We start from the raw sequence: 113,054 nt of genomic DNA on the forward strand, positions 1-113,054 counted from the left end.
AATCCTTTGGAGCAAAGTGGTATTAATAATGATGGGACATATTTTGACCCACCTAGAAATATTAGGATAGCTACGTGCTCATAATTTTTTTTCGGAACGTTCTTATTTAAAGTAATTAGCTACACCATTAGCAAATGTCACAAATATATTCGCTTGCGCTGGCAAGGTTTATCATCATGTGACAACACACCATTTTTTTCAATGATATAAAATCACTGCGCAACATGTGTATTTTTTTCTAAAAGTCCTGGCCTCAGAGAGCTAATCGGAAGTCGGATTTTAGGCTACGATTTGAAAATAAAGAATAAAGTCGTAATCAGTCGTAATAAAAATTGGTCATATGATAACGAAAATCATGATTTTTTGTAGTTGCCAGCATTTTTACAAAAAAAAAATTCAAAAAAATCGAAGATAGTCGGGTCAACCACCGGCCGGTGGTTGAAATTGCTTCATGTAGAAATTACTTTCCTTCGACTTTCTATTAACTAGCCTCTTGGTTCTCTGTTTGTTTACCTTTTGTTATTCTTTTTTTGTTACACTTCTAATGTCAGCTTACCCCTTGATCAAATACAGTGTTGTTTTAATGGGGATTTACGTCGTCACAAACTTTATTCAATTATTTGCAGTAACAAACAGAGCTTCAAGTAACTCGTTCGTTTGTAAAACCATATAGCTACACTTTTATAAATTCCCTTTACAAAATCTGTTCAAGTAATCTGACAAACGGCCCTACCATGCTAAACCGATAAAGTGGTTTTCAGATTTTCGTTAAAATAGGTAATTCTGCTCCTTATCGCAGAATACTAGACCCGTACTTTTTAATTTTTTTAATGGGGTAACCCTTTCCATTTTAGGGTGGTCCGAAAAACCAAAATTTTCTCTTTTCTTTCCAAATCAAATTAAAGCTAAATAGCTATTGTTTTTCAGTTTAGCATTTAGTTTTCTCAAAAAATGATTTTTTTTTGTTAATTATTGATTGTTTTTGTTTTTCTTATAGGTTACATGTTCTCGGGACTAAGGGCGCCTTATATTTTTATATTTTTTCTTGAAAGTTGAGGATTTTTTCACATAGTAAGGATTTTTCAAAGTTAATCGATGGTCTGTAAAATAATCTTTCCCTGCTTTTCCAACATAGGTTTTTTTTAAAATCCATATCGTTAATTTTGAACTACTGGAACGATTCAGAAAACCGACGTACTAAAATGAAATCAATGATCAAGTCTTCTTAAAAAAAATATTACACTTGGAAATAAACGGATTCTAGTCGCATATATCTAGTCTAGTCGCGTAGGAAAATTGAACGAAAACAGAAAACATGTTTACTTTGAAAATTCATCTCTGATTTTTGGATATGTTAAGTAAAAACGAAAAACAACATAGCTTTCAAGAAAAAAATATATAAAAATACACTTGAGTTATTTTTGACATACTGTAACTTCGTGGCAAATCAACGCATATCGGTGGAATGTGCATCATTTTGAAGTTACAACTCTCAGGTATTAGAATATTTTATGTATATATTTTTATCTTGGTGTGTGTAGGTGTAGTCGGCAACAATATCGATTTTTCTTTGTATTTTCAAGAATATTCTGGACTAACAAAATTTTTTGATATCCAACTCAATAGCAAATCCAATTAACCTTATCAACCAGCTTTTATTTGGTTCCAAGAACTTTCCTGTAGGACCTTTCTACACAGAGATATTTCAACTTGAATGAAAAATTACCTCTCAACTTTGTTGATGAATAATTCAATAAACAACCATCGCACCGCAAATCGAAAGGCAGTTTTAAAAACTCCAATAAATTCTGCACAAGGATAACTTATTACTTTGACGAAAAAAATCGATTTCAAAAAAGTGCCAAAAACAGGATTCTGAGAGTTGCGTAGGATTTTGTACTTCTGATACGATTTGCGATTAAAAGCTCCTCTAATTCACTCCATACTTTGAACAATCGGCTAGAAAAAACGGCTAAACGTATCAATATTAAACGTTCACGGATGTTTAGTGAATACACTAGGGTAATAATTTGCCTGCAAACATTGGAACTTACTGCGATATTTGCAGAACTACAGTAGATTTTGTAAAGCACTATAAAAATTCTGTTTTTGGCACTTTTTTGAAATCGATTCAAAAAATTTAAATAATTTTCTTTTCGTCAAAGTAGCAAATCATCTCTATGCAGAATTTATTTAAGTTTTCAAAACTGCTTTCCGATTTGCGATGCGTTGTTTGTTTATTGAATTATTCATTATCAAAGACGAAGGGGTAATTTTTCATTCAAACTGAAATATCTCTGTTTGGGAAGGTACTATGGGAACGTTCTTGGGACCAAATAAAAGCTGGTTGATAAGGTTAATTGGCTGTTGAGTTGGTTAGCAAAAAAAAATGTGTTAGTCCAGAATATTCTTGAAAAAACAAAGAAAAATCCATTTTCATTTCTTCCCAATATTATTGCCGACTACACCTACACACACCAAGATAAAAATAGCTTCGTGAAATATTCTAATACCTGAAAGTTATAGCTTCAAAATGATGTGCATCCCATCGATATGTGTTGATTTTTCACGGAGTTACAGCATGTCAAAGTACACTTAAAATTTGCGACTTCGCACTCTGTTCCTCTAATTTTTTTTTTGACTGTATAATGCCCTTGGTTCTGAGACCATGTCAACTATAAAAAACAAATACAATCAATAATTACGAAAACAAAAATCGAAATTTTTGCAAGTGTAGTTAAAAAGATGTTTGTTTCAATTTAATATGCCGATCATCTGAATCGGGAAAGAAGTTCAAAAGTTATAATTTTTTTGGAGAAAAATGAGAAAATAATGATTTTTCGGACCATTCTAAAATCTAAATGGTTACCCTAAATAAAAAAAGAAAAAAATACGGGTTTAATATTTTGCGATAGGGAACAAAACCAATTTGAATGATAATCTGAGAACCACTAGATCGGTATGGCATGGAATGGCTGAATAATGATATGAAATAAAATGATTTGCAGTTCTACAATTCGATTGTTTTTGCATATTTTACAAAATATCTCATAATATTATTTAGTTCCATTTGTGCTTTAAGTTTATCTTCAATTTCATTTCTTCTTCGGTTTACAACCCCTCAAAAAAAGCGTTAGCATTAATATCGCCTGTTGCGACAGCACGAAACAGAATTCCGGTTCATTGAACTTTATTTAGAAAAGTTAGAAAAACTCTTCATGGGTAAAAACAAATAGGTTAGTTTTTTTACATTTTTTTCAATTCGGCTTGCCTACTCACGTTTAGTGTCGTCGTATACTCACACTACGCAACGTTAAACTTTTTTTCAATAGCTAATTCAAATTTTGAGCTAGATTTTAAATGGATGAAGTATTCTTAACAAATTCAAAGAAATTCAAAATAAATTATTTTACCTGCACAAGCTGGCTGATTTTCTTTTTTTCTTATTTGATTATTTTTTCTTCACACGACAGCTAATAGGGTGTGGCTCTCCAAAGTCGATTCAGGGTTGCTGGACTAAAGGTTCGTCACACGCACAGGTGTGACATCGCCATATAATTTCTTAAGTTCGAAAGCGTGGGATGGTAAAAGCAAGAGCTATGTTTTGCACCCATCTTCACGGGTTGTTAAAATATAACAGCGTATAAACTCACCATTTCAAGCAATGTTTCTAATTTTGAACTTGTATTTACCATCTGAATATTTAATCACGCCATACCTCTTTGAAAAGATCCCAAACTGCGGAGGTTCTGACACTTCAAAACAATCATCCTTTAAGCTCCAACCAACCTTCACCGGCACAAAGAACAGCACGTTGTTAACCTTTTCCAGACGCGAAAAAACACGTTTCAAGCGAACTCCTAATTGCTCGACAAAGGTTTAAAATATCTGAAACAGGAAAATCAATGCTATAATTGAACGACGTTCTCGGGCTCTTCCGTCGAAATACGCTTCAAACGGGCTCGTAATTGCACGAAAAAAAAGTTTAAAATATCTCAATGAGAAATTCAACGCTATAATTGTACGGCGCTCTCCTGCTTGATACCATGGTCTGATTATACGGGCTCAGATCCAATTCGGAGAAAAGATGACGCTGCCAGCGGAATTTCGTAAAATCGTTCACCCAAATTGCACACTCACCCAAATCACATCGAATCTACTGACGAGCAGCTTTCGGATATCAATATTCAATGCAGTAATGGCAATCGCTTGGTGGCTGGTGCCATTACACAAATGCTTCTTGATTAATCATCCCCTCGAATTCATCTTCTCGACGATGTTCCCAAAAAACCACAGACTGTTTTTACTCTCCCCGCAGGCCTCGTGTGTGCGACGATGATGCTACCAATGATGGACCCTTTGCTGCTTCGGGATAGTCATTCCATTCGAGACCGGTCGACAGGAAAGTAGCCGCAAAATGCCTTAACCTCGGAAACCGGAATGACAGGCCCTCGCTTGCCCCGCCACTTTCAGAGTCGTTTATCCCTCCCCCGCGCCACATGTGGTCGGCCACAAGAAGAGGACATTGTTATCCTAGCCAGACCAGATCCGAGCAGGAGCAGGACATCCACTCGCATCTCTCTGCGCCAGCATCAGAACCACACATAACACACGCAGACAATCTCCTCTACCGTTGCCATTTAATTGCCACAGACCTTGCGTTGTATTGGGCCTATTAGTGTCTCTCGGAAGAAACGGTCACATCCTTGAATCGCTGCCAAAATGCTGTGTTTTCGGGTGGAAAAACACCCATAAATCAAACTTAGTTGTATGCAGTGCAGTGTTGGTGCTGATGAAACTGAAATTAAATTTCGAAAATACGTTCGACCCATTTTTCGGTGCTGAGTGGGAGCTATGTCGGAGAAAAAGTCACATCGATCGATTTTTCTATTTTTCGTTGTAATGAAATATTGAGATTTTGTCCCCCATCGTATGCATAGTAGATATAAAAAAAAATCCGAGGTACCATCATTCCGATTTCGGCTCATGCAAATCCGATTTCGTTTCGGAGACAACGTCGCCGCCGCTTATCACCAACATCAAGCGCATCCAACGCACACGCGAGGGATTGTAAAACGATTCCGGAACGATATCCGCTGCAGTCTTCTTATCAAATGCCGCTTTATGTCACCGGTTCGCAGCGCTTGTTTAGCGCCAAAATGCAGCAAAAATGAGCGAGCATTTTGGCTCTGAGTGATAAGAGTGAACTCTTGAATGATAGCGGGTGGAAGGCATCTGATAAAAACGATGGTGATTTTTATTTCCAACAGCTTTATATGATGGGACAATATTTGTCTGGTGTGGGACTGCAGGTGCAATAAAAATACATTGTATGATGTAATCGTTGCGCTGCTCTCTCTTGTTATGCGGATCGCAATATTAGTGTTATCATCAGAATAAATCATTCGCAACAAATACACTCCCATTATTCAACTATATTTCTACCTTGGATACCATCTCCAGCTGTGTGAAAAGCACACCCCAGGATCCATATGAAATTCCAAAATAGTCTGAGGACACACCACTTTTTTACCAGCTGTGGCCAGATGAACTTGTCCGCCTTCCGTTCTTTTGCCATTTTTTTTTATCAAAACTTTATTTCTACTGAAAGAGAACTATTCACCGAAGACCATTGCGTATTGCATTGTTCAAAACTAGGTAACAAATGGCCACAGTTCCATCTCCTCCCGTCCAGCCTCGATAGAGGACCACAATTTGAATTTAATTAGTAGTTCGACATGTCAAATCCACTGGTCGCCCAGTTCGGCCCGAGTGGTGCCATCCGAGGTCTGAAAAATTGTTCTATTTATGGCTTCATTCGGTTCGGAATTGCGATTCGCCATTTGGTGACCGCGTGGCATGGTATGTAGGCCGGCAAGCTGGCCGTTTCCACGGTCCGGTATTGTTGAATAAGTTCTGTGCGGTCGATTTCATCCCGCTCGGTGAACAAGGGGGGATAGAAAATTGCTAAACAGCAGACGACACTCACATCGCGTGGCAGATGCTGGGAAAATGGGTTTCATTTTTTTTGTCGTTGCTCACGAATTCCTGTTCCGAGCAGCCGGTAAAGGTGTAAATTGCTCCGCAATTAACAGGAGGTGCTTCCGCTGCAGAATACGCTGGGAATAGAAAGAAGTGTTCAGAAATAACACATCCAAATTGAGATTTGAATATATGGTTAGTCTTTTCGACGTCGGTATCCTGTGAAATTATGGCTTTTAGGTTGCGAAATGTAGAAGAAATAACGTGTGAAATGTAGAAGAAATAACGTGTGACCATATAGTGATTGTTCGCAATGAACAGAGCTCCATTTCACGGGGTAATGTTTGAATACTGGACAAAAATAACACAATAGACCCATTCCAGCGTGACGTGAAAACGTTTCAAGTCACTAAAAACAGGTTTATTCTCGTTTTCACACGACTCCCAAAAAGTGAACAATCACAAAGAAAAATTGAGAAAATTTCGTACAAGAATCATCAGTTGGAGAATATTTTATAGTTGAATTTGATTGTTGCCAGTCCAATACTTTTGTGACGAAACGTAACGTTATATTGACTTTTTGCGGTTTCCGACTGTCGAACATTGATGTTGTATTTTCAGTAACGTTTCAGAACACGTTGTCACGTCACAAAATCAATAATGTGTATTAAATATGAGATTCACTGTATTGTAGCGGGCTATATACTATTTTTGTGTTAGTTATTATCTTGAATATGTCTCACTTTCCTCTGAGAACTCTCCTTGCCCTTCCAAAGGTTCATCCTATACTACCCATGTTTGTATAGGAGACGTAAGCGACAAAATGAATGGAATCGACTTTTTCGCCGTAATGCATTCTACGCAATGTAAAACGTTTGCTCAACATGCAAACAAACTTTTTTTGTTCGAAAACGTTTGAGCAATTTTGAAAAAACGTTTCCGAAAAATCACTGTTTGTTCGCATAACAGACGTAGTTCCATAAAATCAACAATTATCAGTATTATGTGCTATAAGCTAAATCTACATTTGAATCACATGCTATGTAGAGTCCAAACATACCTGTCACGATAGTGTCTTATAAGTTAGTGTTTCCTAATAGATGAATATAAGAAACCATTGAAACTTTGCTCATATAATTACTATTTTCTGTACACTGCACTGCGGTGAACAAAGAGAAGCAATTGTGTTTTTTAATGTTATAATTACCCAATTTTTTTGCATTTGAATCGTCAAGCAGATAATGAAACAATCAGGTCAGTAGTAAAATAAAAATAATAATGTTTCTTAGCATTATAACTCCTCGGATTCGACATCGAATTATTCCACATACTCAGCATTTACTTATATCGAGGGTGTAAGTCACTCCACCATCTTTATGCGATTGATCGGTAATCTTGTTGCTAAAATTACCAACATTGCAGATTGCCTCTACGAATTCAATTAATTGAAATAACACGAACCTGCTGTTCCCAGAGAATTCAGGAAAAAAGTTCTATCATAGACACGCAACAAATCCCTTTCTTGCAAGCACCTTTTCCAGACATTTCACTGAAGGGCCTGGACGGGTAAGGGAGTAATAAGTGCCCCCAAACCAAATCACCAGCTGTATGGCAAATATTTTATAGGATATTAAATAAGAAATTTTGGCGGTTTATTTGAACCCCTATGTGGTTTGACGTACGATCTATAGTGAAAAACGTACTTTTTCGTTTTTTTCACGCCATCCTCAAAAGCTTCGAGATAAAAATTTGAAAAAAAAATACTGAATATGCATCTTACTACGGTGTATCAATAAAAATTTAAAAAAAAAATTTATCAAGAATATTGAAATTTTTCATTTTTTTTTATTTAGAGATTCAGTACTACTCTAATCCATACTTAAACATGTTCGTACGGCTTTTCTAGATATGTGTGATTTTTTTCAGATTTTTTTTCAGTGTTACGCGGTACAAAAAAAAAATTTTTTTTATATTTCCAAAGGGTCTGGCTAGGTAAGGAAGTAAAATGTGCCCACAAACCAAATCACCAGCTGTATGGAAAATATTGTATAGAGTACTAAATAAAACATTTTGGCAGTAGTATCATATATTTGAGTACTTATATGGTACATCATAGGATCTATGGTGAAAAATGCACCTTCTCGTTTTTTTCACGCCATTCTCAACAGCTTTGAGACAAAAATATGGAAAAAATTACTGAAGTACATCTTACTAAGGTGTATCGATCAATATTTTCAAACAATTTCTTCATCAAAAATTCAAATATTAACAAAAAATATATTAATTTTTATTTTTATTTTAATTCAAATTTTTTTTTATTCTGAGATTCAGTACTACTCTAGTTTGTATTCAAATTTCTTCCTACTTCTATTTTCGGTATATGTGAATTTTTTCAGAATTTTTAGAGTGTTTTTCGCGGTACAAAAAATATATATATTTTCAGGCATTTAGAAATTTTGAAAGAAATATTACTTTGAGACCCACTTTTGCTTTAATTTTTATTTAAATGCATTCGTATGTGTTGTTTTTTCCACATATAGCGTAATTTTTACTTTAAATTTTAAGAGGTTGCTCGAAAAAAAAATTTTTTGGGCCTTTGGGCATTTTTAGTTTATTTTGAATTTAGAGACCCAGTACTGCTCTGATATTTATTTAAATTTTGTTTTTCATATGTTTAAATTTTGTCGGTATATTTAGAGCATTGCGCTGTACAAAGATTTTTTGCTCGCATCTTGAAATATATGAGATTATCTTTACATCGAATTTAAATGGTTTACCAAATTCATAGGAGTCAGCAGTACGATAGAACCCTGTGAGAAAAAATAAAGTCCTTGTGGAAAGATCATTCGGATTAATGAGAAAAACACTCAAAAACATCCAAATTATTTTATTTTTATTTTAATCTTACAATTGAAAACCACGAATACAATAAAATAATCGATTTCAAGAAAATACAAATAATAGTGCAGACGATGGAGAAAATTATGTTTGTGTCTCGCAATGCTCTTGAACATTCAGGAAAAAATTGCACCACATGTAGAAAAAAAGACACATACGAACGCATTTAAATAAAAATTAGAACAGAAACGGGTCTCAAAGTTATATTTTTTTCAAATTTTCGAAATGCCAGAAAATATATTCAATTTTTTTGTACTGCTTATTTAATTTTTTTTTATAATTACATTTTTTGATGAAAAAATTGTTTAAAGATATTTATCGATACACCTTAGTAAGATGTACTTTCAGTATTTTTTTATTATTTTTATCTCAAAGCTATTGAGAATGGCGTGAAAAAAGATGAAAAGGTGCATTTTTCACCATAGATCCTATGGTGTACCATATAAGGACTCGAATATATGGTACTACTGCCAAAATGTTCTATTTAGTACTCTATACAATATTTTCCATACAGATGGTGATTTGGTTTGAGGGCACATTTTACTCCCTTACCCAGTCAGACCCCTTGGAAATACAAAAACTACACTGAAAACAAAATCTGTAAAAAATCACACATCTAGCAATGTCATAGGAACACATTTGAATATGAATTAGAGTAGTACTGAATCGCCAAATCCCAAAAAAAATTTTTTTTTAATTTCAATTTTTTTTTTGTACTTCAATTTTTGATAAAAATTTTTTTTGATAATTTTTCTAGATACACCGTAGTAAAATGCACATTCAGTATTTTTTTTCCAAATTTTTATCTCGAAGCTTTTGAGGATGGCGTGAAATAAACGAAAAAGTACGTTTTTCACTATAGATCCTACGTCAAACCACATAGGGGTTCAAATAAACCGCCAAAATTTCTTATTTAATATCCTATACAATATTTGCCATACAGCTGGTGATTTGGTTTGGGGGCACTTTTAACTCCCTTACCCGGCCAGGCCCTTTCTTCCAAACCTTTTTGATTTTATCCGATAACAACTGGAACCACCGACGAAGCCGTTTTGACTATTATCGGAAATGTAAATACTTACGCTGCAGACAGAGCAACCTGATAATTACGTCTAGCCACCCTTTCTTGTATCTCAGGATGGCTGCTCCCTAACGATTTTTCAGTAGTGTCAATTGAGAGGTGTCACAACGCTGACAAATTTATAATAAGGTGACTTTTTTTCTGGTTCTCTTCATTCTAGCTTTTTAGCGCCATTTTGCGTTTTTTTTTGCGTTAAATTATTTTTGTCCTGTATGGGAAATGAGTTCAACGGTTTTCTAGATTGCGAAACATTACAAAACAAGGTGTATACATTTAATCTACCTGTTACCTGCAGTACATGTCGTTATTTGGGAAAAGTCGGGATTTTCCTGACCCGACCTGCAAAATATGGTTCTGAACCGACCCTCAGTTTTTACTTCGTAATTATTTAGCACATTCACTCTGGCGCTTTCCATCAACGGTTCGTACACCCAAAATTGATTTTTAGCTCATGTTTTGTCATCCTGATTTATTGCATTAAATGAGCGCAAAAATAACAGAAAATGTCCTGACTCTCAAATACTGGTAAGCATTTGTATAATATATATGGTACGGCAATATAAGATTATTACGAGCGACCGAAACAAGAGACACGTTTCAAATAAGCACTCATTATTTTGCCGCATATGTACACGGCCCAGACCAAGATGGATATAGATCTCCTTTATGCTGGAAAGTGTTTTCTAAAAGTAACATTAGAAAACACTTTCCAACTTTATTTATAATTATATGTAATAGTATCACGCTTCTGCGCAACAGCATCATTAGCTATGTGAATAGCGTGGTCGTGTAAAACAGTCTTCCATTACAGCCGACCTTGACGTCCTTTGGACTTTTTTTTTTGGTACAATCCCAAAAAAGATGAAAAAAGAAAAAATAAAGAGATGTCTGCTTCCATACATACAAACATTTTAAAGCGTTGGGAGATAGATGACATTATTTGCTCATTTGACGCTACAAGGCATGAAAAAAAGTTTCTGCCGAAAATGAAATTTCTAGCAATGCTAGTTTGGGTGCACAAGTCTGGCTCATCGGACGGCGCTCACTACCGGGGGAACGCATTTCAGGTTGCTATCAGAAACTTTTGATTAGGCGTGGTACAAAAATTACGTGACACTAATATAGCGGTTTGTGTTCCGTTGTATTTTGTTCTAGCCTGGTTGTTTTGAGTTTTCCGTCTAATTGAGGTCCTCTACGATCATGAGGATGTATTGAACCTGCCAACTTCCGGAAAAAAAGACGTTCAACTCGGCTGGAAGCACTGCGTCTTGGAGCATTTGTAGCAACAAATTTCGTATCAGGGTTCAATTGATAGAAATGATAAATCGAGAATATCTGTGACCTTTTCAAAACAAGGTTTTCCGTCTGGTCCTCCATCCACATTAATTATGACTACGATTTCAGGCAGCTCGCACACAGTGCCTTCCTGAACGAACTGCAACGTACATTGGACCACTGTCCTAGCTTTATTTTCCATCATACGATAACAGACGGAATAAGTTTATGTTTAGCAGTCATGATAATATCATGATCCGGTAGATAAACGGGATATTCGAGATGCATTAATCGGTGCCTGCTTACTTGCTGCTGTTAAGCCCTTTACAACACGTGCTTTATCGTCTTGGAACAGGAAACACACCCTTTTCGGTCTCAAAATCGAAGCTGGCTGTTCAGCATATAGAAGCGCGTGAATTTATTTAGGAATGAAAATGCAATTTTGTAACCTAACGCTCACGACTAACACCCCTCACTCATATGTCACATTAAGAAGCGCAACTTCAACACCCACCCCCCCCCCCCTTTCTCACCTTACGTAATTTGCATGATGCCTTAACTCTACACTATGATCAGAAAGTACCGAGAATTTTTTATTTAGACGTACCGTGTCGAACCCTTTCTTTTCTTATGTTGGTATGATCTTAAGACGACCTGTCAGGTTTTAGTGCCTTCCGATCATTAGTGTACATCGCAAACGGCCGGAAATGTGGGCCGACAATTCTTGGATTTTGCATGATGATAGCGCGCCATCGCACCGAACCCGAATTGTACCGAATTATTTGACCAAACATCAAGTAAATACCATCGAGCATGCACCGTATTCACCTGATATGGCCCCGTGCAACTTTTTTTTTGTTCCCCAATTTGAAGTTGCCACTTCGTGGAAAGAGCCTTCAGTCGATCGAGGAGATCAAAGAGAATGCGACAAGGGAGCTGAAGACCATCCCTTCGTTAGTCTACCAGAGATGCATGGAGGTCTGGGTCAAACGTTGGCACATGTGTGTTGCTTCAGATGGATCATATTTAGAAAGAGATAAAATAAATTTGCCTGAAATTTAACTCTATTTTGTTTCATTTAAAAATTCGCGGTACTTTCTGATCATAGGGTATGTTTGCATCTGTGTGTGCATGTGCGCGTACTTGTGCAAGTGTGTTTATGTTTGCATGTTGACGTTGACGTTGACCATTGATGTTTGAGTATGCTTTTGCATGTAACTCCACACGCGCCGCTCTGAGGTTGAGTTTGATGGCTGTGTTAGGGAACACAATTCGGTAAGAACAAAAGTTCCCCCAACTTCATGTAATTGCAATGCCAATTTCCCCAGGCACCTTGGTTTTGATGACTGTGTGGGGGAAACCGTAAATCGGGCCAATCAAACCGGAACAGTTAGGACGTTTGACATTTTACAGTTATTTAATTGCATATCTCAGAAAAAATAACATTTTATTAATTGAGATGGGTGCGTGGAAGTATTTCCTATCAAGTGATGCTAACATCATTCAGATCTGTTTAGAAATGTTCGAGTTTAAGCATTCGAAGTCTTTCATTTTCTCCTGCATGTTCTGTGTTTAGGTTTTCATATATTCCGGCTAGACGTAGTCCCACGTAAAAAAAACTGCGTAAAAGAAAACCGCGTAAAAAACGGCTTCAGTGTACTTAAGTCAATCATTAAAGTTAACTTAAGTTAAGAAACATTTTTCAGGTCTACAACACGATAAAAAAATTTTGCAGTCCATTGTGGTATACTGTTATACACTCTATGAGGAAGATTGATCGACTGATGAATGATGTTTGATTCTGAGTAACTTTATATACATATACAGAGGTACCTTGAAGAAACCTGACTTCACGTACAATCTTGGCATAACGTAAACAAGTTAATTATTTTTGTACACATAACGTCCGGTTGAATCAACGATGTGTATTTGTGTTGTTGAGATTTCAATTCTTTTAAAAACTGTGTGTAGTTTGATTGTGATTGTTTGATAGTTTAATATCGCTACGATTTGTATTAACCAACATGTCTTTAAATGTTCTTCAACGTATCTCCTAAACATATATTTTTATCATAATGATGTATTTTAAAAAGTTTTTGAAAAGTATAAGTAATTCGTAAAACTTCATGAACATAACGGTATAACACGACAAACATATTAACATATTGCGGACCGTTCACGAGATTTCTCGTTTTTCGCGTTCCGTCTGTTACGGATGGATTACGAAATAACCCGCGTTTTCTACACTAGAAGGTTGAATTCTTGGTTTGCCAAGAATCTAACAAGGCCTACCTACGGCTCGCCTTCGTCTCATCCACATCGAAGGAAAAGATCTCATTCGTGGAATCCGAACAAATGAAGCGTTCAAGTTTGGTCCAAAACGTTCGGTTCTTAATGTGTTAAAAGAGCCAATTTACTATAAAAAGACAAATAATTAGAAACATTTTTTCAAATATCTCGAGAATGGCTGCATTTGGAGGAAGATTGATAATGAGCTTTTTGTTTTAAATCACATCAAGATTCATAATTTGTGCCTAAAATGATAGTTAACTTACAAAAATTCGAAGTTTCGAAAATTCATAAAAATTCGGTCTTCTACAAAGTGCGTCAATAATAATTTTGCCATCTTGGACTAATTTTTAGAATGACTTCTATTTTATATGAAAAAAATTTAAAATAATAAAAAATACGTATTTTAGATATGACAAATTAAAGTTTTTTTTTTGTGTATAACAAAAAAAGAGTTCTATTTTTTTCCTCAGTGTATATTTTTTTCACGGTTAAACATCAATACTCTGGAACTCTTTCTAAGACACTATTTCGGTACGACTCATAGTTTTTGAGATATAAACTATCAAAGATTTGTCTTACTAAAATCGATACGTCCTTTTCAAAAGTAACGCTTTCAAAAAATTCCCAAATGCTGTGGAAAACTCAAATTTCCTCCTCAAACGGAATACAAGCTTTCATTCGAATTTTTCGCTTGTTTTGTCATTTGTCGATTTCATTTGGGATTGCTCTAAGCTTTTTTTTCATAAAAACGTGACCTGTTTTCAGATTTGGCACCCTTAATGAAGGACATAGTCCTACGTCAAATATGAAAGGAAAAAAACCCATTTTCGGTGAACTGAATTAATTTTATGCACAAAAAGCTGATTCTTTGTAATGGTTATGCAATTTAAATAACATTTAAGACCGGAATGCGGATGCGACTCAAGCACCGTTGCGCTTTGCGTAACACACCTCTGGGCTCCCATAGAATTGTAAAACTTCCAACAGGCATTAATCATACAGTTAAACGACGTGTCCCGGTCCACACTCCCGTCCATTGGTTGGAGGATACCATTCAGGGTTCAATTATTGAGAGATTATCGTATCACACCGCTCCTGGGGGTCCCTGCCTCTCTGTGCACGACTGCAAATCGCTAGCAGCGGATTGCATTTTCAACACGGGGATAATCTGCCAACAGTAATCGGATGCCTCCGAGAAAGCAGTTCACCAGATTGCTCCTAATGGGAGCGGCGCGCACACACCAATTCGTGTGTCCCCCATCATGTACAGCTGTTGACTGGTTGGAGGATTCCCCATTGAATATAGGACACGGAGAATCGATCCCCGTGCCTCGATGGTCGTCGATTCGCGCCATAGAGTCCTCATGTTTCAACATATGTGCCGGTAAGCGATGTCATTCCGGGCTCCGGTGGTTTATTTGCTACAACGGAAGCCCTGGGCCGAGTGGCCGTTACACAAGTGCGAACCGAAATTGCATGTTCCCTTTTTATGGCAGTAATGGTGGGGAAATGATCTTCTCGGAATGGAATTACCAGAAGAACGTTTTTGTGGTTCAATGCTAATGGGAAATTTTTCTCGGGAAAATTAATCGCCATGACGTTCGCTTCCTGCGAAAATTTTCTCTCATAATTGTGGTTATTTTCATAACAAAGAAAATGAAATCGTTCGAGATAACAAAAACAGGATGTTTAAAAAACAGGATTTTTCTGTTTAGAAATAAACGCCATGAAATAAAATTAGCTTCCAGGACTAATAAAATAACAGTTCGGCTGGAAATTTCGTAAGGTTGACGTCTAGATGGCGCTCCTTGCAAAAATCTACTTGACTATCACAAAGCACCATCTTTCAATGAATACGTGTCAAAATTTGACAGCAATTGGTCGATTGGTTCGTGAGTTACAGCATTGAGAGTGAAAAAAAAAAGAAAAAATCACAAATCAATGAAAACGATGGCAATATTGCATGAATTGGGCTTCGAATTACTTCCGCATCCACCGCATTCTCCAGATCTGTCCCCAGCGACTATTTTCTGTTCGCAGACCTGAAGAGAATGCTCGCTGGCAAGAAATTTAAGACCGATGATGAAGTGATTTCCGAAACTGGGGCCTATTTTGAGGAAAATCCGAAAGAATACTGGAAAAATGGTATCAAATTGCAATATCGCTATAATCGCTGTATCGCCATCGAAGGCGTTGAATAATAAAATTTAATTTTGCTAAAAATAAATAGTTTTACTGTATTACCTTATAAATTTTTCAGCCGAACTGTTAAGAGAAATTCCACAGTCGCTGCCCCGACCCTCTCCGATGTTTTGAAGCTTTGGTTCATATGTATATGCTCAACGACCATTTTTGCGAAAAATCATAACTTGATGATGTCTGGAACTTTTTGGGAAGAATAACATTTAAAATCCACAGTTAAAAATTTTTACTGGAAATTCAATTTAATATTAAAAAAAATATAGCTCAAAATGTCCCTTTCGGACTTTTTTTTAATTTTTTATTAGAAAACCATTTCAATTTAACAAAGTTTAACACATATTGATATCGTATCAGACTACCAAAATTAAGAGAATTTTTTTTAAACACTAATTCCAATACATTGCCGAATCGTTTCCATTTAAATAAATGTAATATAAATGATGAAATCTACATGCGATATTACATGAAAAGCTATATATAACGTTTTATTCTAGGACTATCCATTCTTGATATATAAGCAATTTTATATAATAATAATGTACATCCTATTTTGATCCGACATAATTTTTTTCCAACAATAGAGGAATTTTACACCAAATACCAACTCCGTTATTCCGTTTTTTTTTCAATTCAATAACATGCGGTTGATTATGAAAATCATGATTGATATTATATAAAAATCAAAACTGTAATACAAAGGCATGCCAACAATAGGTCACGAGTTCAATACTCACACTCCCGACATTCTTCCAGAAATGGAAATAAAAGTGACGAACCAACCAAAATGTGTTGAAAGTCACTATAATAGAGAGAGAAAAAACATGCTAACAATCATCGATGTTTTTTTCAAAAATTGTAGCTAGTAAGAAAATACAATAAATGCAATAAATTTTCCATGAAAACAATACACGGAAACGCATACTCAAAAATTAAACATGCAGCTGGACATTATAACCAGGGTTCCGGAATTATGTAAAGCGACCGGTAATGAAATTGTGGAATTGGAATTGCTCTACTGCAGAATTCGCTAATTAACATCCTCTGGCAGTTTCTTTATCCAGGAGAAATGAATGATCCTCTTCTACCAATGGGAATATATCGATCACTCTCAATTTATGTGTGTTTGTTCCAGAACACAAATTTCACTGAAAAAAATGAATTGTATGAGTAAAAAATATGTGTTCGATCTTACTCTCTCAAGCAGCTCAACCCTTTTATAAATAAATACAGAATACTTTGGGTGGTTTGAAAATCATTGAAAAACTAGAAAAAACTTCAATGATTTGAAGTTTTTAAGACAGCATTTATCTAATGTGCTCATATGAACAATATATATTCTTCAGCGATTTCGCCCACAGTCAATATCTACGGTTTTCCACGAGTGGGCAGTGGGTGAGTCTAAAATCGTATCTTTCGTACATACCACATACCACGTGGACAGCCCCTAAAGATAATTACGATTTTATTACGTTATTATTGAATATTTTGATGTCAAAATTTGCTCAGATCGTACTGTTTGGTATCACTAGTTTAATGGGAAACACGCTTCAATTACTTGTAGCGCTACACTTCGAACAGATACGCGTGTGCTTTTACTATCTAAATACAGGTGACGCTCTAGTCGCGCGATGGTATAAAACAGTGTTACACCGTAAAGAAATCGTTCCAATACTCTCTCTCTCAATCATGCATTTATTTTTCTATGCGAGTCAATTTATTTAGAACTAGCTGACCCGGCAAACTTCGTCCCGCCCAATATTTATTTTTCGTTATCACATCCACGTTTTCTTACTAAGCGCACGTTCATGGGTCCAATCGCAGAACTGTTCATTGATTGATCTTCTAATCTACCCCTTAAAATTATTTTTTACTAAAAAATTTCAGTACTTCCACCAAAACTCGACACTATAATATAAGATTATTTTCAGACACAATTCTCGTGTAAGATTTTTCATCCACTTGCAAATAACATGTTTCTCCGCTGCATGAAATAAATGTTTGATACAGAAAATATGATAGAATGGAGACAGCCCTAAATCGGACATTTCCTTTCTCGGGTTTTGCTCTTATCAACACATTCGGCGATCCATTTTCATTTATATAGATAGAAGACTATATAGAAGTGCGTTTTATCACATTAAAATCCATTTCCACTATCGAACGAAGATCAATTTCGTTACCGCAAACATCAAATTGACTAATAACGCTTGTCAATATGTAATTGTGGAACACATGCGAATTGCATTTTTCGAATATTCCCATTTTCCTTCAGAGTTTTCCGAAAATTTTAAATTGTCATGTTTGGTTGAAATATGTGCATTATTTGTATGGTACTCCCTCTCCTTTCCAGAGGAGGAAGGGGTGTCAAGGGAGGAGTGTCGAACCATCATAGAAACGTTATCGATCCCTAAAACCTCTATATACCTAATTTGGTTTGATTTAATTTGTTTGATTAGTTCTCGAGTTGTTCAGAGAGAGGGGAGGAGTGTCTATTCACCGTGGAAACGTTTCGTGTTCTCTAAAACCTTCACATGCCAAATTTGGCTCCATTAGCTTGATTAGTTTTCGAATTATTGTCTTTCATTTGTATGGCAGCTCCTTCTTAGAGAGGGGGGTGGAGTGTCTAACAACCATAGAAACTTTTATTGCACCCTAAAACCTCCATATGCCTAATTTAGTTTTATTTGCTTGATTGATCTCGAGTAATGCAGAAATTTGTGTTTTGTTTATATGGCAGCCCCCCTAAGAGAGGGGGAGGAGTATCTAACCACTATAAAATCATTTATTGCACCCTAAAACCTCCACATGCCAAATTTCGTTTCGTTTGCTTGATTAATTCTCGAGAAATGCAGAAATTTGTGATTCATTTGTATGGCAGCGAAGTGTCTAACCACCATAGAAACATTCATTGCACCCTAAAACCTCCATATGCCTAATTTGGTTCCATTTGCTTGATTAATTCGTGCGTGAATTATTCTCGAGTAATGCAGAATGCATCGAGGAATAAATTGCATTTATATTTTTACATAATGTGATATGATGGGGTGATATGGACACGTTTCTGTGGGGTGAATTGGTCATACAGGAATGAGACTTTTCTTTGGTCTAACTGATTCCAGGTGCCGCAGAATTACAAACAAAAAGGATAGGCAGAAAATGTTGGAAGAAGGAGGAGCTTGAAAGGGCAACGCTAGCCGGACAGTTTTTATTTGTACAAAGTATCGAAAGTGTTTGAAAATGATCGAACAACAGTGAAGAGACTCATGCAAAATTCGTCGGCCACATCCGAAGAATCACATCGAACCGTTTTTTTCACCTCAGCAGGAACTGGACATGGTCAATAATATTCTCGACCTGCAAAATCAGATATATGGTTTGGCGTCACATGATACCCGGGAAATGGCAATTGAATTGACTGAAAAAAATAACTGATCCGTTCAATCTCAAAACCGGAAGAGATTAATTTGGCGGATTCAGAAAGTGCCTAAAAAGTCACATTCAACAGTCATTGTCATCGAATATCCTGGGTATACTACATGCTGAGTAATGCCGTCTTTTTGTAATACAGGGTTTTCCATTTCGGGCTTCCGAAAGTATACAGCCCTGCGCTGACAACCGTTTGACATAGCTGTCAACCAAAGCGTCATATCGTTAGTTGAATGTCTGCCATTTTACAATATGGATCGTTTTAGCATCGCACAACGTGTTAATTTTGTTAAATTATACTATAAAAATGATGAAAAACCGGCAAATGTTTTTCGAGCATTACGGACGGATTTTGGTCGTCATGGACGGCCTACAGAGCACACAATCGCTAATGTAGTGCGTAAATTTGAACAAACTGGATCCGTAGCGGATATTGTGAAACCTGTGCATCATCGTAATGTGCGTTCGGCCGAAAATATTGCTGCTGTTGCTGCCAGTGTGGAGGATGACCCGAATGTTTCGATTCCACGGCGTGCTCAGCAATTGGGCTTGTCAAACACATAATTGTGGTGAATTTCGCATTTGGACTTGCACCTACATCCATATAAAGTCCAACTGGTACAAAAATTAGAGCGTGGTGACCATGAAATGCGTCGGGCATACGTCGATTGGGTGAACGAACAACAGCAGCAAAATGCTGAATTTTCGCATCAAATTTTCTTCAGCGATGAGGCACATTTCGAGCTCGGTGGCTATGTGAACACCCAAAATTGCCGTATATGGGGCTCAGAAAATCAACACGTGATTGTTGAGAGTCCATTGCATCCACCAAAAGTCACTGTTTGGTGCGCATTATGGTCTGGTGGAGTCATCGGGCCGTATTTCTTTGAAAATGAGGACGACGAGACGGTAACTGTGAATGGTGAGCTCTATGGCCGCATGTTAACCATTTTTTTCTGCCACAAATTGAAGATATGAATACGGATGACATGTGGTTTCAGCAGGACGGCGCCACGTGCCACACAACACGACCGAACATGGCCATATTGCGAACGAAATTTGAGGGACGCATAATTTCGCGTTTTGGTGATGCCAATTGGCCGTCCAGATCATGCGATTTGAACCCGCTAGACTTTTTTTTGTGGGGTTATGTGAAAGACCGTGTCTATGCCAACTCTCCGCAAACTCTTGAACATTTGAAAGACAACATTCGTGAAGTTATGGCCGAGATACCGCCCCATATGTGCCGAAAAATCATCGAAAATTACCTGTTCCGGATCAAGGTGTGCGAGGAAGCCCTAGGTGGACATTTGAATGATGTTGTATTTCACACATAATGGCATAAACCAAACATTAATTTGAAATAAAAGTTTCATCGAAGTTCGAATTCTAAGTGTGTTTTATTTCAATTTACTTTCGGAATTTAAAGTTGGAATACCCTGTATAAAAAATCGTTGCTGAAATAGGAATTACATGGTTTCAATGCAATTTTTCTAGTCTTGCTTCAAACCAAGACATCTGGTATCGATCCCAGAACACTGTTAATGATTGAAATGTTATCCTGAATAACTTCACATAAACATAAGTACGTTTTTTCCATGAAATACACACACTATTCATATCATCCACATGAATTTTTAATGTCCAAAAATCATTCCTTCTGTTGTATTATATATTTGGTAGTTCGAAGCAGCTTAATGAATGATTAAACATTATTGAATGGGAGAAAACAATTGTAGCTCAGTGTACAATGTGACTTTTTTATTTAGACCGTATTGGTTCGGAAATATTAGGTAATTTGCTTAGGGGGTTCAAATTACCCCCACTTACTCTACAAAAGAAATGTGTAGCTCGAAAAAAAATTTGTTTTACCACGTTTTGCTCATATTGTCATTAGTAATATTGTGGTATAGAATAAAATTAAAACAAGAAAGTCGACAAATTTCCCAAGAAGTACTTGGTGTGGCAAATAACCTGTAGGTGCGGCAAATTCAACGAGCCGTCCATAGCGGCCGGCACCATCAACGGCCAAATATATAAAAAAGAATGCCTCCAGAAGCACCTATTGCCCTTCCTCCGGTCCCACGAAGGTGACACTCTGTTTTGGCCGGATCTGGCATCGTACCACTAGGGGAAAAGGGGGGAATTTGGGCTACCTAAGCAAATCGCCTGATTCCAAACCAATACGGTCTAAATTAAAAATGTCACATTGTATACCGAGCTACACTTGTTTTCTCTCAATCAATAATGTTTAATCATTATATCAAGCTTCAAACTATCAAATATATCATAAAATAAAAGAGATGATTTTTGGACATTAAAATTTGATGCGGGGTGATTTGGTCCAGTGTGTGTTCCATCGAAAAAAACATACTTATGTTTATGTAAAGTATTTTGGGATAATGTTACAATCAGTAACAGTGTTTTGGGATAGATACCAGGTGTCTTGGCCAGATTCCAGACCAGAAAAATTGGATTGATTCTGCATGAATCTTTTCACTGTTGTTCGAGCATTTTCAAACACTTTTGTTGTTGGTCAAAGAAAATCCGTTCTTGAATGCCTCAGTTGCTCTTTCAAGCTTCCAACGTTGTCTGTCCATCCTCTTTTTGTAATTCCGTGACATCAGAATTCAATTAGATCAAAGAAAAGCCTAAAACCTGTAGGACCAATTCACCCCACAGAAACGTGTCCATGTCACCCCACACAACATGCAAAAATTAAAATGCAATTAATTTCATTTATTGTTATCAAACTTACAGTTTCGCTGCATCAAATTGTTCCTCTTCTGTAGACGAACAGGACTTTACTGCACAATACACGAAAAGTTTGTTTAATCAGCGGGAAAAACCTTAAAACCGCGATCGGAAAATTCACATTTTTTGACAATCAAAGTGTTTGTTGTGTTCATGCTACCGTTTTCTTCCACCTGTCGAAGTCCTTTTACGTTAGTTACACACGGTTCGATAATAAAAGAAAATGACATTATAAAAAAATCAAGTTGAGCCGTACTTTTTGAGATAAAGGAGTGGTCCAAATCACCCCGTATGTCCAACTCACCCCGTGTTACCCTACTCGAAACCGGTAATGGATTAAACCAACGATGTTATTTTTCTGCCGAAGAATGCAAATCCGCCAAACTTGCCAGAACTTCACCCAATGGAAGAATTCTGGGTGATTATGAAGAGCAAACAGGGAAAAAAACGACCAGGATTTGAAGAAAGAGTGGATGAATGTGTGCAAGAAAGATGGCGTAAGTATAGCACAGGGGATTTGATAGGTAGCGTTATGTTCAAGGTGCTTGCATTTAGTTCAGAAGAAGAGGTTGAATAAACCAACTTTGCAAAAATATACTTAATATTTGGACAAAGGAGCGTTTCGGAATATCGGCGACATGCTGCATACTTCTCGATGGGTCTTGTCCGCTCAATTACGGCTTTCACGTCTGTTGGAGCAACCCTAGAATATTAAGAGTTTTCGCAACGAAACTTTCATGATCAAAAAACCCTACAACAGTAATGAACTTATATGTAGTCATCTCACTAGAATCAGCTTGCATCTGCTATAATTAAGCTTCAGATAGGAGAGAAACTGATCTCGATAGAGAGACAGGAATCAATTGAGATGAATCTCTATTTGCACTTAATTCCCATATCTATCAATACGGAAACAAGTAGCGAATAGGCCAAGGAGAACGCTTGAAACGTATCTGTTTTCGTAGTCAAATAAAAGTTTTCGTAAATATACATCATTTTGAATCGTGTGATTAAAAAGTGTAGTGGTTAAAATCAGTTCTCGTAGTTCCTGTCCGACTTTTCAAGTGCGCAAACCGTTCAAATCCCACTGCGGAAACATTTTTGGTCCTTCGAACCGGATTAAGTGATCGTAAAGTGCTTTGTGATACTGTGAAAAACTCGGACATCAATCGGACATCAGTGGTCAGTGCAATAATTGACTCTGGACTGGACTCGCTGGCCCATACGCAAAGTGAAATTCTAACGCTCGTTGCTGCAAGTGAACAGAAGACTGAAGTAGAATAATTACAGTGCGCGAAAGATCGAATGTTGTTCGACTTCGATCTCCGATTAGTGTCGTTGGCGTGTTATCGGCTGCTTTCAGAGGAGAGCCAACTCATCCGCAGTTAGAGTGTTCTTCATCAGGCGAGAGTGGCACGACGGCTTGGCTTGGGTCATTGGTCGATCAAAAGCAGCAAATTTCTACACTGTGGCTGGCATTGTGAGTACCCGTATGTTCAAACACTATTCTTATCGAGAACACTACTAGCTTCGATTGGCTTGTTTGCTTTCATCCTGATTGAGTTGTTGGTTGGTAGCTTGGGCTCTGGTTCGCTTATTGCTTAGTGGTAATTTCTGGTGAACGTAGGTGAGGAGTTGAGTAGATTTCGTAAACGGTTGCAGATTCGTGAAAAATGGCACCGAATTTGAGAGAACTTACTCGTCAAGAACATTTTTATCTCGACACCATGGAAAATCTAAAAGATTTTATGGAAAACTTCGAAGCTGATCGCGACAGTGAACAACTTGAGGGATGGAAGCAACAAGCTGAGACATTATATACTAAATTTCAGGCGAATCGGTTGAAAATTGAAATGTGTATAGATGTAGCCGATAGGTCTGAAAAAGATGTGAAGGATGCAGAAACAACAAGTGTCGTAGAAGAAACAAATCGTCTTGCTCGACGTGCCTTTGAAAAAGATTATGTGCGAGTGGTTAGCTTTCTGAAGAGAGAAATAAAAAGGTTACAAATAAATTTCCCTACCACTTCTATTGGTAGTACAACTTCAACAGACCACTCTTTTTCGCGCATTAAGCTTCCCGAAGTTAAACTACCAACCTTTGACGGATGTGTTTCAGAATGGATAACCTTCCGGGACACTTTTAAATCACTCATAGACTCGAATCCCCAACTGTCGCCAATAGACAAACTGTCGTATCTCGTTGCATCTCTTTCTAAAGATGCCAGGAAAGTTATCGAATCCGTCGAACACACAGCCGCAAATTATACTGTTGCTTGGGCACTGCTGGAAAAGCGATTCGACAATAAAAAGTTGATTGTAAAAACCTATATTGATAGTCTTTTTTCGATTGAACCAATAAAAAAGGAATGTTACGAATCACTAATGCATTTAGTTGACGATTTCGAGCGGAATCTGTGCATGATCGAGAAGTTAGGCATTCCAACGGACGGTTGGAGTGTGTTGCTGGCACATATGATTTGTAGTCGCCTAGATGCGTCGACGTTGAAGCAATGGGAAATTCAACACAAATCCACGGAAGTTCCCAAATACAATGATATTATAACATTCCTTCGCACACAGCTTACAGTGTTACAATCTTTGACATTGTCGAAGTCACGTTCGGTCGATCCAGTCAGATTCGATTCAAATAGATCACAGAAATCTAAGATAAATACAGTCCACACAACTACCAATACCACATCATCACCTGGCTCATGCCCCTTTTGTTTGAAATCACCGCATTCGCCATTCAAGTGCGAATCATTCCAGAAATTGTCGGTAGCCCAACGCTTCGAACAGGTGAAAAAGAAAAATCTGTGCATCAACTGTTTTTCCTCCTCCCACCTACTCAGAAATTGTTCTTCTGGTTCTTGCAGAGTATGCAACCAAAAGCATCACACTATGCTCCACCACCCATCGCAAGATCGCTTGTCCACTCAATCGAAACCAAACACCACTGCTGTTTTGCCCACTTCGCCATCGCATCAAATTGATCAGTCCAACCTATCAAACCAACCGTCACAACCACGGTTATCATCGTCGACAGAATCTCAATTGCCTTCAACCTCGGCCCAAACTAGCCTCGTGTCCACCACTCTCGTTGGTAGCAGTCAAAGAATGCCTGCTACAGTTCTGCTGCAAACCGCAATCATCAAGGTTTTCGGTTCTGGTGGAGACGCCCTGTGGGCCAGGGCACTGTTGGATCCTGCGTCGCAGTTGTGCTTAATTACTGAAAACATGGTCCAGAAATTAAAGCTTCGTCGCTATCCAAATCGCCAAGAAATTGGTGGAGTTGGAAACACTCTCGTCGTGTCGTATCATGCTGTTGACGTTCGGATAGGATCTCGTTGTACGAAATTTACGGTTGAGGAATCTTGTCAAATATTGAAGAAAATCACTCGTGAGCTTCCAGTGAACCCTGTTGATTCGTCAACTTGGAATATTCCATCCGAAGTCATACTGGCTGATCCAAAGTTCTATGCGCCAGGGCCAATAGATTTGCTTCTGGGAATGGAACTATATTTCGATCTTCTTCTTGAAGGATTAATAAAACTGGGCCCTGAGAAGCCAGTTCTTCAAAATACTGTTTTCGGATGGGTAGCATCCGGAAAAATAGGAGCTCACCACCCTCGTACCCAACACAAGTTAGCTCACGTGTGCAGCGCAGAATCAGTCGATGATCCAATTTCTCGCTTCTGGGAAATAGAATCTTGTTGGTCCAATAGTATACGATCCCCAGATGAAACTTTCTGCGAGCATTTTGTTGCTAACACCTTTCGTGACGAATCTGGAAGATTTGTCGTTACCTTACCGAAACGCCCAGATATATTGTCTCAACTCGGGAGTTCCGAGGAAATAGCCACTCGAAGGTTCCTTGCCCTTGAACGCAGACTTGATGCGAACCTCCCACTCAAAGAAGCGTACACTTCATTTGTTGCTGAATATTTGCAACTCAATCACATGCGTGAGATCGACGACACGGATAACACATTTCCGTCTTACTACTTACCTCATCATGGAGTAGAGAAGGTGGATAGTACAACCACCAAATTACGGGTGGTCTTTGACGCCTCTTGTCGAACGGACAGCGGATTTTCGCTGAATCAGGCGTTAATAGTGGGACCGGTTCTACAGGATGACATTCTAGACATTTCGCTTCGCTTCAGAATTCATCAGTTTGCTATTATTACGGATGCTGAAAAGATGTATCGGCAGATCCGCCTCCACCCTGACGATTTTCCACTGCATCAGATTCGCTGGTGGTCCTCTTCCTCGGAACCGCTGAAAACGTTTGAACTAACCACAGTCACCTACGGTACTGCCTCGACGCCATACTTGGCTACAAGATGTCTCCTTGAGTTGTCGAAACAGGGAGCTAATGAATTTCCTCTAGCCGCGAAAGTCCCGTCGAAGGATTTTTACATGAATGACATGCTTACCGGTGTCGATGATGAAGAAGACGGAAAATACTTGTGCAGGCAACTGCGAAGCCTGTTACAATCTGCAGGTTTAGCCGTGCGCTTACTAACCGCCAAATCTAAGGTGGCCCCTCTCGGTGATTCGAAGAAACAAAAACGCATCTGCCTACCGAGGTTGGAACTCTCATCTGCCCTTCTGTTGCGCCATCTGTACCATAAAGTTCAAGCCAGTACAACGCTGAATGTCAAGACTATCTTCTGGACAGACTCGATGATCACTCTACATTGGCTTCGATCGACACCATCTAGATGGAAAACCTTCATCGCAAACCGTGTTTCTGAAGTGCAGAATCTCACACAAAGCGGTATTTGGGCGCACGTTCCAGGCATCGAAAATCCTGCAGACATAATTTCCCGTGGTATGCGGCCAGCACAATTGCAAGAAACCGCATCCTGGTGGAATGGTCCACCCTGGCTCAGCCAACCATCGCGTTTTTGGCCACCTCTAATTCCACCAACTTCCGTCGAATTGCCGTCAGAAATGCTGGAAGAAAGGACAGTTTCTCTGCCAGTGCGGGTGCACCCTCCGAATGAAATCTTTTTCTTACGATCGTCGTTTCAGGCGCTTGTTCGTCTCATTGCATTTCTTCGTCGCTTCATTCATAACAGCAAACTTATCAATCGCTCAAATCGACGATATGGTTTCCCACAAGCTTCAGAACTTGCGCAAGCCTCCAACAACCTAGTTCGACTGGCACAACTCGAGTCTTTCAGCAAGGATATCGCTGCTGTGGCTAAAAATGGCCAGGTTGACTCACACTCTGATCTACGAACACTTGCACCAATTCTCATCAACGGCATTCTAAGACTTCGTGGCCGACTCAGGCATGCGGCCATATCCAAAGATAGTAAACATCCGATAATCCTACCTGCACGACATCCACTAACTACGTCTATTGTGACTTACTATCACCTGAAAAATCTTCACGCCGGTCCTCAGCTGCTTGTAGCATGTGTCCGGGAAAAATTCTGGCCACTTCGCATTCGAAATTTAGCACGAAGCGTAGTGCACTCATGTGTGAACTGTTTTCGCTGTCGTCCTCGTACCCTCGATCAGATCATGGGAGATCTGCCTTCAGAACGAGTTACTCCAACGTTACCCTTCCTCAATACTGGAGTGGATCTTTGTGGACCGTTCCAGTATCGCAAAGCCAGCAGGGCTCCACCAATAAAATGCTACGTAGCCATCTTTGTTTGCCTTGTCACCAAGGCAGTTCATGTGGAGCTAGTCTACGATCTCTCCACTCAAGCGTTCATAGCAGCGCTACATCGATTTGTCGCCCGAAGAGGAAAACCGAACCTCATAGAATGCGACAATGCCAAGAACTTCAAGGGTGCTGTGAGGGAACTAAAACAATTAGCCAAGCAGTTTCGTTCTCAACAACATCAAAGCGAAATAGTCAACCGTTGTGCTGATGACGGGATAACCATTAAATTCATTCCGCCACGCAGCCCAAACTTCGGTGGGCTATGGGAAGCAGCGGTGAAGTCCTTCAAGCAGCACTTCCGTCGAACCGTAGGAAACTCGATCCTATCCCTGGACGAATTCGTCACCCTGCTGGCCCGCATCGAAGCCTGCTTGAATTCTCGACCGCTGACTCCACTTACGGCTGATGTCAATGACTTGGAAGTTTTGACACCAGGTCATTTCCTCGTCCATCGTCCTCTCACTTGCTTCCCGGAACCCAATCTGTCTGATGTACCCCAAAACAGACTCGATCGTTGGCAACGAAATCAAGAGCTTCTTCGGCGGTTGTGGAAACGCTGGACGATCGATTACCTGTCTGGTATTCATCCACGTACCAAGTGGACTCGCATACGAGACAACGTCGCCATAGGAACGATGGTCCTTCTTAAGGACGATAATCTGCCGCCTCTTAAATGGAGATACGGAAGAGTCAGCAAAATATACCATGGAGACGATGGAAATATCCGTGTTGTAGACGTCCGAACAGCAGAAGAAGAGTACCAACGAGGTATCACAAAGATATGTGTGCTGCCTATCCAACAAACAGCTGGGCCTACTGAAGTACCCGGCCTCTGCTCAGATGACCACTAGGTTCTTCCATCGCAGTACTCAGTACTGCGCAACGAACGGAGGCCTTTGAGCCTCCGTACCCTGTAAGTATTATATTAATTGAATTTTCAAAAAATAATGGATTTTTTTTACTCCGGCATATGTAACGCACCCATGGCTGCTTCGATGGATCACCATTAAGTACGCCCAACCCCGATGACAACAAAGTGAACCCTGGATCCCGAAAACTGCATTTCCGTCGCTTCAAGAAGGTCACCACAACCATGGAATATAGGAAAGCAGCCGAAACGAACAAAACTCGTCAGAGTCCGATGGCCCAACCATGATGTGGGGATAATACCAGACGGATAACAGTCTCCGGAGGATAAGGAAGCATCATCATCCCATCATCCCACTTGTCGCAGATATGTCGGTTGAAAGGTGTATCCTTTCAACAGGGGCCGGCATATGTTGGAGCAACCCTAGAATATTAAGAGTTTTCGCAACGAAACTTTCATGATCAAAAAACCCTACAACAGTAATGAACTTATATGTAGTCATCTCACTAGAATCAGCTTGCATCTGCTATAATTAAGCTTCAGATAGGAGAGAAACTGATCTCGATAGAGAGACAGGAATCAATTGAGATGAATCTCTATTTGCACTTAATTCCCATATCTATCAATACGGAAACAAGTAGCGAATAGGCCAAGGAGAACGCTTGAAACGTATCTGTTTTCGTAGTCAAATAAAAGTTTTCGTAAATATACATCATTTTGAATCGTGTGATTAAAAAGTGTAGTGGTTAAAATCAGTTCTCGTAGTTCCTGTCCGACTTTTCAAGTGCGCAAACCGTTCAAATCCCACTGCGGAAACAACGTCTCTTCGCATTCCTGTTATCTTCCAGGTAACAGTTGAGATCTCCTCTTTCCTCTGAATGCGTAATTCACCCGAGAAACTTTCGCTTGTCCCGATGAAGCCTTTCCTGATGGCCGTGAATTCTTCAGCGAAGGCTCTGTCGACAGTAGGATCGCCAGCTATGTTTCGTGTAATTTGCATTGCTTTCGTTTCAAATCAGGCTAGTTTCCATTTTTTTATCTAATTTATCCAATGTCTATCGATTGATGATTGATTTATGTAATGTGAACTTTTCTTAATAAAACGTCAAAGTTTGATAACACTCCCTTTAGTGATAGTCGGAATACAGCGCATGTTGTAACAGTAATGGAAGCGTGTACATCAGTCGAAAAATGTACGATAGGTGGAAATTAATGTTACAATGTTCAAAAATCTGCCCAAACAAAAACATTTAAATCGCGGTTAAAAAATCATGGTGATAAATTTTTATCCAAATAGCAAGTATTTGGGTGGTTTTCGATTCAAGGAGAATTTTTGTAGATGGTCGACAATTGAGAGTGTACGAGATAGCTCAATGCATCTCTGACGAAAAGGGATCTAATATTGTTGATATATAAGAACTCAGCACAAAATCGATTCGCGCAAAAGGACGGCAGTATTCAATAAATTCTGCTAACCAACATAAACGAGTTTCACATAAGCTTTGGTCCAGTTTAGCCATTCCCAAACATTGCGAAATTCACTGAGTCAAAGATGTTGGTAGTAGCAACGGTAAATCGACATTTTGGAGACCATCTAGAATTGAACCACAGGGACTGGGAGGTTGACTGAAATGCATTGCTCAACTAAAAACTCTATCTTTCATCTGAATACCGAGAATTTTGAATATTCCTCTAGTATGTATAAGTTCTAGAGACAACTAAACTTTTTAAATATGCAAAGGTAAACAACAGCGCAATAACAGGAATGCTGTTGGTTTTTCATATGTTCCATGTTCAAAACAGATAGAAGACACCTGTGTTTCCAAGCCAGTCTTAGTTGATATTTATGACTGGTTCAAAGTAGCATAAATCGTCCGCTTATGCAAGCAGGTCTCGTGTGGGTCGGCAGCAGGTCGCCGGGAAAATACGTTGTTTATTCGAATTTTAAAGAACTCGAATCAACAACAAAATCTTCTTCCCCTCCTCATAGACTTTCGCTCTCTAGCCCCCAAAACAGGAAGTGCTTTCCCACAATCATGGTGAGAATGAAAATAACTTTTTATTCGATTTATGGATTCGCCATAGGGTTGCCTCATTTGCGCGAGTTTCAGTATCATTTTCCACGAACATCGATTCCCGTTTTATCGATGACTCGATAAAGTGCCGATAAATAGCCTCTTCTCAATGTCAATTACGCAGTTTTTTATAGTGATTTGATTAAATTTCTTGCTCCACGCAGGAACGCACGATGTTCCGAGGGCCCCTGCAAAGGGTAAATATTTACCGGTGTTCGCGCGTGAACAGGTGTGCACCAGAGAGGATCTCCTGTGCGATAGGGGACGGGTGCAGTAGCGCAATGGCGTCCAGTGACACAATTTCGCGAACCTTCTTGCCTAGTAACGAAAGGATGCTCACATGGGTTTCGCCTATTTTGAAGCTGTGGTTCTACAAGCTCATTAAACGGTCCGACAAGTTGATTGTGATGGCTGGTGAATCATCACCATCGATTAGTAATCCGCGTTGGGATGAAATGTCATTCCGTATTTCTAAAATCTTGATCCATTTTTATGATGGAACGACAATCAAATGTGATATTCAAGCTAAGCCCATGACAACCGTTGATCCAGTCAATAAAAATACATGATTATTCCAAGCTTTCCGATAAGATCACTCACGTATATCGGAATATAAATCATTCCCACACGAGGAACGACATAACTGTGACGTAATATCAACATCACATTCCCGCTTCGCGGTCAAGTCCATAACACCTGATAATTTTGAAGGAGCAATAAAGATGGTATTATATTTTTATCCACCGAAGTTTATTTATTGGCGCAGGGCGTCCCCAAAATCCAGCTGGGAAATCACAACCAGTTGATTCGTATCACGAGCTCAAACACACACACAAACACACTGTTCGCTAGCTGCTGGAAGGGAGGCAACAAATAGGGATCAGCAAACGAACTGTTCCGAGTTGTTAGCTGTTTTTCAACCATCCCCCACCCAACGGGGTGTGAAAACAAAGGTGAAATATTTCAAGCCACCAGTTGCTTCGATTTATGGTTTCGATGGATCCAATAGATCATCGTATATACCGGGAGTGCATGAGCTGATGAAATTATGCTTCATGTCGTTTTTTATTTTGATTCATCCACTATCACCACACTCGCCAGATCTTCTGAGGTGTAAACTATACTCAAAATTCATGATAAAAGGGTTTAGCGGAGGGTTTGAAATTTTAGTGAGTTGATTCGAATCACGATAATTGTTGATAATAGTTACAAATGCCTTCACTCCTAAGGCATTGTTATAGGCGAAAGCACGATTGCATGATACATACGACAGTTTCACCCACCGCAAACGAAAACACACGTGGTTCATTACGACCGTTGTCCCTTCGCTGTGCTTTCAAGTTTCAGCAAAATTCAGAGCCAAACTGAGGGTATCGCGAACAGTTTTTATTCTTTGAATAGAATCCGAAATCGAAAATTCAGAAATAAATCAATCAAATTACGGCTCACTCGAACCAAATTCCAACCCTGTCCAGTGGCGCCTGAAGCAGCATCTCCGGGAACCACATTCGGAAAATCATAATCCACTTCACTCGCTTCACCAATAACTTCCCCTGTTTTGCCGCTGTTCACCCTGCTTGATGCCGGGAAAATGGTTCAAAATTTTGCGCGCACTCCGTTCATGCAATTCCCAATCCCGCCAAGAAACACACACGTATGTATGTATAAAAGCGCACCAACTGTATCACCTTTCTGGCAGTAAGTGCAGAACCAGCGAGCCAAACAGCAGGAACCCCTCTCGGAAACTTCCCACATTCGGAAGTTTTAGAAGAGTGTCCCCCCCGAAAGATACGTTGGTGATTAAACGCAGTGCGAACGAGTCCTCTACTGAATGGTTTATCAACCTAATTAAAGCTCAGCCTTTTACGTTGGTTTAATTGTGTCGAAACAAGTGCTTAACCCGAAATAAAAGGAAGTGAAAGCAGCGACAAACGGTGTTAATCCACGAAAAATAAACAAGTTCTGCTAGATTAACGAAAAAGTTGTCACTATTGGTTACAAAAAGAATTATAACATATGAAAATGACTAATGGAATAATGGGAAACCGTGCGAAGACGATTATTGTTACTACGTTGGTGTTATGTTTTGGTTTAGATTTCGTGAAAGGTAATTTTCAAATAAATTCGATGAATTATACTGAAATATTCAAAAGATTATTATCAAAAGGATTGGAAGTGTTCTAGTTTTTAGCTTGTGATTTGTTCCTAAACCGTCGTTGGAACAATAGGGATGATATTATACGTGTTGAAAAGTTTTTTTAAAAATTCAAATCGAAGTGCATTGATTCACGATGAGTTTATTTCATTGATAAGCGTATGATTTTAGTGATCTTGAACCAGCATTTTTTGAAATTTAAGTTTTTACATATTCACTATGATATTATCGAAAAGTCGAAATCCCATAATCTATTCCCCTCGCTTTTCCATCATTTATTTTTGGATTAAGATGACTAAAAATTGTTTTTGACTTCATTTTTAACAATGTTTAAAGGTTTAATATAATGCATTTCGTGAAATATTTCAGCAATTCTTCATTCGTTTTTTATGAATTCACGCTAAACATATTAATTTACACTCAGCTGATTCTTCTCGAGTTGAAATATTATTCAGGTAGTTACAAATAATCAATTTTTGACCAATGTTGCGGCTTAGTTTTCTCAAAAACCCCATTTTGTTTCATTTGAGATGCCTTTTAAGTTTTATTGGAATCGGTCCACGTGGGAACAAGTTCAGTGGCCATAGATTGAAGTACCCAAAACAACAAAAACCCACCATTTAGAGTAACAAACTTCATTATCTCTTCAAAACTAGCTTATTTGTAATGAATTCAAACCTATATAACCTGATTGGCGTAACCCGCATATGTTCCGGATCAGGTTTCCGCGTGAAGTGACCTTTATGACCAAAACCACATCCCATTCTGCGACATATCGAACTTTATGGTTTGTCAAAACTAGCTCATTGGGGAACATTTCGAAGACTTTTGGCCACATTAAGATAACCCGGACGATCTCCGGATGTCCTGCAGCTCAAGCTTTAGATCGAGATATGAGAAAGGCACAACTACACTTTTAGGTATCCTCAAACCCTTGAATTAAAGGGTGTGTCACATCAAATTGCATCACGGGAAAAACGCTGTAGAAATTCGCCCAGTAGACCGATCCTTTTGAAAATTTTAGACAGTAAAATAAAAACTATTAAACAACATTTGGCATTTTCTTTTTATTCATACTTCGAGCCCAAGCCCGTATGCTCGCACCTTCCTCTTTACCCCGTCCATAAGGTTCTGTACAACGTCAGGTTGTAGTTTTTTTTGAACAGAAATCCATTTTCTCTTGAAGTCCGCCTCCGATTTGACAACTTTTGGGTTCTTCCGGAGGGCCTGCTTCATAATCGCCCAATATTTCTCTATTGGGCGAAGCTCCGGCGCGTTGGGCGGGTTCATTTCCTTTGGCACGAAGGTTACCCCGTTGGCTTCGTACCACTCCAACACGTCCTTTGAATAGTGGCACGAAGCGAGATCCGGCCAGAAGATGGTCGGGCCCTCGTGCTGCTTCAATAGTGGTAGTAAGCGCTTCTGTAGGCACTCCTTAAGGTAAACCTGCCCGTTTACCGTGCCGGTCATCGCGAAGGGGGCGCTCCGCTTTCCGCAAGAGCAGATCGCTTGCCACACCATGTACTTTTTGGCAAACTTGGATAGTTTCTGCTTGCGAATCTCCTCCGGAACGCTGAATTTGTCCTCTGCGGAGAAGAACAACAGGCCCGGCAGATGACGAAAGTCCGCTTTGACGTAGGTTTCGTCGTCCATTACCAGGCAATGCGGCTTCGTCAGCATTTCGGTGTACAGCTTCCGGGCTCGCGTCTTCCCCACCATGTTTTGCCTTTTGTCGCGGTTAGGAGCCTTCTTTTTCGTTCGACGACATTTTTCCAAATTTACGAAAAATTGACAGTGAAGCATGGCCAACGTGATCTATACACTCTTATCTGATTATAAGCGAAAGCTGAAGATATATTCCTAAAAATTAAATTTCTACAGCGTTTTTTCCGTGATGCAATTTGATGTGACACACCCTTTACCATTTATATTACCCTAGGTAAAGAAATCAGTGATTTTCTATACATTTTCGTGTATATTACATTAGAAAAAAAACGAAAAAAAATTATTGATCAACTTCACTCCACTTTTATTTAACCGTTGTCAGCTGAGTTGTGGACAGTTATCAGTTGTTGAATTTACAGTAATGCTTAAGTAATGCTTAATAAAACGACTCCACGACGTCACAAAATGAATGCCCGGGAAAATATTTTTTTTCTGGACTTTAATTTTTTTGTGGCCTTCTTGCCGAGGAACAAAACAAAATGCTTTTGATGTTTGAATAGAATTGTGAAATTTGTATTCCATATCTAAAGAAAACACGATACTTCAATAGAATAAGCAGATTAATTGGAAAAAAATCTTTTGATTTTTTAAAAATCGATTCTTTGGTACCGATTTGATTAAAATCAGTGGATCGATCCCTACTCCGTTTGGTGGATCGATTCGACAAGATCGATCTTTTTATGAAGATCGCCCAATCCTAGGGTCAGCGGAAATTTAATTGTGTCCTAGTTCAGCTGGGATTTAACGTGTTAATACACCTAAAATTTATTTTTAGCACGATTGATTACATTAAAGCGCTTGATTACATTAAACGAGCCAAAAAATAACAGAAAATGCGCTACTCCCCAATATTTGTATATAATTTGTATAATATATATGCTAGAGCAATAAAAATCAATAAAGTCAATAAAGTCAATATGAGCAAACGAAACAGGAGACACATTGCAGATAAGCGCGCATTGAACTTTTTCTATGAATTTTGCCATCGCTTGGACAAATTCGCGCTAGGAACGGTCCCTGTAGGTTTTCGTTGTTTCCTGGGCTGAAAAAACACCTTAGAGGGCGTCGATTCACCAAGAATATGTCAGTAGTAAAAGCATCGGAGGCGATTTTCAAGAAGCTCGGGGAAAATTTCTTTGTCAGACCTTCGAAAAGTGAAAAACTCGCTGGGAATCGTGTATTTTATCGGAAGGGAAGTACAGCGCGGACTCGATTATATACAGTTTCTGATTTCTTTTCACTATATATAATCGAATCCTGTATATAATCGAATCAAAAAAAATATTTTTTTATTCGTTTTTTTTTTGCATGTATTTTTCTTTTTTTTTTAATATAAAAGAGGAATTTGATTTTTGATTCATCCCCTTAAAGTCAGAAAATTCGTTTCTCACATGAAAAAAAAAATTATCCAGATTCTCTCAGAGGGTGATAGACGATCATATTTTATGGAAAAAATCCTTCTACGCATATGTTCGAATTTCAACAATGACAGAGTTATAGAACTTTTTTTTTTGTTTCGGACTCTGTAGCTCGAACTGGCTCTACATTACAAAGTACGCTACGGAAGACAATTCTGTTACTTTCATTGGAAAGATGAGAAAATTTGATACAAGATATAGTAGTGGAACATCTAAATTCATGGATTTTAATAACATTTTGGAAGTGAAAAACATAAAAGTTAGTAATTGTTAATGTATTATTATTAATGTCATCCTGATTTTTTTATTAAATTGGATTGTTTCTATCAATAAAATTGAAGCTCTCTAACCGCTCTACAATTTGTTCTTTGACACCCAACTTCTATTTATCTTAAATTGGCTGCAATATCGATATAATTATTTCTTGGTGAAAATTAAAACAAAATCTTCAAAAATCACGATTTTTACCCCACTGTATATGAATTTGTCACTTAAATTACAGCTTAACGTTTAAAGGTTACATTTGTTCTTGAAATAAGTCATATTTGAAACATAAAAAAAATAATTTTTTTTTCAAACTGTATATAATCGAGTTTAAAATTGTATATAATCGAATCACATATAATCGAGTCTGTATATAATCGAGTCCGACCTGTACTTCGAAAACCTGTAATGAAGTTTTTTAAATAAATGCATTCTACTGACAGCTGTTTCTGAATGCTCCTTGTATTTCCTCCTAGTTTCTCCTAGACTAGCCTTTCATTTTTCAATATACTCCAACGCAGCATCGTAAATGTTTTCACGGTTTTAGGAATTTAGTCTTCTGTATTTGAACCAGGAGAACAAACTTGAACCAGCTAGTTTTGAAGTAGGACTATGTTTTTATAAGGATGCCAACATGTCACTTTTTATGAAATAGTTTGAACATTAATAACTATTTTTGTTTCAACCGGATGTTGATTATTTACATACCAATCGGATTGGAAATTTTCTAAGAATTGTTATATTATACATCACGATTCCTTAATTCGTAAATGGTTTGAATCAGGGGTTTTCAGATCTATTATTTCGACGGAGCACTATTTATGGCCAAAATATTTTGATGAGGCACTGTGTCGAAAAACGCTATTCCACCCACACAATTTTTTTGATTATACTCTTCTGGAAAATATTATTGAAAACTATCTAACAAATGTTTAAAGTTGTCGACGAAATCCTGTTTGCGCTAACAGCTGGGAACAGTTCTATTTCGGTTGCGCATCACAGTTGTTTGAAAACCCCTGATTTGAATCAACAAAAATTGAAAGCACACCCATATTTCCATACATTTATTCTATGCATTTTTGTGTCTACCTATCCGTGCTTCCTATACTAAGGAACAAATGTGGATACATGGTATAATTTCCATCTGCCACTGCGAATAAGGTATGCGTAAATCGCTCGAAATGCAAATGCAGCGTTCATTCGTACGGACATTGTGGAGAGAGGAGATATTGCAAATTAACCCCGCTCGGTTATAAGTTAGTTATAAGGTCAGTCTCTCATAATTCTGATGCCTTTTGCGACTGGCATAATCACGTTCATTCAATTATTGAGGTAATTTTGAAAAGATGGAATTTTGAACGAAAACGAAACAACAACATATTTGCGCATAAAAGGTCTCGATGGCAGCTCAGTTGAAACTCTCACTCGTTCCACATTTTTAGGTGTTCTTCTGATCGATTGTTTTCATAAAAGACGCGAATGACGAAGTCCCGATGTTCACAGAACGAAATGGTTATACAGGTAAACTTCGATATAACGTACATTTCACTTTCAAAATTGTACGTTGTATCGAATTGTACGTTATATCGAAGCATAATAATGTACTCACAAACGTAGTCTATAATACATTATTGTGTTGCTGTTTTATTAAAGTTAATGAATAACTTCAATCAGAAGACGAAGCCAGCCTTTCTCATGATGTTACCCTTCGTACTGTTGATTAAAGTTTGATTCATTTAGAATCCGGAATCACAAAACCAGCTGTTTTTCGGGATTGATTGAAGGTACAGAACTTGTTTTAGCATCACAATACAGATAATTCATTGTTCTATCAGGAAAAAAATTTTGAAAATGTGTACGTTATATCGATAACGATATAATTCGATATAATTTTGGAAATGTGTACGTTATATCGAGGTAAAATGTACGTTATATCGAGGGTACGTTATAACGAGGGTACGTTATATCGAAGTTTCCATGTAGTGATCGAAAATGGGATCTCAAGACTGTGGGCGGACAGAGTTTTCACAGAGCGCAAATAGATTACCACGTATTTGCTTTGGAAGGATGAATTAAAACACGCGGTACTTCACGGAAGAACAGATTATACTTTTAATGTGTGTCGATACAAAAATGGTTGCTATTTGAATTCATATTTACATTGATATATACAGTGCTGCCGGAAGGGCCATTTGTTATTCAATAAACTTGGTGAGGGGTAATACATTGAATATCCCTTCACTCCTCCTCAATGATTAATCCTCGCCAAAACCTACGGTCGATTTCACCAATCCCAACTGTTCTGCAAACTGTTGGTGCTTTACGAAGTCTTTTTGCCTTTCGCAAGTGGCATCAAGTTCCACGTTCCTTTCCGTTTCTGCGATTGAATTTCGCTATCCATCGCGGCCTTCCAAGAAACTCGAGCTGAATTGGACACTGCTTGCTGAAACGGCATTGGATCCTCGGTTTTCTGCGTTACAACACTTACCACATAATCCGACAAACGATTCGGTAACACGCCCCGGGTACGACGGCTTTGACGATTAACGCTTTCAGATTCTACACTCACTTTATCTTCTTCGTCTTCATCGAACGATTCTTCGTCTTCACCTGTTCCAGAAAATTCACCTTCTTCTGCTTGCATTCTCGCAATAACCTCTGGAGGAGGCCACTCAATATCCCTACAAGGCACTTCTTCATTAGATATCGCTTGTGAATCCGATCCTCTAGATGATTCATCGCCCATCCCCAAAAACTTTGCATCGCGGCTTATTGTGATCTTGTCAGTCAACGTATCAACAAAACGGTAACCCTTATGCACGTCAGAGTAATCGATGAACCGAAACTTTCTCGCCTTACTGTCAAACTTTCCTCGTTTAACGTCGGGGATATGAACATAAGCAGGACAACCATAGACTTTCAAATGACTCAGTACTGGCTGCCTCCCATACCACTTTTCATACGGAGTCTTGTCAAACGATCGTGACGGAAGACGGTTCTGCAAATAAGCAGCCGTTACTACAGCTTCACCCCAATATCGCTTGTCCAAGTCTGCATCAAGAAGCATCGTCGTCGCCATTTCCTGTAGCGACCGATTCTTCCGCTCGGCTACACCGTTTTGCTGCGGTGTGTACGCTGTGGAATATTGTGCCTGAATTCCCTCCTGTGAGAAGAAATCCCGCAACTCTTTGTTGGCATACTCGCCTCCACCATCCGAGCGAATTATACGTAGCTTTCGATTAAATAAACTTTCTACGTACCGAACATACTCCTTTATCTTCTCCGATGCATCCGACTTCTTTGCGAGCAAATAAACGACTGTAAAGCGACTGAAGTCATCGATCATCGTCATCAAAAATCGCTTACCACCAGGCGTCGTCGTCCTCATTGGTCCACACAAGTCGGTGTGTACCAGATCCAGTACCTGCTTCGACATTTTCTCTGCTGCCTCTGGTATCGGATTCCGAGCGAGTTTCTCTTCCAGACACGGCTCACAACATTCTCGGATACTACAATCGACAACATTCATACCTATATCATGTTTCTCGTCACGAATTCTTCCAACTACTGCAGGATCCCTATGCCCGAAACGTCGGTGCCGTTGATGCTGACAGTTACGGTTATGTGTTTTACTCACAGCTTTTCTCGACAACTCCGCCAACTTCAGTTTGTACAGGCACCCGGAATTCAGCGAACACATTTTCTTCAACAATGAAACGCGAGAAGTCATCGTTGATTTTTTATGATACGCTCATCCTTCTTCCACTGCACCGTCACCGGCATCGGTTTGGCATCCGCGATCACATACCAGATTTCTTCTCGCATCAACAACATTTCCATGCGGAATTTCCAGCTCGACCAGTTCTGGTTGTTCAATTTTGCAAATGGAAGTTTGCCAAAATCCGCCATCTTTTCACAACACAAAAGATGCTCGCGTTATGCACACAACCGAAACACAAAATAACTTTTCCCAATACTTTCACCTTCCAGAACTTTCTCTGGGCCCATAACCTGTGGGCGGACAGAGTTTTCACAGAGCGTGGATTAACACGTATTTGCTTTAGAAGGATGAATTAAAACATGCGGTACTTCACGGAAGAACAGATTATACTTTTAATGTGTGTCGATACAAAAATGGTTGCTATTTGAATTCATATTTGCATTGATATATACAGTGCTGCCGGAAGGGCAATTTGTTATTTAATAAACTTGGTGAGGGGTAATACATTGAATATCCCTTCAAAGACAACCATAGCGGCATGACACCGACCATTCCACCCCCTCTCCAGGCGAAGTATTTTTATAATTCCGTATAATTCCATAGTCCTGCGTCAACAATGAGGTCTTGTCTTGGACACAACCCTCTATATTTTTTGGAACCCTTTGCACCTCACTAGTCAAAAATAATTCTATTTTATTATGTTGAAGAAGTTTAATGAAATTATCAAAATCAACAACAACTTTAGGAAGGCCAAAAATGTTTGAAAGATCACTAACTAATCTCTAATGTAAGCAACAATGGTTTTAGGCATGACTTTTCAATATTACAATCAATAAATATTACAGGTATTTTTTCTTTGTACTCAAAATACGGTACAAATTGATAAAAGGACGCGACGGTGAAAAATAGTCGTAAATACGGTACAGTCCCGTTAAAAGCGGTACGCTTGGTCAGCCTAGTTATACGTATATTCTGATTCACCTTTCAGTTAATGACAATTACCTCGTTTGAATCTAGTGCCTGTTCTATCCACATATTACGAAGAAGTTCAGCCCCTATTTTGCACAATTTGTGATTTCTACATGTGCGGTTGCATCTCTCTCTTATAATATTATCGCAGTTAGTACTGAATATCTTTGTTTGAGGCTTTCATCAGAGATCCATGACTATCATATCTTATCTCAAGTTTTCTACCGATGTCTTTAGTCAAAAGTGACAAAAAAAACTATCAGATCGGTTGATGCTCAGCCTTTCGACAACAGCACAGCACATCCGGCGACAAAGCTCCAGTAGTGTCAAGATTATTAAGGGAGCAATTTGGTGGTGGTCGTGTTCGAAATGTTTGGTTCACTAATAAGCAAGACAGCAACAATAGCTGTGAAGCTAGGTAAATTACTGTCAGCGTAAGTCATGCCAACTACACAAAATCAAATAAAGTTGCTCTTACGGCAGAATAACTATCATTTCATAAAAAACATCACAAAAGTTCCTCGATGCAGTTCGCTAACAATAAATAGATTTTTGGCAGTTTCCAACAACCAATCCTTTTCACCTTGACGATAGGGAGAGTAAAAAATAGCATCAACTAAACCAACACTCACATATCAGGCAAATTTTTCCTTCAGCTCAGTGCAGACTGTGTTAAATCCTAGGGAAATATTTGATTTTGACGCCCACAGTTGTTTGGATGCTAAAAAAGAGATACATTCTACAATGTGAGTACACACCACGGTGCAGATATCAGGCCATTGTGAAAAAACGGCACGCAATGGGTGACGAAAGGAAGAAAATTGACAAAGTGTGTACCCCTTGCATTAGGTTTATGAAGCGTACTGCCAGCAGGCACTTTCCCTTCGCGAATGTCAGCAAGATTCTAAAGGAATGCTTTTAGCTGATCCGTATAGACTTTGGGAGGACAGGTTTTGAAAGGAAAACATAACCATGTGTAGTCAATGGGAAACCTCTTTTGTCTTCTGGCAAATAAAAGACGAATCTGACGTCAGAGTATACACATATCCCGGTGAGTAGACCACGTGTTTGTGTGTGGTTTGAAAACGATACCACGCGGTCAACGAAATTGACATTCACCGTTGAATAAATTATACCCTGACTCAAAGCAAAGAATGAAATCATACGTGGACAAGCCGAGCTCACCGATTGAATGTTAAACACGAGCAGCGCATCGGTATAAGCACAATTTATGATCATTCAATCAATATAGAAATAGGCGTAACGGTGACTATTTTTCGCAATTAACTTCCTATCATGAGGTTGGCCGCTAGTAAATAGCTCGATGTGTGACCACACATGAGGAGCTGCCAGTTGGCTGCCAGTGGGAACCGGCAATCGACTCGATGATGGTGATAAGGGAAGCGCGGGAAATTATCACCTGCTCAAAACTCTTACTAGCAAACGTGCGGTTGAAGTTTGTGGTTTTTGTGCAGGTAATAATCGCAGAAAAGGGTACCGTATATGATGTTTCTGACAGTTTTATGGAACGGTAACGGTCCAGAAATAGATTCTGGTATAGGTACTACACCCAAAACTGATTTTTAGCTCATGTTTTGTCATCCCGATTTATGACATTAAATAACATAACAGAGAATGTCATGACTCACAAATACTGGTAGGCATTTGTATAATATACGTGGTACAGCAATATAAGATTAATACGAGCGAGCGAGACAACAGACAAATAAGCTTCCCGCATACATTGCCACATACACGGCCCAGACCGAGATAGATATTTCTCTCCTTCATGCGATCTTTTTTACTCTTAGAAAACACTTCCCAACTTCATTTTATAATCAGGTGCAATATTATCACGTATTTGCTGAACAACTGCTGAAGCATCATTAGCCATGTGGATAGCATGGTCGTGTAAAATAGCTTTGCATCCCAAGCCAGCCTTGGTTCGATCCCCATTCACGTCGTATGGACTTTTTTTTGGCTCAATTACAAAGTTTCCTCCTTTTTCACCTTAATTTGGCACGACCAGAAACTAGAAGATTCAAAACGGCCGCTAATATTATTTTTGAAATAAAGGAATAGCTGTGCTTCTGAAAGTTACGAAAACGTAAATAAGACAAACTCACTCATTTTCACTTTGCAATAGAGGGTTACTTTTATCCCTCAGCTCTCACCTCTATGGAATAAGCGTCTCTCTTGTTCTTGGGAATTTTAATGGTGAACAGCACTCAACATATAGAAACTTTGTTTCTGCTACACGCGAGAGACGCCATGAACAAACTGAAGCACTCCAATCGGATGCCATAGTAATCATGTGGACGAACCAACATCAGTGCATCGAGTAAAACCATGATCAGAATTGAGGTTTACAATTTTTGTAAGTGTAATAATCCAGAAAAGGTCTGAATACGTACCAAATAAACATCTGGTGGTTAATTAAAAGTTAGCTCAAATGAGGGGCGCATTTACACCAACAGAAGGTGGACTATATAAACCTTTTAAATATGTCAATCGGTAAAAATATTCTATAAAACTACTATAAATGATGAAAAAGACTATTTTTTTATATGTTTGAAAACATTTGAAAACCTGATTTGACACTGGTGCGCTGAACTAGAGCATTCAAGAAAGTAGACAAACCAAGATCATATTTCCGACTGGACAAACCAACATCGAATACCCTAATCGTACAATCTAATCACTCCCACCTTCGAGGATAAAACCATCGAGCAGCATCGAGCGACATCGGAGTGACAGCGTGAGTTCCGGTAAAATAAATTTAAAGAATCAAGAAAGAGGAGAGAGAACGAGAGAGAGAGAGAGAGAGAGAGTGTGAGAGAAAGTGAGAAAGCTCCTGATTGAAAATACTCACCACTCGTGCTTTCGGTTTCCTTCCGATCAAGGCGTCCTAGATGTCGCCAATCGTTCACCTAACAATTGTATTGACATATTGCGGACCGCTCACGAGTTTTCTCGTGTTTCGCGCTCCGTCTGTTACGGATGGATCACGAAATAACCCGTGTTTTCTACAATTGATGGTTAAATCCTTGGCCTGCCATGAATCTAAGCCTACCGATGGCTCGCGGAAACGTTTTCATTCGTGGAATCCGAACAAATGAAGCGTACAAGTTTGCCCCAAAATGTGCGGTCCTTAATATGTTAACTTGGTGCAAAAAGGTTTTTAACCCTTTGCGGACGGAATTAATTTCCCTTTAAAGAGATCCTCATATCATTCCACGCCAATAAGATTTTGTTTATACCGAGCATCGTTTTCTATTATTTATAGAAACGTCGTATACATTCGTGGGAAAGTTCACTAGACATTAAAATTCGTTTAGAAAAAGTGTAAACTTCTACATAGTTAAAGAAAATATTTAGTATGATTTAGTATGATGTATGAGTGCTGGCTGAGAGCAGACAAACGGTTAAAAGTCAGAAAAAAATGCGTTGAGTTTAAGGGGGTATTTCTGTGTAGAAGTACACATTTCGGACGTTTTTCTGAGCTCTGAACAAATAAAACAAAGAATATTTTTACTAACCATCATCTCATTATTTGTTTATTACACGATTCCCAGCCCTTCTGGTTATCATAATCAATAAGATCGAACAAATTCTGAATCAGTAAGGATACCACTATCGCATGAAATCTCGGGCAAGTCAAAAACAATATTTTTGACGAAATGGCGGTCGTTTGAAAATAAAAATTGCTGTTTTGCACGTTTTGTATGACAATTTCAATATTTTTGAAATAGTTCGTGCGATAAATAAATGTATAAAGATTTATTCACAACAAAATCGGTTCAGTAAAACTTTAAATATCGTGTACGGCAGTTTGAAAAAAATAGTTTTGAGAAAACAGCGTTTGAAGTTTTTGTCAAGGTCGCACTAGATTAGATACCGCACCACTAAAATGGTTATAACTCGGTAAATAATGGAATTTTCTAGAAGTCCCTTCTAGTGTATATTTTTGATTGTCTAAAATGAAGAAAACAAAATTCAATTTGTTTCATATTCCTAGACTAGAATACCACTAAAATCGACCAAATTTTGATCGTAGTACCTTTTGTTACATTTTCATAACATGAGATTTCTATGCCAAATAACACGCCCTAAATGTATTATGGGTGACAAGTTTAAGATTGCACGTGAACAAGTGCAAGTTGGAAGAATTTTCCTTAACAGAAAATCTCCTAGCCAAAACAGAAATCGAACCCGAAGCCATATGGCCGCTAATAACAGTGCCATAGGAACCATACATGTATGGTTAAACCACATCGATAGCTATGTCACAGCATCAAGATATTCCCAGCTATATAAAGCATACAACAAGTCGGATTTATTCTCAACCAATTTCGAGGAAAACCAATCAACCAATATATATTTGCTCAATTAATCTCATACTCAGCGTAATGCTAGAGGCAATGAACCGATAAAGCATCTTGCGTTTTGAACAACTTTTAATTAGGGAATTGTTGCATTTCCCAAGCCTCAACCCGATATAATAAGAAACCCGTGAAAGTGGATATAATCATCGTCCTGTTTATTTATTGTTTTTGCTTCTCCCCAAAATTCTGAAGGAGGCTGTATCAGCTATGGCCACTCCTGTTGGGGTGGACATGGCAAAAGATCTGGACCGCCCGGGCAATATTCGACCCGCGCTCTCCCTGTACCACTGGCACCCCCGCCGGAACTGTGGACAAGGTTGGTAAAGGATAAACCACAAGACGGCAACACGTTAGTATGCGCAAGAGGGACAAACACAGAAGAGATGATATTTGGTCCAACATTTTCCACAGGGAACTGTTTGCTATTTCCAACAACGGCTACTACCCACCATTGGCTCGAATGTTACAGTTTCCACCAGCTGCGGTGATTAAAATGCTAGGGTCAGATTCAACAGCCGCTGTTCATGGAAGCGATGGAGAGTAAGTAGGGCACTTTTTCGAGCTATATCAATCGCTAATATGTTATCACTTTCAGATCTGCGACAGAAGTGACTGATGATGACGAGCAGAACACCATTGCACGCAATTCCAATAACAACTATCAACCAGCGCAACAGCGAAGGAAGACTGCCGCTCTTGAAAACGAGTCCGCCAGAGCAAACATTTTCGCGGAAGAAGATTTTGGTGAACTTCTGCTGCAGGCGCCCACCGCAAACCGAGGCAGCAACTTGTTAAAATTGTTAAGCCCCACCTCCTTCCGCAAGCACAATCAAAGCGCGTAAATCACATCAAACGAAACTTTAGCTAATAAAAAAAAAGATTCTCGGCCGGAGATGATCGTTTCGAGATTGAAGCCAAAGCATTGACACTAGAAGTTTTCATCTTATTATCTTTATTACTATAGTAGGATTAGGAGAACATTAGCGGGTTCTACATGGGGCGGGTGCTGTCCGCTGTAAGGCTGGAAGCTGGGCAGCACCCGCAAAGGACTCGAGACTGAACTTCTCCAGGCGAAACGTGCTAAAAGTGAGTGAAATTGCTAGTTACTAAACTATGAACCACATCGAACACACAGGGGGCGAGCCATTATCGATATGTATATGAATTTTAAAAATATACAATCAAGGGATAGACATTGTACTTGAAAATATGGTTATTACTCTATAAAATAATAAAATTATTCTACAGTTTAACGTGAATTCAAGAGTGTGTAAATAAAAGGGTTAGTCATTAATTTGTTTCAGATCTCCTGAAAGTTGAGAAATCCTTCGAATATACCCATTCTTGGAAAAATTAAGGAGGTTGTATCCAAAACACGACCACATTGTTGACGTAGATCTACGCTGTTGTTTTGTTGAAGTTCATAACTTCGGATATTATTTTAAAATGCTGCGAAATTTTAGAAATAATTGTTCAGTAGAATGGTTTGGTCGCCCTGAAATGTTTTTTTTTATTGTAGAATCAGTTGACGATAACTGATTGATGATTCATTCTTGCCCTCGCGTTACAATGGACAAGCTGATCACATATCACACTTTGTTTCATGTCGATGCATTGAAAATTAATCTCGAACGCTATTCCGACAGCTTTTATCGCAATTTACATACACTCGGTTACAAGAAATTATATACTTGTTGCACCAGCACCATTATTCCACATCTCATAACTACATCAATCTTTCTTTGGCGTCGCATGGAAACAACAACAATGGCAATACTTGCAAGTATCAAATATCATGCTACATGTTATTTAGTAAAGTCTCAGTGGAATCCCTCTAGTCATCGTTCGTACAACGAAAACCAACCAGCACCAAACAAGCGTTCAACATAGCATGCATACAGAGCTATACATTGGTGGCTTGAAGCGACTATAAATATAAACACTTTTCGTTATTTTGCGCTATTCTCAAAAGAAACACTTCTGTTAAAATTGCTGGCCTCGAAAAAAGTTGCATTACTTTCTCACGCTCGAGATAAGCGCTGCTGCTATCCTTGGTGGAGAAAGTTTTGCTACCGGCAAGCGAGTCCTGAACGGAATCAATTGCTTGTTGCTGATGCAGCGACGCTTACTGAAACTAGCACAATGCTATCTGCATAAACAATGATTTTTACATTATCTGGAATTTTCGCAAAAAGGGATTACATAATAATTATGAATAAAGTTGGTGATGTAACCAAGCCTTGGGGAATTTTACTTTCTTGAATTTTAAAAGAAGATTTGGTGTTGTTGACTATGGTTCTGAAAGTTATTTTCAAGAAAATTGAAAATGAAAAAAAATTGAATGAAAAGTATTTTCAAGAAAATTTTTCTCATGCGAACCTCGTCTACCACGAATCACCCAGTCGAAGAGACTCTTCAATACTGGGTACCTCCATGCTCGATCAAATGCCTTGCTTAGATCAAGTGAAACCACATCTGCGTGGTGATCTTTCTCAGTTACGTAATGTACAGTAGCCTCTAACTCTTCGAGGTGATTTTCTGTACATTTTCCTGCACGAAAAGCGAAAAGCTTTCATCAAGCTTTGTGCTCCCCCAAGTATGAGAGTGCGCGTTAAGATCACCCGTAGTAATAAATGGGGGGCGAAGCTGGCTCACTAGATGATCCAGTTGACCACCTAGTCTAGCCAAGTCGGCATAATGTGGGATATACAGACTAACGACTGTTACTGAAATTGGAAATTTAACTGAAGGTGCAATTGCTTGTAATGAGGTATCAATATTAAGAAGTTTTTGTGGAGTCCCAGTTTTAATTGCAATAGCAACCTCATTTGATGAGGGGGTAGGGCCTTCTTTCAAATTCTTTTTATGTAATCTGAAGAAAAAGTTACCAGGAGTCATTGTTTCTTGAATGCATAAAACAATGGGATTTTTTTGTGAAATTTAAAGTTGCAACTTAGAAAATCTACTTCTAAAACCTCTAACCAGTCAACAAAAAATTAATTGACTAGAAAATGAATTGACTTGCGTTGACTAGCGAGGATGACTGATGAACTAGTCCAGTCAGTGGTTATTCTAACTGACGCGACTAATGAATACAAATCTGCCTCTTCATTCAACTGACGTCAATCCACATTTCTACCCCCCTAGCAACAAAAATGTTACCCGCGTACGCAATTTTATTTTTATGTCCATATAAAGAGGAGCGAAAACTTAATTTCTGATGCAAAAAAGAGATCATCAGTATATTCTCTTTTTTTAATTTTTCAAACCTTCGCTTATTTTTTTTTCTATACTTGATTTTTATTTCAAATTCACTGAGTCTTAATACAGACTTTTGCAGCACTTTTTCTCACTCAAACACAGCACAACACAACGCAGCGCAAATTTGGCGGGAAAACGGCTTTTGGAAATAAAACGTAAGAAGTGGTCAAAAACTAAACGTAAGAAGTGGGCCAAAAACTTGCATGAAGTAATACCCGTGTTCCCCTTCATTGCTCGCCGATAAGTTGCATGGGTAGGGAAGTTCGTAAATGAAAAAATGGAAATGCTTCTGGTTTTCTTCAATTTAAATCGTTTACACCCCAGTGGATTCTAATGTATAGTACAACAAACAAATCTTAGGGAATTTCCGATTCGTTTGGTATGTAAATCGCCAAAATCCATTCGCGGCAAAAATAGTTATTAACGTTAACTTTATTTCATAAAAACTTGACCTGTTCTCTGATTTGACACTCTTAATCAAAGACGTAGTTCTACGTCAAAATACGATTAAACCAATATGTTACACAAAATATACGTTTTATTTTTTAAGGATTCACAACATAAATCATTTGTACGAGATTACAAAACATAGCTGCTCTAAAAACGTTCGAGATTTATCATAATCTTTCTCAGTATTGCTGCATAAATGCCTCCAAGTTATTCTCTACCACTTACAACTCGCCGTGCTTTAAAATTCGACCCTCCACTTGCTCCTTGATTTTCTCAACTTTCCTCGTTTGTTTCTTAATATTATCCTCCATTATTTTATGCGTATCGGCTTTATCACCATGTTTGGCATTTTTGTGCTTTTCCATGCTCAACGCATGTTCCGCGTGCATATGTCTCAGCTTTAGTAAACGGCTTTCGTAATGCAACAGTTCAACTTTGAGGGAAGCCAACTCATCGGCCGTAAAATTAGAGGACACCGCTATTCTCCACAAACCCTGCACTTGTGGTTCAATGAAGTCCTGGCTGTTGGGGCCTTTGGAAGCAATTCTTTCCAGCCGATCGAAATTATCCCTAATATTCCGATGCGTCTCACGCAATTCATTTGATTTGTGCTGCAACTCCTTCTGTTTCTTCTGTGCCTTTTGCTGAGCCATAATGTCGTTGGAATCTTCCAAAGCCGTACCAATCTCATTGAACTTGTCGTGTTCGTCTTTGTTAATAGCATTTTCGTGCGCATTATCGCTCTTCACATCTGCATCTCCCAGCTGTTCCAATAAATTATAATAGACATCAATCTTCTCCTGGTGGTGTTCGAACTCCTCCTTCAGTGTATCCAGCTCCTCTTTCGTGAAACCAGAGGTCTCGGCTTTCTCCCAGAGTTTGTTCAGCTTTTTATCCTTGAACAAACTTTTATTTTTATAGCTATCAACCCCACCCGAGTACGCTTTATATGGTTTGTATTTCTCCGGATCCTGAGTATCATCGAAATGCTCCAGCAGTCCGTAGGTGCTCATAATTCCAATCAGCTTTTTCCGCAATTCCGCCTCCTTTATGCCCTCCTTGTCCTTGTGCTGGGAACTGAGTTGCTTCCAAGCGATCTCCTCCTTATCGTGGATTTTAAGCTCTGTGTACAAGGATTTCAGTTTTGGTTCCGTTAAGCGCTGCATCAAGGAAAATTCAACTATGTTTTTTTTGTGTTATACAAAACTTTAATTAGACTTACGTGCTGTGCTTTGGTCCACACCAGATTCAACTTGGCCATGCGAAACGGCCGCTGAATGTTCCGAAAATCCGGCTCGTAAATTTCCGAGGCCGGCAAATTGTTCGCCTTTTTAGAGTACTTATCGTAAGGTTTTTCAACTTTATGTTTGTATCCACCGTCTGCATTCACATCAGTGGGGAATAAATGGACGGCAATTGATGCCACTAGAAGTAATTTTGAATGCCACATATTTCAAACCGGTGATTTTAGAAAAACACAATTAGCAAATCGCCCGCATAGATACGCACAGCGCCAAATGTATGAATCTATTCTAATTGGATTGACAATCAGCTGAGCCAGCAACAAAGATGAGGTGAAATGGTGGTGGACAATGATGCCAGAATTAAGCGATTCCGCTCATGTGCCAATTTCCGCTGGATATACATGAGAATTTAATTCTGATATATTCATCCAAATCAAAATATTAAACCATTGTGCAAGATTTGCTATTTAACAAAAAAAAAATAACCTCTCTTTTACTTCGAAATAATTTAATCATTCGATTTACATGAATTCTGGCGTAACTTTTGAAAAGGTCCAATGTAACATATTCGTCAACTCGAGAAAAACGAAGTTGAAGACCCGAAAATTATTCCGCGAATAGTCTTAAAAGGTATCGATCTTTATCGCTACTTTCACCACTAGCAGTCAATAATAACTCTGTTGTTCCGTGATTTGAGCTTAAAGTTGAAGCCTCGGAGTGAAAAATGTTACATTGGACGTTTTGACTGGCCGTGTTTGCACATTGAACATATTACGTTGCTCGATAAGAATTCGAAACTAACTACTAAACAACAATCCAAATATCAGCATTTCGTTCTAAAGGCAGATTATTATTATTATCACTTGTTGGATTTCACTGAAATCGATAACAATACCTTTTTTTTTATAATTCGTTTATTTGTACAGGCTCAGTTACATAGGTTTAAAGAAGCCAAACTCTCAACTATACTTTTACTATTAACATGTTTTCTTATTTCTACGGTTAATGAAATAGGAAACCGATTACTCGCGGTCGACTCGAGTTTAGAAGGGTGACACATTTTCTTTAGAAAAAGGATGGGATGTAAGGAGATTGTAACCATGTTCACACTCACACTCACACTCACTTTCACATTCATACTCACACATCACACTGAATTCTTAAACTATCCTCACATCTAATATGTATTAACAATTTAACTTATTCTAATGTTAGGGAACCGATAGCTCGCGAAGGACGAAAAGGAGGAGAAAATGGGGGGGAAAGGATGTAAGAACAATCACACTCGAAGATCGATATCTTTAAGGAAAACATATATTTGGGACATGTAATCAAGGTCTAACCGAGCCAACACATCTCTCACCGGCACATTGGGCTGCCTTCCTCGAGCCCGAAGGGAGTTTTCTAAATTCGATCTGGCGACAAAATATAGCTCGCACGACCAAACAACGTGTTCGATGTCGTGGTAACCATGGCCACAAACGCAGAGATTGCTGTCGGCAAGCTTGAAACGAAAAAGCAGCGCATCTAAAGAACAGTGATTGGACATGAGTCGGGAGAAGGTCCGAATAAAGTCCCGACTCAAGTCCAGACTTTTGAACCATGGTTTGAGGCTAACCTTAGGGATAATCGAGTGGAACCACCGGCCCAATTCATCTTCGTTCCACTTGCGTTGCCAGTTAGCGATGGTATTTTTACGAACTAAAGAATAAAATTCATTGAAGGCGATTTGACGCTGATAAATATCGCCTTCAATTGCACCTACCTTTGCTAATGAGTCAGCCCTCTCATTACCCGAAATGGAGCAATGTGAAGGGACCCAGACAAAGGTAATGACATAACAGCGTCTGGATAAAGCACTCAAAATTTCTCGTATTCTCTCAAGGAAGTACGGCGAGTGCTTTTCCGGCCTCACTGAACGGATAGCTTCGACAGAGCTAAGACTATCCGTTACAATGTAATAGTGTTCAACAGGTCGTGAGGCGACGCTGTCCAGCGCCCAGTGTATTGCTGCCAATTCAGCAATATATACTGAGCAAGGATACTGAAGACTGTGTGAGGTGCTAAAAAATACGTTGAACACTCCAAATCCTATGGACTCATTCATAGAGGACCCATCAGTAAAGTACATATTATCACAATTGACACGCCCATACTTTGCTTTGAAGATCGTAGGAGCGATCCTCGATCGAAGATAATCTGGAATTTCATGGATTTTCTCCTTCATGAACAGATCAAAATGTACAGAGGAATTGATGTAGTCAGAAAAACAAACACGGTTGGGAATATACGAAGAAGGATCAATCTGCGTGGTGATGAATTCATGATATGAGCTCATGAATCCAGAATGAAAATTTAGCTCGATAAGCTGCTCAAAATTTCCGATCACCAATGGGTTCATAACCTTACACCGGATGAGGAACCGAAGAGATAATAAATTGAAGCGATCTTTTAGTGGGAGTAGGCCTGCCAAAACCTCGAGACTCATGGTATGCGTTGAGGGAATACATCCCAACGCAATACGGAGACAAAGATACTGAATTCGGAGACAAAGATACTGAAGGCGGCAGACCCCGAGAGTGTAATTTGTCTGACAGGACCTCTATTGAAACTGAATCAAACGCCCCCTTTATGTCCAAGAATACTGAAGCCATTTGTTTTTTTTCGGCGTAAGCCATTTGAATTTCCTAAGAAAGCAACGCAAGACAATCATTCGTCCCCTTGCCCCTGCGGAACCCATATTGTGTATCTGAGAGTAGGCCATTCGTTTCAACCCATCGATCAAGGCGAAACAAGATCATTTTCTCCAACAATTTCCGTATACAAGACAGCATTGCTATTGGGCGGTACGAATTGAAGTCGGACGCGGGTTTTCCGGGTTTTTGAATAGCTATAACTCGTACTTGTCTCCAATCATCTGGAACAATATTATGTTCCAGAAACCGATTGAATAAATTCAACAAGCGATGTTTCGCCACACCAGGGAGGTTTTTCAACAAGTTGAACTTAATTCTATCCGATCCTGGAGCCGAATTGTTACAAGAAAGGAGAGCAAGAGAGAATTCTACCATCGAAAACTCGGAATCAAGATCGCACCTATCTTGTGGTATGTCTCGAACAATTTTTTGCACAGGAGCGGAATCAGGACAAACCTTCCGTGCAAAATTAAAAATCCATCGATGTGAATATTCTTCGCTTTCATTCGTTGATGAGCGATTTCGCATGTTTCGAGCCACTTTCCATAATTTTTTCATTGACGTTTCTCGTGACAAACCTCCCACGAAATTTCGCCAATAAGCACGTTTTTTCCCTTTGATCAAATTTTTGAACTGATTCTCAAGGGCTAAATACATTTGAAAATTTTCAGGGGTTCCACGTTTCCGAAAAGCTTTAAATGCATTCGATTTTTCTACATAAAGCTTGGAACATTGGCTATCCCACCATGGATTGGGAGGCCTTCGGCGAATGGTGGAACCTGGGATGGGTTTCGTTTGAGCGCGAACCGCGCTGTCATATATCAAACGAGAAAGGAAGTTATACTCCTCCAATGGAGGTAAACCATCTCTGGAATTGATGGCTAGAGCAATCGCGTCCGCATATTTTTTCCAGTCAATGTGTCTTGTGAGGTCATATGCCATGTTTATAGATTCAGAAGAATTCGACCCAATGGTGATGGAAATTTTGATTGGCAAGTGATCACTACCGTTGGGGTTCTGGATTACATTCCACTTGAAATCTAACGATAGTGAATTCGAGCAAAGCGAGAGGTCAAGAGCACTAGGGTTAGCAGGAGGTTTAGGTACACGTGTTGTTTCCCCAGTGTTCAAAATGGTCATATTGAAGCTGTTACAAAGGTCATATATCAACAATGAACGATTGTCGTCGTACTGTTCCCCCCAGGCAGTTCCGTGAGAGTTGAAGTCTCCCAAGATCAATCGTGGCTCAGGAAGGAGTGAGCACATGTCATCAAGTTGTTTGCGGCTAACCGCAGCTCTCGGAGGCCAATACAAGCTGACAATACAGAGGTCTTTGCCTCTGATGTTTGCATGACAAGCAACAGCTTCGATCCCTCCAATAGTTGGAAGGTCAATTCTAAAAAATGAGTGGCACTTATTGATCCCCAAAAGCACCCCTCCGTATCTATCATCACGGTCCAAGCGTATAATATTAAAATCGTGGAAAGAGATATCATCTCGCGAAGAAAGCCAAGTTTCGGATAGAGCAAAAACATCACAATTGAAGTTATGAATTAAAAATTTGAATGTATCCAATTTAGGGATAAGACTACGACAATTCCTCTGTAAAACAGTGATATCTCCGACCTCTCTATTTGAATTAGACATCAAGAGAGATAATCATTGCAAGGAGGGGCCATGTTTGCATCAATTGTTGCAAAATTGTCTTTAATACTGGAAGCATTGAGATGACAATCGTTCTGATGGAGTCGGAAACATTAAAACACTTGAAGATTTGATCCAAAAGGTCAGACAACTTTATAAATCCCGATTGGGAAGTTGAACTAGACGGAAAAATAGGGACAGTTGGGGTTTTTGATGTCCCCTCGAGTGCTGGGTCGTTCGAAGATGAAATATTCCCACGGAAGCCAGGAGGAACCTGATTTTGCTTGTCCGCTGCACTCGATTTTTTAGGCAAGCTAACAGATGATATAACCGTGGGGACTTGTTCTTGAACTTTGGGAGTGGTAACATTTTTGCGCCGGGGATTCCCTTTGAAAATAAACGGTGTGCCCTCGCTAGCTGTGTCCGCTTCCATTTCATCAACTGGCAACGCGGAAAAGGTATTGTGTGTTGAGATTGGTTGTTGTTGTTGAGCCAGTAGAGAAGCGCCCTTTAAAATTTCCGCAAAAGTACGTTTCGAGCGTTCCTTTAAAGAGCGCTTCTGCTTCTCCCAGCGACTCTTGTAAGTTTCACAAGCTGAGAGCACGTGTGGGGATCCTCCGCAATATGGACACTTATGCTCAGTCGCACTGCAGGATTTCCCCACATGTTGCTCTCCGCAAGTGGCACAGCGCTCCTTGTTGGCACAATAATCTGCTGTGTGACCAACTGACTTGCATTTGTTGCAAGTCATGGGCTTTGGCACGAAGAGTCGCAGTGGTAGCCTCAATTTGTCTACCATAACGTAGTCAGGGAGGGCGGAACCAGCAAAAGTTACTCGAAACGAGTCGGACGGCGTGAATTTTGTTTTTCCCTCTTCCTGGGACACTTTTCCTAACTGTTGGCAGTCCAAAATTTTAACTATCGACCGAGGAAGCTTTTTAAATCTGCCATCTCCCTTTTTTATAAATTCGCTCGTCAGACCCGTTTCTGTAATCACCCCCGAAATTTCTACGTTATGGCAGGGCACATAGGCGCGATATTCTAGGATGAATCTATTGTCGACAACAATCTCGTTAGCTTGCTTCCGATCAGCCACGACAACACGCAGTTTGTTCGGTCTAACCTTTCTCATTTCGACCACGGAGGAATAATTTTTTGTCAGATCTTTCATAATCTGAATGACGTTCAGCGATTTCCCGTTGGGTTTGGGTCGGAAGAAAACAACCCATGGACCAGTTCCAGGTGCATCCTCTGGATAAACCTTGACACGGGGAGAGGACAAAACAGAAGAAGAAGACGAGGACGAGGTTTGGGCGGGAACGGGGACGGTAGAGGGGGGAGATGAGGTGGATGGTTGAGAGGGATCAGGAGCAACAGATGAGGAATGCGAGGTCGATGGTTGAGTTAAAACGGGGGGGTTCGGGGGATGAGTGGCGAGGTTTGTGGATTTCTTAGAGGGGGGCTTTTTAATCGACGACTCTTCTGTATCACACGGAACGCACTTAAGCGATTTTTCGGCACCTTTTTGTGCAACGGAAAGGGAGTCATCGAAGGAGATCTCCATATTAAAAGACCCCCCACCTTCATCCATCATTTATGTGGCTGATAATTGCAATAGTTTGAATGATTCCTATAACCTAATAAAAAAAACAAAGAAAAACAAAAAATTATAAAACTACTTGCTAACGCACACCAGTGCGATGATTGCGGTAACGGCTGCTGCTCGATCGGATGATTGCAGACGCCGCTGCGATTGTGCACTTTTCAGTCCGGTGCTCGTTCTCACGTTCTCACTCACAGCGATTCACACGAGATGCACCAGTACAATTGAACTTAGCGATCGGCTGATCGCGTGTTGGGCGCTCGGCACAAATGAAATGGTGTATCACACCACTAAGCGCGTTCTTCCACACTGATATTGTGTGCGTGCGACTGACCACCGTGTCCGACTCCAATTTGCGATGGCGATGAATTGGCGAGAAATGAAAGCCAGCCACTTTGGCAGGCCTTGTTGCGGCTTCTCCACTCGCTGATTGCGAGGTTGAACACAATGTCCACAAGACCACGGTAAATGCGTGATAATAAAAACACCAGGGCGAGTAAGGTTAATAACAGCTTACAGCACTCGATCACGATTACGGGAACGCGAAAGTAAACGACTGATTGCTTGCGCTGTCCAGACTTGAATGATAACAATACCTGAAAGAAACAAAAACTCAAAACGACCGAAATACGACTTCGTGTTGTTTTGACTGCTTTGTTACTTCGGACGTTTCAAGCGTCGGAGGAAAGTGGCGTCCGAAGTGACAGCCGAGTGCTTAAAATCCAAATCTGTACATTGGATATTTTTGCATCGGCGATAAAAGGATGAAGAAGATAGATACGTGAACGATTGTTTTTGTAATGTATTGGATGATTGAAAACTAATAGCGTGCATCCATTAACTCGATTTGTTTACATTTGTTACATAGGACCTTTTCAAAAGTTACGCGAGAATTGTATAGCTTTGGTAACTCTGATGGCAGCGCTGGCAGATTCAGTGCTCTGATTCCTATAAGAATCATGAAACGGTTTGAAACGATACACAGTGCAAGATGTGTGAAATAAAGGTGTGACCGTGTCGTCAATAAGTGCGCGAGGGGAAACGGTATAAATATTCAGAGGACTGTGGAAAGGGATTTTACTGCAAATAGAGATATCTAAATTTTTCGTTTATTCAATTGGCGATTAATCGTGGGGTCATTTTTAAATATTCGATTCATTCGAATAATTGTTTTTCAGTACTCGATTAACCGAGCGAATATTGATTTCTTGTAATCAAAAAGAACAGACATATTTGTTATAAAAATGTATTATGTCATAATTTTAAAAGTTACATTAAATATAATTTTGAAATAAACATGGTGCAGAATAATTGTTTTTGAATGAAATGGTATTTTAGTATATTGATAAATTTACCATTTCATAATTTTTTAGGACGATTGAAAAAAAAGTACACAATGAGAATGATGCACAATATTATTATTGTACCAACATAAAATTTTTTCTGTTCAAAATTACCTGTTCTTTGAATGTTGAATGAAATAGCTGATTTGTTTGAATATTTCTGCTTGGTCCTTATAGCTACTAGTTCAAAAGAGGTACATTTATAGAATCATTGACCACTAGTATGGTATATTTCCCTCGGCACTATGAATTTGAATACTACTATTTTAGAACGGGAGCTGAGACCACCTTCTTTAAGTCCGCATTTTACTCCTGCAGACCCTGAATTCTTCTTCCCAGTCTCCTCTACCACCAGGGAATCATTTTTATGGTTCAATCGTAAATGATTTAGCATATCCGGAGAATTTCGACGAAACACCATGACGAAACACTCCTATACTCGCGCATAGGTCTGAGAGACCAAGAAATCAATAATTCGTTCATTTCTCAGAAAACATCAACACTACGACATTGCGATTCTCTCTAGTTTCGTCATTCGTTGTTCATCATCGTTTAGCGTATCGTATAAGTTGGTACGAAGGGGACGTATATCACTTTTTCACCACCTTCGGTCTGAGACACCAACGCGCGTACAGGAGTAACTTTTTTGGACAAGTGACTTTTTTTTCCTATTTTAGAATATTGTTCAATGAAATGTATAAATAATGTCAGTGGCGTGGAATATTCATTAAATATAATGCATAATATCATTTTCGAACTATTCTTATTTGATTTTAGTCCTTTTTTCACCGGATTGAACGGATTATTCGTCGATATATGTTCACTAAATATAATGGTCACGCATATACACACTTGTGAAATAAATGCACTTGCGGAAGAATTGTAAACTGTAAATTATAAATTAATTGGTGGCTTATGGTTATTTTTACAGTTACAGCTTCGGTTTTTTTTTGACGTAGGACTACGTCTTTCATTTCTATACCGGGTGTAAAACCAATGTTTCGAGAACGAAAGCGTTACGCTGGAGACCGAGATTTTGAGCGTTAATAGCTCTTAAACAACTGAACGAAATGGTATGATAAACACTTCATTTGAAAGATAAAATGTCTACGCGTCATATACTTGTTACTTTTTCATCCAAAAACTTGTTTCAATAGTCTTAAAATTGCTTTCAAAACAGGCTATTGAAATCAAAAATCGGTATATAAGCGAGCGCCGCTCGTAAACCCACTCAGTTATGATTGAACAGCGATTGGAGCATGTTGTCGCTGTTGTTGTGAAGCTAATTTCGTTTATCATGAAAGCGCTGATGAACGGTGTCACCAAGAGCCTGTTTGTGCACCTAAGGCCAAAAGGGAATCCATCAGGAGGAGAGTGATGCCACGGTTCCGCTTGAAACATCGGAGCAGCCGCCACACACACACACACACACACGCGCGGAATTCTCGTTGCTATCATCGTTGCTGAAAAATAATCTGCCAGTTCCCCTGGGAATTGAAAAATACATTCATGCGAAATAGTTTATTTTAATGTTTTCTATCCATATAACACTGCAACCAAATACATTTGGTTTTGTTATTTTTCAATCAATCGCAATTAACAGGAAAGCTTCTGAATATTTTTTTCCCCATCAGTGGAAATTTTCGTATCCAATATTGGATGCATAACATGAAAAACGGAAAATGTTTCACATCGCGAAAATCAAGTCATTTTCGAGCGATTATTTGCTTTCTACTCATATAATGCTTCGACCAAATACATTTCGTTTTGGATTTTTTCATTCAAGTGCGATCAACGTAAGACCACGTCTTTCGGCAATTTATTAGAGGTGCAATGAATCATTAGGAATTCCCGCTCTACGCGCACTGGCAAACAATGTTTACTCAACTATTTCTCAAACTAGAAATGGGCGTTGTGAGAAAGGATTAGCGAACGCGAAAACGACAAACGGGAGAAAGATACGTTTGGAGGTTGAAGGAAATTGGCAGAAAACTTCTTCATTCTATCATTCAAATAATATGATTCATACCACATCGTTTTGCCAGAAAGAGATTATTAATGCTCAAAGGAGGAATCAAGTCCTCCGAGGAAATTACCCAGCGCAAATTAGAGTCGACTATCGATTGCGGCATTCGTACACAAATAATTTTATAATGCAGTTTCACCAAAGTGATTTCTTCGGATATATTCACTACATCATGTCATGTATTTAATATTCTTCATAAGGAAATCCATATCCATGGCACCTATCGGTAACGAATTATTATCGAAACCACGATTTTCGCTAATTGCTCCTTTCAGTTCGGCCTGTAAAAAACTTTTCTGTACTCTAATCCATCAAATTTGGAGCCCTGAAAAGGGCCGTTGATTATATGCTAAGCTAATATAGCACGCTCTCCTCAGATACGATGGGCCAGCTGGATGTCCTTGGGCATGAAGTGACGCGTTTTGCATGAATAGCACACAAATTGGTATCTTCGAATAGGCCTCCTGCAGCGTCATAACCGCGGAACTTTGGAAGCGCAAGTCGGTTTTGAAGTCCTGAGCAATTCCACGAACCAAATGCTGCAAAGGTAGCTTGCGGATCAGCAATTCGGTCGATATCTGATAGCGACGAATTTCATGCGAAGTTCCCGGTCGATAGCGATGTGGCTTCTCCACCTATCCTGCTACTGGTGCGCTTATCCGAGCTGACTTCGTGTGCCTTACCACCGAATGACTAACGAGCTGTCTGCGAAAGACTAACGAGCTCGAGTCCTCACGGTGCGAGAGTAGAGTAAGAAATGAACGAAAGCAGGAAGGAAGGAAGGTATTGAATTAGAGAGACTTTAAACTCTGAGAGTTCATTCGTCTCTTAGAACGAAAGCAAAGGAAGCGTCATTTTATAAACCATAAAAGTATAGAATCTAAATCCCACCCTTATTATATTCGTGAGTATACAGTAAGCTTATACAATAAAGAGGGTGGGGTTTACATTCGATTCTTTTATGTTTTATAAAATGACACTTCCCTTGCTTTCGTTCATTTCTTACTCTACTCTCGCACCGTGAGGACTCGTTTCATCGGGACTAAGCAGACAGCTCGTTAGTCTTTCGGTGGTAAGGCACCACGAAAGCAGCTCGGATAAGCGCATCAGCCGCAGGAAGCGTGAAGAAGCCACATCGCTATCGACCGGGAACTTCGCATGAAATTCGTCGCTATCAGAAGTCGACCGAATTGCTGATCCGCAAGCTACCTTTGCAGCATTTGGTTCGTGGAATTGCTCAGGACTTCAAAACCGACTTGCGCTTCCAAAGTTCCGCGGTTATGACGCTGCAGGAGGCTTATTAGAAGATACCAATCCATGCAAAACGCGTCACATCATGCCCAAGGACATCCAGCTGGCCCATCGTATCCGAGGAGAGCGTGTATATTAGCTTAGCATATAATCAACAGCCCTTTTCAGGGCTCCAAATTTGATGGATTAGAGTTCAGAAAAGTTTTTTACAGGCCGAACTGAAAGGAGCATTTAGCGAAAATCGTGGTGTCGATGATAATTCGATACCGATAGGTGCCATGGATATGGATTTCATAATGAAAAATATGAAATATATGACATGATGTAGTGAATTATCCCCATATCGAAGAAATCACTTTGATGAAACTGTTTACCGTTTGTCATTTTTAATTGTTGGGAAAGGGCATTATTTCTGCTGACTAAATTCCAAGAAAAAATCCATTCCTTCTTTAAGCGTGATTCATTCTGCTTCGGATCAACGGAACAGTATGATAATCATTTCATACAAAAGATAAAATGTCCAAGAGTTATATGATTGCTATTTATTGAGTCGAAAAATTGTTTCAATAGCTTAATGATAGCTTCGAAAACAGGTTATTGAAATCATTCGTATCCGTATGTAGCGCGCCCACTTGGAAACCCATTAATCTTATTGGAATGTGAGATGGGGAAGCTCATACTTACGTCTATGCATTATGCTGTACACTACAGACTTTTTTTCTCCGTACTGATTAAGAAGCCGACCGAACTATCGGTCGACAAGTCAGTCTGCAGTCGGCGGGGGCTCTTAATTTCGTTTTTGCAGGCCGAACCGAAAAAATTTCAGTCGAGTTAACTCTTTTTTACAGTATGATATTCTGGTGGTGAAACCGATTCATTTTTCGTGAGGCATCGTGCACAAATTACGTAACGCGATAAGGGGGGAGGGGGTAGATGTTGCGTTACTTTCTGTTTATTAGAGATAGGAAATTGCGTTACGAAAGGGGGGGGGGAGAGGTGGTTCAAAATTCGGATTTTTAGCGTTACGTAATTTGTGCACGACGCCTGAGGACATCGACAAGACAACATCGTTACTGAACGAGCTGAACGGCGAGGGATCGAGGGATTCATTACCTGGCCTGACCTGACCTGAAATGCAATCAGTTTGTTTTAACTGTGAGGGAGCGCAGAAAAGCCGATGCTGATACTCTCGTGACCAAGAGAGTATCAGCATCGAAATACGGTTCCTCGGGAAGACATAGAAGCAGCCGCCACACACACACATACACGCGCGCAACTCTTTTCGTTTGCTGGTTATCGAGAGGAAACCTGGAAAGAAATGATCGTTGCTGAAAAATAATCTGCCAGTTCCCCTTGGAATTGAAAATTACATTCAAGCGAATTTATTTTAATGTTTTCTATCCATATAATACTGCGACCACACTGCGATTTGGTTTTGTGATTTGTCAATCAAGTGCAGTTAGCAGGAAAGCTTCTGAAGATTATTCTTCAGAACAAGGTTTTTTGTATCCAATATTGGATGCATAAAACCTTGAGTCTCCAACGTAACACTCTCGTTTTTGAAGTCACCCAAATATTTATTTATTCATTCATTCAGGATGGATTTAGATTCAACTTCAAACAAATGATCTCTAAATCAACGATAGTCCTACGTCACCCTTGCGGCTATACCATAGATATAACCCACTTCCTGTTTTCTATAATATATGAGCTGAACAATATCGACGATAAAACAAGTCGCAGGAAGTTCCTAGAAATCCTTTTATATCATCTTTTTATGCCCCATCAAAAACAGGCATTAAGTTTTTGTTAACCAAGAACACAGAAACAAAGAGTATTAAATATAGGAAAACTTGAAATTCCAGAAACCTTACAATTGAATAATTAACCGACGTCTCTAACTGCAAAACGCGGGAAAAATACCTCCATCACCGACCGACACCGAAAGTCGATTTATTCTCTTGAGCTGAAACATATAAGATAGAGTATATTACAAACCTAACTTTAACCGTAAAAAACTTACCTTTCAACTTTCCAATGCTCTTATTCCCACCAAAACAATACCACACACAAAGAGCAAAAAAAAGATATTGCAAAATATTGCAGATTGTTTACATACAAAATCCAAGATGGCTGAAAGGCCTTTCTCATAAAGGCCCATTTATACGTTGCTAGTAGCTGACTTGACAATGAGCAGCTACTGACCCGGTGGACTCGCTTGACAATTGGTTGACTCGCCTTGTCCGTTCACACAGTGTGAGCTGCTGGCGAGAAACTAGATACTACGGCACGGGTTTACCAGGGATGCCAGGCGACTTTTCAAATGTCCATCAAATAGTCAGAAACAGCAATCAGGTCCGAATTTGTCAAATGATTGGTCCAAAATCGACTTCTTTATTGGCAGTTTTCATCTTAGGTTTTCAGTTGAATGTATCATCACACAATTTTATAGCAAAACAAACGCTGATCGTGTTTAAAAATACATACTTTGTGCTGAATTTCTTTGAACTGAAGGTACTATCCGAAAAAGCAGAAAGAGAAAAGGATTCGGGCCAGGAATTAGATGCAAAGAAAAGGAGCAACAAATACAATATTGAAGGAACTCTACGATGAGGATCCCCGAGATTACAGAGCAGTGTTGATAATAACACCTGAACAAGTGAAAAAACTGTTGGATTTAATTGCTCCACGAATACAACGCCAAGATACAGTCATGAGGGATGCTGTACCTGCAAGAGTTAAATTAGAAATGACATTGATGTGCCTTTGTTTTGGAATATCGTTGGGATTGTTGTCGATATTTTTTAGAATCTCGAAAACATCCATAGCTCAGATAATTCCGAAAGGATGTGATGTTATAAATGGTAGTCTAAAAGATTTTTTTTTTTAATTTTATTTATTTTGTGAAATGAAAATGATAGTCGATTTGCAGGTGCAATAAATACGCTTCAAAAATTTTAATAATGAATGAAAATGTACTTTTTTAAATCGAATATGTATTCTGTTTCTTAGAACAATACTTTTTTTTGTAAGTTGTGATCTGATAATGATTCTATATTAGAGATTCTCAAGAAAACTATCTCAAAAAGAAAGCGTGCCCCGCCAGCGTGCAAAACGAAATAACAATTATTTCGTTTAGAAACTATGAGGGTTTTATTTGTTTTTCCAATAATTTTCAAGTCTATAAATATCTTCACATATTTTCAAATATCTTAAAAATAGAGACATTTCATTACATTTGGCATCACTGATTCGAACGCTAAATTCTGTTTTTGACGTTGTGAAGCATGCAAGTGCGAGTAAATTCAAAAAACTTTGAAGTAGCTCGCACGCCGGATCACACATGACAATAACTGGCATGATGTGTTCACACGGTGTGAGTAGCTGCACTGCAGTAACTGACTAGACCGACTCGTATGCTTACTCGCACCGTCTGAACCCGGCTTAAGTCGCGCTACCGTATTGTATCCAAGATGTGTAGATGTGATGTGTTGTATTTATCGTGATTGTATCTATCGTGATACAGTGATGGGGAATTTTTTTATTGACGTAGGACTACGTCTTAGATTTATATATAGAAGGTTCACTCTACGAAAAATGGAACGAAAAATTAAAGGATTTCAAATCCATATTGCGCAAAATCGTTATTGCGATATAAAATATACTATATAATATTAGATACAATGGCCCGCCCGGGCGTCACCCTAAGAAGGGTGACACCCATGACAATGACAAGTATGATATAGTAAGATATAATATATTAAGTATATAAGGGTTTTGATTGAAGGTAACCGCTGATTACTTATGGTATTATCTAACAATACAAGTCACCAAGGAAATGTCCATGTTATAGAATCTTTGTTTTTGTTTTTTATGTTCCTTGTTTCGTCACACTACATCTCTCATTTCTGTACTGGGGTGTAAATTCAAAGTCTCGAAAACGATGGGTTTACGTTCGAAGCCCAAGATTTTGAGCGTTGGTATTTATTTACCGGATGAACGAAGTTTTATGAAAATAACATTATTCGAAAGATATAAAATCTACGAGAGATGTTTTTTACTTATTGGCCATAAAAACTTGTTTCAATAGCTTAAAACTGTTTCGTAAGCAAACTATTTGAATCTTTATAAATAGCGATAGCTGCTTCAAATTCCATTTCAGCCTCGATTGGTATGCGATTGATGTAGATTCAGGAATGTAGATAATTTTCCTAGCCTAGTCCTAGAAACACGGAGAAAGCTCGCTAACTTTCGAGCTCTCGCTCAATTTGTCTAAATGGTCAGCTTGACCTATCGTAAAGCTTTTTCTCGCGCTTTTAATCTGACCAAGACTATAAATATTAAAGCGCAACGCAGAATCACTCTCTTCATCAGTCGGAAATACATACTGAAGTACTCAACGTCTATCGTGTTATCGCTGGAATATCAGACAGAGTTATGAAAGTTAAGTTTAATAAAAATCTACCAAACTGACCGCGTGTTTTAACACCATCGATTTTCGATTTCTTAACATAAATAAATGGGCTGGCAAACTTCTGTCCGTTTCTCTCTTACTGCCGTGATGAACGAACATGCACAATCGTTTGCTTGTGAATGACGAACTGTAACACATCGCAGATATAACCCGACTATAAAGAAGGTTTTATTAAAATCCAATGAATAAAAGGAGAATTCCTAATAAGCTGAGCAGACAAGGCGAAAGACCTACCGGACCCGGTCATTTTCATCGGGAGTAACAAAAGCGGCCGAAAATTTTCAAGTAATTCAAGCTCAACACATGTGACACATGTGTACTTGACAGCGAACTGAAAAAGTCGATTTGACAAACTGGCAACTACGAAGTTTCGGAAAGGCAGCTTTTGCTAGAGATACCAAGACTCCGTAGACATTTGAAGGCCACTGAAATGAATTCTTCTTCTTGAATGACGTTAACGTTCCCTGTGGAACTTTTGTCTTCTCGACGTATTCATAAACTAGCGTCAATTATCAATACTTAGTTGAAATTTCTTATGCCAAATAACACGCCTTGAATGTATTCCGAGGGGGAGGCTCTAGAGTACGCGTGACCACAGTGCAAGTCGAAGAAAATTTCTTTGACGAAAAATCCCCCGGCCAGAACGGGAATCTATGGGAGAGATACAACGCGCAGAGAAGAATAGAAGTGCGTCTGTATCGTTTAACCGTTTATTGAAAAGTGAAAAAGTAACGCTAACTGAGTTTAGCTACATACTGGTAGTAGTGACATAAGGGAGCACAGATAATTCCCAGATAAACCACAGCTTATTTATTTATATTCTAACACACGCCCTTAAGTTGATGCGCTTATTCCCATCGCTGATCGGTTGCGTTCCAGCTGGATGCGGTCCAAATGTTTCGTCAGACCATCAGCGACTTGTTGATCGGTGCTCACGTAGTTCAGTGTAACGGCTTTTTGTTCCAAGGCGCTTTATCAAGCTTGGCATTCCAAACACGACTGGACTGTTTAAGTCCGTAAAGTGCCTTATTCAATCGGCACACCATATTTCGTTGACCCGAATTCTCAAAACAGGGAGGCTGTTCCATATAAATTTCCTCCGATAAATCTCCTTGGAGGAATGCTGTCATAGCGTCCATTTGGTCGATTGAAAGCCCGTACTTAGCAAACAAGACAAAAAGGTATCGCAGTGAACTATGACGTACATCGGGTGAATAAGTTTCATCGTAGTCCACCCCCTCTCGCTGCGAAAAACCTTTCACAACTAGGCGTGCTTTGTGCCTATCTACGTTGCCATTCGCATCATGCTTGGTTTTATAGACCCACTTGCATTTAAGCGGCTTCCGACCGGGTGGCAATTCTGTCAAGGTCCATGTATTATTTGCCATCAGTGCCTCATATTCGTCACACATCGCTTTCTTCCACAGGACTGCATCCTCACGGGATAGGGCCTCCTGGTGCGTTGCCGGATCATCGTTTCTAGTGTACTCCTAGCTACGGCCATATCAATCGCGGTTGCGACTCCACTGAACTGTTCCTGGACGTCGAGCTGCATCAACTCATCATCTCAGTTCGGTTGATTATTTCCGACCTGATCGGAACCCTGTAAGGATTGAAAATGCGGCAGACCTTCGAACGAAACCTCAAATTCATTGTACTTGTCTGGAAGTTTGTGCTCCCGACCGCTACGCCTCGACACCTGTGACTGAGGTGGAAGTGAAGTTTTGCGCGGAGGGAGCACAGGAGTCACGTTGATCACTGTATCATCCTCACAGTCCGTGTAGACATCATCCTCGTTGGCATCACCCCCTTTTTCGGACAGGTGATCGCCCACACCGTTGTCAGCTGATTGCTCGTTAAACTCGTAGCTCAACTCTATCACGTCCCGATGTTTCACACAGTCGACTGGACTTGGTACGCCTTCATTAATGAAGCAGACATCCCGGCTAGTGAACACCTTTTGCGATTGCGGGTCGTAGAGCCGATACCCTTTTGTGTTATCATCATAACCAACGAATACGCACTCCCGAGACTTAAGATCCAACTTTCGGTATTTGTATCATCGCTTTTGTACCAAATATCCACAGATGAGACAGATTCGGTTTCCTTCCAGTCCACGCCTGTTCCGGCGTACAAACCTTGCGTGGGAGAACGGTTGAGGAGATAAACGGAAGTATGAACAGCTTCGGCCCAGAATGCCTTTGCTAACCCAGCATCAAACAATAAGCATCGAGCTCGCTCAACTATAGAGCGATTAGCGCGCTCCGCCATTCCGTTCTGCTGTGGAGTGTATGCATTTGTCTTCTGATGTTGGACACCGTGCAGTTTTAAATAATCCTGAAAACCTTTGTTGAGGTACTCCATTCCATTATCGCTGCGAAGCACTTTCATCTTCCTTTCAGACTGTCGCTCAACCATTGCGTGGAACTCTTTGAATTTTCTCAAAACTTCTGCTTCCGATTTCGTCTTTAAAAAATACACCCACATTTTTCTGGATTTATCGTCGACGAGTACTAGGAAATATTTATTTCCTCCAAGTGAATAATGTTCCATGGGCCTGCAGATGTCGGTATGAACTACATCAAGAACCTCTGGGGCGCGAGAACCTTCCTTGTTAAAGGGATGCCGGCAATGTTTTCCCATTGGGCATACTTTACAGTCTCCTGCCTTCGTATCGACGACTTTCATTCCATCAGCCAATCCATTCGCTAGCTTGCTAATACTATTTGAATTCAGATGGTCCAGCCTCTGGTGCCACATCATCAGACTGATTGCAGATGGACATACCAAAGCGCTATGCTGCTGTCGCAGTTCGAGCTTAAGCAAGTGGTCTTCATGCTTACTCGTAGCCACAGTGTCACCGTTTGAATTGATCACCTTGCATCCGGCGTTTGAAAACACTACTGTGTAACCCTTCTTAACGATCTGATTCACGGAGAGTAAGTTGACTTGAATCAGCTTGACGTCCTGCACAGGGATGCTATCCTCCTGACATGCCAGCCTTAAGATAGCCGAACCCGTTCCAATCACGCTCATGCTGTTCCCATTGGCAGCAACGACTGTCCCAGTCGTAGATTTCACATTTTCTAGCAACTCCTGATGGCTTGTCATGTGCACGCTTGCACCGGAATCGATAAACCAGTCTGTTTTCCTCACAGACGAAAACGTTGACAGTACTGCACAGAATATCTCTTCCTTTCTTGCACTCCTACAGTCGGGGGCAATGTGGCCAAATTTATGGCATTTCCGACATTTCGGCCCTTTCGGGGATCGCTTCTTGGTTCAAACTTCGTTTTGTAATTAACCTCACTTACCGCTGCTCTTGTTCGTCGATTCGCAGCAAGCGCGGTATCTTCAGTAGAGAATTTCACCTCCTGCAACAATTTAGAAATGCGTCTGTATCGTTTAACCGTTTATTGAAAAGTGAAAAAGTAACGCTAACTGAGTTTAGCTACATACTGGTAGTAGTGACATAAAGGAGCACAGATAATTCCCAGATAAAGCACAGCTTATTTATTTATATTCTAACAGAATCGAACCCGAACAACCGACACGATAATGTGAGACGCTAACCACTCGGCCACGGGTGCACCCGTTAATTCTCTGTATTCACTGTAAGATTTGGTACCGTTTGTTGGAAGCTCGAAACTGTCTCTGTTTGTGTAGAGGCTTATCAGGGTTGAAATTAATTAAAAATATGCGGTCAACGATGAGTCAGGCATGTTGAATACGTTGAGCCCCGTACCTTTATTGCTGCGCATTCCATTTAACAGGAAGTACTTGAACAATATCAATGTCGGTATTTATTCGATAAGTTTTATTCGAGTCACTTTTCAGTCCCAGTGACCAACGCGTGAAGACTTTGTGTTTTCTTGTTCGTCCTATCTAATATTATAATAAATACGTTTCTTGTTTACATAAGTTTGTTTTTTTTTTCGAAAACGAAAACTAAGTATTATGGGGGGTAACACACTAGTAACCCGCTCCAAGTGTCACCCGGTCACACTACGCCACTGATTAGATAGGACAGTTTTTCAGAAATTTTTTATATTAAAGCACAAACAGTGGGGACAGTAAAACAAATAAACAATTTTAAGAATAAAAGAGGTATGTTTTTGTTCAGATTTCAATCGCTGCTTGCGCTGTGGGGAAAGAAACCCAAACAACATGTTTGCATATAATTCGGGTATTAGTCTCTATGGTAGAGATGGGCAAACTGTTCGCGAACAGTACTAAAGAACTAGTTAGTTTGCCAAAAAGGTTGAAAGAACAATCGTTTTTTTTTCAAAAAACGGTAGTTCGCCTTACAAATTGAAGCCGAACGAACTGAACTGTTTTAGAACGAATGAAGTGCAACTGAACTAAATACATGTGGAAAGCAGATCGCACTGGGCGGAACGGACGAATATAACGAGAAATCTAATAAACAATATTGTCATTCACAAGCTAAAAATCACGCGTGACTTATTTTGTTAATGTACTCTTTTACGATTTAAAAGTACGATTTTGAAAAAAAGTGAAAAAAATTAATTTTTGGACCACCCTAAAATGGAAATGGGCACCCCAATTAAAAAATAAAAAAAAATACGGGTCTATGGTGTAATGACAACAGAATTTTGCAACAAAACGGTGCACATTTGACCCAAATCGGACAATCCGAAGCATTTTAAAAATGATTTTGAATTTCACCCAAAAATAATGGATTACTTTTTCCCCAACCTAATATATCTGGCTCCACGAGGAGGAAACTGCTCATTTAAGTTCTTCAGCACTCCCATACTGTTCATTAGCTATACCTATTCTTCGTACGTTCACTTTCCATGGGTTGTTGATTGAGTTTGGATCTGGTAAAAATGCTATAGAAGAATCTGAAGCCCCTGTTCTATGAACTATTGGGAGGGCCATCCGGTTTTTTTCTAACCGTTGCAATAACGTGTTGGAATACCCAATCAACGCAGTGATTTTGGTGTAAAATGACATTAAGTGATCCTGAAGTAACGTACGAGGTCTGTTCAAATTATGTTGGTACTCATGTCTCTCACTTGTGCTGATAAGTACGGCTACTTTGAATGTTCAGTTAATTTTTGACAACTGCTTTTCTTACACGTGTTTTGGTTCATCTTCGATTTTTGCCATGTTATCATATCTGGCATTCTTGTGCTGGGTTGTTTACATATAGAATGGAGTGGAATGAAACATCAAAAAACGCGCGATCTAAGCGATCAGTACATATGTCATAACACGCGATGAGTTCCAACAAATTGCTTCGCATCGCACCGCACCGCGTTTACTATGTCCTCGGCATTACACTCTGAAAGTTGAATCTTCGTGTAATAATTCTAGTCAATTCAAGTTTATACTTTATCATGCAATCCACAGGATTGGAGTAAAGTAACTGAACCTGAACATTTGAATCCAACAACTTTCATAAGACTAATCGGCTCAGGAACTCGTACCTTGCAATTTCATGAATCTATTGTAGAAAGCTTTCTCAGATGTTCCCTAATGGTTCCGTAATGGATTTTCATCTCTGTAATGATGTCAGAGACCAGCTTCAAAATATTCTGTTGTTTCTGATTTCCGTATCGTGTGACCCCTGCGAAATTGAAAATGAAACAAACATTAATACATGGTATAAGTATTTTGACCTGAGGCATAGGCAATTCGTTTGCATCGTTCAAAACGTTTGAGAGAAAAATATAATAAAACCCATCTAGACTCCAAAATGAGGGAAAGAACAGCGAATACACATTGATTAACTAAACATGAGTAACCTATCACCATTCCGTGTTTTAGTCACTGTATAATAAAAATGTTATGATTTTTTATGACACCCAAATTATAGATTTTCTATTTAATTTTCAAGGTAAAACGCACCAGCAGCAGTATAATGTGTCTCATATCGTATCACCACACTAATCCTTTCGGGCCGTTTTGTTATCTGAAACATCAATTTTGAACATAAATTAGGACGCATTCCTTTTTTTTGCTGGTTTTTATGAAATTTAGATAGACCGTTTCACTCGATAAAGGCATTTTTTGCATCTTTTCCATATATCGATCTCCTCATTCGATCAATGAGTCACAGACAACTTTTTGCATTACCTTCCATTTCCGCCCCTCACCGGAGAGTAACATGCAAATACATGTTGCGAATGAAACTGTGGATGTCCCTTCTACTATGTGACAGCAACTTGGCGCGTTTCCTCACACTTACCGAAACGTTGAACTCAAGTTCAGTTCACGATAGACGTGACCAAGACAATTTCCAACGGAGGAAATATTAATTTCGCTAGAGAAAACTGCATAGCAAATCCAAACATTGGCAAAAGACGCAACAGCATCTGGGGACCCTTCAGCGTGCGAGGAAAAAGGGAGAAGAACTAATTAATTATTATTCATCCCGAGATTGCCAACATTTCGTGGTCGACTCGATCAGCTGAATGACGAAGACGACGATCAGGTTGCATTGGGGGAAAATGTTAAATGAATATTCTAATTATTAGGAACGTTGGAAAATGTATTTATATTTATTGGCAGAGGGAACAGAAGCTCAAACACCCGATACTGGATCGCTAGCAACTCAGTGCACGCTTTTGCTCGGTCCGTAGTAGATTCGCGGCGGTCGATATTGGTTTCGAAAACTGATCGGAAGTGATTGCAGTGATTGAACTATGAGTACATTCAAGCAGCGGCAAAGCATCGCTAACATTTTGCTCGGGACTAGTCTTACCGAGGATGAAGATGCAGAACACTGGGTGGTTATCAAATCGAACTGTGTAAGTGTTTGGAGTTAGACGATCCAGAATTAAGTAAACAGAAAGTAGCAACTTCTACAGTGACTTTAACTTAAGATTATGTAATGCACCAGAATTTATTGAACTACACATGCATAAATGGTTTATAAAATTTGGTAATTGGTGATCAGAAAAGTTTGTGATTCAATACTAAGAGAATCTGGTTGATTTCGATACACAACGACGATGGTGTAGTATACTGATATATAAATGTTTATCCTAAATTGAAGTAATCTTTATGTGATTAATCCCCATATATTGAGCAGATGGGGCAGTTAAGGAAATCGTTTTAAAAAAACATCGTTTACAAAAACACTATCGAGTAGAAACTTATACCTGTTATCGAACAAATTTCTTCTAAACTATGATGTTATTCTTCTCCCATTTCATTCGATTTACACAACATTATTTGAACTTTATGTTATGTTTTGATTATCCCTCAATGATTTTAGACCTCCACAACTGTTATATTTATATCTGTAATTCTTTTATCAGCCCTGTCTAGACGTTGACACTAAGCGACAGATTATTCGCAGTTGCAAAACAGTAACCAAGAAGCTTTAAATCACATTATAAAATTCCTAGAAACCATACTTGAAAAACAAAATGACAAACATGCTTGATGAGTATCCTATCGGTGGTCTTTTTGCTATGCAATACTCAAAAACAAAAATTTTCAGACAGACAAAAAGTGACCTAGCCGATCTCTGCATTCGCAAAGATTAATAAATTACCAAAGAGCTTAACTTTGATCGACTGTGAACAAATTTGTTATGCTTCGGTGCTAAAGAATAATTTCCCGATGTATTTCCACTTGTTTCAACTTATCACTCAATACATTTCCCAAAATAAATGCGAACAAAGCCGAAAAGCGACGGGAAATCAACTCGCCTAAAGAAAGATTTATGACTGTATTTTCATTCTCAGTGATTTGTCTCGTAAAACAATCTTCGGCGGTTTGTATACACCTGAGAGTATACACCATCCGTCTGCTACTGTCTTTTTTTTTTCTTCATTGCTTCCTTGCTTTCAAAACAGTTTAACTCAAACAAGCATTCTAAGCTTGAGGTCACGACACGGATTTCGCGTCAAGAATAACGAGACCGCCGTCATGCAATCGGGTCGGCCGCCTCCACCTCTTATCGAGTGGAAACATCAACGTCACTCTTATTCCGACGATCGGTGGGCCATATCCTACGAGACGAAACTCAACCGAACCATGTGACTCACTAAACGATATACGATCGTTTCTGCATCAACGGTAAAGTGTTTCGCTGTGATTCGCCTCGTGCCTTCAATCATTCACAACATCGTTAACAGACCCATTAGGAGTGAGGAAAGGTTCTTTGTTGTCACGAAAAAGTGAGGCAGTGAATAATGGACATATTGCTGAAAAGCCCAATAAAGCTGCGGAAAAGATCCTCACAGGTATGTGTCGAGTTCTCGTTCGTGATCGTGCCATCATATCCAACGTCTACAATGTAAATAAAATGGAAATCAAAACATCGTCCGTCCCCATGAAAATCAACCATTAGTGACTAAAAAATTTATGTGCGTCGCATCTTGTCCGTGTCGTGTACATACGTCGTGTCTCGCCCCAATCGAACGTCATTACGCCAAGATCAGCTGTCAAGATCGAGGAGAAGAGATCGGAAAATGAAGCCGGCGGATGGCATTGCTCCAAGAAAAACGGAGCTAACAAGTCGGCGGAGAATTATTTCACACTTCATCAACACCTATTGCAATATTGTTATTGCACCTACGATGACGGATGGAAGTGCACGGAACGCGTCTGCTAGCTAACGAAAGTCGACATCCGTTAATTTAGTGCAAGGTGAATAAACACATCACCCACAGTGGAGAAGGAGATGAAACGTTTCTGTTCACTTGCACCGATTCAATTCAATCTAACGGAGAACCCGGAATGATTTTTACATTTGATAAAGGATAATGCTGATAATGCTGCATAATGAAATCCTTCTTCAAACGGTAAATGCACTTGTGCATTAAAGCGAGTTTGTCTGATTGCAGCTTACGGTACATTGTTTACGTGTTATTGCAAATTAATTTAACTTCAAAACACCATTGCCAAATGCAAAAAAACAAACCTGTTATTGTAAACGTGAAGAATACGATATTTATTTCCATATCTTCGGATGAAACATCAAGTTTTAAAGAATTAAAAAAGTACAGTTTGTCCATATCCTTGATCAAGTTCAGAAATGCCAAGTTTAAAAACCTGTCTTCATTTTGAAGACATTTGACTTACTGTGAAGCAGTGGCGTAGCGTGATACCCGGGGCGGGTCACTGGGGTGTCACCCCTCTAATAATACTAAATTTTCGTTTTCGAATGGGAAATAGAATTTATCGAAACAAGAAACTTGTTTATTACAGTATTAGATAGGACGAACAAGAAATTACAATATCTGCACACGATGGTCACTCTAACTGACAGTTACAAAGTAAGAAAATAAATAAAATATGGTTTAATCTTGGATGTCGGAGTGTGACTCAAATAAATATCTTTGGGAGCTGAAACCGACACTGATGTTGTACAAGTGCTTCCCGTTAAGTGCGCTTTCGCTCTCTTGTTGCGAGCTGAATGAATGTACAGCATAACGGTACGGGGCTCAACGTGTTAAACATATCTGCCTCATCATCGACCGCAAATTTTTAATTAAATTCAACTCTGATAAACCTTTTTACAAGACGCCACAGAAACGTTCACGGTTAGAAACAGTTTCAAATTCACTGTAAGATTTGGAAGTGATTCTTGGAAGCCCCACTTCATGATGAACTGCAACAAATCCAATGCTTTCCGAAACTTCGTAGTTGTCAATTTGTTAAATCTACATTTTCAGGTACTCATAACATGTGTCGAGCTTGAATTGCTTTGAAAATTTCGGTTTCTTCTCTAGACGATTTTGACCGCTCTTGTAATTCTCGATGAAAATATCCAATGAAATTTTAATAAAACCTTTTGAATGACCATTACGACTAGACTGTTGAAAGAGCGAGACAAAATAGCAGTGCATTGAGTTTGGTCACTACCTATTCAAATCTGCAGCTTTTCCCACCCAAAACGAATAAATTGTAAGGGGTTGTATCTAGGACACGACCGAATATTTTCGACGTAGAACTACGCAATTAATAGATTTTGTAATAGATTTTGATCTTCGTTACAAGTAAATTTGATGACCATCCTCTACGTTTGTTATGACGCATAGGACTACCAAAATATGTGAACGGAACAATTGTCAAACGATCATTGTATTTTACATTTCCCTCTGAAATTATTGCACATCTCATGTTTACGTAGTTCTCGAACCGCGACTTGCATGTTTTGACAAAGCGGATTACCCAAGCCACATTGGTTTTGAAGTCCGTGTCAGGGAAACACAGCTCGGTAGGAACAAAAATACCCCCAACTTGCATGTATATTTGCAAAGAGGATTTACACAAATACATTGATTTTGAAGTCTGTGTTGGGGAAACCGTAAATCGGGCCAATCAAAAGTTGGCAGTTAGGTCGTTTAGATAACGCTTGACATTTTACAGTTATTCAATTGTTCATCTCGTGAAAAATAATATTTTATTGATTGTGATTCACGCGTAGAAATATTTCCTATCAATTGATGCAAATATGTTTCCGATCTGTTAAGAAATGTTCAAGTTGTAAGCATTAGAAATACGGGTAGGGTTAGCACGCAAATCTGCAGAACAAATGTATAGAAAAAAGGGAATTCTTCCAGTTTTCGTGAATTTAAACCGTTTAGAGATTAACGAATTGTAATGTATAATATATCAAACAAATCTTAGAGAATCTCCGATTCGATTGGTATGCAAATCATGAGAATTCGTTCACAGTGAAAATAGCTATTAACGTTAACTTTATTTCATAAAAACGTTACCCGTTTTCTGTTTTGGCACCCTTCCTGAAAGACGTAGTTCTACGTTAAAAACTAGGAATGGGTTATATCCGTAGGACTATTTATTTGAAGATGCATCTAAATCAATTCTCAATAAATGAATGAATGGATATTTTGTTTTCCCTTGAAATACACTCTGTCTAACTTCTATAAGACCAGTGTCATTGTAAATAAACAATGCTTCAATTTATATTCTAGTGTGTAGGTATTGGTGACTACCATACACTGAATGATTTACATATGTGTGTGAGTAAGCGCTGAGCATAAACCAATTTTTTCGTGTTTTCAACTGTCAAGTTTCTATAAGACCAGTTACATTTTCCGTTGTTTTAGTTGGTCAATTAAATCTGAAAAATGCCGAAGGGAAAAGTCCTCACGGAGAGAGAAGAAAGACAAATCGATGCATTTCACCAAGAAAATGTAGGTATCAGAGAAATTTCTCGTCGGATTGGACGATCCCATCAAGTAGGGCTCAATTATTTGGCGAATCCTCAAGGATACGGTAAGAATGAGAGAGCTCCACATAAATCGAAGCTCTCTGACCGGAAAATAGCTGGAACAGGTTCGACTGCCTCAAAATCGCATGTGCAAATAAAGCAATATTTGAACTACTCATCTGCTCGGGTGACAATTCGTCAAAACATAAAGAGGGCTTAAAAGGTTAAAACTCCTCATCTTACACCATCTCACAACGGAAGAAGTCTGAGTTGCTAAAGCTCACATGAACTGACAGTGGAACATGATATGTTGTGACAAAGAATGTTTCCAATAGAATACATTTCGCTATATACCATAACGAAAAGTTCGGGAATCTGTGCAACCGGAAAGCTCAAGATAGCTTTCACATCATTCAAGGACTACACATATGTTCTAATCCTCTCTCCTACCATTTTTGCGTGGATATCGTCACAAAAAATTCACATTCCAGCAAAACAATGCTACTATTCATACCAGCAAGTAAACTAAGCAATGGATTAAGGACCAAAAACTTTTTTTTTTCGATTTCGATTTCGAGATTTCGATCACAATCGAATGATACACAATGTGTCATGCAAGTAACCTCTCACGAACATATAACCAAATATGAGAGAATCATTCAGATACTTGTATGAATGACGGTAATCACTTGTGTAACATTACATGATTAAACCAAGAGAGGAACGAAGACTGTTGTTTGCATATTCGAGCTGTATCAAACATCGCAAACCATTTTCGAAGCCTGCATACAAGTTTGAACCGCATATGTCGTCCCGCTCTACTAAAGCGAAACCCACTGCACAGACAAGTGCAAAGCAATAAATGATACAAGAAAAATTACGTCATCATTCGGTCACCATTTGCGGAGAACAACGAATGAGAGCGGTATTGCCAGTAAAACTTTGCGGTCTATATGAATATACACATTTCAAGGGACAGCGGCGTTAAAAATGGAAAATATGGTCTGTCTACCCTTCCCTTAGCCTCTATCGAGCTAAATAATCATATAGTTTGCACTCTCTGAGACTTAAAAATCAGGATCTGCTATATTAGCTGAATATGAATCATTCGCTTTGCGTAGTCCGTACGATCCTGCTGTTTTATGATGCATGGAGAGGTCGATATGCATATGTTAGAGGCAAAGAAGAGAATAAACTTTCTGCACCGAAAGCGTATATCTCGCGTAACTTTTGAAAAGGTCCTATGTAACAAATGTAAACAAATCGAGTTAATGGATGCACGCTATTAGTTTTCAATCATTGAATGTATTACAAAAACAATCGTTCACGTATCTATCTTCTTCATCTTTTTGTCGCCGATACAAAAAATATCCAATGTACAGATTCGAATTTTAAACACCCGGCTGTTACTTCGGACGCCACTTTCCTCCGACGGCCGAAACGTCCGAAGTAACAAAGCAGTCAATACAACTCGCAGTCGTACTTCGGTCGTTTTAGAATTTGTTTCTTACAGGTGTTGTTATCGATTTCAGTGCAATTCAACGAGTGATAACAATAATAATCAGTCTTCAGAACGAAATGCTGATATTTGGATTGTTGTTTATTAGTTAGTTTCAAATTTTTATAGTGCAACGTAATATGTCCAACGTGCAAACGCGGGCAGTCAAAACGTCCAATGTAACATTTTTCGCTCCGAGGCTTCAACCTTAATCTCAAATCACGGAACAATAATTACGATTGGTTTTATGGAGTTATTCTTGACAGCTAGTGGTGAAAACAGTGATAAAGATTGATAGCTTTTAAGACAATTCGCGAAATAATGTTCGGGTCTTCAACTACGTTTTTCTCGAGTTGGCGAAAATGTTACATTGGACCTTTTCAAAAGTTACGCGAGATATGATGGTTCTGCTTGCGTGACGGTGTATCATGAAGTGCGAAACGATGCAGAGTTGTCTCGTTCTCTTTTGTGTCGTGATTTGCAGTACGTTACAACTAAAGGTTGCCGCTGGGGGAAATGATTTGTGTATGATCATATTTGAACGAACGAAAGCGATTTTTTCAGTGAATGGATCATTTGGCAAACACTGACTGACCGACTCGTTCTGCAGAGTTGAACCCTGTTGAAAATCTTGAGGGGATCCTTGTACGCAGAATCTACACTGAGGGATTACTAGATTACTAGTCGAAATGGCAAGGTTACCAATTATTGACATGTAAATCAGCCGATCGTTTTGAATTTTTCATTGATAATACTTATGAATTTTGAATTGGTCTTTTAGAAACTGAACAGCTGAAATTATCATATTTAAACACAATAAATAAACAAACAACTCTTTTGAACGTAATTGACGTTAAATATACTTTGTTCTAAGCATTCAACAATGTATGAATGTATCTTGTTGAAATTCTAACTATTTGTGTTGCAATGAAATAGAATCAGGGAGGTCTTATAGAAGTTGGACAGAGTGTAGTCTTGTGGTATCTTTATGACGTTCGACAATCAAATCCTCAAGACGGGTGTACTCAATCCTCCGAGGATTTAACCATCAAGTGTAGAAAACATGGGTTATTTCGCGATCCATCCGATCCACTGACGGAACGCGAAACACGAGAAAACTCATGAACGGCCCTAATTATGTTAACAGAACATTTGTCACAGTTTCGTTTTGTGGAAGAATTGCGACGATATTCTCTCAATCATTGATTTATCAAGTTTCGCGTAATTTTTGAAAACGACCTATCTACTGCCGTTCTACGCATCAAATGGCTCAAATGGCCGGTTGTATCATTTGTTCACAAAATTTTATCTTGAAATTTTATTGATAGTTTCTAATAAAGTTATGACTTTTTTTTCCTTTAATTTAATTTTATATTTCGACAACTAAATATCGAACTGGTAAAAATTACCAGTTTGGTAGAAATATATATATTTATGTTTTCATTGTATACTTTACTCGAAATTATGGACGCACCCAGTTTTTAGTAAAAATAACACAAAAACAGCTAGAAAATCATTTCTATTAGATCTATCTAGTCCATGTACGGACGCTGATGGGTTTTGCAAGCGAGCATGTCTTCTTTTCTCTACTTGCATGTTTGAAAACTCCACAAGGTATTATATCAAAATTTATGAAAATGACATCATTTATGAAATTTACATCAGTTATCAAAAAATTACACTTTCGACAACTGTGCACGCTGTAATAGCAAAAAGATGCTGTCCCATTGCAAATTGATCTAAGCTTTAATACACTCATCGATATTCTTTGAGGTATATTCGGCTGTGCAGATTACGATTTCACCTCTTGGGAACTTACAGAACACACGGTGGATTGTAAAAAAAAACTATTCTTGCTTTGTCTAACAGAATCTTTGACTAGCACGCATTGTTCAATTTTTCAATTGCCATGCCAAAACTTGACCTGATGGTTGACTTCGTTTTGTCTCAAGATTCCCATTTTCGCACTCTAAATCGTGTTAGCAAATGTTATCAGCTCACTATGCTGGGCTGAAGTTAATCAATTACATGTTCTAATTCTTGTCCGTTGTTTCACATCTGCTCGAAGTAAAGTACGTTCCGAGTCCTTGAAGAACTGTGAAGTTTCGTTCAGAGAACTTACCCCAAAGCCTACGATATTGGAATTCTGAGTTATCCATGGAATGTTGCAGGTATTATAAATTTATCTATTTTCTTTTGGAAACATGGCATCAATGTGCCATCGCTAAAATTCTCTCCTGCCTTTTCATTGCACCCTTCCATTGATTACTCAGCCAAATATGATCCCACCAGGCGGCCACATGTGCAGCGGCCAGCGGAATTTAATAAACACTGGGCTATATTTAAAGCCGAGTGAATCGATCCGAAACACAGCCGCCATTGGCCACCACGAATTCCTGCTCATTTGGTCCGTGATGGTGTGAAGAACGCGAAATTAATCAAAAGCTCCTCAGCGGAAGAAGCAAAAAAACCCGAACGAACGAACGCCAGACATCGCAGAACAACAGAAGATCAACAATTGAAATCGGTCTCGATCATCAGTCTCTGGTCGGCAGCGAGCGGTATGTGTACTTATGGTTCAATGTGTACACGCCGAAAATAATCTCGTTTCAAGTTTTTTTTTTCTCCTACACCGATTTCGAAGAGTGGATCGAATCTTCGACAAAGGGCGCAAGGACGGGAACGGGATTGACGGACGGACGGATAACGAAGTCGGCGGCGGTAGCAGTGAATGCGTCTCGTTGTATCCGATCGGTTCGAGTTAGAAGCGCTTCGTAGGTGCTGCCGGCGGATATTGGAAGAGTTATTGTTTCATCTGACACGTGGCCGGAAACGGCAGTGAATCATTCGATTTATGTAAGTGCCGTGAGAAATGAGCTTCCCCCGTCGGGAAGGTGATTTTATGTGATAATAAAAATTTGATGATGATTACGCGAAATTGTGAAGAAGCGGGAAGACGAATGAACCTTTCAGTACACAGCATGAATCATGAATAGAATTTCAAGAATTTCCTAGTGGCATGTGTTCTCGCTGGGTTCAAAAAAATCGGAAAGTTCGTTAAAAGATAGTGAAACTTGGTGTTTTAGAAATTTTATCTTTTTTTTTTGCTAACGCACTGGAGTACAATCTGCTATAAATATGCTGTTCAAATACATAAAATTTGAACATTATCCGACAACAAAAGAGAGCTCGTGTGCCATAAGTGAAAGATTTTTTTTTCAAATGAATCATTCCGTTTTTTCTCGATTTGCGTGTGTAATATAGATTTGATTTACTCAATGTGATTCAGACGCTGAAAATCCTGCGCAGCTCACGAATCAGCACGTTCCGACAAAGTGTTCGAGAAGTTGTCGATCAATTGAGAAACTTTTGTGGCACACGGCGCGAAATTGATCGCGACAGAAATACTGAAAAGGTGAAAAAAATAGCTATCTGTATAGGATCGACATCAGAAGACATCCCGTTGGAGACGGAAAATTTTACCGTCGCTCCTTGAAGAAGCCTTCGATGTCACTGAGGAATCAAAATAAAAGGTTTCTGTTTGCTCAATTGTAAAAAATAGCCATCAATTTCATTTAGTGATGAGTAGAAGTTCAAATTATTCGGAAGCGTTCAGAAGGAATAAGCTTGGATCCTCGTTACTATCAGAAGATTAGCAAACACAGTGGACGCAATGAAGATATTTTCTTGCAAACGGTATCTAATCAAGGGGATCATGGACCTTTTCGTGCATAACAAAATCCTTGAAGATGCTGTCTTGCAGTACATGGATATTTCCAACAAGATAACGATCCAAAGCACACCTAAAAGCTAAAGTGGTCAGACAGTGGTTCTATAAATCGCAGACTAAATCGTGAATCTGTCCGCAATAAGAACCAAATGTTCGAACAAATCCACAAGTCTTGGCCATAGATTCCCCAAAATTTATAAACGTATCCACAACCCGATATTTGTCCCGAAGATGCAAACAGTATTCGTAGATAAAGGATTCGCTACGAAATATAGAAAGCCAAATATAATTTGTTACACAATGTTGCATCTGTTTTGCTCAGGACGAAAAATGAGTTTCTTCTTTATTCTTGATAAATGTATCAATTGGTGGTCACGAATACTGAATTGAATCTTTCTAAATAAAAATGGAAGGCCGAATGCGTTGCTAAGCGGAAAACCCGAGGAAGGGATGGTCCGACTTGAGCCGTTTTTATTTTGTTGTATTCGTATCAATATAACAGAGAGAAAAATAGGAAATTGAATTCCCATATGTTCTACAATTCATTATTAGCGTTGTTAGTCCATTTGATGTTCACAAACATGGAAATGGACTTTCAAGCGAAATAATGCACTCCTATATCTTCTATCTATCTACACTCGACAAAAAATGAAAAAAACGGCTAAACGTATCAATATGAAACGTTCACAGATGTTTATGGAATACACTAGGCTAAAAATGTGCCTGCAAACATTAGAACTTACTGCGATATTTGCAGAAATATAGTGGATTTTGTAAAGCATTATAAAAATCCTGTTTTTGACACTTTTTTAAATCGATGCAAAAAAATTAAATAACTTTTTTTTTCATCAAAGTAACAAATTATCCTTGTGCAAAATTTATTGGAGTTTTCAAAACTTTTGATTTGCGGTGGTTGTTTATTGATTTATTCATCATCAAAGGCGAAGGGGTAATTTTTCATTCAAACTGAAATAACTCTGTGCCGAAAGGTCCTACAGGAACATTCTTGTAACCAAATAAAAGCTGGTTGATAAGATTAATTTTATTTACTGTTGAGTTGGTTAGTAAAAAAAAATGTGTTTTCTTTGTTTTTCCAATAATATTCTATTGGAAAAACAAAGAAAAATAGATTTTTCATTTCTTCCCGATATCGTTACCCACTACACCAACATACACTAAGATAAAAATATGTACGTAAAATTTTGTAACACCTGAAAGTTGCAGCTTTAAAATGATGCGCATCCCATCTATATGCATTGATTTTTCATGAAGTTACAGCACGTCAAAAATCACCTTAAATTTCCGACTTCGCATTCTGTTCCTCTAATTTTTTTTGTAAATAAAATAGGAAGGCCAAATGTGTTGCTTAGCGCAAAACCCGAAGAAGGAATGTTCCGATTTAAGCCACCTTTATTTTGTTGTATTCGGCTCTGCCCATTGATTACAAAAATAATTCTCATATGTTCCACAATGAAATTGTTGTTAATACAATCAGATATGGCGTTTGAGGAAACGAACTTCGTGTTCCGTTAGTGTGAAACGAAAATGCTTCTCAGGTGGGGAATTACTTTTCTATATAAAACACGTATTCCATGTCTGAAAATAAATTTATATTATAATGGCGAGTTTTTGTAGAAATAACAGGAAATTTAAATTAAATAGAAATTGTAAAGAGCCAAATGGAAATTATAAAGATCAATCAATGGAGAGTTCTGCGATTGAACCCACGGACGTCCGCTTGGTAAAAAAAACCTGAATTTTAGAGAGGATTCATATCAGAAAAAGGTACTTTCGTATTAGCGTCACCGGAGCCGAAATTCAATAGATAGCAATTTTATTGTACACACTGGCACTCAGATTTCTTTTGTATTGTTGCTGCCTTGTTGTTTGTAGTGTTTTGTCATTTTTTATTCTTACGAAAATGCGATTTTATGATTAGCGGTATTTAAGTATGAACGCCACAGCAGCGCAATTTTCATTATGTATTCCATCGATTGCCCGGTTAGTTTGAAACATAGGAGACGATCCTTTAGTTAGGGACGGCATAAATTTGCTCGGTTAATTTTTGCACTTAAATATAAATGATAGAATATATTTCAAAGTAAAACTTAACCGGGTAAACGTATGCCGTCCGACGCTCGGTCGGACCTAACTAAAGGATCGTCTCCTATGTTTTAAACTAACCGGGCAATCGATGGAACACAGGTTTGTTTGCGAAAGGCCGCCGCTTCCGACGGCGGGTCGGCGGCCAATTCGGATTGCGTCACCTCGGCGGCTTAGGGCTGCCTCTGTTCCTTATCCCTCGATTGATTACGTTGAACTCAGAATAAATTTAATTAATAAAAACTAATTCATAATGAAAATTGCGCTCCGGTGGCGTTTATATTTAAATACCCCAAATCCCAAATACGCATTTTCGTAGCACAATAACAATACAAATAATTGTATTTCGGCTCCGGTGACGCTAATACGGAAGTACCCAGAAAAATAATTATGGGCGGGACTAAGTTCGCCGGGTCAGCTAGTATTCTAATAAATCTGATTGGTACTGCTTCTTATTTTTTCCCATTTTTCTTTTCATTGACCCGTCAATATTAACCAATATACAGCTTTTTATTGTGTATAATTTGCCCTATATTACACATGTAGTTGATTCGCTGTTTATTTTTCAATTTTATGTATTGAAATGTGTTCCTGATGAAACTCAACGTTTACTTTCTTTTGATATTTTTCTTTCATAAAAATCTTAGACTCTCATAAGCCTACGCTTCCCCATTTCATGGAAATGGAAACGCAACAAAACATTAATTGACCTGGGTACAGTTTTGTCTTCTCGTGTCCTTAACACGTTGTAAGGAAAAACTACATGGGCTGAAAAGTCACAAAACGTCGAAAGAAATCCACTCGATTACGCCTCAAAACCGCCAAACCGGCTGTTGAATCATCAACGCACCACTGTTTTCTGTCGAAGGTCAGCAAACGCGGCACCCATCGCGCGGATTGCTTTCTCATGTCCAAAATGTCGTGCAAAAATATCCCACTCGTTCTTTTGAAATGCCTAGTGTAACTTCACTTTACGATCGTTCAAAACGAGTCGATGCACTTGTTTTACGATTTCGTAGCCATTTTTGACCTTCCAGTGCATCTGCGGTGCTTGTACGGCCCATTTTTAATTCACTAAATTACCGATAAACTCTTGTTGGAGCAGAAGTGGAATAACTTTTCGTCAACCACTGCATTATTCCTCTTTTTCCATTTTATATCCGAATGCTCAGGTAACGAAATTTAAACAACTGTAGTTTGTGAACAAATAAACGAAATGTCGTGAAACTTCACACTATTATACTTTATACTAGTCACAGATGAACCTCTCGAAATGAATCTTGTTCATTTTTAGTGGCGCCATCTGTTGAAAAATCCCGGGACATTGCAGTCCATGTAGTAAAAAAAGGCCCAGTTAAACTGACAGTCGAAATCAGATAACGTGACGTCCCCATCTTATTGATGTGCCTTTTTTATATGGCAACTAGCTGACCCGGCAAACGTTGTTCTGCCATATAAATTATTTCTAGTGAATATTTGGCTGTTCAATAAAAAAATATCGAAAATTATTACTCGATGTTGGTTAAATACTTAAATAGAAGACAATCCTAACTTAACGTTTCTTCTATAAATCTCTTTACATTTCCGCCAAAACTATATCCATAATCATTATCAGAGACAATTCGTGAATGTGTTTTCCTGTTACACAGAACACAGAACACATATTAGAGATTATTTCCATTTTTTCCGTAGGGTCCTTGGTGGATCACACCATTGTGGGCTGAATTTTGGTAGCTCAGGAATCTGGATACTCGTTGCACTTTGGTGTTATGGAAGCCCAAACCGTTTGGATGTGGCTTGTTTGAGAATTAAACACTTGGTATACTATCTAAACACAAACTTGATTTACTGCGATGCTTCACGGTTACACGTTGGAATTGGAATCGCGATCTATTACACTTGGAGGTTGGATATGGAATGACGAATAGGATATTGGTATTGATCGATAGTATGCATATATGTGTTTGTTTGCGTTTCATGCTGTAAGTTGATCTATGCTGATGTCTGCCGTTGTGTTATACACCACACATTGCATTCTGAATTGGAAGAAGTGATTTGAATGGGGAATAAGGATCGGGATGGAATAGGGAATCTATTGCATTTCACACTTGCTCAACATTCGCGAGCGTTCCTTTTTTCATTTATAATTTTTGTTCTAAAAGCGTGTTCATTTCACCCGAGAATTCATTCACAAAAATAGTTCAATGTCGAATTGCATGACACATTTGCAAAACTCTATTGAACTTGAATATTTTAGAACATAGGAGAACTGTTGATCAGTAGATGGATTTAAAATTTCCGAGGAAAGCACTCTATCCTAGAAACTAAAAAGGTAACAATGTAGCAATGTAACTTTAAACAATATCAAATGCAAACGATGCGTTTGAGCCGAACATTGGAAAACAATTGACCGTTTTGCAACGAGAAGCACACCAAACTTATTTTACGTCATAACAATGTTTGGCTCCGTGAAACTGTTCTAGGTCTAACTTTGACTTGAGAAGGTTTTGAAGATACGATAAAAAAAAGACTAAAAAATATTCTTTCTGGCATTTTCAAGAAAAAGTATCAAAACAATTATTGTAACGTGATTTTGAAGGAAACCAGCGAGCATTTTTTATATTATCCACGAACACCATTTTTTCCACCTCCTCTCGAATCCCCTGCCTCTTCTCATAAGCTTTTTTTTTCGAAACAGTCATACATTTCTCGACTGAATGTAAAATTGTGATGATACCATCTATCGGTTGTTGTGACAGCTTGCCAAATCAGGCCAAACTTCACAGATACTTTGTGTGCTCCGTACATTTCCCGTCCGCGACTACAGGATTCTTCTAGCAAATCTGTCATCGGAAATGAACTTAAACATACTTGGGACATCACATCGAACCGTTGTAGTTTACATAGCTACCTATAATCTATATTCACGTACGAGAAACTGCTGGAAGAAGCCAAAACTCATTTCCAATTGAATACGAAGGCGACTTTCTTCATAGTCAGCTGACTATCCTCAGTTGAATATGACTCTGCCGAGCCCTGATCATAGGGAACTTATGATCGGCAGCTACGTTCAGGGATACTGAGAACAACCAGGACAAACCTCGGATGTTACTAGATTTTAGATAACTTCCTATAAAGCAATGGCTCGAGAAGATCTTTTTTTATCCAAAATATATATTTTTATTAAGGCTCATATGGCGTCAGCCTAACGGGACCGGGAGTTCAATATTTCGACAATGTTTGCTTACAACTATGTTAGTTATATGTAACCGATTACTCGCGGTTGGCTCGAGGTTAATATTACTAGTGTTCTCATAATTGGGATGTTGCAGTCTTCAATGATTTGTACGTGTGCCTGACATCCTATTGGGATGCAGCTGACCATTAATCAGCAACGCCCCCTAGTCTGTACCTCATATGAATCGTGGTGCATCTCTCTTGACTCGAGGAATCCAGGGTAGAATGGTCACTGGCCGGTACAATCTTTAGCTCGTGTAGAGTTGTCATGAGCGGTACAACCTTTGGCTCTTGTTGAATGATCAGTGGCCTGCACAACCTTCGACCTGTGTATCTGTAAAGAGTATGTGTATGTATTGCCGCGACTAAGTAAAAGTTTATCGATCGGATAGAAGGGATTTGATGCAGGGCTCGAGAAGATGTCCAAAACAAGTTTAAGTTTGTTATTCACAGAAAAATTTGGTCAAAATTTTCTAATCTAGGAAGTAATTTGCATGTACAGAGGATGGAGGAGAATGTGGACTCGAGTACATGAGAAAGTGTACTCTAACGTATATTAAAATGAACGAAGACCTGTGAAGTTCTGATAAGCTATCACAAAAACCAAAAGGTACAATTGGTCGGTGTTAAGTCAAAGGGGACCAAGTCGCAAAATTAAAAATTTCGAGTTATTGATTGCATTTGGTTAAGCATTACGTAAGCTACATACCACACACGGGAGGCGATCTGGCGTAGTGGTAACATCTATGCCTCTCACGCTAAAGGTCACGAGTTCAATTCTCACTCCCGACATTCTTCCAAAAATGGAAGTAAAAGTGACGAACCAGCCAAATGAGTTGAAAGTCACTATAAGGCGGCTCGCACACCGCAGCAATAAGCAACTAGCAAACTGCAGTACACAATATGCAACAGGAAACATATTTTGTTGTTCTTCGCATACCAGAGCAATAAAAACCCCTGACATTATGCAAACAATCGCCTTAATGTACGAAACTTGTCAAAATATGAGCGATAAGTTGCTATTCAACCGACACGCCGTGTTGCTAGCGACATGTGTTGCTCTGTAAAGGCGACAGCGATATCGTATTGCGTCGGTGTGCGAGATCAACAAAGATTAAATGGAAAAATCCATTGGTGATAATATTGCTTATTGCATGTTGACAGTTGCTAGTTGCTCATTGCTCCGGTGTGCGAGCCGCCTAATACAGATAAAAAAAAAAAAAAAACATACCACACATATAAGATTTGGAAAATCACGCCTACAGGAATAATGTATCGAAATTGCTTTGAATGCCCAATGAAGGCCCCTTACAGCGCGTTTCTCTCGAAATCAGAAAAATGTCACATGGTCCGGTTTGACTTAACACCGACCAATTACAATTCTTAACTTTTTTTCTCAACATTTTTAAGGATATAAGTTACCCGAAAATGAAAAAAAAAACAGAAAAATCGATTTTTCCGATTTTCCAGATCGATTTATCGATCATTTTGTGCCACTGAATAGCAGAATTGGACGTTCAAGCAAAATCTAGTGGCCTAAACACGCGCTCAGGAAAAGGTTCCAACGAAGTACTGACGATGTTTATTCACGATCGAAGAAACGAACGTGAAGATAAATTATAGGTAGTTCTGTATTAGAGATTCAGGCGTTGTTCCCTCTGAATATAATTTGTTTGGATCCAGGACGACCCTCTTCCGTTACTAAAATATAGTCCCGGAAGTCATTTGTGTATATTATTAATCTTTTTCAAAACTGAATGAACTGAATACATTACATATTATTGCTCATACTTGTGCAAACTGTGATTACCTCTGAGTATATCATTTAGATTTGGGTTTAGAATTATCAAACACATCACCGATGATTTTAGATCGTTGTTTATTTACTTGAGGGGCCTAGAATGCAAGGGGTGTAAGTGACTTGATCGATTTCTCTTCGTCGACCTTTTCTTTGATTAAAAACTCAACTGCAAAAACGTTCCAATTTGAGTTTGCTATAAAATCCGATAGATGAGGTTCTGACCTATCCTCCACATTGTCAAATACAGCTGGGAATGAATTTGCAGCTAAGTTATGACCAAAAGAGAGAGTCGATGTAGAGAAATAGATCAAATCACTTACACCCCTTTCATTCTGAGCCCCTCACTTCCGAAGCATTACACGCAGCTGCACGCGATGCTATGCGCACTATGCTTGCACCGCAAAGATCTCACCGTTTGTATTATTAGTGAACACGTTTTTCAATAGATATTAACAAATTGATTTGCACAGAGCAACATGTTTTACCATGAACAGTGTATTGCGATAATTCCACTTGATAATAAATTATAAAGATACGTCGAATTTAATGTGTGTGTGATATGATTTAATCCTTGCACAAATCAGCTGCTTCGAGCGATCAGCATCATCCATAAAACATTCTCGGAGCAGAAACGATGGACGCATGGGGACACATAGACATTTGCTCCAACCTTATCCGCGAGGATAGTTTCCGAAGCAATATTATACGAAAAAGTCGAATGGTAAGTTTCGTCAACGTCCTGGTCCAGCAATCCCCTGACAGCACTATAGTTAATCTGACAGCATCCATCTTCCGCTCTTACCACTTTCCTAGCACTCTTCTTCAATCATGCCTATGTCGTTTGATTGCAGTGTTTTGTTTTGTGTTTATGTTTTTCTATCGCCAATGCTCAACTAACACCTGAAACCACGCTTTCTGCTTACAATTTCTTTCCAGTTGTTCATCGATTTCAATTTCAACACGGTAATGCAGCCCTCTCCCTAGTTTCCATGACAACAAGGGTAATTCCAATGCTGTCACTATTCCCCCCGATATTATATTGTGGTATCCAACAACCGCTTGGCGCGTGCGCACTCACGTGACACAACCATCTGGCTTAACCATGCACTCGTGAGCAGAGTATGTTAACATAGTCCTCTCTACGCATACTAGCGCAAAAATGATTATAATCGAAATGCGTGAGATGCTTGAATGCGGCCGCTGCCACCAAGTTCACATATTTAGATATTAATACAACCTCTCTCTGGCGTTCTGCGAGAGATTCGGAAAATTCTGTCAAAATTTTTCACACCCATACACACCCATGCGGGGGACATCAAAGTTTTCCGTGTGAAACCGATACGCGACTGTATCTTCCTCGTTCTTTCGGGTCATTTTTTCGGCTTTTGTTTTGGTTTGTTCCGGTTAGAACCCACCTGTAGTAGCCCCCAGCGATGGACATCTCAAGTGACGTTTGGAATCAGGTCGCCCTCGAGGCATCCCAACTGTATTTCACCGAGGACGGCAAGAGCCCCTTCGCCAACACGGTCTGTGTGTGACAGTTGTATTTATATTCTGCTTTTTATGGGCTTGATTGCTTTTCTATAATTATACAAAGTGCTGACCTGCGAAATTTGTTGAATAAACCGAAGTTCTAATTTCAGTCCATCGAGAAACTGCCAGACAAAGTAATTCAGCACATATTCTCGTACCTGACCCACCTGGAGATATGTCGCATGGCAATGATTTGCCGTCGCTGGCGTACGATCGCCTACGACACCAAGCTCTGGAAGAACGTTTCGCTTCGGCCGGAAGTCTCTGGGCTGCACGTTGGCTCCCTTGAATCCCTGCTGCAGATGGTTTCGGTTCGCTTCGGTGCATCGCTGCGCTACATTGAACTCCCAATCGAACTGATTACCCACACCGTGCTGCACGAGCTGTCCAACAAGTGCCCCAATTTGACCCATATGTTGCTGGACTTTTCGACAGGTAAATTCAATGCCTCGTAAATAATTTTATAGTTGATCTAACCAACCCCTCGCAGCTATGCAGCTGCACGATTTTAGTGAAATGCAGGCTTTCCCCGCGAAACTTCGCTACATGTGCATCTGTTTGTCGGAGGTCATCTTCATGGAGGGTTTCATGCGTAAGATCTACAACTTCATCAACGGTTTGGAAGTGTTGCATCTGATCGGTACCTACGAGAAGTGTGAGGAGGAAGAGGAGGAAATCTACGAAGTTATCAATGTACACAAACTAAAATCAGCCACGCCTAACCTGCGTGTCATCAACCTGTACGGCATAAACTTCATCGACGATTCTCACATCGATGCCTTCAGCTCCAACTGCATCCAGCTCGAATGTCTCGCTGTCAACTATTGCAGCAAAGTAACCGGTTCCACTCTGAAACCACTGTTGGCTCGCTCCAAACAGCTCAAGTGCCTGCTTATGAATGGTACGGACCTCAAGTCCGAGTACGTTATGCAAGCCGAGTGGGACAAATGTTCGGTTCAGGAGCTGGATATATCTGGAACCGATTTGACCACAGAATGTCTGATCGATTTACTGACAAGAGCCCCAACTCTACGCTTTTTAAGCGCCGGTCAAATCAACGGATTCAACGATTCCGTCCTGAAGGCGTGGGCCGAGAGCGGCAACGCGAAAACTCTTATCGCGCTGGATATTGATTCCACCGATAACATATCGGATGAGGCGCTGGGACGTTTCATCACCCGCTATGGTGGCCAACTGCAGGCTTGCGTTCTCTCCGGCATGACCCACATAACCGATGCGTTGTGGATGACCATTCTGCCGATCCTGGCCAATGTAAAGATCGTGGTGATGGGTACCACCGAGCGGTTGAGTGGTAACATCCACGTGGATCAACTGATGGACACAATCGGGTCATCCTGTCCGAAGCTGGAACGGCTGGAGCTCCGCTGGGATCCGGAGAATCTCCGCTTCTCCGACAAGAGCCAGAAGGCGATCGATATGCTGCGTGTTAAATGTCCGAAACTGCGCAGTCTGGTGTTGAGGTGAGTAGCAAACGGAATGGTTCTTTTTAATTAGTGGATATTTGCAATTTTGCCAATGTTTTATCAATTGACATACATGATTAGACTGTGACTGTCTTGAAGAAAACCAAAAGTGACTCTTTTTCTTTTTTCTTACTTTTAACGTGTTGTCTTGTTTCTTGTTCGATTCAGCTACAAAATATTCTCCCATTTGCTGTATTTGCTTGCTGAATTTCCTCAAATCTGCTCTCATACGCGTTTAATCACATTCTCCGTACTGATAATTCTTCTCTAGCTTCAAGTGTTTTGGTTAGCAATTCATGATACATAAGCATGCGAACTAAAACGTCATGATCGCTTGCGCTGCTGCAATTTTATATTCGTATTTGTTTCTCATACTTTATACATCAAACTTCCTTATGTATCTAGAAGAAGTAGTATCATACAGGCTACGCGAGGCGAATGATTCATATACTGTTGCCATGAATGATACCCCCCTATTGTGTGTCATAGAGTGTTCTTCTTCTTAAATGGCACCAACGTTCCTAGAACATTTTTATTAGTACTTAGTTGAGATTTCTATGCCAAATAACACACCTTGAATGCATTCTTAGTGGCAAGCTCTAGAAAGCGAGTGTTACCTAGGTGAACGTCTCAGTACTGTCAGTCACTTTGATAGGTTAAACTTTGACAAATAAGATACTCGGGGAAGAATAATCAAATTATATTTTTACTTCTAATGTTGTCATCCCTTATGTTTTCTTACTCCTCTTGCCTTTTTTTCGTCTCCTTTTCCTAATGTTGTATAGTACGGAATAAATTATATTTCGCCGGTGCCGAATAAATGTTTAAATGATATGAACACGAACGAAAACAACGAATAACTTCGTGATTGTCATGTTGATAATGTGCCGCTAGTAAGAAACTGCTACCAAAAATCTTTTTTACTTGTTTTCGTATGTCGCAAACAAAAATGACCTCAGCGAGTCAGGTAATATAACCACCGACAACAGTATCATGTGGGGTTTTCGCAGCCATTTCAGTTCACTTTATTGATAAATCTTTTAATGTTATAATCAAAATGTATAAACACCAACAGTATAATTTATTTATTTTCGTTCTAATATCTTCTGCAGCGACGGCCGCTACTACGAAACCGTTAAGGCCAATTTCGAGCGAGCGGATCGCACAACGGTAGTTCGAACCCTGACCAGTTGCCGCGTGTCGGCGTACCACGTGCTCAGCAACTATAACGATTTGATCTTCAACTGAACGGTTCCGGCAAACGTTGCATTGTTACATCTTGATATTATACTTGGTTTGTTTTTCAATTTGTATGGAGTCTAAATAGTGTTAAACAAGTTGGAACATTTTAGTTTTACATAATCATATAAATCCATAAAAGTAACTGCAATTTGAAGTGCGACACACAAAATTATGTAAAAATTTGAGCGTTTTGAATAAAAGACGGATTGTTTCTTAAAGGTGTAGAAAGATATTATCCGATATCTGCCATGAATACTTGTTCACAAAAAAAACAGTGCATAGAACATACAAAGTAGCCATAGAAAGGTTCTCGTTAACATGAAATCAATCAGGATTTTTAGCGTCACGTAATTTATGCCTTGTATAATTTTTACCCTGAAAACTAGAACCTAGACCTTGAAGCATCTATTCCGCATGCGCATGTGGCTGCTGAGGCCACAGACTCTGCCCCATTCCGAAATCGTCTGTGGATTTCGGCAAGCTTTTGTTGAATAGTACCAATCGTTATGCGATTGTTCCATGGTGAACAGCTCCTGTCTGTGTCAGTGAAAAGAATCCGTTGTCCCTGCTGACGTTCAGTCTGTATAAACAGTCATTTTTGGAGTCGTACAAATTATATTCGAACACCCCTCACATTTCTTAAGAGCAGAACTTCAAATTGAATATGGCGTCTATTGGGCTGTAGCCACGGTCGATAATCACTAGCAATCGAAAAGCCGATTAATAGGCTAGCGGGCGATAAAGTGTTAATATCTACTCACTATCTATTAACCACAGAAATATACCAAATTTAGAATGATGTACCTGAAAGAATCTATCCAAACCTCTAAGCCACATGAAATTCACTTAAATTTCATATGCAGGTTAACACCTTAGCCTAAAATTTGATTTCCAGAAGAGCTAAATGCCACTACTCCCACTACTCTGCTGAGCGTCCTAGCGCCCTATGACATGTAAAACTCGATGTTGTAGGTGAAAGCACAGGGGTGGTATTCCGTATTTCGAAAAGAGCGATTTTTGTTCGTTTCGACCACTTTTGCCATTATGGATCTTGAAGAGAGCTCAAAACGAGTGTAACAAATATAGTGGATGTAGTAGAATTTCGAGCAAAGATTGGCATTACGTAACATTGTGTTCGAACGTTTTTCAGCACCAAACGAGAACAAATGTCTCGACAAGAAATGGTTGATCGTTGTGTAACGAGACGCAAAAGATTGAGATTAAAAACAAAATACTCTAATAAACGAAGAGAATCTTCATTATTATTTGATTTATGATTTCAGAGAACACATATGAGGCCCAGAAATTTTAATGTCAAAGTTTCAAAGAAAATTATACAACTTTGACTAAATACTCACGAAGGGAGTTATATCACAATAGATTAAAAAACGGATAATGACAGTAAACTCAAGCAATGAGAAATGCAACATCTACTAGAAAATTCGAAATTTTTCAATCAAAAATGGTGATTTCTAAAACCGGACAAACCATGATCATAATTTCTCTTTGAGGAAAATCGTTAATTGACATAAAAATTCGAATAATTTCGACGCCTTACTAGTATTGATTATATGTGATTTTGATGAAAAAAAATCGATTTGCATTTACTAGTTGCGTGAAAACGCCCTAAATCTGACAAGCCAAGCAAGATCATTTACCTTAATCGATTTTGTCTTCATAAACTTTTTCTTTCGTGAATAACTTAACTCAATTTGATTTTGCTATAGGAACCGATAATTGAGGTTCTGCCCCATTGTCCACATTATCAAATAAACTGGGAATATGTTTGCAGTTAAGTTCTGATCAAAAGAGAAAGTCAATGAAGAGAAAATCGATCATGTCACTTAGGGTGGGTTTAGACTAGTGATATATTCATGTGAAGAAATATGATGAGATTTATAGAAATCGCATCAACCGTTTACACTAGCGTGAACTTCTATAATGAATGTATTCATATTTTCGGTGAATTTATTCACCTAAAGTAGAACTGCATCCAACTTTAGTGATTTCTCACCAGTGAGAAATTCACAAGCGTTTACATATGCTGAATTTATTCAAGTTATATATACCTCGAATAAGTGTATCATATTTATTCTCACCCGTTTACACCTATTTTCACGTGAATAAATCCATCTATAGCTATAGATCTCCCTAATGTAAACCCGCCATTACACCCTTTTCATTTTGAGCCCCTCAATTTTGCACGATCTCGAGTTAATGACACAACAGTGTATTTAATTTTTTTAAATTTTTATTAGAAAATTTTAGCCACACATTAGCACACATAATAGTGCTGTCGTGCTACATAGATAAAATAAACGAATAAGTTAAATATATTTTTCTGATATCAAAACCTGTGATACGAACTAAACAGTGTACATAACAAAAACATTAGTGGAAGATATGCTCCAATTTATGTGGTTTGTAACCAACAGTTAAAGCCTGCAAATTTGATCATTTGCCGGAATAATGCCTCTGATTATTACTTACGTAAATTTACGTTTGCGATTATTTGTTATGCGCAAAATACTAAACAATCGACATTCTCTTCGAACAGGATTTCACCCGATTACACTGTCTCCGACAAGAACGTCTCGGTGTCCTCCGTTACGATCGCATCGATATTGTAGAAGGCCGCGTGCAGCGATATAACAAAGAAAGATGCTCCCAAAACCCAAAACATGACTGCCCCGGCACCGGCCAGGTAAAGCACCGGAATGGCAGCAACATTAACTGCGATGCACTGTTGGTTGGTGTTCAACTGACGGGAGAAAAAGGCAACGGGTGCATTGGCCTGTTTGATGCGATAGCAAGCGTAGAATACGCATCCCAGCACAATCAAGATCAACGGGGATGTCAATCTGGAAATGAAAATTAGAAAATATTAGCACTACCCTTCGAACCACAAAATCACTACTTACAAGCAGTAGACAATCAATCCGAGAAAAACGAACAGATAGTTGCTCTGGAAGTAACCCAGGTTACGGATGATTCGATTCGTGAGCCGTGGAACGTTCGCCACGGTCTTAAAATTCGCTGTTTGCAGAAATTCCGACCACGGGCGAACATTTTGTCTGGTGATTCGCAAAAATTCCCACAAACTCGGAATCCGAGCGGAGAAATTGGTGAACCTACGATCAGTCAAAACAGATAATTAATTTGAAGAGAAATTGAGTCATCATCTATCATCGAACTGAAGCTTACGTGGAAACATTGAACAACGATTTTGACTCTTGCTTCGGCGGTTCCATATCGCCACTCATGTCGATATGAACGTCGGACTCCTGCATGGTTTCCTGGGTTGAGTTTTGTGAGAATTGGATGAAATTTCGAAAAAAAATCTGATAAATGTTTATTCGTCTGCGTAATATTTCGTTACCGTTTTGACGTTTCCGCGCTCGTCGGTTTGTTTTTGTTTACGTGATGAAATTCAAAGCAAATGGATCTTGCGATACCCGCAACTGAAAAGCAACCGAATATTTATGAACTCACAAGGTGACTAGCAGGGATGATTTTAAAATTTTCGTCACACCGCTCGAGAAAAATGTCTCCATTTGTATTCACCCATGGCATATGTTTTGTTATCAAGAAACTAGCTTGAGCTTGAGCTTGAGTTTGGGTAGACTGTGCAATTCGTAGTTGCTCTCCGTGATTGCACAAAGAACACACAGAATGACGCTTGGGACTAGCAAATCATTCTCGTTGTGCAATTTTCGGTGATTCGAGTTATAAAAAATTCTAATCGACTCGTTTTTTTAATGGGGCCCATTAACAACTTCTGTAGATGAAGGCTGAACTAAGGCACCTAGAAGTATATCCTAAGGTGGGTCAATATGTCAAAACCATTCAAAACCATTCTTCGAATCAACAAGGTAAAACACATCAAAACAAACTAGATGACAACTCGACTGATTCATCAGCAACCGCAACAGAACGGTCAAGTCAGACGAGCTACTCGTCTGTTTTTAGACGAGCTCGACTTCTGAAATATGAAAACAAACGAGACGAGCGCTCGTCTTATGGAATGAGAATGGAATGACATGGAAGAAGGACAGTGGGCGTTATTATATAAATCGAATCTAGAAGTTTATAAAATCATTATCACCACCGCACCGAGAAAAATTTCGTATTTTGTAAATCGAGATAATTTCATTTTTCTTTTCCTTCTTCTTAAATGGCCCTAACGTTCCTAGAGAAACTTCGTCGTCTCAACGTAGTGTTACTTGTGTCATTTTTATTAGGGGCTGTCCACATACCACGTTGATAGAAAAAGTACGATTTCAGACACCCCCCTCCCCCTCCGTGGACAAGCATGGAAATTTTCTATACCCCTCCTCTTGTTGTCCACGTGGACATTTCTCCATTTCTTGGAAAAAATAATCGTAAAAATATTCGAATTGCGCCTAAATTTAAGTTTATGTTTGTTTCTCTATTCTATGTTTGTACATTATAAAGATGTAAACATAATTAATAGAGGCGATTTCTTCTCAATTCTTTGAACAGCTTTGGGGAACAACAACTCGTGAAGCTATTTGTGTTGCGGTTTGTTTTCTTCCAAATTTAATTTACCATGTGATCACGTTATAAAACATAATATTTACGTTATAGCAAAACATCATATGTGAACTTAATTCAACTTAATAAATATTGGGTAATATTGAATTGTTTAGAATAATCATGCCGATTTTTAAGAAAAAATCGAAAGGAAAATACTAAAGCATACATTTTCTTTTTTTTTTCTATGTGCACCGTTTTGCTTCACAATCTTTTGGCATTCTTCATGCAACAATTCATAATCGCAGAACTTCTTTGTTTTTTCGTCAAAAAACTGTGTCTAATGAGTGATTTGATTTTGTTTTTATCCCATTTATATATTTATTTATGCTCATTAGTATTTTATCGTGTACATGTCACATGTTTTTTTCAAATCTATAAATAGCGCACTACCCAGTTGCCATATTATGTGTAAGAGTATTCCGTTTATATCATTGCATATGGTACATTACACAATAGCCTTTAAGGCATAAGAGTATTTTATCTGTTCTTCCATTGTCCAGCTAGACCACCGAACAGCGGAGACAGTTGATATGATCATTGTTGTGTTATTAATAGAACAACAGGCCGATGTTTCTTGCAGAGCAGAGCAGTTGTAAGGATGAATCGATCTTATTTCGATCGTGGAACGATCTCCATCGCTGATAATTGTTGCGTGGACGTAGTTATTCTGCTACAACACAAAGATGGTCAATTAAGGGCCCTGAATTTTGAACTCACGATCGATCGCTTACTAAGCGAACGCGCAACCAAAGTGGCTACGGAGTCGAAATTTTTGACCTAAAATATTTTTTATTGGGGGTCTAAACAAGTGATAGACAAAAAATGCAATATCTGATGATAGCGGGTAGACTATCATACCTAGTCAAACTCTAAAAATTTTTGGCGGACTTTCAAAGAAACATGATGTTTAGTATTATTCTGGAAGAGGACGCCTTGGCCAAATCTGAACGCTTGTTCTAGATTGACGATTTTGATTCGTTTAGTTACGAGTATTGCTTGTTGAAATTTATCGATTGACTGTTTGGTAGAAGCTTATAATGCAGAAGTTTTCCCCTATCTCACTAGACACAAAAAATGACTCTCTGCAGGTGAAGATCGGCTTTGGAGATATCTAATGATGGTTGTAAAGGACAATACTTTTCTTCGCCTGACACTAATTGCTTCAAACTGCGAGTTTCCATTGCATTTATGAAGCGAGTTGTTAATGGAGATTCGATCCATTTAATGTTTTCGGTCAAAAGGTGTAGAACTCATACATTCCCCTTTATTCCGCGCGGCGAATGAGGTGAGATGGCTCAAGTCACTGCATTCCCGTAGGCGAATGGCGTGACTATAGTTTGTCACAAGATGAGATTTGAAGTCGTGTCCTCATATGTTATTGACTCGGGTATCGAAAAGAAGTTGAAAAGTAAGGTTGCTTCCACAATGGAGCGAGAAACTTTGCTATCCCACGTCACTCGCCGCGCGGAATAAGGGGGATTGTAGCGTTTCGTAATCAAGTTTCACCAGGTGCTCATGAACATATACATAGATAGGAAGACTTCTCTAAAGATAGGTCCCCGTGAATGAATTTGTTGTGCGAGTTCTTAAATAACATAAACGAAGCGGGTTTTACATTAAGAGCGGAAACTGAATCGAAACATCGAGAACAATGTCGTATATTTCAATATTACAACATTCTAACATGCTTTGGTGGCATCTGAATCCTGCCGATAATATCGTCCCAATTCTGATCGATAATAATAATGCCAGATTCTTTAAAATCAATGAAAATAAATCGATCGTTCTCAGCTCATGTGCGATACTCTCTAAATACAAATTTCAGCAAATAATTTCAACGATGTGAAGAAATATGGAATTTCCACCGCGCAGTACTATCAGACAGCATAAATAAGTATAAATTTTCTTGCAATGCAGATTGTTTTTATATATTGTTGAATACAGATATATATTTGTTTTTCAAAATATTTATTAGTATCCACGAGGATGTAATCTATACCCCCTCCCCCCTCACCGTGGACAAACGTGGATATTTTCGTAACCCCTACCTCCCTTCAGTTGTCCACGTGTATGTGGACAACTACTTAGGGTGGGTTTAGACTAGTGTAATTAATTTGCAATTAATTCTGACGGGTTGCGCCTGCGCCCGAACAACTAGTAGAACTGCATCCAACTTTAGTGATTTCTCACCAGTGAGAAATTCACAAGCGTTTACATATGCTGAATTTATTCAAGTTATATATACCTCGAATAAGTGTATCATATTTATTCTCACCCGTTTACACCTATTTTCACGTGAATAAATCCATCTATAGCTATAGATCTCCCTAATGTAAACCCGCCATTAGTTTCTATGCGAAATAACACACTTTGAATGCATTCTGAATGGCAAACTTTAGAACACAGTGCAAGTAGGAGAAAAATTTTTTGGCGAAAAATCTCCCGACCAGAACGGGAATCGAACTCGAACCCCGGCATGTCATGTGTGACGCTAACCACTCGGCTACAAGAGCACTTCACTGAGAGGAATAGTTAGTAAATACGACGAATTTTTTGGTACATGTTACCAATTCTCTAGTCATTTCCTACCCTACTAATCATTGGTACATATTACGAAAGAAAAATGGTAGGCACAAACGTCAAACAAACTACAATTTGTTGGTCTAACATTGGTGCAATATAAGTGGAAATCATTTGTGAGATATAATCAGGGATAATAAAAATGTTTTTTAATAATTATTTTTAATTTAAAAAATTCTATTTGATTACATTTAACTCCACATACTTAGAATACATTATAATAATAATATATAACTTATTCTATGAGCAGCGTACACGAGGAAAGTTCCCGTTCCTATTCCTGCTGCATCGCTCTAGTTTGCATTATTTAGGGAGTGTCGGTAGCACCAGCACGTTTCATCCGCATTTTGTTCTCTCGTGTCTCTATGAAGAAAAGAAATACATATAATAATAATACATTAATAATATTAAATATGTATATATGTAATGAAACGTAACATCAACAAAATGCTTACCTCCGAATCGCTTCATCTCCAAAATAGAAATGGCGATTGCAAAGTGCGCACATCACAGATGTTAGGTATGACAAAAAAACAAAGTTACTAATGATATGAAGTAAAATCTACGAATCTCTGGTAGGAACGTTCATTGCGTCTGACATCGCTTTTACGCAATTTTGGTAATATTTACAAAACATTTGTATATTTTACCAATGTTTTGGCTACTAAAGATTTGGTAGCTGCTTTTACTAAACTATTTCTCCAGTGTTGAAGCAAGTCGAGCATCGGGTGAAAGCTGTCGGTGCAACTGTCAAAATGTTTCGGGTTGCTTGGTTTGCTTGTTCCATATCTTCAGAGAATTATTTTGTTTTGGTTTGCGTCCCTGTTATTTTCCTTTCGGAAACGTTTCAGAAGCGCTTATATATACAGAAAGTTATATTTAATGCGATATTTAGCTAATTGGACAGACCTGAAATGCGACACGTTTAATTGGACATTTTTAACTCTAATTGGACTTTTTGTAAACATCGAGTTCGAGGCCCACATTTTAAGTCGCCACCAGACGTCGACACTGTACCACTTTCTTCGCCAATATCCAATTACAGATCAAAATCGCCTCCAATGCGACACTGAGTAGTGCCTCGGTATGTCGCACTGAATGTAAATTACTGTATGCAATTTACAAAATACGAAATTTTGCTCGGTGTGATAGTGATAGTGATTGTACCGACTTCTCGATTCGATTCATATAATTGGCCCCATAGCAAAACAGAGCTAACGAGCAAAATTCTCATCGACTCGATTTCTATAAAACGGCAATTTTGATTGAAGGCAACATGTTTTTTTAGTCACCACCAAGGAGCTGGAATTGACAGGTGGTTCGTTTTCGGCAGTATGATGATAAGGCATGGGAGATGCGAGAGGGGATAAAAAATGACAGCGACTATTTTTGTTTATAAACAAAGCAGGTCTAATTTTTATGCTACATAGCGGTCCACACCAACATATACATACGCTGGGCCGGTTTCAATCGAACTAGCTGTTGGGTCTCACAACCCGCACGATCAGGTGAGTCTCCAGCTAAAGCAGCAGTCGCCGGGAAACGATATGCATGGATATCCACAGCGTATCGCTATCACTCAATCCTAATGGGTCGCCAACGACTAATTCCACCAAAGCGAATGGAACTTAGAGCAGTACGGTACAAGCCCGCCGGTAGTGACCCTTTCATATACCCACTAGCAAAGCTCCCACAATCGCTGATTTGCCAATCCCAGCAGCAACAGCAACAACCCTCACGTTCCGTAAAACAGCAATGCAGACAACAACTTGCAGCAGTCACCGAAACACAACAATGATGCCAACAGCGTAAACAAAACCAACGTTTATGCGCAGCAAACACATAGCGGTATGCACTCATCATTGCATGCCATTTGTTATCCTCTTTCTCGGAAAACTCTAGCCGTTCGTTTGGTCGCTGTCAATTCGAACTCAAGTAATGGCTGAACAGCAGTTCTGACATAACGTTCCACCCTGTTCCACCTTATTATACCGCCCAAGGCGCCTAGAAGTATATACTAAGGTGGGCCAACTTGCTAAAACCAAGGCGAGTAGAAGTATATCCTAAGATGGGCCAACTTGCTAAAACCACTCTTCAGCCATCTTGGAAGTCTACTGTGTTTTGTTTGTAAACAAAACAATACGCTTGTGCCCAAGCTCGCTCGTGATCAGTCTGTCTCTTTCACACTTCAAGGAAAAAATTCCCCTTCTGCTTTCTTCCGTACTGTTTTATACACCGCTCCTCTAACCAACTTAGTGACGAAACGGCCTCACCTACACTGGAGGAAAACATTAGTAAATGCAGCTACCAAATCTTTAGTAGTTGAAACATTGGTAAAATGTACGCATTTTTTGTACATATTACCAAAACTTTGTAAAACGGATGTTGAAAAATTTCTCTATTGAAAGAAAAATTTTAACGCTTTCGCGTGAGTTCTGTTACAATACTAAAAAATTTATTCAAAAGTTTCACAATATATACATGGTTCCTTAAACTAAGATTGACGAGGAACATCTCCTCTCTCTCTCTTGAAAACCGATAACATATCGGTTTCGTTTAGATCATCTACCTTCCTTGTCCCTTCTTCTAGCGTATGGTAACGTGCAGTCTGAGACGGCTGCACTACCCTAAGAAAATACCTTAAGTTTATAGCACCTCGTCGGTGCGCCTATCTTATTCTTGGATTTCCCCTTTCCATCCTTCGCTCTAAATAACATCCTTTTATTTTATTACACCCTGCTGGTGTATCTGGCTGAGCGCAGCTAGGGATGGAAAAGGGTAATAAAAATGCATCCTAAATGATGCATGCATTAAATTGTTTACCGGACGCTATTTAAATATTCGTCCATTCTGAATTTATGACCGGCAATAATTTCGAACTACAAGCGTTTTCTAGCCTAACAAAACACTTGAGCTCTTACATCTTTTAATTGCCTTACATTGGTCCTTTCTAAACGTTTCTATACCTCGCTTGGAGGTCTTTTCTAAATATAATCTCAAATATTGCTTATCTTATGGATCTGTAACTCGATCCGCGATAAGCCTCAGCTGTCCGTAACATTCCGGACTCCGTAAATCTACTACATAGATTTACTCAATTATAGACAACTATCATGGTTTAAAATAATAGGAATATTTCTTGATTCTTCCTGAACTCTATTTAGCCGTATCATGTCTAATAACGAAGGCGGATCATCATTTCTTCTATTATTTTGTCTATTACTTCTTCTCTTTAATTTTATGTATACGTAAATTCCTACTATTATAATCATTGAAATAACAGTTATGGTACCTCCAAATGTATATACGTGTTTCTTTTTTATAAAATCGTCTTCAGGTATTACTGTATCCTTTATATCTACCTTTTCATATGGATTTCTACTCGAGATAGTTGTATTCAAATTTTCATTTATGTTTGGTTTTTCTAGTACATATGGTAGTTTCTGAATAGGTTTAAAAAATATTCTAGCTTCCCCGTTATGTCCAGATATTTGGGCATAACGAATAGTTTTTTCTGTTAGGATCTTACAATCTGGGAACAGTTCTATGATCGCGTTCTTATAAGGCGGTGACATGGCTACATTATTACAATGGATTATTATCTTGCTAGGGTCGCTCGTTGTGTACAATATAGAGTTGATCTTATTCAATTTTGTTAACATGGTGTATGGTTCTTCCATCATCTTTGTTGAGCATTTTTGTTTTATCGTTCGAGAGTTATATCTTCTAAGTGATTGTATTCTCGTCGTAATTCATGAATATTCATTGACTGTGAGGGAAGAGATAATTCCGACACAGTCCTCAAATTATGTATGTTATAACGTTGATTATTGCATCCTTGTATACTTAGGGAAATTTCTTCACTATCTAGTTCTTGCTGAGTTTCGCCATTAGTCCAAACCAGCGTTAAGGGGTTGTTACGCCCTTGTGTTCCAAGTTTATTTTTAATATCAGCGTGAATCAAACTTACTGATGACCCAGGGTCTAAAAATGCGAAAGTTTTAATTTCCTTTTTTCCGCAGCCCAATGTAACTGGAAGGATTTGATACAGTATTTTGTTCTCTTTATTTACATGACAATTAACGCTTTCTGTATTATTAAGGTTAGCATCTCTCTGAGTTGCTCTATGCAGTAATGCGTGGTGTCTAAGTTTGCATCCATCGATTCCACAAGGCTTTGCGATCCTGCAATCTTTTGCCATGTGGTTTGTATAATTACAACATGCTAAACATAGCCTGTGTTTAAAAATAAAATCACTCCTTTGTTGAACGTTCATATTTTTAAAAATTGAACATTCTGATGTCTTATGCTCGTTTCGGCATGCGAAACACTTTGGTAGGCGCTTCGGCCTATATTTTTGTTCCTTTACAGCATGTGTATTCAAATATCCGCTCTTATGAGGTTTTTCTTTCCTCTCCGACTGTAGCATCGTGGCCAACTCTTCTTGAGGTTTTAACCAATTATAAAGGTCCTCTAGCGTCGGTATAAATGGATCAATTATATCTCTTGTTTTCTTTGTATCAGCTACAAACTTGATCCATTGATGATGCAAGTCGTTTGGAAGTTTTAAAACTAAATCACGAATCAATCTAGGATCATTGAGATATTCATCGTGTTTTAGTATTTTTATATTTGTCACGAAACAATCAAGCGATGTTACAAAATCAATCATTGTTTGGGGTGATCCAAAATGTGGATTCCTCGCATTTAGCATTTCCTTCAATAAATTCGAATAAATGGTTTCGGGATTTCCGAACCGTAGATTTAGTTTTTCCATTATTTTTGGAACATTAGCTTTATCGATTAAAAGAGCGCTCACTAATTTCAGCGCGTCTCCTTTGAGATATTTCTGTAAACGATTTATATTTTCTAAATCGGAAAAGTTTCCTTGAAGGGTAGTTTCTTCGAACGTTATTTTAAATCTAGGCCATATCTTATATGACCCATCAAAATAGGGGAGGTCTAAGAGAGATTGCCGGTGTAACAGTCTATTTGAATCAGGGGTTTCTTCTCTACCCTCGTTCTTAATTTTAAGAGTTTCTACTAGAGCCCGCATAGATTCTCTATGGATATTCATCATCTCTTCTATTGGTGTTGGTTGTGTTTTTTGAAGTCTTAACAATTCGTTCTCTATGGTCTTGCATTTGGGGCATATCCATCTTTCTGTTTGTTTAGGTTTTTTATTTAGGCCTGCGCATGTCAAATGGAACCATCGGTCACATTCATCGCACGCGACTAAATCGTCCCTAGAATCAGGCTCATTGCACAAGCGGCAATTGCCATTCTTATTCCTAATGAATTGATAAGACATGACTAAACTAAAATGGAAAAATCACACCTTTTTTGTTGATCCGGTCCTATCTCCGTCTTTCCGTGTTGGTGCTTGGGCGATTCTCTCCTTGTCCTGGGAGGCCTTCTGGCTCGGATGTTGTTGTCACCTCTGGTGGTGCTACTGCTGGTGCTGCTGCGTCTACTACTGCTTAAGGTTTTTGCTGGTTAATTCACTTATATTTGTCTCCGTTTGAAAGGAACACTTTTGGCATCCACTGCCGGTTTCTTAATCAATTCACAATGTTTATTTCGGTTGAAAGAAACACTTTTGGCATCCACTGCCGATTGAAGAGTTCGCAAATTATCTTTGAAAAAGACTTTTTATTCGCGATTAACACTGTTGGCATCCACTGCCGATAAATTTTCGCGAATTATCACTTCTCGCATCCACTGCTGAGAAGAGTTCGCGAGTTAACTTTGAAAAAGACTTTTTATTCGCGATTAACACTGTTGGCATCCACTGCCGATAAATTTTCGCGAATTATCACTTCTCGCATCCACTGCCGAGAAGAGTTTCACTTTTGGCATCCACTGCTATTTGAAGAGTTCGCGAATTAACTTTGAAAAAGACTTTTTATTCGCGATTAACACTGTTGGCATCCACTGCCGATAAATTTTCGCGAATTATCACTTCTCGCATCCACTGCCGAGAAGAGTTTCACTTTTGGCATCCACTGCTATTTGAAGAGTTCGCGAATTAACTTTGAAAAAGACTTTTTATTCGCGATTAACACTGTTGGCATCCACTGCCGATGAATAGTTCGCGAATTAACTTTGAAAAAGACTTTTTATTCGCGATTAACACTGTTGGCATCCACTGCCGATAAATTTTCGCGAATTATCACTTCTCGCATCCACTGTCGAGAAGAGTTCGCGAGTTTCACTTTTTTCCACTTTGGAAATCTTCACTGCTCCTCTCTGGAGCCACCATGAAAAATTTCTCTATTGAAAGAAAAATTTTAACGCTTTCGCGTGAGTTCTGTTACAATACTAAAAAATTTATTCAAAAGTTTCACAATATATACATGGTTCCTTAAACTAAGATTGACGAGGAACATCTCCTCTCTCTCTCTTGAAAACCGATAACATATCGGTTTCGTTTAGATCATCTACCTTCCTTGTCCCTTCTTCTAGCGTATGGTAACGTGCAGTCTGAGACGGCTGCACTACCCTAAGAAAATACCTTAAGTTTATAGCACCTCGTCGGTGCGCCTATCTTATTCTTGGATTTCCCCTTTCCATCCTTCGCTCTAAATAACATCCTTTTATTTTATTACACCCTGCTGGTGTATCTGGCTGAGCGCAGCTAGGGATGGAAAAGGGTAATAAAAATGCATCCTAAATGATGCATGCATTAAATTGTTTACCGGACGCTATTTAAATATTCGTCCATTCTGAATTTATGACCGGCAATAATTTCGAACTACAAGCGTTTTCTAGCCTAACAAAACACTTGAGCTCTTACATCTTTTAATTGCCTTACATTGGTCCTTTCTAAACGTTTCTATACCTCGCTTGGAGGTCTTTTCTAAATATAATCTCAAATATTGCTTATCTTATGGATCTGTAACTCGATCCGCGATAAGCCTCAGCTGTCCGTAACAGATGTCTTATGCAACATACATCCCTACTAAAGATTCATACATTTTACTTCATAGCATGTGTAACCTTGATTGTTTTCATTTCTAGTAACTGTAATGTGCGTACTTCGCAGTCGTCATTCTTCTTGAGGAAACAAAGCCATTCGGAGGTAAGGTTTTTTGGTTTTTATTAGATTAAAATATATGTAGCTTTTGTTTCTCTTCGTCGAAAACAAATTCTCGACCACAAAGATATCGAGAACTTGTTTTCGCTGCGGGAAAATAAAAGGTGGTGGGCCAAAATGCCCACCATCCTACAAAAATAATGCCTACCAATTTTCTTTTGTAAGATGTACCAATGATTAGTAGGGTAGAAAATGACTAGCGAATTGGTAACATTTACGAAAAAATTCGTCATATATACTAAATTTTCCTCTCAGTGTAGTACCATAGACCCGTCTTGGCTAAAACCAAGACGCGTAGAAGTATATCCTAAGGTGGGCCAACTTGCTAAAACCACTCTTCAGCCATCTTGGAAGTCTACTGTGTTTTGTTTGTAAACAAAACACAATACGCTTGTGCCCAAGCTCGCTCGTGATCAGTCTGTCTCTTTCACGCTACAAGCAAATAATTCCCCTTCTACTTTCTTCCGTACTGTTTTCATATACCGCTCCCCTAACCAACTTAGTGACGAAACGGCCTCACCTAGTACCATAGACCCGTCTTGATACCGCCTTGGTCACCACATCTTGTCCATCGCATGACGAAGTCGTTTGTGTTGAAAAAGCACTTTGAAGATATCGTTACTCGTTGTTACTTTGGATTGATTGACGATGATGCGATTCTCAAACCCCTCAAATCTTCAGCTTGATGCAGAATTTACTGGTTTTGCTGTCATCCTTAAGAATCGATCGAAATAGCTGATGAATTTCAAAGAAAATGTTATCAATTTTATTGATTCATTTAATTTTTTATACATCGACTGTTAAAATATAAACAAATGCTAGTTTTTAATTATTCTTAGAAGAACTTATCTTCCTTAGTGTTTCAACAAAAGTGTTTATTGAATATTTTCGCTCAATATAAGTATTTTTCTTGTTTTATATCGTACGACATACATAATAATGTTATCTCTATAATGGTTGCAATAATAATATTCTGATAATATTTGTATTTGCTCTAACTTTGAATAGTCCATCAGTTGTATGCCTCGCAGTTCCCTCCGCAATATCCAATTTAGTGGAAAGAATGACGTAACTGAAGTGATCCACACCTTCTCAGCATAACCATATAATTGTTCTCAGTTTAAAATTAACAATGTCCTCATTCCATCAATGGCTTTATGTGTGATCGTCACTCATTTCTAGGAATTGAGAACACACCTCGCGACTGCTTTCGCCCTTGCTGTTGTAGATAAACTTGTAATAGTGTCCATCGGCGCAAACCACTGCAAAATAACAACACCAAACGTTGTAGTTTCCTACCCCCGTATCCCCGAAAACAGTGATAAACCTTACCTACGACCGAGTTCTTCTCGACGCCGAAGGCACAAATACAGGGCGATCCCTGGGGTATCGAAAACTTGCAGAACGACCACTGACTCGTGAAATACCTTCTCAGAATGCTGGACGATTCTTTGGTCCTAGGCTCTTCAAGGGTGAAAACGTGAATGGTGCCGTGGTCTGACGAAACTACAAGAGCCGTTGCCGGGCGGTTGAAGTTGATGCAGTAGATTTTAGCCTGAGAGGTTATTGAGAAACTCACGAATAGCACAAATAGAGTAATAAGATAGTTTTTACCTGATTGGAGCCACGCCGAAGCTCAGCCACCTTACTGCCGTTGGTCGTATCGAAGATTCTTATGAGTGTACCGCGATCACTAGCGGTAGCCAGCCTGTTTCCCTCGACATTAAGAGCGAGACAGCTGATTGCAGTCTCGTGTGCAACGATTTCCAGCGGAGCCCTTTCTGTGTTACCAAGATCAACTATCTGTACATGACCAGTTCTTCGGCCTGGGAACGCTAAAATCGAATATCTGTTACTGGGACTGAGAGCGCACAATCCATTCGGATTCTGGCTTGTTTCAAACACGTGCAGCTGCGTTGGCGTCTGTGTGAAAGTGTACACTTTGATGATTCCCTCCAGGACCACTACAATCCGATCTCTCCGCAAACGGACAGCTTTCACGGGTGCAGTAAAATCAAGCAATATTGCGGGTTGCTTCTTGCTATCGTTCCACACCATCACCTTGTTGGGAGGATACAACGGTCGGATTCCACCGCCCACCAATGCAACATAGTTGCAGCGGAAAAGCATCTCCACCTGGGCAACACCTCCATCTGGGAAGTACTGCTGTTCTTTCTCTTTCAGCGGATCCGTGTTATACACCTGAAATCCATTGTCAGTGGCGCACACGAAGCAAGCTGTTGGAATGATTTAATTTACACATTCAATAGACATGTTATTGCAAATTGAAGACATTAGACGACCTTGCAAATATATGTCATCCATAGCACGCATGAGCTTCACATGTTTATGGGGGTTCTTTGAATGCACATTAGGACTCCCCTCCCATCGGAAATTTTTGTTGGCATGAAATATTTCAGCCGTCCCCAAAGAAGCCTAATGGCGTATTATTCCCTACGAATTAAAGCCCATTGTTGGGGATCCCAATGGCAAAGTAAATAAACTCGTGCCACTTTCTTTTCTACTTTTTTCCGTTTAGAATTTTGCTTCAAAGATGAACTCCCACAATAATGACTCATACTTATCACCACTCATATTATCAATATTCGACAAATTAGAATACATCAAGACATTTCACTACTCACAATGGTCCTGGTTAAATCCTATGTACAGCACTCCTTTCCCCGTAGTGTTACAAACTGAAAGATTCATCCCGATTTGCTTCGATTGTCCTTTCGTCCGATTTTCACCTTTTCTTCGCAGCTACCTGCCAACGCAAACAGATTTTTTTTACTCCACTATGAATAGCTTATCATTATTTGCCAGCGAAATACTATCGCACAAAGCCCTAGACTGTTTGCTGTTCGCACCACAGGACGATGTTTTTGTTTTCGGCTTTTTAATAATCTACTGTTTGGCGGTGGCAATCACCAAAATGATGCCGTGCATTTATTTTTAATTTCGCCTGCTGAATAATTACCGACACAGAGAGAAAGTGAAACCTGTCCTGCTCTCATCACTCACTGCTTCTGTTTTGATAGAAAATGTGCAACATCGAGCATCAAGATGCACTGTGAAGCAAACCAAGAACGATAGAACAGAGGTAGGGTTTATTTAGAAAACACAATAGGGCAATGGGCCCAAAGTTTAGCGAAACGTGCGATTTTCCTCAATAAAGACGAATACGTTACGAATCGTTCATTCTGGGGGACACGTAGGATTTTGTACTTCTGGTGGGATTTGCGATTGAATGCTTCTATAATTTACTCCATACTTTGAAAAACTGGCTAGTAAAAACGGCTGAAAGTATTAACCCCTTCCCGTATTATTTCATACGTCACACAACAAGTGATCTCACTACTCTGCTGAGCGTTCTAGCGCCCTATGTTATGCAAGTACACACGAGTGAGGCTCGATGTTGTACGGGAAAGGGTTAATATAAAACGTTCACAGATGTTTAGGAAATACACTAGGCTAAAATTTGCCTGCAAACATTAGAACATACTATGATATTTGCAGAATCACAGTGGATTTCTAAAACACTACAAAAATCATGTTTTTGTCACTTTATTGAAATCGATGCAAAAAATTTGAATATTTTTTTCGTTAAAGTAACAAATTATCCTTGTGCAAAATTTATTGGAGTTTTCAAAATAGCCTTTCGGTTTGCAGTGCGATGGTTGTTTATTGAATAATTCATCATCAAAGACGAAGAGGTAATTTTTCATTTAAACTGAAATATCTCTGTAGGAGGAGGTTCGACAGGAACTTTCTAGGAACCAAATAAAAGCTGGTTGATGAGGTTAATGGGATTTGCTATTGAATCGGTTTGCAAAAATTTGGTTGGTCCAGAAAAAAAAATAGAAAAATTGATTTTTCGCTTTCCCGATGTTGTTGCTCACTACACCTACATACACCAAGATAAAAATATGCACATAAAATATTCAAAATGATGTACATCCCATCAATATGTGTTGTTTTTCACGAAGTTATAGCATGTCAAAAATCATTTGTCATTTGACCCGTGCAAACATTCATATGGTATTTGTATGAGTGGCTATGATAAATAACCATTGCATTACACGTTTTTGCTATTGCTTTATTTTTTTGTAGTATTTGTGAATGAATACTGAATGATCAGAATTAATTGTATGGCTGATTATCCAAGCGAGATAACGGTAACCATTCCAAGCTACAGTGCTATTTTGCGTGTCATAAATTACAATTTCATTATTTTGCTAATAATTGTTGTCTCAAAATCTCAAAATATACAGGAGAATAATGGTATGTCATGTTTTTCAACAAAACTATATGAATTGAGTCATGGTTCACTAACTATTCATAAAGGGTCACTTGACCCGCTGTGGTAGGAATAGGTATACATGATACATCGGTAGGTTCGGTGTTAAAAAAGGCACTGTATTGACACGAAACTGTTTCCAGTTGCCAAAAATCTTAATGCCAATGCAGATCGCTTTCCTCATTTGTGGATTCTCTTTTTCGATCAATAGTGTAACCCAAAAAAAATCTAAATCTTACGAAAAGAAGTTCTTTCATATTTTTGGATACTCATTTCGTAGCTCTCGGGACAGTTTCACGTTGAATTCACGAAACCGTTTTCGTTTTTCTGATCTTCAATTATGTTCAGTGTCCAGGTTCAGTGTCCAGGACAACTGCCATCGTACATTATAACGTCTTCTGTGGCAGTAGTCACTTTTATTTATATTTTTTCTTTGAAAAATGACAGCGGACATACATAAAATAGTATCCGACTCGACAAACAGTGTACTGTGTGATAACCGTGTTTATTATTCACTCCAAATACAGCCATTCCATTCCAAACTTATATAGTGGTTCTAAGATTTTCGTCAAAATTGGAAGTTTCGTTTCTTATCGAAAAATATTAGACCCGTATTTTTTTATTTCTCCGTTAGGGTGACCATTTCGATTTCAGGGTGGTCCGGAAAATCTTTTTTTTCTCATTTGTTTCCAAAAATGCATTAAATCATGTGACTTCCACATTATAGCTCAAAACCTCAAAAGAAATTATGTTGGTATTTCTAGGCGCTTGAAAGCGCTATTCGGTCGTGATTATTCTCATTAATTTCTATTTTAATTATTTTTAACCATTAATTGTCATCAGTAAATGGTGAGAAAGCTAAACTTTTGTTTTTTAAGTTTGATAGTGCATATAGGTTATGAATAATTACTTCCGACATTTTTCAAAAGCCCCTGCTGCGGATAATGGCAATGCAATTGATAGATTTGTTGATATCATTGATTATGCAAGAGATTCCATTCGGCCGATACGAGAAGGATCTGCAGTATTTGAAGCGCAACATATGCCATCCAACGTTTGCCTAGTGAAAAAAAAATGTAAATTACAATACTTATACCAAGCTATTCTTCATGTTATGAATAAAACAATGTAAATTGATGATCTTCCATTTCCCATTTCGATGGAGGATTTCACAATCGTTCGATCCCGATATACAAAAAAGCACATTCTCCAAATTTTGCCAGTGTATTTGGGAAATTTTCAAGGACTTTATTTCTCGTGAAATCATTGTTGAATATGTTGAATCCGAAAAAAGTGTGAAATAGGCGTCAAGCAGACTACGGATGAGGCCGGTGTTGGGAAGAACATTGTCTTGAAACACTGGAAGGTAGTTCCTAGAAATGATGTGGGAGTTAAATTGAAGTCCACGTTTTTAAACATTTCATTGTAATAAGATCACAAGCATTATGGGAAATGGTGAGCAAGAAATTACTGCACTTCGAACAGCAAGACGATTAAGGAGCGTCCATCACTTAGGAAATTTTCAACTGCATCGTACATTTGAGAGCAACGCACTCGCA

The 113,054-nt window shown here is 38.9% G+C and overlaps 6 protein-coding genes across 12 annotated transcripts; 3 read left to right on the forward strand and 3 right to left on the reverse strand.

Annotated features, from left to right (window-relative positions):
* Positions 1–22,898: 22,898 nt before the first annotated feature.
* Positions 22,899–29,076, forward strand: LOC129761939 (uncharacterized). Its single transcript, XM_055759795.1, has 2 exons — positions 22,899–28,511; positions 28,610–29,076. Exon 1 carries the CDS (start codon positions 23,584–23,586, stop codon positions 28,447–28,449), a length of 4,866 nt encoding a protein of 1,621 aa, XP_055615770.1. The 5' UTR covers positions 22,899–23,583; the 3' UTR covers positions 28,450–28,511; positions 28,610–29,076.
* A 2,466-nt stretch (positions 29,077–31,542) lies between these two features.
* Positions 31,543–46,456, forward strand: LOC129761940 (uncharacterized). 2 transcript variants are annotated; one of them, XM_055759797.1, is made up of 4 exons: positions 31,543–32,648; positions 45,371–45,494; positions 45,590–45,718; positions 45,774–46,456. In XM_055759797.1, the coding sequence occupies exons 1-4, from the start codon at positions 32,558–32,560 to the stop codon at positions 46,018–46,020; spliced, it is 591 nt and encodes a 196-aa protein (XP_055615772.1). In that variant the 5' UTR covers positions 31,543–32,557; the 3' UTR covers positions 46,021–46,456. The 2 variants fall into 2 exon arrangements, with proteins under 2 accessions (XP_055615772.1, XP_055615771.1); XM_055759796.1 differs by having other exon boundaries at positions 31,564–32,648; positions 45,371–45,527.
* Positions 46,457–48,955: 2,499 nt separating this feature from the next.
* LOC129775545 (alpha-2-macroglobulin receptor-associated protein) lies at positions 48,956–50,502 on the reverse strand. Its single transcript, XM_055780402.1, has 2 exons — positions 50,112–50,502; positions 48,956–50,049 (listed from the first exon to the last, which is right to left on the reverse strand). Exons 1-2 carry the CDS (start codon positions 50,337–50,339, stop codon positions 49,111–49,113), a joined length of 1,167 nt encoding a protein of 388 aa, XP_055636377.1. The 5' UTR covers positions 50,340–50,502; the 3' UTR covers positions 48,956–49,110.
* A 21,245-nt stretch (positions 50,503–71,747) lies between these two features.
* On the forward strand, positions 71,748–93,180 carry LOC129778287 (F-box/LRR-repeat protein 7). Of its 5 annotated transcripts, XM_055785095.1 has the most exons (7): positions 80,375–80,393; positions 80,447–80,688; positions 89,288–89,424; positions 89,640–89,666; positions 90,347–90,671; positions 90,727–91,717; positions 92,833–93,180. In XM_055785095.1, exons 3-7 carry the CDS (start codon positions 89,338–89,340, stop codon positions 92,966–92,968), a joined length of 1,566 nt encoding a protein of 521 aa, XP_055641070.1. In that variant the 5' UTR covers positions 80,375–80,393; positions 80,447–80,688; positions 89,288–89,337; the 3' UTR covers positions 92,969–93,180. The 5 variants fall into 5 exon arrangements, with proteins under 5 accessions (XP_055641078.1, XP_055641101.1, XP_055641070.1 ...); XM_055785126.1 differs by lacking the exons at positions 80,375–80,393; positions 80,447–80,688; positions 89,288–89,424 and adding an exon at positions 73,244–73,395; XM_055785117.1 differs by lacking the exon at positions 89,640–89,666 and having other exon boundaries at positions 80,378–80,688.
* Positions 93,181–95,195: 2,015 nt separating this feature from the next.
* LOC129778310 (prenylated Rab acceptor protein 1) lies at positions 95,196–96,385 on the reverse strand. Its single transcript, XM_055785138.1, has 4 exons — positions 96,342–96,385; positions 96,167–96,258; positions 95,884–96,093; positions 95,196–95,823 (listed from the first exon to the last, which is right to left on the reverse strand). The coding sequence occupies exons 2-4, from the start codon at positions 96,250–96,252 to the stop codon at positions 95,532–95,534; spliced, it is 588 nt and encodes a 195-aa protein (XP_055641113.1). The 5' UTR covers positions 96,253–96,258; positions 96,342–96,385; the 3' UTR covers positions 95,196–95,531.
* An 11,586-nt stretch (positions 96,386–107,971) lies between these two features.
* Positions 107,972–110,275, reverse strand: LOC129762232 (WD repeat domain phosphoinositide-interacting protein 3). 2 transcript variants are annotated; one of them, XM_055760303.1, is made up of 5 exons: positions 110,176–110,275; positions 109,841–109,962; positions 108,810–109,432; positions 108,528–108,750; positions 107,972–108,457 (listed from the first exon to the last, which is right to left on the reverse strand). In XM_055760303.1, exons 2-5 carry the CDS (start codon positions 109,905–109,907, stop codon positions 108,351–108,353), a joined length of 1,020 nt encoding a protein of 339 aa, XP_055616278.1. In that variant the 5' UTR covers positions 109,908–109,962; positions 110,176–110,275; the 3' UTR covers positions 107,972–108,350. The 2 variants fall into 2 exon arrangements, with proteins under 2 accessions (XP_055616278.1, XP_055616277.1); XM_055760302.1 differs by having other exon boundaries at positions 109,841–110,245.
* Between the last annotated feature and the right edge of the window lie 2,779 nt (positions 110,276–113,054).

Source organism: Toxorhynchites rutilus, chromosome 1, assembly GCF_029784135.1.
Source record: "Toxorhynchites rutilus septentrionalis strain SRP chromosome 1, ASM2978413v1, whole genome shotgun sequence".
NCBI classification, from domain to species: Eukaryota; Metazoa; Arthropoda; class Insecta; order Diptera; family Culicidae; genus Toxorhynchites; species Toxorhynchites rutilus.

Coding starts and splice junctions, on each gene's coding strand:
- LOC129761939 (XM_055759795.1), top strand. CDS start 23,584: ATGGCACCGAATTTGAGAGAACTTACTCGTCAAGAACATTTTTATCTC.
- LOC129761940 (XM_055759796.1), top strand. CDS start 32,558: ATGAAAATGACTAATGGAATAATGGGAAACCGTGCGAAGACGATTATT. Junction 32,649..45,370: donor TGGTTTAGATTTCGTGAAAG/GTAATTTTCAAA, acceptor AAAATTCTGAAG/GAGGCTGTATCAGCTATGGC. Junction 45,528..45,589: donor AAACCACAAGACGGCAACAC/GTTAGTATGCGC, acceptor CATTTTCCACAG/GGAACTGTTTGCTATTTCCA.
- LOC129775545 (XM_055780402.1), bottom strand. CDS start 50,339: ATGTGGCATTCAAAATTACTTCTAGTGGCATCAATTGCCGTCCATTTA. Junction 50,050..50,111: donor TGTGGACCAAAGCACAGCAC/GTAAGTCTAATT, acceptor TCCTTGATGCAG/CGCTTAACGGAACCAAAACT.
- LOC129778287 (XM_055785095.1), top strand. CDS start 89,338: ATGGACGCATGGGGACACATAGACATTTGCTCCAACCTTATCCGCGAG. Junction 89,667..90,346: donor TCGATTTCAATTTCAACACG/GTAATGCAGCCC, acceptor TTCTAATTTCAG/TCCATCGAGAAACTGCCAGA. Junction 90,672..90,726: donor GTTGCTGGACTTTTCGACAG/GTAAATTCAATG, acceptor AACCCCTCGCAG/CTATGCAGCTGCACGATTTT.
- LOC129778310 (XM_055785138.1), bottom strand. CDS start 96,252: ATGCAGGAGTCCGACGTTCATATCGACATGAGTGGCGATATGGAACCG. Junction 96,094..96,166: donor TCGTTGTTCAATGTTTCCAC/GTAAGCTTCAGT, acceptor GACTGATCGTAG/GTTCACCAATTTCTCCGCTC. Junction 95,824..95,883: donor GGATTGATTGTCTACTGCTT/GTAAGTAGTGAT, acceptor TTTCATTTCCAG/ATTGACATCCCCGTTGATCT.
- LOC129762232 (XM_055760303.1), bottom strand. CDS start 109,907: ATGAATCTTTCAGTTTGTAACACTACGGGGAAAGGAGTGCTGTACATA. Junction 109,433..109,840: donor AGGATTTAACCAGGACCATT/GTGAGTAGTGAA, acceptor TCATTCCAACAG/CTTGCTTCGTGTGCGCCACT. Junction 108,458..108,527: donor CGAGAAGAACTCGGTCGTAG/GTAAGGTTTATC, acceptor GTTATTTTGCAG/TGGTTTGCGCCGATGGACAC.